Source organism: Ornithorhynchus anatinus, chromosome 11 (genome assembly GCF_004115215.2).
Source record: "Ornithorhynchus anatinus isolate Pmale09 chromosome 11, mOrnAna1.pri.v4, whole genome shotgun sequence".
Taxonomy (NCBI): domain Eukaryota; kingdom Metazoa; phylum Chordata; class Mammalia; order Monotremata; family Ornithorhynchidae; genus Ornithorhynchus; species Ornithorhynchus anatinus.
Window position 1 is genome coordinate 48,130,569 of NC_041738.1, and position 144,179 is coordinate 48,274,747.

Sequence of the window (144,179 nt, forward strand, 5' to 3'; positions counted from 1 at the left end):
TCACTAATGCAGCCCTGAGTCTCACCAAGCAACCTGAGTTTCCACCCGCAAACTGAGAAGTCCTAGAAGACTCTACGGCGTCGTGGGATCTGAGCAGCTCCACAGTAACCCTTAGTCCGGACAGTCTTCTTGTAGTGGCAGGGAGGCTTTGCTACATTTCTGTTTCCCTATGGGCCCTACTCGGATACCAGGATGAGCCCGTCTAGGGCTGGGAGGCAGGATTCTCTGGCTTTTGTGGGCAGGGAACATGTCTACCAACTGTGCTGTCCTGTACTCTCTCAAGTATCTTATCCCGGCTCTGCCGCTTGTCTGATGCGTGACCTTAGGCAAGTCACTTCACTTCTCTGTGCCTTCATCTGTAAAATGAGGATTAAGTCTGTGAGCTCTATGTGGAACAGGGAGGGACTGTGTCCAATTATCTTGTATGTATCCACCCCAGCACTTAGAACAGTGCCTGGCACATAATAAGCGCTTAACGAATACCATAATTATTAGTGTTATTATCCCCTGGCTCTGCAACTCGTCAGCTGTGTGACCGTGGGCAAGTCACTTAACTTCTCTGTGCCTCAGTTACCTCATCTGTAAAATGGGGATTAACTGTGAGCCTCAAGTGGGTCAACCCGATTACCCTGTATCTCCCCCAGTGCTTAGAACAGTGATCTGCACATAGTAAGCGCTTAACGGATACCAACATTATTAACCCCGCCCCCCCAGCGCTTAATACGGTGTCTGGCGCGTAGTAAGCGCTTAACAAATACCATTAAAAATGCTTAGTACAATGTGTGCACACAATAAGCACTCAATAAATACCACTGACTGATTATCACCCCATTAAGGCAGGCATTGTCCTGGAGACCGTAGACACCCTCTCCATTGGTCTCTTCTCTGCAAGTGGGGGAAACGCGATATCAATCGGCGGTTTTGATTGAGTGCTTCCCGTGTGCAGAGGCACTGTACTAAGCGCTTGGGAGAGAACAATACGACAGAGTCGGTCGACACGTTCCGTGCCCGCAGCGATAGTCCGTGGTGTACATAGCGGCGGGATATCAAGCAACCTCTCCCACGAGCTGAGTGGAACAACTGAAAAGGTAGAGGGAGAAGAAGAGTATTAAAATTGCAGCAGTGCACAATCAGGAATGGAATGGTGACTTTAGAAAGATGATGAGCCCAACTAAGCAGAGTTGCTCCAATTAATGTAATCAGTAACAGAGTTGCCATCCTTCTGACAGTGAGAGCTGGAAAGAGAAAATGGCAGGATTTTGGCAGCCCCATCCCAGGAACTATAAGAGTTTAGGAATTGGGGTTTGAAATGAGGGGACCAGTGTCTGTGTCTCTTGAGAAGCAGCGTGGCTCAGTGGAAAGAGCCCGGGCTTTGGAGTCAGAGGTCATGGGTTCGAATCCCGGCTCTGCCACTTGGCAGCTGTGTGACTGGGGGCAAGTCACTTCACTTCTCTCTGCCTCAGTTCCCTCATCTGTGAAATGGGGATGAAGACTGTGAGCCTCACGTGGGACAACCTGATGATCCTGTGTCTACCCCGGTGCTTAGAACAGTGCTCTGCACATAGTAAGCGCTTAACGAATACCAACATTATTATTATTGTCTGCCAGCCGACATGAGCATTACAAAGCGGCGGATGTATGGGCTGCCTGAGAATTGACCTTCTCACCCCATAAAGCTTATGACCCCAGGTCAGGGATGAAGTCAGTTAGTAATGCAGCAAAACAGTGAAAGGTGATCTCTTTATATGCAGAATGGAATGGGGAGGGACTGTCACAGTTCTCCGCACACAGTAAGTGCTCAATGAAAAATATTGATCGATTGATTGATTCACGGTTTGGTCATATCAACCGCACCCACACAGATTGTTATAGTTTATCAGAGGCATCCATTTAGAAAATGGACAGCTATGTGACAGGACCCTATGTGAATCTATTAACCCTGTGCGTGTGGGGGTGTGTGTGTGTTGTGTGTAGGGGACTATATATTGTATGTATGCATGTAGGCTATATAGTCTATGTATGTGTATATGGGCTATATTAGATATGTATGTGGGTAAAGGTTGTAGGTGTGTGACTGTAGGCTATATAATATCTGTGGGATAATGTGTTATACAAGGACATGTGTATTACAGACTGGAAATGTTTCCCAAGGTCATCTCATTTCATTACAGCATTTATTCCCGGGAAGCATTTTAGCATCCAATTTCTGTGAAAGTGGGAGCTGTAACCTCCTGATAAAAGCTAGAAGACTCTGAAAAACCAGGTTCGGGGATAAAGTCAGGCCCATGTAAACAGTAGCTTGCCCTGTATCATAATATTACTCCTCATAAAATTTCCAAAAGTCGGCGCTCCCAAGTGTCTCAATTCCGCCAAAGCCTTGAATTGAATCGAGGAAACGAAATCACTCCAATCTCAAAGAGACAGAGGAAGGGATATTGGTCGGTCCAGGTCAGCGTGAAGGTCACTGTTGGACAGCCTAATGCAGCCCGATTAAATCCTATCAGGCCTGGGCTTTAATAAAGGACTTGCATTTCCAGGGGTCTGGGTCATTTATCTTCAGTGAGCACTGCTCTTCGCTCGAGCACTTTTGTCGTAGCCTGCTTTTATTGAAGTTTTAATCTAATTGTTCTTCTAGTCTATTGCTAGGTGCAGCCTCTCCCTCCCTCCTCACTGCACTTTAAAACCATCATTTTGCCTATTAGCAGGTGTATACAGACCCACAACGAGGAGCTTAAAGCCCGATGATCGCCAACACAGGCTCTCTCATAGGGCATTCTGTTCACCTCCATTTCCTGCAACTTAGATTTGGGAGCACCAAAGAAAAAAGCCATTACCTTCGGTTACAAAAGTATTTATAGATTGAACTCCCTGTTTTCAAAACATCAACTCAAAATCTAGTCTCCTGGGAGGTGGGTGCATTTTAGGAGGGGATTCTTCCAATGGGAGGACTGGTTCTCTTTTTACTGGAATCTCAGGTATGTTTTGGGCCCCAAAACATGTGTGGGATTTGCCTCGTCCAAAGCGAGTGTTTCAGGGACCTTTTGACACTCGATCTGCCGTAGAACGCGTTTCAGGAAGTCTGGGGTCAGCTCTCCCACCCTATGGACAGACCGTATCTACTTGTGGTCAGATGTTTTGCCAGGTGCCTTTGGATTCCATGTTACATCCACGCTGGCATCCGTCGTAAGCTCGTCCATTAGATGGCAAACATTTTGCTATCGATTCTGTCCTATCACAATAATAGCTATAATGATAATTGTGGTTTTTGTTAAGTAGTGACTATGAGCCAAGTGCCGTATGAAGCGCTGGAGTAGATACAAGCTAATCAGGTGGGACACAGTCCCTGTCCCACATGGGGCTCACAGTCTGAGAGGAAAGGCGAACAGGTGTTGAATCCTCATTTTTCTGAAGAGAAAAGTAGGGCTCAGAGAAGTTCAGTGACTTGGCTGAGGTCATGCAGCAGGCAAGTGGTGGAGGCAGAATTAGAACCGAGGTCCTCCGCCTCCTCTGACTCCACGTCATCGCGGCCTCACTGATGGGTGACCTCAACCTTCTGCCCCTTAGCTCTTCCGGTGGCCGTAAAGCTGATGGGAGGCGGCCCAGTGGTGACGGCAGAAGGAGAGGAAAGCAGTTGGGATGACACTGAAATTGACGGCACCGGAGAAGCGGCGTGGCTCAGTGGATAGAGCACAGCCCAGGGAGTCAGTTTCTAATCCCGGATCCGCCACAGGTTTGCAGTGTGACCGTGGGCACGTCACTTCTCTGGGTCTCAGTTCCCTCATCTGTAAAATGGGAATAAAAGTGTGAGCCCCATGTGGTACAGGGACAGTGTCCAACCTGATTAACTTGTCTCTAACCCAGTGCTTAGAACAGTGTTTTGGCACACAGTAAGTGCTTAACAAGTACCGTTATCACTATTATTATTATTTTATTATAATTTGAAAAAAGAGTGAATTTGAGCTGTGTTTTAAAAGTGGTGGTACTTGCAGTTTGTATTTCACTGTGAGGAAGTTTTTACTGGACTTTCAACATAAACCAGAATTTTTAAAAATACCTATTTTTGTGGGATAAAAACGGTAAATGAATGAGGTTATGCTGGTGTTCAATCCAAACGACAGTCATTGAGGAAATGTCCAGAATAAGGCTCCTAAAATAAAAGCAGGCACTGTAGTCCTAGGTCACGGCTTTGACATTTAAAATTAAAGAACAAAAACGCTTTGGATTTTTAACAAATGTTTGCTAAAAGATGATAATCCGATCAATCCTAATAACCCTGACTGAAGCTTTAAATAATTGAAGGACCATTATAAGGCTGAGAAAATAATTCCTTCTGCTAAATAACTGCTGTGTAGGACTGCTTTCAATAATGTACCAGAAGATTTATGAAATCACCCGACGAGCCTCCTTTCTTGTGTAAAAATATTCTAAAAGTGCACTTCAGATGCATTAACAGGCCTGTCTAGAGGCTTGTTCTTAATACAAAACAGATTGCTAGTTTGTGTGATTATAAGCTCCACTTCTGCGCCTGACCCAGTGAACACAATATGTAAGATTCTATCGCTATTTCAGCCTCCAAACACTTTAGAAATTAAAATGAGCTATTATTAATTAAATAAGCCATCAAAACCTTTCCATGTGTTCTTCCAACTCAAAATGGTTCATGTGAAGGCATCCGAGACATGGATTTAATAAAGCTTATGCGTCTCAACTTATAGTTCTAAATGATAATGATGATTCCTCAGCTGTACTGTGGAATTTTACACTCTGGAAATGTGGTTTATTGTCAAGGCCTTGGCCTAGAAGAGCGAATTTCTGGAAATTTCTTTGGCTGGAGGAGTTTATGCATCATAAATATTAAAATATAATACAGAAACACATGGATGTCATTTTGCTTGGCAATTGAAAATGAAGCATTCCGCTTCTGTAGTCTGCACACTCCTCTGCTTCATTCTGGAGAATGCTATATAATTTATGTATAAATACATAGAAGGGGATTTCTGAAAAGGTTTAGCAAACAAATATTTTCACTGGGGGAAGATTCTATCCAATAAAGAAAACAATAATATTGAACTATTTCATCTAGATGGAAGAGACATCCTGTAGACTTCTGTTCCCCTGGTGAAATTCTCATCCGACAACTTCAAATCAAAAAGGTTACTCTCCCTTTACTTCTGTGATTTAAGAAAAAAAAAATCGTGGCATAGCGTGACTGCAAATTTAATGGCTCTTTGGCTTTAAAATCCTCCAACCTGTGATTGGAATCAGAGATGTGCCTAAGAATTCTTCAGCTTGTGGCAGAGCTGTATTTTGGCCTATCCCCAGTTCCCTCTCCATTTATTTGAAAAGCCTCCACATCCTGTATGGAGCTCTCTTGAACAGCTAGCCCGTGGCAACGACCATCTTTCTTACCCCTTCTACACTGCAGGTTTTTCGTTTCGTAAAAAAACTCAATCTTTGGCGGTTGGCCTTACATTTTCAGCACTCGACCCACTATCTTTCACCCTGATGGACTGTCTCATGTCTGATTTTGCCAAGTTCTGTGGGACCAAGCTGAAGACACCCCGTTGCTATCAATGGAGGGGTGACAAAGTGGGAGGAGAGGAGAGTCCCGCGAAAGGCCCCCTGCTCCGACAGACCTCTCCAGACCCCTTCTTCCGTACCTACTCTGGTGGGATCCCTAACTCTCTGACCTGCTGGGTGGGAAGGTGGCGGGATGGGGGTGGTGGGGTGTGTGTGTTGCAAATCGTTGCTCCTCTGAGCACACCTTCTTTGTTGTTGTTTTGGCCACTGGGCCAGCTGAAGAAAGGATAAGAAAACAAACAGCGGGAGGACAGAGGCATATGGATTTAACTGGAAAAGATCTGGTACCTTGACTCGATTGTATTTCCAAATTATTTTTAGACCGTGACTGACCACATTAATTTGTAACTCCCCCAGAACTTAGAACAGCGCTTCGAACATAGTAAATCCGTAACAAATATGATAGTAATAATAGTAATAATAACCACCAGGGCGACGTTCCAATTTTATGTCAAAGAGAAGATAAAGATGATTTTTTCCATTAGATCGGGTGGAGAAACTTCTTTGTTTATTCAGTCAACTCGAATTGCTTTCTCTCTGCTTCGGTTTCCTCATCTGTTAAATGAGGATTAAATTTCAGTGCCCTCTCCACTTAGACTGTGAATTCCCACATGGAACAAGGACCGTTTCTGCTCTGACTGTCTTGTATCCTCCCCGGTGCTTCCGATACAGTACTTGGTACGTATGGAACGCTTAGCAAATATTATTACTCTATTATTATTTACTGTATGATTATAAAGACTACATAGAAGGAAAAGTAGAGAAATCATTTGGTTTTATTCTCCATAAAGTATTTTTCATTTTCCATGATACATAAATCAATCACATAATAGTTCTGAACAAACTAGATCCCATATTTATAAATGGGGTAGTTAATGCGTAAGATAGTTATGGAGTCTTTAGTGCTGGCTGGGAATTCATTCATTCATTCAATAGTATTTATTGAGCGCTTACTATGTGCAGAGCACTGTACTAAGCGCTGGGAATGTACAATTCGGAAACAGAGACAATCCCTGCCCAGTGATGGGATCGCAGTCTAATCGGGGGAGACAGCAAAGCAAAACAGAACAAAACGAAAACAAGACAATATTATGACGATAAATAGAATCAAGGGGATGTACATCTCATTAACAGAATAAATAGGGTAATAAATAATATATACAAATGAGGACAGTGCTGAGGGGAGGAGGGGAACGGGAGGGGGGAGGAGCAGAAGGTGGGATGGGGAGGGGAGGGGGAGCAAAGGGGAAGGGGGCTCAGCTGAGGGGAGGTGAAGGGGGAAGGGGGAGGAACAGAGGGTGGAGGGGGAGCAGAGCGAGAAGGGGGGAGCTCAGTCTGGGCAGGCCTCCTGGAGGAGGTGAGCTCTCAGTAGGGCTTTGAAGAGGGGAAGAGAGTTAGTCTGGCGGAGGTGAGGAGGGAGGGCGTTCCGGGACAGCGGGAGGATGTGGGCCGGGGGACGACGGCGGGATAGGTGTGAAGGGGGGACGGTGAGGAGGTGGGCGTCAGAGGAGGGGAGCCTAAGGGCTGGGCAGTAGAAAGAGAAAAGGGAGGTGAGGTAGGAGGAGGCAAGGGGATGGAGAGCTCTGAAGCCCAGAATGAGGAGTTTTTCTTTCGTGCGGAGGCCGATGGGCCACCACTGGAGGTTTTTAAAAGGGGGAGTGAATGCCCAGAGCGTTTCTGCAGGAAGATGAGCCGGGCAGCCGAATGAAGAATAGACTGGAGTGGGGAGAGACGGGAGGAAAGGAGATCAGAGAGAAGGCTGACACAGAATGGAGTCCAAGACTTGCAAATTTTGAGGCACTTCAGTGGAAATGAAGTGAACTATATTCTATTTCCTCCTTTGAGACCAAAGAGTAAGTAGGGCCAGAAGATGGGAATCTGAAGGAATCTTTCCTTCGATTATAGGAAAATCCTTATAGAAAGAAGTAGAACACCAAGTGCAGCTCCCACATAGAGAAGCAGCGTGGCTCAGTGGAAAGAGCCTGGGCTTGGGAGTCAGAGGTCATGGGTTCGAATCCCGACTCTGCCACTTGTCAGCTGGGTGACTTTGGGCAAGTCACTTCACTTCTCTGTGCCTCAGTTATCTCATCTGTAAAATGGGGATTAAAACTGTGAGCCCCACGTGGGACAACCTGATGACCCTGTATCTCCCCCAGCGCTTAGAACAGTGCTCTGCACATAGTAAGCGCTTAACAAATGCCAACATTATTATTATCTCTGGCTTTGAGTTGTCATCCGCCAGAACTGGAGCCTTGCAGCGGAAGACCACTGTTCTGAGAATCATGCCTGGGTTCTAGTCTTGCCTCTGCTCGTAGCTGGCCAACGTGGGCAAAAACCACACCTGCAGTCCCCAGTGGGCCGCTCTCTTGCCGGCCTGCTCACTCATTGCGCTCTGTGCCCCACAAGGGGACCTGGATCCTAATCCCAACTCTGCCACTTGCCGGCTGTATGATCTTGGACAGGTCACTTCACTTAAGCAGCGAGGCTGAGTGGAAAGAGCCCGGGCTTGGGAGTCAGAGGTCATGGGTTGGAATCCCAACTCTGCCATTTGTCAGCTGTGTGACTGTGGGCAGGTCGCTTCGCTTCTCTGTGCCTCAGTGACCTCATCTGGAAAATGGGGATTAAGACTGTGAGCCTCACGGGGGACAACCTGATTACCCTGTGTCTACCCCAGTGCTTAGAACAGTGCTCTGCACATAGTAAGTGGTTAACAAATACCAACATTATTATTATTATTATTTGAACAAGTATGAGCGCAAGAGGGTGAAGTGGTAGCGTAAGGTCTGGTCAGCAGCAGACCGTATTTCCCAGAAACCCCTAGGGAAAGAAAACATCCGTCCATAACAACACCCGGAGACTAAGGGTCAACAAACCCCTGCGAGGCAAAAGCCATTCAGCTCTTCAACATTCCGATCAATCAATCGATGATACTCATTGAATGCTTACTAAGGTGTGGAGCCCTCTACTTAGTGCTTGGGAAAGTAATAATAATGTTGGTATTTGTTAAGTGCTTACTATGTGCAGAACACTGTTCTAAGGGCTGGGAGAGATACAGGGTCATCAGGTTGTCCCACGTGAGGCTCACGGTTAATCCCCATTTTACAGATGAGGTCACTGAGGCCCAGAGAAGCGAAGTGACTTGCCCACAGTCACACAGCTGACGAGTGGCGGAGCCGGGATTCGAACCCATGCCCTCTGACTCCCAAGCCCGGGCTCTTTCCACTGAGCCACGCTGCTTCTCTAAGTATAATACGACAAAGTGGGTAGGCACTATCTCTGCTCATAAGGAGCATGGCCTAGTGGATAGAACATTGGCCTGGGAGTCAAAAGGTGTTGGTTTCTCATCCTGGCTCCCCCACGTGTCTGCTGCGTGACCTTGGGCGAGTCACATAACTTCTCTGAGCCTCACTTACCTCATCTGTAAAATGGGGATTATGAGTGTGAGCCCCAAGTGGGACAGGGTCTGTGTCCAACCCGTTTAATTTGTATCTACCCCCATGCTTAGAACAGTGCTTGGCACTTTGTAAGAACTAAACAAGTACTATTATTAAGAAGCTTATGGTCTAGAGGGGGAGACGTACAAAACAGACTAAAGACAGGTGAGACCGTGGCGTATAAGAATATTTACATCGGTATTGGGGGGAAGGGTTGAGTAGCAAAATGCTTAGGGGGTACAGCCAAGTGCAAAGTTAATGCAGAGATGAGGGTGGATGGGGAAATAAGGGCTTGATTAGAGAGGGACTCTTGGAGGGGATGTAATTTTAGGAGGATATCGAAGGCGGGGAGAATGGTGGATGGTGTTATTCATTCAATCGTATTTCATTCATTCATTCATTCAATAGTATTTATTGAGCGCTCACTATGTGCAGAGCACTGTACTAAGCGCTTGGGATGAACAAGTCGGCAACAGATAGAGACGGTCCCTGCCGTTTGACGGGCTTACGGTCTAATCGGGGGAGACGGACAGACGAGAACGATGGCGATAAACAGAGTCGAGGGGAAGAACATCTCGTAAAAACAATGGCGACTAAATAGAATCGAGGCGATGTACAATTCGTTAACAAAATAAATAGGGTAACGAAAATATATACAGTCGAGCGGACGAGTACAGTGCCGTGGGGATGGGAAGGGAGAGGTGGAGGAGCAGAGGGAAAAGGGGAAAATGAGGGTTTAGCTGCGGAGAGGTAAAGGGGGGATGGCAGAGGGAGTAGAGGGAGAAGAGGAGCTCAGTCTGGGAACGCCTCTTGGAGGAGGTGAGTTTTAAGTAGGGTTTTGAAGAGGGGAAGAGAATCAGTTTGGCGGAGGTGAGGAGGGAGGGCGTTCCGGGACCGCGGGAGGACGTGGCCCGGGGGTCGACGGCGGGATGGGCGAGACCGAGGGACGGTGAGGAGTTGGGCGGCGGAGGAGCGGAGCGTGCGGGGTGGGCGGTGGAAAGAGAGAAGGGAGGAGAGGTAGGAAGGGGCAAGGTGACGGAGAGCCTCGAAGCCTAGAGTGAGGAGTTTCTGTTTGGAGCGGAGGTCGATAGGCAACCACTGGAGTTGTTTAAGAAGGGGAGTGACATGCCCAGATCGTTTCTGCGGGAAGATGAGCCGGGCAGCGGAGTGAAGAATAGACCGGAGCGGGGCGAGAGAGGAGGAAGGGAGGTCAGAGAGAAGGCCGACACGGTAGTCTAGCCGGGATATAACGAGAGCCCGTAACAGTAAGGTAGCCGTCTGGGTGGAGAGGAAAGGGTGGATCTTGGCAATATCGTAGAGGTGAAACCGGCAGGTCTCGGTAACGGATAGGATGCGTGGGGTGAACGAGAGAGACGAGTCAAGGATGACACCGAGATCGCGGGCCCGAGAGACGGGAAGGATGGTCGTGCCATCGACGGTGATAGAGAAGTCTGGGAGAGGACCGGGTTCGGGAGGGAAGATGAGGAGCTCAGTCTCGCTCACGTTGAGTTTTAGGTGGCGGGCCGACATACAGGTGGAGACGTCCCGGAGGCGGGAGGAGATGCGAGCCCGAAGGGAGGGGGAGAGGACAGGGGCGGAGATGTAGATCTGCGTGTCATCTGCATAGAGATGGTAGTCAAAGCCGTGAGAGCGGATGAGTTCACCGAGGGAGTGAGTGTAAATGGAGAACAGAAGAGGGCCGAGAACTGACCCTTGAGGAACTCCAACAGTTAAAGGATGGGAGGGGGAGGAGGCTCCAGCGAAGGAGACCGAGAATGACCGGCCAGAGAGGTAAGAGGAGAACCGGGAGAGGACAGAGTCCGTGAAGCCAAGGTGAGATAAGGTATGGAGGAGGAGGGGATGGTCGACAGTGTCAAAGGCAGCAGAGAGGTCAAGGAGGATCAGAATGGAGTAGGAGCCATTGGATTTGGCAAGAAGGAGGTCACGGGTGACCTTAGAGAGAGCAGTCTCGGTAGAGTGGAGGGGACGGAAGCCAGATCGGAGGGGGTCTAGGAGAGAATGGGAGTTAAGGAATTTAGGCATCGATTGTAGACGACTCATTCTAGGATTTTGGAATGGAAGGGTAGTAGGGAGATAGGGCGATAACTGGAGGGGGAAGTGGGGTCGAGAGCGGGTTTTTTTAGGATGGGGGAGACGTGGGCATGTTTGAAGGCAGAGGGGAAGGAGCCCTTGGAGATTGAGTGGTTAAAAATAGAAGTTAAGGAAGGGAGGAGGGCAGGGGCGATGGTTTTAAGAAGGTGAGAGGGAATGGGGTCCAAGGCGCAGGTGGAGGGGGTGGCACTTGCGAGAAGGGAGGAGATCTCCTCTGAGGATACTGCAGGGAAGGATGGGAAAGTAGGGGAGGGGGTCGGTGGGGGGGAGGGGAGAGGCAGAGGGGTGACTTTGGGGAGCTCAGACCTGATCGTGTTGATTTTCGTGAGGAAATAGGCGGCCAGATCATTGGGGGTGAGAGATGGGGGAGGGGGAGGAACAGGGGGCCTAAGGAGAGAGTCAAAGGTCCGGAACAATCGGCGGGGGTGACGGGCATGGGTGTCGATGAGGGAGGAGAAGAAGCTTTGCCTGGCGGAGGAGAGGGCAGAGTTAAGGCAGGAAAGGATAAATTTGAAGTGTGTGAGGTCGGCTCGGTGCTTGGACTTTCGCCAGCAGCGCTCAGCAGCTCGAGCATAGGAGCGTAGGAGGCGGACGGAGGAGGTGATCCGGGGCTGTGGGTCAGTGGAGCGAGAGCGGCGGAGGGAAGGGGGGCGAGAGAGTCGAGATGAGTAGAGAGGGTGGAGTCGAGAGCGGAGACCCGATCGTCGAGAGTGGGAAGAGAGGACAGGGCGGCGAGGTGAGGAGAGATGCTATTGGAAAGACGGATGGGATCGAGAGAGCGGAGGTCTCTGTGGGGCAGTAGCGAAGATTTGCAGGGGGAGGGAGTGTGAGAGATGAAGCAGGTGAGAAGGTTATGGTCAGAGAGAGGGATTTCAGAGTCGGTGAGGGAGGAGATAGCGCAGGGGTAGGAGATGACGAGATCGAGGGTGTGACCGAGTCGGTGAGTGGGCGCGGTAGGGTGGAGGAGGAGGTCGGCAGAGTCGAGGAGGGATAGCGGGCGGGCGGCAGAGGAGTCGTCGGGTACGTCCGTATGGATGTCGAAGTCTCCGAGGATCAGAGTGGGCAGAGAGAAGGAGAGAAGGAAGGTGAGAAAGGGGTCAAGGTGGTCGAAGAAGTCGGAGGTGGGACCGGGAGGGCGGTAGATGACGGCGACAAGTAACCGGAGAGGGTGGTAGAGGCGAATGATATGGGCTTCGAAGGAGGGGAAGGAGAGGGAGGGGGGAGGAGGGATAGTGCGGAAGCGGCAACGGGGCGAGAGGAGGAAGCCGACGCCTCCTCCCTTACCGGTGAGTCTGGGGGAGTGGGAGAAGGAGAGGCCTCCGCCGGAGAGAGCGGCGGCGGAGACCGTGTCTTCGGGAGAGAGCCACGTTTCCGAAAGGGCGAGGAGGAGGAGAGAGCGGGAGAGGAAAAGGTCATGGATGAAAGGTAGCTTGCCTGTAATAGAGCGGGGGTTCCAGAGGCCACACTTGAAAATAGCTGTGGGTGCAAGGGGGGGAGGGGGAGAAGGGCGGGGGGAGGGGAGGGTTTGGATGGGAAGGAGGTGGCGGGGCCCCGGACGGGGAGAGGGGGATGAGGGGTGGCGGTGGGACAAGAGGACTGGGATGGGGCGTGGGTGGGGAAGAGAGAAGGGGGGAGGGGGTGAAGACGGGGTTTGGTGGGGGGAAGAGTAGGGGGAGGGGGAAGAGGGGTAGCGCTGGTAAAGTGGGGTTCTAGGACGGGAGAAGGGAGGGGGGGAGGAGACAGAGGAGAGAGCGGGAAAGAGCTGAGCGAGAGAGGGGAAGGGGAAGGGGAGGATAGGAAGGGGCGGGAGGGGGGAGGGGGGAGGAGGGACATGGCGAGGCCAGTATTTATCGAGCGCTTACTGTGTACAGAGCACTGAGGGATTTCCGGGCCCGAGGGTGATAGGTCATCAGTCCAGAATCTCCCAGATTGGGTGTGGAGATAATCTTTCTGGGACTCCCCGCAAAGAGTCACCCCCTAATGATTAATTTTCGGGACTGCCGAATGAACTGGGACGTGTAAACAGCGCACCCCGAAGAGACGGTACATCTCCAGTTCTTCCAATTATCCGATCAATCGTTGGTCTTTGATTTGATTACTCCAGTGGGTAACTTAAGCTAGGGAGAGCCGGCACCTCGCGTGGGGTAATTCCCAACAGCAGAGCCGCGCCGGCTCCGTACATTCCAAGTGTTTAGTACAGTGCTCCGCGCGTAGTAAGCGCTCAGTAAATAGGATTGAATGAATGAATTTGACCTTTCGAACTTCGGCTGGATGGGCCGGAGTGGGTGACGGAAAGGCTGCCGTGCTCAACGTTCCTTACACGCTCTACATTGTAGCCTCCCAAATTTTTCAGGAGGAATGTGATTCTCTTTAAAAATCTAATATATTCCAATTTTTCTGAGTGCCTCCTTGGCTCTGATGCTTAATTAGATGAACGCAGTCCTTGGGCTAGGTGTAGCTAAGATTCAGAGACCTAAATTCTGGGCCCAGCCTTTATCCGCCCCTCCACCCGCCCCACTACACTTAGGTACGTATCCGTAATTTATTTATTTATCTGATAATAAAAATGATTCATTCATTCATTCAATAATATTTATTGAGCGCTTACTGTGTGCAGAGCGCTTTACTAAGCTCTTGGAATGTACAATTCGGCCACAGATAGAGACAATCCCTGCCCATTGATGGGCTTACGGTCTAATCGGGGCAGACAGACGGACAAAAACAAGACAACTTAATGGCAATAAATAGATCATTTGTTCATTCATTCAAGTGTATTTATTGAGCGCTCACTATGTGCAGGGCATTGTACTAAGTGCTTGGAATGTACAATTTGGCAACCGATGGAGACAATCCCTGTTAAGGGCTTACTATGTGCCGAGCACTGTTCTAAGCGCCGGGGTAGATACAGAGCTAATCGGGTTGTCCCACGTGAGGCTCACAGTCTTAATCCCCATTTTCCAGATGAGGGAACTGAGGCACAGAGAAGTCAAGTGACTTGCCCAAAGTCACACAGCTGATCAGTGGCAGAGCCGGGATTAGAACCCATGACCTCTGACTTCCAGGCCCGGGTTAATGTCTGTCTCCCTCGCTAGACTGTCAGCATGATGTGGGCAGGGAGATTGCCGACTCTTATATCGTACTGTCGCAAGCAATTAGTGCAGTGCTCTGCACACAGTAGGTGCTCAATACATACAATTGATTGATTGACTGGTCGATTGGTTGATAGCCCGGGTCAGACCTGAAGTAGACACAAATTTCACGATGCCTCAGGGTTAGGTGGACAGAGAAAGCATCCATTCTCCTGATTTAGGTCTGCATGGCTTCGCCAAATGATTAGAGAGTTCGGGTAGGGAGGCGTAGAGATGGTAGAGGGAATTTCTTTTTCTCTGCATTGATACGCTCTTAGATTACAGCATTTCATTAAAAGGGGATATTGAATAGGAGGCGAGGGATGGCAAACGTGGTCCTCGATCTCTTCTCCTGAGAGAGAGAAGCCGGTGGCTTAGGCTCCTACGCCCATATTTACAATTAAATTGAAATGGAAAAGAGACACTGATTTTGATTAGCACCGTGCATTTCAGGGAAAAATGAGTTAAAGTTAGGCAAAGGCGACCTCAGAGAAACTTGTCGCGTATTTAACAGGATTTTGTCATCCGTGACTGACATTACGGGGAACGAACAGTCTCTAGCAGCACCAATATAGGTACGAAGAGTTGTCTGCTTTTTAACTATTGTAGTTTTAAAGAAATACTAATTATGAACGAGCCATAGACAGCCACGTGCGTTTCTCTGGGTATTTTCATTCGATTTGGTCAAGAAAGGGGCAGCAGAAATCCAGAGTGCCCAAGCCAGTTATAAAGACCCCCGGGGAAAAAACACACCACACCCACACACACAAGGAAGAAAAGTCAGAGGAGCTGGAAGTGGAAATGAAAGATGCTTCAGTTTCTTCCTGTGTAAGATGGAGAATAATTTTTAGTTTTGCACATCCGAGGTGAGAATCTCCTGGGAAGGGAAGGAGAGTTTTCTGTCAATGAGGAAATGTTGCGGGGTTGGGGAGGGAGAATGGGGAGGCGGAGAGCAGTACAGCGAAGGAATTACCAAAACAGATCACAGATGTAACTGCAAGGCATGGGGAAAGGGATATTAGAATGAAATGAGATCATTGAGATAGAATGAGTCAGAAGAACCAGAGAGTATAAAAGTGGAGAGAAGAAACAGCAGCATAGACTATAGAGACTCGCTAGAGAATGCAGCGTGGCTCAGTGGAAAGAGCCTGGGCTTGGGAGTCAGAGGTCGTGGGTTCGACTCCCGGCTCTGCCGCTTGTCAGCTGTGTGACTGTGGGGGAGTCACTTCCCTTGTCTGGGCCTCAGTTACCTCATCTGTAAAATGGGGATTAACTGTGAGCCTCACGTGGGACGACCTGATGACCCTGTATCTACCCCAGCGCTTAGAACAGTGCTCTGCCCATAGTAAGCGCTTAACAAACGCCAACATTATTATTAACTAAGGGTAAGGATATCGGAGGAAGCAATCAGTCATTTTTATTGAGCGCTTAATTGCGTGCGGAGCACTCTATTAAGCTCTTGAGAGCATACCATGTGACAGAGTTCATTCACTCATTCAATAGTATTTATTGAGCGCTTACTATGTGCAGAGCACTGTACTAAGCGCTTGGAATGTACAGATGGGTAACAGAGAGAGACGGTCCCTGCCCTTTGACGGGCTTACGGTCTAATCGGGGAGGGGGGTGGGTTGATAGATACTTTCCTTGCCCACGATAAGCTTAAACGTTAGAAGGGGCCGGTGACAAAGGCAGGATCAGAACCCAGAATCCTGTACCTACCTCAGTTCTTAGCGGAGTGTTTGGCACGGTAGGCATTTAACAAATATTATTGTTAGAGGTAACAATGAAACGACCACAATGATAAGATGAACTCAGATTTTGAGGATGAAACTTCAAGACGGCAGGTTCAAAAGAAACAAACATTCCCCACGGCGGGTGTTGAGCATATCAAGCAATCAGTGGTATTTATTGAGCACTTACTATTTGCAGAGCACTGTACGGAGCTCTTGGGGGAGAACAGTACAACAGAATCAGCAGCTACGTTCCCTGCTCGTAATGAGCGTACGGTCTAGAACATATAATAATAATAATGATGGTGGTATTTGTTAAGCGCTCACTATGTGCAAAGCACTGTTCTAAGCACTGGGGGATACAAGGTGATCAGGTTGTCCCACGTGGGAAGTATGAGAAGCAGCGTGGCTCAGTGGAAAGAGCACGGGCTTTGGAGTCAGAGGTCATGGGTTCGAATCGCTGCTCGACCCCATGTCAGCTGTGTGACTTTGGGCAAGTCACTTAACTTCTCTGTGCCTCAGTTACCTCATCTGTAAAATGGGGATTAAGACTGTGAGCCCCACGTGGGACAACCTGATTCCCCTGTGTCTACCCCAGCGCTTAGAACAGTGCTTGGCGCATAGTAAGCGCTTAAATACCAACATTATCATTATTATTACGTGGGGCTCACGGTTTTAATCCCCATTTTACAGTTGAGGCAACTGAGGGCCAGAGAAGCGAAGTGACTTGCCCAAAGTCACACAGCTGGCAAGCGGCGGAGCAGGGATTCGAACCCATGACCTCTGACTCCCAAGCCCGGGCTCTTGCCACTGAGCCACGCTGCTTCTCTTGCAGTCTGTTGCTACAGGAAGTCGTGCAGCCTGAAAATATTGGTTCAAGAAGTGGTTGGGTAAGGGAAGCAGCGTGGCTCAGTGGAAAGAGCCCGGGCTTGGGAGTCAGAGGTCATGGGTTCGAATCCCGGCTCTGCCACTTGGCAGCTGGGTGACTGTGGGCGAATCACTTCGCTTCTCTGTGCGTCGGTTACCTCATCTGTAAATGGGGGATGAAGATGTGAGGGACAACCTGATTCCCCTGTATCTACCCCAGCGCTTGGAACAGTGCTCTGCACATAATGAGCACTTAACAAATACCAACATCATCATTATTATTATTATTAAAGAGTGGTCAGTAAGGGATTATTAGAGGGAAAGTTTGGAATGTTACAGGGTACTTTCTAAACAACTATCTTCGTGTTCCTCCAGACATCTTGCTACCATTGTCAAAAACAGAATCCTGGCCAAGTGGACCGCTGGCTTGACCCAGTAAATAGTATTTCTTTTAATTCCCTTACATTCGAATAGTTTTTTGTTTGTTTGTTTGTTCGGGAACCAGCATGGCCAATGGGAAAGTGCTTGAGCTTGGGTATCACAGGATGCCCCAGGTTCTAATCTTGGCTCTGCTACTTGTCCTCTGTGTGATCTTGGGCAAGTCACTTAACTTCTCTTTTCCTCAATCAGGGGTATTTATTGAGTGTTCACTGTGTGCAGAGAACTGTATTAAACACATGGGAGAGTATGGTACAACAGAGTTAGTAGCCATAATGATAATAATTGTGGTATTTATCAGTTGTATTTATTGAGCGCTTACTATGTGCAGAGCACTGTACTAAACGCTTGGAATGGACAATTCGGCAACAGAGAGAGACGATCCCTGCCCAACAACAGGCTAACAGTCTAAAAGGGGGAGGCAGACAACTGATATATACAAATTTGTTAAGCACTTACTATGTGCCAGGCACTGTATTAAGCGCTGGGGTGGATACAAGCAAATTCAATAGTATTTATTGCGCGCTTACTATGTGCAGAGCACTGTACTAAGCGCTTGGAATGAACAAGTCGGCAACAGATAGAGACGGTCCCCGCCGTCTGACGGGCTGATGGATGCAGTCCCCTATCCCATGTGGGGCTCGCATCCTCAATCCCCGTGTAACAGACGAGGTAACTGAGGCCCAGAGGAAGTGAAGTGACTTGCCCGAGGTCACACAGCAGACGGGTGGCAGAGCTGGGATTAGAACCCACACCCTCTGACTCCCAGGCCCGTGCTCTATCCACTACACCGTGCTGCTTCCCTGCGCACAGGAGCTTACAATCTAGAGCGGGAGACGAACATTAATAAATGAATTGCGGATATGCACATTAGCGTTGTGGGGCTGAGGGTAGGATGAAAAGAATGTTGGTATTTATTAAGCGCTTACTATGTGCAGAGCACTGTTCCAAGAGCTGGGGGAGATACAGGGTCATCAGGTCGTCCCACGTGAGGCTCACAGTTAATCCCCCTTCTACAGATGAGGGAACTGAGGCCCAGAGAAGTGAAGTGACTCGCCCACAGTCACACAGCTGACGAGTGGCAGAGCCGGGAGTCGAACCCGTGACCTCTGACTCTGAAGCCCAGGCTCTTTCCACTGAGCCACGCTGCTTCTCAGATGAGAATGAAGTGCTTAGAGAATACCGTTTCCTTATCTGTAAGACGGGGATTAAATACCAGCTCTCCCTCCTGCTTAGACTGAGAGTCCCATGAAGACAGGTACTGTGTCCAACCTGATTGTCTTGTATCTATCTCAGCACTGGGGACGGTGCTTGGCACCTAGTAAGAGCTTAACAAATACCACAGTTATTAACTCCTCCCTCTAGGCTTCGAGGCTCTCCAACCCTTCGCCCCTTCCTACCTCTCCTCCCTTCTCTCTTTCCACCGCCCACCCCGCACGCTCCGCTCCTCCGCCGCCCACCTCCTCGCCGTCCCCCGGTCTCGCCCTTCCCGCCGTCGACCCCCGGGCCGCGTCCTCCCGCTGTCCTGGAAAGCCCTCCCTCCTCACCTCCGCCAAACTACTTCTCTTCCCCTCTTCAAAACCCTACTTAAAGCTCACCTCCTCCGAGAGGCCTTCCCAGCCTGAGCTCCCCTTTTCCCTCTGCTCCCTCTACCCCCCTTGACCTCTCCGCAGCTAAACCCTCTTCTCCCCCCTTTCCCTCCGCTCCTCCCCCTCTCCCGTCCCCTCCCCTCGGCGCCGTACTCGTCCGCTCGACCGTATATATCTTCATCACCCTATTTATTTTGTTTAATGAGATGTACATCACTCTGATTCTATTTATTTGCCATTGTTTCAATGAGACGTTCTTCCCCTCGACTCTGTTTATCGCCATCGTTCTCGTCCGCCCGTCTCCCCCGATGAGACCGTGAGCCCGTCAGAGGGCGGGGACGGTCTCTATCTGTTGCCGATTTGTACATTCCAAGTGCTTAGTACAGTGCTCTGCACATAGTAAGCGCTCAATAAATACTATTGAATGAATGAATCATTACTATTCTATTCTTCCCCTTTGCGTTACAAACTGTGGAAGTTGGATGCGTGTCTTCCGAAGGAACGTGGAGAAGCTGGCAAGAGCGTGTGACCTATTGATAATAATAACGTTGGTATTTGTTAAGCGCTTACTATGTGCAGAGCACTGTCCTAAGCGCTGGGGTAGATACAGGGTAATCAGGTTGTCAAGATTTCGATGCATCGGCCGGGAATCGAACCTGGGCCTCCCGCGTGACGGGCGAGAATTCTACCGCTATAGGTAATTACCAACGATACTATGAATTTTAAGCTGGACACCAGGAGCGATCCTGAGAATTTTCTCCTCCCTTTCTGAATGCCTTGAGTATGTAATTCCCTTTTTCGTCCTATTGTGGTTTTTTTTTTCCCAACGGGTAGCCTGATCGTAAAATTCAATTGTTGCCTTTTTTTAAAAAAAGGGGGCCTGCTGATGAAGTATTATCTTCCACCATAGTCATGCTCCGAATACGGCAAAGAGAAGAGCTTTCTGAAGCACGCTTAATGTGTGGTTCGTTTTCTTGTTTTCCAAGAGGCTGCAAGGACAATCGTCCGTGGCGGCATACTTGCTTAATTCTTGTAATTTGTGCTGGCTGTTTCATTTTTAATATCTTTGAGATTTGTTAGTGTGATATGCATCCTAAAAGATGCATACAGCGGTGTGAGATGCATCTTGAAAGAAAAGTTAGAGAAGAACTGCAACGTAAGCTCGTATACACTATTTAGCACGGGCTTTGATTACATTTATGGTTAAGGACAAAATTCATTAGCGCCTTCTATTATAATTGCTTAGTTCTCTTTTATCAATTTTAAATAAGGAATAGAAAACCAAACCTTGAAGGGGGAGAACTGTAAAATCATTGCTAAATAGGACATAAAAGACCTATGAAATAATTTAATATTATATCAGCCCCACGGTGTTAGGTAGCAGGTGTTGGTGCTTTCTAAAAGAATTCAGTTGACGACTCAGCCTTGAAAGCAAATGATAAGTATGGTATTCGTTAAGAGTTTATATGGGCCAGGCACTGTGCTGAACATTGGAGTAGCTGTAAGATAAGCAGATCACAGTCCCTGCCCCACACGGACGTCATAGGCTAAGGGGCAAGGAGAACAAACTGTATTTAATCCCCATTTTACAGATGAGGAAACTGAGGCACGGAGAAGTGAAGTAAGTTGCCCAAGGTCACACAGCAGGCGAGTGGCAGAGCCGGAAGTAGAACCCAACTCTCCCGATTCCGATGCCCATTCTCTTTCTACTATTCGAAGCTGCTCTCTAAATTGGGGAAACCTTCACAACCGTCAGAGCTTTCCCTCGACCTTCGCCTACCTTTCTTATCCATGGCATTCTCACCCGCTCCAACTGATTCCACCAGTTCCTCTGCTATAAACATGAGCACCGAATTAAGAAAACCAAAGAATATCTCTCTAGGCCAAGGACACTCGGAGAGGGTCTACGCAAGTCAAAGATATGGATTATTCAGACCTACAAAATATACTCTGTTATCAATTGTACGTTCCAAGCGCTTAGTGCAGTGCTCAATAAATACTATTGAATGAATGAATTATCCAGAAATTTCAGGTGACAGTGCTTTCTTTGGATTTTTAAAAAATTGGAATTGAAATTCTTCACTTGGAAGAACTGAGGTCAAGATGTATTTGGGAGCTTTCATCAGCTAGAGAAGTGGTGAGTAGAAACTAAAATGGCCTGATTTTCCCGAGACAAAGACTTTGCAGGATAGCGGGCCAAGCGTGTCTTGTCGGGGAGGGCGGAGTGAAAGTTCAGTAGTATTTATTGAACGCTTACTATGTGCAGAGCACTGTACTAAGCGCTTGGAATGGACAAATCGGCAACAGATAGAGACAGTCCCTGCCCTGTGACGGGCTCACGGTCTAATCGGGGGAGACGGACGGACGAGAACGATGGCGACAAATGGAGTCGAGGGGAAGAACATCTCATTAAAACGATAGCAAAGAAATAGAATCAGGGCGATGTACATCTGAAAAAAAAGACAAAAAAGAGAGAGAGCGAGACAAAGGGGAAAGTCAGTAAAGAGAGAGAAAGAGAGAGGTGGGTGGGTAGGTGGGTGAGTGACAGGTAAACTGAGCAGCGTGGCTCAGTGGAAAGAGCACGGGCTTGGGAGTCAGCGGTCATGGGTTCGAATCCCGGCTCTGCCACTTGTCAGCTGTGTTACTATGGGCAAGTCACTTAACTTCTCTGTGCCTCAGTTACCTCATCTGTAAAATGGGGATTAAGATTGTGAGCCTCACGTGGGACAACCTGATTCCCCTGTATCTACCCCAGTGCTTAGAACGGTGCTCTGCAAATAGTAAGCGCTTAACAAATACCAACATTATTAAGTCCTGGACACGGTCATACCTGCAGGTAAAGATCTGAGCCCGTGCAGCTGCAGGAAGAGAATATTAAAAGCTGCCATCCCTGGTTTCTCAGAGCTCCTGTCCTGCCTTCCTGGCAGAATCTGCAGCTGGAGAGGTGGGCACACCACGGGGGGAACGCCGAGGAACAGGAAATCACAGTTGGAGAAGCAGCGTGGCTCAGTGGAAAGAGCACGGGCTTTGGAGTCAGAGGTCATGAGTTCGAATCCCAGCTCTGCCACTTGTCAGCTGTGTGACCGTGGGCAAGTCACTTCACTTCTCTGTGCCTCAGTTACCTCATCTTCCAAATGGGGATTAAGACTGTGAGCCCCATGTGGGACATCCTGATTCCCCTGTGTCTACCCCAGCGCTTAGAACAGTGCTCGGCACATAGTAAGCGCTTAACAAATACCAACATTATTATTATTATCACAGTTCACTTTTCCCCACAGCTCGCCTCTCTCTTGCCACTCCTGCTTGATTCTACAGTACAGGAGTCTGCCCTGAGTCTTCTCTTCCACCACCCCCGGGAAGGACGTTTACCTGTAGCATTTATTAAGCATTTACAGTGTGCTAAGCACTGTACGGCACACTGGAGTCAACACAAGTCCCTGTCCCACACTGAGCTCGCAGTCTAACGGGGAGGGGGAACAGGAACAGCAAGGCTGCTGGAGAAGCAGCGTGTCTCAGTGGAAAGAGCCCGGGCCTGGGAGTCAGAGTTCGTGGGTGCGAATCCCGGCTCTGCCATTTGTCAGCTGTGTGACTGTGGGCAAGTCACTTCACTTCTCTGTTCCTCAGTTCCCGCGTCTGTAAAATGGGGATTAACTGTGAGCCTCACGTGGGACAACCTGATTACTTTGTATCTCCCCTAGTGCTTAGAACAGTGCTCTGCACATAGTAAGCGCTTAACAAATACCAACATTATTATTATCATTTAATTCCCATTTTACGGGTGGTGAAACTGAGGCACTGGGGTTCATAGAGCGGGAAAGTGGTGGACCTGGAATTAGAACCCAGGTCTCTGACTCCCAGTCCTGTGCTGGACCAGTCTTCGGGATCAAATTCATTCAATCGTATTTATTGAGCACTTACTGTGTGCAGAGCACTGTCCTAAGCGCTTGGAAAGTTCAACTGGGCAACAGATAGAGATAATCCCTTCCCTGCAACGGGCTCAAATGTACGGTGGTAGAACAACCTGAAAGCATCAGCCAAATCTCAGAAGTCTAATCCTCATGAGAAACGACTTGATGAGGCTCCATCTGTGGTTTTAGGATTCGTTTGCGTTGCCTTTCAGGCAAGTCCAAGCTCTCGACAGATAGTTGTGTATTGCTACCCAGCACTTTCCTCACTGCTAAATATTAGTGTCTCATTTCCCAGAGGGTGAAAAACTCAACAAAAAGGAGGAAATTAAATGACTTATCTGAGCCAGAGCCCATCAGTGCGACTTCATAATAATAATAATAATAATAATAATAATAACGATGGCACTTGTTAAGTGCTTACTAAGCCCTGGGAGGGGGTACAAGGTGATCAGGTTGTCCCACATGGGGCTCACAGTCTTCATCCCCATTTTACAGATGAGGGAACGGAGGCACAGAGAAGCCAAGCGACTCGCCCACAGTCACACAGCTGACAAGCGGCAGAGCCGGGATTAGAACCCGTGACCTCTGACTCCCAAGCCCGGGCTCTTTCCACTGAGCCAGGCTGCTTCTCCTCTTCTTCCTCTGGTGGAAGGAGCCCCGTAGTTGCAGGTGAAACGGACTCCGAATCTACAGTGGCTCACAACCACTCTAGAGTGGTCATGGGTTCCAATCCCGGCTCTGCCACTTGTCAGCTGTGTGACTGGGGGCAAGTCACTTCTCTTCTCTGGGCCTCAGTGACCTCATCTGTAAAATGGGGATGAAGCCTGTGAGCCTCACGTGGGACAATCTGATTACCCTCTATCTACCCCAGCGCTTAGACCAGTGCTCCGCACATAGTAAGCGCTTAACAAATACCAACATTATCATTATTAAAACCTCTTGCCCCCCGGGCATCAAAAGGGAGCACCAACCAGTCCAGGAGAGCTGGGCGGAGATGGGGACTGCAGGAGTGGAAACACTGAATTCTTTGCTTTTACTATCTGCCTGCTTCCTTCTGCAATTCCTACCATTTAGGAGAACAACTTCACTAATAAGAGAGAACATTTTAAATCATCTCTTCCTTTCCTCCCTACAAACTCTCATTCATTCATTCAGTAGTATTTATTGAGCGCTTACTATGTGCAGAGCACCGGACTAAGCGCTTGGAATGGACAAATCGGCAACAGATAGAGACGGTCCCTGCCCTCTGACGGGCTCACGGTCTAATCGGGGGAGTCGGACAGACAAGAATGGCAATAAATAGAGTCGAGGGGAAGAACATCTCATAAAAACAATGGCCAATAAATAGAATCAGGGTGATGTACATCTCATTAAATAAAATAAACAGGGTGATGCAGATATATACAGTCGAGCGGACGAGTACGGCGCCGAGGGGGTGGGACGGGAGAGGAGCAGAGGGAAAGGGGGGAGAAGAGGGGTTAGCTGCGGAAAGGGGAAGTTGGGGGGGGGGGTAGAGGGAGCAGAGGGAAAAGGGGAGCTCAATCTGGGAAGGCCTCTTGGAGGAGTTGAGCTTTAAACTCTCCCCTCCCTTCTCACCAACTCTCCCTTCCCTACCAATTCTCCCCCATCCCCTCACCAACTCTCCCTCACTCTCCACCAACTCTGTCCTCCTTCTCCACCAACCTCCCCTTGCATCCTCACTAACTCTTCCCAACCTCCCCGTCCTTGTCATCAGGTAAAAATACTGGTCTGTAGCTGAAAATCCTTCCGTCTCTGGGCAGAAGCCCCCTTTTTCCGAAACACTGCCGTCCCTAGGGTCGACGGTGAATTTGCCGGAGTCAGGAATGACATCGTGTGATCGAACTCCTGAGAAGCACACTCCCTGATAAACTTATTCTCGTTTTCTCTGAGGTAGCCACATGTTAAATTTTCATAACCTCTCTTTAAGGTTTTCGTAAGCCTCTTTGCTAATAAGGGCAAAGTAATCTCAGTTACTGTGCGTAAAGATAACACGGTAATTAATTCATCCGATCGCCTCTTCCTTGACGGTTTCGATCTCTCTCAGGGGGACCGCCTTAACTCCTCCAGTAATTGACCAGCTGCAGTCTCGCTCACTGACATTCATTTAGAAAGAGATGGAACAAGAAGAGGAGAAACTTTAAGGAGGGGAGAGGGGGGAGTGAGGAGAAGAAAATTAAGGAGCCCCAAACTGATGGGAGACCACTTAATAATAATGTTGGTATTTGTTAAGCGCATACTATGTGCAGAGCACCGTTCTAAGCGCTGGGGTAGATCCAGGGTAATCGGGTTGTCCCACGTGAGGCTCACAGTCAATCCCCATTTTACAGATGAGGTAACTGAGAAGTGAAGTGACTTCCCCACAGTCACACGGCTGCCAAGTGGCAGAGTTGGGATTCGAACCCGTGACCTCTGACTCCCAAGCCCGGGCTCTTTCCACTGAGCCACGCTGCTTCACTTAAACTCTCAGAGGTTATTGTTGAATAGAAAGGAAGCAGGAAAGGTAGGTGGGGGTACACTGAGAAGGTTGGCATTGAAGAGGGGGGTGACACGCCAATTTGTTTTTGGCCCAGGTGCTCGTTTTATCCTAATTAAACTGTGGCCTCTGCCTCCTCAATTTTCTGCCTACCTCCAATCTCGCCCTCCTCTCCAGTCCGTTCTTCCCGGATCATTTTGATCTAGAACATTGTTCTCCACACGTTTAGAAGCAGCGTGGCCCAGTGGAAAGAGCGCTGCCTGGGGAGTCAGAGGACCTGGGTTCTAATTCTGGCTCTGCCACTTCCCTGCTGCATGGCCTCAGGCAAGTTTTCCCATCTGAAAAGTTGGGATTCATTCATTCAATAGTATTTATTGAGCGCTTACTCTGTGCAGAGCACTGTACTAAGCGCTTGGAATGGACAAATCGGCAACAGAGAGAGACAGTCCCTGCCCACTGACGGGCTTACAGTCTAATGGGGTTCAAGAACCGTTCTCCATCCTCCTTGGACTGTGAGCCCCGTGTGGGTCCGGGATGTGATTACCTTGCATCTCCCCCGGTGCATGGCTCACAGTAAGCCCTTAACCGATACCACAGTTATTTAATGTGTCCTCACGCCTCGAAAAACCTTTTACGGTCACCTTTGCCCCTCTGCTTGAATAAGGAGGAATTCCTGACCCTTGGCTCTAAAGAACTCCATCACCTCTCCTTTTTATTTACCACTGGTCTCGGAGAACAGTGCTGGAAGCTGTGAAGAGCTACCGAGTGGTGACCCGACGCGACAGCTCTTTAAAAGATCCTCCACCGGTTGGACTTTTCCTAGCGGCCTAGTGGAAAGAGCCAGAGGATGGCCTGGGAGTCGGAGGACTTGGGGTCTGACCGATCCCGGCTCTGCAACTTGTCTGCTGGGTGGCTTTGGGCCAAGTCATTTAACTTCTCCGTGCCTCAGTTATCTCATCTGTAAAATGGGGATTAAGACTGGGAGCCTCATGTCGGACAAGGACCGTGTCCAATCTGATAAACGCTTAGTACAGCGCTCTGCACACAGTAAGTGCTCGATAAATACGTTTGAACGAGTGAATGATCTTGATTTTACCCCGGCGCTTGGTACAGTGCCTGGCATATAGTAAGGATTTAGCAAATACCATAAGAGATGTACCGGTTGTGATGCCGTTGATGCGCAATGCGAACCTCTCCCATTACTAGAACACTGTACGTTCTAGGGAACCGCAGAAATAGTCTCATTATGAAAACTGAGGCACATTATTAATTCAGGAGTAGAAGTCCAGGAAGGGCTCTAAAGAGATTATTTAGTCCGGCCGTGAAAACAAATATTGCCAAATGCTTAAACTGAAAGTATTGTGAAAGAAATCAGAAGGCCAGTTAATGAAAATCAGGCAGAAGGTCTAAAGATAATTTAATAAATACTTTCTCTCCCATCTATTCCATCTGTTGTCTTCTTAAGGGAAAGCGACTTTGGAGACAGGAAGGTGGTGGCGAAAAGTCCGTGTTTGCTCCAGGCAAAGGTTTCTTTTAACTCAGTGAGACGGGGAGCCAGATGAGGTGGTGATTACCTTGAAGTAGGAGCCGAAAGGGATCACTTTGGCAAGCGTGCTTGGCGCCGATGCAAATTTTGTGGATCAGATGGAAATTTTCCTGACCTGATGATTTTGAAAACTGTTTAAGGTCCGTCACCTTGCCTTAGGCAGAATTACGTCTGAACCGTCCTCTCCTAATTTCAAAGGTCTCTAGAGAGGGAGACTCCAAAATATCTCTGCTTTCCAAAAATGATTGCTTTCTCATTAGTTTTTCTGAATTTCTGTATACTCTCAGCTGAAACGGAATGCTGGCTTTCACTGCGCGCTTTGGGCAGAATGTAAGGGCAGAATTAGAGAACCTTCTTTCGACAACACACGTCTCTCTGAAAAGGTGCGGTGTGGTGTCTGAAGAGATGATGTTATCAGGCACGGGGGGAATTCTTCAGTGCTAGTTTTCGTAGAGTTCTCGAAGAATGCTCCCCGTACCGTCATAGGAGACCTGGGTATAATTATTTTTAATCTGGCTAAATTGATTTCTCTTTTTTTGGAGAGTTCTCCGAGTTTCCTAGAGAATCATACCATTTCTCACTAAAGTCGATGGCGATAGGGATGTTTTACAAGATACCCTTTTTTTGATTTCTCTTTTTTGGAGAGCTCTCCAAGTTTCCTAGAGAATCATACCATTTCTCACTAAAGTCGATGGCGATAGGGATGTTTTACGAGATACCCTTTTTTTCTCCTCTTCCAGTCCTGACTGGATCCCACCTGGACAAGAACTTGGAGTCAAAGTCAGAGTCGGACTCGGTGTCAGGATGGGAATCTGGGCTGGGTTGGCTGGGCCAGGTGGGGAGGTGATTTTCGTTGCATCGACTTGGCGCTCTCCCTCAAAGCCACCTCCGGGGCGCTCACCTAGGTGGGGGCGAAGGGGTAGGATTGATTAACAAGGGGAAGAGAGTAGAAAGGCGACAGTGCCGTCTGTACTTCTTTTATGTCCACACAAGCATGTCCAGCATCCATCTAAAAAGAAGTGGGATTGTCGTGCCAATCCTGATTAGGCTTCTCTAGGAGTCCTTTCGGGGAGACCAAAAGAGAAAGTGTGGTTGACTCGGTGCAGATCATCACCGATACACCAAAAAACAACTCGAGCACCATGGAAGCAGTGAAGCCCTGTGGAAAGAACATGGGCCTGAGAGTCAGGGGACCTGCCCCTTGGCTGCTGTGTGACCTCGGGATGGTCACTTACAGCAGCTCCCTCGGGCTTGGGAGTCAGAGGTCATGGGTTTGAATTCCGGCTCTGCCACTTGTCAGCTGTGTGACTGTGGGCAAGTCGCTTCGCTTCTCTGTGCCTCAGTGACCTCATCTATAAAATGGGGATGAAGACTGGGAGCCTCACATGGGACAAACTGATGACTCTGTATCTATCCCAGCACTTAGAACGGTGCTCTGCACGTAGCAAGCGCTTAACAGATACCAACATTATCAGTGTTATTTTAGCCACACTGTGGAGTTGCCCGACTGTTTGAAGACGGTGCTGCCGAGAATGACACTGTCTCCAAGCGCGAGAGCATTGGCCAATCCATGAAAATACCCTGGTACCCCTCAGCCACGTCACCCCTCGCCAATTGGGATGAGCATTGCTCGGAATCCAATGGTTAAGCGGGAAGAGGCCCTCCTCCTACCGGCTGGACATTTTTTTTCTTTTGATATTTGTTAAGCGCTTAACAAATACCAACATTATTATAGCCAGCGCTCAATAAATGCTATCGAATGAATTAAGAGTCATTGCTCAATAAATATTATTGAATGAATGAATAGTAAGTGCTCAATAAATACTATCGAATTAATGGTCAAGGGCTCAATAAATACTATTGAATGGTCAGCGCGCAATAGATACCATTGAATGAATGAAGAGTCAGCACTCAATAAATACTATTGAATGAATGGTCAAGGGCTCAATAAATACTATTGAATGAGGGTCAGCGCGCAATAAATACTATTGAATGAATGAAGAGTCAGCACTCAATAAATACTATTGAATGAATGGTCAAGGGCTCAATAAATACTATTGAATGAGGGTCAGCGCGCAATAAATACTATTGAATGAATGAAGAGTCAGCACTCAATAAATACTATTGAATGAATGGTCAAGGGCTCAATAAATACTATTGAATGAGGGTCAGCGCGCAATAAATACCATTGAATGAATGAAGAGTCAGCACTCAATAAATACTATTGAATGAATGGTCAAGGGCTCAATAAATACTATTGAATGAGGGTCAGCGCGCAATAAATACCATTGAATGAATGAAGAGTCAGCACTCAATAAATACTATTGAATGAATGGTCAAGGGCTCAATAAATACTATTGAATGAGGGTCAGCGCGCAATAAATACTATTGAATGAAGAGTCAGCACTCAATAAATACTATTGAATGAATGGTCAAGGGCTCAATAAATACTATTGAATGAATGAAGAGTCAGCACTCAATAAATACTATTTTTAATGAATGAAGAATCAGTGCTCAATAAATACTATTGAATGAATGAAGAGTCAGCGCCCAATAAATACTATTGAATGGATGAAGGGTCAGCGCTCAATAAATACTATGAAGGGTCAGGCCTCAATCAATACTATTGAATGAAGGGTCAGCGCTCAATCAATACTATTGAATGAGTGAAGAGTCAGGGCTCAATCAATACTACCGAATGAAGGGTCAGCGCTCAATCACTACTATTGAATGAATGGTCAGCGCTCAATCAATACTATTGAATGAGTGAAGAGTCAGGGCTCAATCAATACTATTGAATGAGTGAAGAGTCAGGGTTCAATCAATACTACTGAATGAAGGGTCAGTGCTCAATCAATACTATGGAACGATGAAGGGTCAGCGCTCAATCAATACTATCGAATGAAGGGTCAGGGCTCAATCAATACTATGGAATGAAGGGTCAGGGCTCAATCAATACTATTGAGTGGATGAAGGGTCAGGGCTCAATCAATACTATGGAATGAAGGGTCAGCGATCAATCAATACTATGGAATGAAGGGTCAGCGCTCAACAAATACTATTGAGTGGATGAAGGGTCAGCGCTCAATCAATACTATTGAGTGGATGAAGGGTCAGGGCTCAATCAATACTGTTGAATGAAGGGTCAGCGCTCAACAAATACTATTGAGTGGATGAAGGGTCAGGGCTCAATCAATACTATTGAATGAATGAAAGGTCAGGGCTCAATCAATACTATGGAATGAAGGGTCAGCGCTCAATCAATACTAGTGAATGAATGAAGGGTCAGGGCTCAATCAATACTATGGAATGAAGGGTCAGCGTTCAATCAATACTATTGAGTGGATGAAGGGAGGGAGGAAGGAAGGGAGGGAGGGAGCGGGCCGGGCCGGGCCGAGCCGAGCCGAGCCGAGCCGAGCCGAGCCGAGCCGAGCCGAGCCGAGCCGAGCCGAGCCGAGCCGAGCCGAGCCGCGGGCGCCCTCCGCCCTCCGCGGGCTCGGCTTCGGCGTCCCGCCCCCCGCGCCGCGCCGCGGGGCCTCCCATGGGCCGCCCGTCCCGCCCGTCCGCCCTCCCGGCCAACGGGCGTCCGCGCCCCGCCGGCCGCCGGGGGGCGCCCGCGCGGGCCCCCGCCCCCGCCCCCGGCCCGGCCCGGCCGGCGCCATGCGAGGAGCGGTGCGGGGCCTCCCCGCCGCCTTCCTCCTCCAGCGCCGGCGCTGCCGCCGCCGCCGCTTCCCCCCGCCGGCGCCGGCGCCTCCGCCTCCGCCTCCCCGCCGCGGGCTGGGCCGGGCCGGGGCCGCCATGGAGGAGCTGCTGAGCCGCGCCGTGCCGCGCCCGCCGCTGTACGAGCTGCGCGACAAGAGCCCGGCCCCGGCCGAGGCCCAGTGCGCCGAGTTCGTGCGCTTCTACGCGGGGCTGCGGGAGCCGGCCCAGCGCGCCGCGCTGCTGCACCGCCTGGCCGCCGCCTTCGGGGTGGACCACGGGGCCGTGGCGGCGCACGGCGCCCACCTGCTGCGGCTCGGACGGCGCCGGCCCGACCCGGGCCCGGGCCCGCTGCTGCAGGCCGAGGACCGGCTGCGCTACGCCCTGGTGCCGCGCTACCGGGGCCTCTTCCACCACATCAGCAGGCTGGACGGCGGCCTCCCCTTCCTCGTCAACCTCAGGGCCGACCTGCTCGACTCCCAGGCCCACAACATGGTGGAGGGGCCGCAGGTCCGGGTAAGGCACCCGCCCTCCTTGCCTCTCCTCCCGGCCGAACCCCCTTCGGGACGCCGGCCCGGGACGGGCTCCCTCCCTTGCCCCGCCGTCCGTCCCCGGCGCTCGGTACGGGCCTCCGCCCCTTCGTTCCGTGGTAGTGTCTATCGAGCGCTTACCGTAATGATGACGTTGGGTTTTGTTAAGCGCTCGCTGTGCGCTGAGCGCTGGGGGAGACCCCGGGGTCATCGGGTTGGCCCGCCTGGGACTCCCAGTCTTCAGCCCCATTTGACGGATGAGGTCACTGAGGCCCAGTGAAGTGACGAGTGGCAGAGCCGGGCTTCGAACCCGTGCCCCCCCGACTCCAAAGCCCGGGCTCTTGCCCCACAGCCGTGCCGGGACTCGAACCCGAGACTCTCCGTTGCCCCATTGTCCATTCCCAGCGCTCGGTACGGTGCTCTGCACCTTCATTCCTTCGATAGTGTTTATTGAGCGCTTACTCTAGTGATAACGTCGGTGTTTGTTAAGCGCTTACTCTGTGCAGAGCACCGTTCTGATCGCTGGGGTAGACGGAGGGGAATCAAGTTGTCCCACGTGGGGCTCGCAGTCTTGATCCCCATTTGACAGATGAGGGCACTGAGGCCCAGAGAAGTGAAGTGACTCGCCCACAGTCACCCAGCCGACGAGTGGCAGAGCCGGGCTTCGAGCCCGTGACCTCCGACGCCAAAGCCCGGGCTCTTGCCACAGAGCCGTGCTGCTTCTCCGCAGAGCGCTGTACTGAGCGCTTGGGATGTACAAATGGGTAACAGATAGAGACGGGCCCTGCCCTTTGACGGGCTTACGGTCTAATCATAGCAAGCGCTCAGTAAAGACCGTTGAATCCAAGGTCATCAGGCCGTCGTCCCCCCGCCGGGGCTCCCGGGCTCCATCCCCGTTTCGCAGAGGAGGGGACCGCAGCCTGACTGGGGAGCCGGAGGTCACGGGTTCGAATCCCGGCACTGCCACTGGGGTCAGCTGGGTGACTGTGGGCCGGTCACTTCACTTCTCTGGGCCTCAGTGACCTCATCTGGAAAATGGGGATGAAGACTGGCAGCCCCTCGAGGGACAACCCGATGACCCTGGAACTCCCCCCGGCGCTTAGAACAGTGCTCTGCACCTAGTGACGGCTTGACAGATACCAACACTATTATTATTATTATTATTATTATTATTATTAACTGACTTGCCCAAAGTCACCCAGCTGGCAAGCGGCGTTGCCGGGGTTAGAACCCACGCCCTCTGGCTCCCTAGTCCGGGCTCTTTCCGCTGAGCCAGGCTGCACGGGCACCAATCCCACCCCCTCCACGTGGGTGCCGGGTAATAATAATAACGTTGGTATCTGTTAAGCGCTTACTATGCGCAGAGCACTGATCTAAGCGCCGGGGGGAGACACAGGGTCATCGGGTTGTCCCACGTGAGGCTCACAGACTTCACCCCCATTGTACAGATGAGGGAACGGAGGCCCAGAGAAGCTAAGTGACTTGTCCCCAGTCACCCAGCTGACCGGTGGCAGAGCTGAGATCCGAACCCATGACCTCTGACTCCCAAACCCGGGCTCCTTTCCCCGAGCCGCGTGCGTGACCCCGGCCGAGTCCCTTCACTTCCTCGGGCCTCAGTCTCCTCGCCTTGTGAAACGGGGATGTTGAGCCTGGGATCCCCAGGTGGGACAGGGTCGGGGCCCCGCCTCGTTAACTTCCCATCACCCCAGCGCCTAGTACAGTACCGGACCCACTTAACAAATACCGTCGTCACGAGCATCCTAGAACGCTTGTGAAAGCAGCCTTGCCCCCGTGCCACGCCCGTGGTACTGTCAGCTCGGGTAGGGATTCCCCTGCCTCACTTCCAGGACAACGTTGCCACCCCGACCCGCCGGCCCCGAGACTCCCTGTGCGCCTGCGGGTCCGTCCTCCTGCCCCCGGAATCGTCAGCGACGCCACCCTCGTGCCCTTACTCTGTGCCAAGCGCTGTCCCGGATAACGGGATGACCGGGTCGGACCCAGTTCTCGTACCGCCCTCCCCGTCCAGGGGAGAGGCACAGCAAGTGCTCCGCTCCCACGTACGAATGAGGAGACAGAGGCCCAGAGAACTTGGATGACTTGGAATAATAATAATTGCGGTATCTGTGAAGCACTTACTAGGGAGACCGCGCCGTTCAGAGTGCCGGGGTAGATCAGGTTGGACAGTCTACTGTCCCCCTTCGGGCTCCCATTCTTAATCCCCATTTTACAGGCGAGGGAACTGAGGCCCAAAGAAGCAAAGCGACTCGCCCCAAGTCGCACCGCAGACAAGCGGCGGAGCCGGGATTAGAACCCAGGACCTCCTGACGCCCAGGCCCGTGCTCTATCCACAACACAGCGGGCAAATTGGTGGAATCAGGATTAGAACCCGGATCTCCTGAGTCCCGGCCACTACCCCACGCCGCTTCCCTCGAGTGATATCAGTTTGTTTCGATGCGTCCCTGATGTTTCTTTTTTTAATCCAGGGCCCAGTAACCTGATGCTGTGCGCTAATCTTCCAGCCTCTTTAATTTTCTCCGAATAAGTGTGGGAGAGCGTGCTGATGGCAGCGACGACCGGCGTCTCTCTTCTCCCCACCCTTTGCGGCGCAGAGTTTTTGTGTGTGTGGGTCGGGGGTGGGGGATTCAGTTTTCTGTTCTGACCATTGCCTTTTAGCACAATCTGTCATCCCCCTTCCCTGTCAGTTTACAAAATATTACCTATGAACTCATGTGAATCCAAAGCATCCTGTAATAACCCTCGTCTCCAGCCTATTCCTGGGCCACCCTAATTGGGCTGTCATAACCCTAGAGTATTGCCAAGTAACCTTAAGGTGTCTTGTAGAAGTCTTGAGAGTTACTGTTGCGATGAGCTGAGCAGGATCCCAGTTTTCCCCTTTTAGGCCCCAAAGGCCATTTCCCCCAGCAAAATTAAGAGTTCTCTGAAAAGAGTCGTCTGAAATTTTGTAACCTTTTAGAGCAGTATAACAGATTTCCTTCCTTTCCCGGTTTCAGTTCTTGAAGGTCTAAATGGGTGCTACACCTTGACCGAGACAAAGTTAAATACATTTTAAAATACCTTTATGCGTTTATAAATGGCCCGTCAAGTGTGGCCGAGCCTAAAGCGCGACCTTATTTTTTAGTTTACTGGGTTTGTTCGGTTGCACTTTGCCCTGAATTTTTTTTCTTTCAAATAAGTTGCGACATACCTCCTGGTGTCACGTGAAGATATTTGTAATGAGAGTAGCCTGTGTGAATGACACCGTATTTATAGCCTGCTTTGGCTTCCATAGAGTCTTCATCCAGGATTTTAATCCTTTAAAAATTGCTTTCAAGACTGGGTTAAGAAGTCGACCTAGACCGATTTGGTAATACTGACGGTTTGATTTCTGAAACTTTGAGCTTCTCGTTTAGGATCTCCAGCTTCACTTGTGCTTCGCTAGAACCCAGAGAGCTTCATACTGCCAGAATCAACTCCTTCCCTCCAGTTCTTATAGGTTAGCTGCTTCTCTGCGGGTTGTTTTGGAAGAACTTGAAGCCCGAACCGAACAGCTCCCGACTGTCTTACTTTGCCCTGAGGAAGTGATCGTAAAAAGAGCTTTCATTTTAGAATCCTTGATTTGATTTACGATAACCAATTGAAGCTTCCCAAATGGAAAGATCACAGGGTTTTCCTGAGGGAGATCCTTGTGAACACTTGGAAGTACTCCGGTTCTGCCGTAGCGCATGTTTTCACGGCACATGTTGAGCTAGAACTGAGCGTTGAGGGAATTGGGGAGCATTCTTCTGAAAACGCAATCCTGGGTGGGTTCTGTGTGCCAAGTTAGCTGAAGAACCTTCTTGATCCTGCATGGGTAAGTACCAGAGCGACAGTTTTCTCATCCGTGACTTCTGGTAGAATGCAGCACTGGACATAGGACGAGTCACTCTCTTAGGAAAACTGGGGCATAGATTTGCTGTGGGACAACTTAACGGCCTAGTCGCAAGGTCTTAGAGTAATATAAAAAGTTACTCGAGTCCCTTTCCCCCCCCGACGGTGTTTTGCACAGTTTTCCAAATGTGTCAATCATCAATCATCGATATTTATTAAGGACTTGTCGTATGCAGAGCGCTGTACTGAGTGCTCGGAAGAGTGCGGTGCACACAGCTGGGAGACCTATTTCCTGCCTTACGAGGAGCTTACAGTCTAGAGGGAGAGACGGGTATTAGAATAAATTACAGATCTATGCGTAAATGCTGTGGGACTGAGGGTGGGGTGAATATCAAGTACTTAAAGGGTACAGATTCCAGTGCATAGGTGACCTAGAAGGGAGAGGGAGAAGGGGAAATGGGGACTTAATAAGGGAAGGCCTCTGGCCGTTTTAAAAGACCCGTCTGCTGAGTCCACAGAGTTCACCACGAGCTGTGCCAGTTTGGATTGGTTTACAGCAAGTAGAAATTCAGAGCCAACCTCTAGAAAGCAGATTCACCCACGGCTTGGGAAAGGGGCCTGATGGGGCCTGGGAGGAAGGAGAACCAAGGAGTCGAAGGGCAAAATGAAGTCACGGCTCTCCGTGGCGTCGCAGGTGAGGAGGATTTATTTTGAAAAGAAGTTCAAGAGCCAACACAACTTGACGTCCCTTACAGCGTAGATCACAAGCTCCTGCTTTTGGAATTTGAGGTGGGATGATAGGCGTCATTTTACACTGCCCGTTCCTCAGATGGATGCGAATTACCACCGAAATGAATGAACAGGGTACTGGCCTTCTGAATCCGGCCGCTCTACCTGCACAGCTCTGTCACATTTGATTGCAAGCTGCACTATAGTGCAAGTTCCTTGAGGGCAGGGATCATGCCCACTAAGTGTATTGTACTCTCCCAAGTACCAAAAATCGACTGGTGGAGTTGATGCGAAAGACTTCTCTTGTCTTATCTATCCTATAACTAATTGCTTTTCTCAGTCGCAGGAGCTCCTGGGGTTATGCCTCCCGATTTCCACCTCCTTTGCTTTCCACTTTGGTCTGCTTTAAATTTTGTTTTGCGTTACAATTTGCGAGATCTCGATACAAACTCAATTGAAAGAATCTTGATATTTCTCCAGAGAACCACGGTTCTCTTAACTAGGGTTTGACACTGTCCTTTCTGTAGAATGGGAGGCCCCAATGTACAGCCCCTTCCGCTTTGTTGAATGTGACTTCGGATCAAGTTCCAAATTTCAGCTCGTTTGGGAAATAGTCAAGGTTGATGTGGAAAGTGAACAGAAGTCATTTGGTTTTTTATCTATTAGCGTTATTCAGCGTTCTCAGAAATTATGACAAGGTCAAGACTTTTATAAAAACCTGACGAGTGAGAAAATAAGATAATTGTCTTTTTCCTTTGAAAGTTATTTAACTTTAATTACTGACTTGCTGTCAAAACAGTAATGGAAGGGAAGGGTTATAAATAGAGAGTGATAAGCTTGTCGCCTGATGAGTCTTGAGCCATCAGCTGTTTTAGTGCAGAAAGTAATATAGGGATGCAGTCAGTAGTAGCACGGGCAGGCTTGAAATGAAATCACAAAGCGTATGTCTAAGCCCGTTGTACAGTGCTCTGCACACAGTAAGCACTCAATCGGTACCAGTCAGCGATGGACGTGTGAAAAGGAACAAAGCGCATAAAATACACACATTTATTATTCCAGGAAATATGAGAAAACGATGCCTCTGCCCCGCCACATTTATTTTAACCTCTTTGTAAGTGATCTGGGTTGATGGTTTCTTTCCAAGACTTGTAGGAGTTCAGTTCTTCCAATAAATGTGTATTCTCATAATCTCTCTGAGTGGTTTCTGATACTTTGTGGTTCAGGCACTTGTATATTCTGCTTCACCCTTTCCTTTCAACAGCTTGACCATTGGAATAATCAAATTTTTATTAAAATGGTATTTTGTTAAGTATTTACAGTGTGCCCGGCAGTTTACTAAGCACCGGGGTGGATACAGATTAATCAGGTTGGACGCGATCCCTGTCCCGCATGGGCTCATCGTCTTAAGCCCTATTTAGCGGATGAGGTAACTGAGTCACAGAGAAGTTAAGTGACTTGCCTAAGGTCACAGGGCCCAGGCCCATGCTCTATCCACTCGGCCACTTTTATTTCTTTTGTCAGAACTGAGTCGTCTCATCAGTGTAGTGTTTAGCTTGGTACGGAGTTACCTTGTTCGGGGAAGTTCCAAATCACAGAACTCATTAAAGATATCGGCGATCCGAGGGTTTAAAAGTCTCCCTGTGACTTTTGTTTTCAGTGGCTGGGTTCCCCTCCAACTACTTTTCTCAGATTATGATTGGCAGCCCTACCTCAGCCAGGGGGGTTCGGGTGCCTCAACAGCATACTTATGTTTCTCCTTTCCGGTAGAAATCCCATAATTGGCATTACTAATTCAGTGAGTTTTAGCATCTTAATTGAAAATTGGCGAGCTGTCCCGTGATTTGTTTTTTAACCTAGAAGCCAATGGCAGGATCCTTTGGGAAATATCTGAGGTTAATTCTTGTCTCCTGTAATAATCAGTTATGGGGCATGATCACAAAACTATGTTCCACAGCAATCTAAAATTCTATCTTCTGAGGTCAAATCATGTGGAAAGAATGCAAAATATGGAATAATTCTCGAGGCCTCTCTGGCACCGTATATTCTTTCTTGTCAATTTTGGTCCCGTAGAAAATGCACCCAAGGAGAGTTTTTTGAATTTAAGAAAATGACTGATGAAATTAGAGAAAGAAGGGGAATATGATCGGCGTTTCAAAAACCTCTGTCACCTAGTTTGTTAGATCACTAATGGGCAAAGGAAAAAAAGAGATAAAATGGATTGTTCTAACAGATCAATCGATCATATTTACTCGGAAAAGAACAATATGACAGACGCATTCCCTGCCCACAGCGAGCCTGCTAGATTTACTCCGGTATTTGTCTTCCTTAAAGTAGTGCGATATTACTTTTCTTTCACATTATACTGTTTGAAGAATAACAATTTAAAAGGTGATAGATTCGTTTTCTGCGAGTATGATTGTTGTTCGTTCATTCATTCAGTTGTATTTATTGAGTGCTTACTGTGTGCAGAGCACTGTACTAAGCGCTTGGATGGTAATTCAGCAGTAGAGACAATCCTTGACCACACTGGGTTTACAGTCTGGAAGCGGGGGAGACAGACATCAAAACAAGTAAACAGGCATCAATATAAATAAATAGAATTATAGACATTTGCCCATCAGACCAAGTGAACAGACGTGAATATAAATAGAGTTATAGCTATTTCTCAGTGGAAAGAGCATGGACTTGAGAGTCAGAGGACATGGGTTCTAATCCCGGCTCCGCCACTTGCCTGCTGTGTGACCTTGGACACTTAACTTCTCTGGCCCTCAGTTACCTCATCTGTAAAATGGAGATTAAAACTGTGAGCCCCACTTGGGAACGACCTGATTACCTTGTATCTGCCCCAGCGCTTAGAACGGTGCTCGGCACATAGTAAGCGCTTAACAAATACCATAATAATAATAATAATACATATATGCATAAGTGCTGTGGGGCTGGGAAGAAGAGCAAAGGGAGTGTAGTGGAGGTGATATGGAAGGGAGGGGGAGCTGAGGAAAAGGCTGGGCTTAGTCTGGGAAGGCCTCTTAGAGGAGGTGAGCCTTCAGTAGGGCTTTGAAAGGTGGAAGAAAGCTTTGAAGGGGGGAAGAGGATTTTTGTGATTTGCCTGGTATCTAAAGCCCCAGTTTTTAATAATCCAGAAATTAAGATTTCATCCTAAAAGAATCAAATATCAATGTGTGGTTATTAATTATTATAGAGCTGTGGGTATAAGGGACCTTGTTAGTGTGTTGTCAGTAGGAAATGCTGTTGAAGGGTTCACTCAAGAACTCAGGTGGTTCCTCTGAAAAATGTTATTTAGAATTTCATCCCTAAATTTACCTATCAGAATGAATTGGTTCTCAAATTCCTTATAAACGTGAGAGTTCAATGAGAAGATTTTGAAGTAAAAATCAGAGTTAAAAAGAAAACTGTGAATCACTTAAAGCTTTTCCACAGTTGAGCCTTTCTGCCTAAAGTTTGTTATGCAGTAGTTTGGTTGATCCTTCCCTATAAGAGTCCGGGGAGAAATTGGAATCACTTGAAAGCAAGTCCATTCTCGACCCTGAAAAATAAAGTAATAATGTGCTAACGGCAGCCCTTGTCTTAAATGATGGTGATAGTATTGCACCTGAACCTTATTTTGGAGGTTTTGCCAACAAAAGTAAGAACAGTAATTATTTCCCTAATGTAGCTCATGATTAAATATTACATTGCAAACTCGATGTGTGTGCCTACAATTTTACCTGGGCCTCTCTTTACTGATGTTTGATGACCAGTGATGGATGATCGTGAAAACAGAACCCCTCTTCTGTCTGTATAAGTAATTTGAAATAAAACATTTTCAAATCAGTTTATCCTATCAGGTGAATTTTTGAAGTGCATGGAGCAGTTACTGTTTCTGTCCCTGACTCTGGATATAATGTAGAATCTATTTCCATGTTGGCACTCCATCTGGTTAGAGCAACAAAATTAATGCGTGCATTACCGTGTCCCATTTCAGAGTACGGAACTCATCAAAGTGTGGTAACGGGACCCATATTTTGAAGCACCTGAACTACCTGCCCTGATCTATAATTCAGAGCACTGATAACTGCTTTCTTGCTGCATAATTTTCTGCCCAGATTTGGACTGAAAGGTCCATACCTTAGCATAACATTACCCAGTGAAAACGAGTAGAACAATACCCTCGTTCTCTGAAGGAAGAAGGGCTGAGTGAAAATGTTGAATAGCGGTGTATGTAGATATTGAAGAGCTCTGTAAGGAGAGACAAAAATACCCAGCAAATCTGCAGAAATTTGTATTCAGGGTTAGCTTTATAAGGGTAAACAGTCAGCAAGATCAAGACCAATGGCCCAGAGAAAATGACGAGAGACTTCACTGGCTCGTTGCTAAGAAACAGTAAATGTCTTCTTGGTGGATTTATAGAAGATGAGAGATAATCTTGACCTAGGTGCAACGCTTTTCAGTCGTATCTACCAGCAAAAGTTCAGCTGAATTCTCTACCGGAAGAGAGCCGGGCGTATTTCCTACTCCAAGTGCATAAAAATAGGTGACCTTTCTGGTCCATTCTCCCATCTGAAGCATGCATCTGATAAATCTTCAAGCACTAATATGCCCTAGAGATCTTCTCCACAAAAGGCCCTTTAGCCCTGAACTTGAAGCTTTAAACATATTTTTCATCAAAACCGTAGGCACTCGCTCTGCTAGACTATGCTAGAGTTTGTATCGTAAGGTTTGGATAGAAGGCGATGCCAAACTTGGGAAACTTTTTTCCAAGAGCGTGCATCTGTCAATGCTGGAGGAAGCAGCTGTGGGGCCTGCACATGGTGTTGAACACAGGGTATTAAAAAAAGCGAGTTTTCCCTTACCCGGACGGGTGCTCTGCGAGAACTCAACCGCTCCATTTTGGAGAACAGGGTTTAAACTCTGTGTTCACTGAAGAAATATGATTTCTTCAAATGATCCTGACATTAACAATAATTACCTGAGAGGTCAGGCAGGTGACACCAAAACAGCTTTAGGGACGGCCCCGAAAATGTCTCTCAGATTGCTTTGGCTACCTGAATGGAGTGCTTTAATTTTCCACCATTTGATGTTATGATTGGTCTTTTAAATGGAGAAGAAGGAAGTAAGCAATCTATGCAACATATGTGGATTTCACCGAGATCTCTGATCAGTTAATCGGTAGCATTCAGTCCTTCTCGGCATTGTCATAAACAATATGGGAAGGTATAGTCTGATTTCCAGATGGCCACACTGCAGATCTTCACTTTTGGGGCTTGTGCCCGTATGGTTAATTTTTTATTATTTGGCTGGAGCGGAATATGCGGCTGCGTGATGCTCTTCCAGGCCTTCTGGTGGCATCGGTGCCCTGTCTCTCCCCGAGCCCCTGCCCTCTCTGTTTCCCGCTGGCTACGTCCTCTCCCCGCATCCCGAACTGGAATGCCCCCTCACCGCTCCGCTTAAAGAACGATTTTAGATGGGAGGGTGTCGGCCGTATTTTGTTTTTTGGTTTGTGGCTGTTCAGTTCACGTAGCTTGGCTGTGCGGGTTCTAGGTCACAGTATCCTTAGATGGGGACCCAACTGACCAGAAGGTCTCATCCAAAGAGTAGAACCCGACGGTTCAAGGTTGCCAAGGGACGCAGCTCCTCAAGAGCCTCCAGTGGTTTCCTGTCCACCCCCGCACCAAACAGAAACTCCTTACCCCTGGCTTTAAAGCACTCAAACACCTTGCCCTCTCCTACCTCACCTCCTCCTCCTCCTCCTCCAACCCAGCCCACACACTTCGCTCTTCTAATGCTGACCTTCTCACTCTACCTTGATCTTGTCTATCTCGCTGCCGACCTCTTGCCAAACGTCCCGCCTCTGGCCTGGAATGCCCTCCCTCTTCATATCCAGCAGACAGTTACTCTCCCCCCTCCCCAAAGCCTTTTATCCGAGAGGCCGTTCCTGACTAAGCCCTCCCTTCCTTTTCAGTTCTCTGCTGCGTTGCCCTGACTTGCCCCCTTTATTCATCCCCCACCAGCCCTGCAGCACTTGTGTACATATCTGTAATATATTACTTATATTAATGTCCGTCTCCCCTTCTAGACTATAAGCTTGTTAGGGGCAGGGGTTGTGTCTGCTATACTGTACTCTCCCAAGTGCTGAACACTAAGTGCTTAATAAATATGATTAACTACCTTACTATATTTAACTGGTTGGAGCTATGTTTCTAGTTCCTTACCTTTTAAGGAATTATTGTTATTTACGGAATGGCGTATCCTGTAAATAGAAGGCCCTAAATGATCATTAATGTCAGTCATTCAATCAAAAGAATATGTGGAATGCCTCCTGTGTGCAAAGCGTTGTGCTAAGAACTCGGGAGATTTCAGTAGAAAACAGCTTCTGTTAAAGAGGTGCTCTTTGTTAAAAAGGAAACGAAATTTCTCTCGAGCAATATCAAAATTCAAATAGGTTATTCCTGCACCTGTGTAGAAAAATATAAGCACAAGTCCCAAAGAAAAGAAGTTAATTGAAGGAGAGCCACTCCTGACTTCTCTACTGAAGTCTCCCAATTAGGGATAGCCCTCAGATGTGATCAGAAGAAACTCTAGTTCCTCAGGCAGGAGATCATTTTTTGTTTATTTGCCAGCCTTAGAATCTTGCATTAAAAACAGTTCCTACAAAGTTGTATAAAAATGTATTTTAAAAAGCAACTGGGAGAGGACTGCGAATGGGTCCTGCCCCTGCATTAAGGAAATGCAGAAGATCGTAGACACCGTGAGGTGGCTTCTGCTGCTCCCTGGCCCTGGAAGCCCCAGCGTCCACCAAGGCAGGTCAGATCAGAGTTAGGACCCCCCCCCCCCCAGCGTGCTGGAGGCTGACGATGTTTTATTCGAAGCACCTCTTCAGCAGAGAAAGAAATCCCATTTTGGCAAAAAGTCTTTCTGATCGACCGTCTGCTAGGCTGAGCGTCTAAGCATTTAGATGAGCGCACAGAGATGCCAGTAGTTGGCGAGAAGCAGCATGGCCGAGTGGAAATAGCCCCGGCCTGGGATTCTGGGGACCTGGGTTTTAATCCTGTCCTATCATCTTGCCCGCTGTGTAGTCTTGGGCAAGTCACTTCTCTGTGTCTGTTTCCTCGTCTGTATAATGGGGATTAAATGCCTGTTTTCCCTCTGAAAAGATCAAATCTCAGGAGGGGCAGGGACTGCCTCTGAACTGTCTTGTAACTGCCCCAGCATTTAACATACTCTTTGACGCGTACTAAGTCGTTGCGGCAGGGAATGTATCCATTTATTGTTATATGGTACCCTCCCAAGCGCTTAGGACAGTGCTCTGCACACAGTAGGCGCTCAGAAAATGGGACTAACAAGTGTCACAATTATGATTATTACAACCTAACAACCTGGAAAGTCCATTAGGGCTCGGTAATGTGGGGATAGAACCCAATATGTTCCGAGATGCGCCGGGATTGTACAGATGTCATTGAGATTGCCCAGCCCTTGTTTAGTGTGGGACTGTAAGTGTGGAGGCTCAGTCTACCCCCCCTTGTAGATCAAAATGTGGGGTTCTGCGGACCTCCCAGTGGCCCCAGGTAAGTGTGGAGAACTTGAGACCTTGGCCTTTAAAGGATTGCGTCCCTTGGCTCTGCCACCTGTCTACTCTGAGACCTTGAGCAAGTCACGTCCCTTTTCTGTACCTCAGTTACCGCATCTGTGAAATGAGAATTAAGACTGTGAGCCCTTTTCCGGACAGGGACTGTGTCCAGCCCGATTAACTCGTGTGGAAGCAGCGTGGCTCAGTGGAAAGAGCCCGGGCTTGGGAGTCAGAAGTCATGGGTTCGAATTCCTGCTCTGCCACTTGTCACTTCACTTCTCTGGGCCTCAGTGACCTCATCTGTAATATGGGGATTAAGACCGTGAGCCAGCTCATGTGGGACAACCCCATCACTCTGTATCTCCCCCAGCGCTTAGAACAGTGCTCTGCACATAGTAAGCGCTTAACAAATACCAACATTATTATTATTACCCTAGCACTTAATATCATGCTTGGCACATAGTAAGCGCTCAACAAATGCCATAATTATATTTTTACTATTTTGGTTTAGAGCCAACTGTCTTTGGGCAAGACTTTAAATCGTCCAAGGTGCATGATAACCCTGGATGCCTAATCTATAGATAATTTTTGGAAGTTCTTCAGCTTCAACTGAAGATGGGGTTTCTGGACATGGAATGTTTTCGTAACAGAAACGTTAAAGGAATTGATGGGTTCTGGAAACGATTGCAAGATTGGAAAGATCAGGATCCCAAAGTCTGCTTTGGTAATCCAGTGCGATGGTTAGCAACACTTGTACTGAAATTCTTACCTATGTCTCACTGAAGAACCTCACGGTATAGTTTAACCTCTTTCCCTCGTCCGTCCTCTGTGGCGATGGATTACAGCTTGCCGTCGTTTCCAGTTCCTTTGATCTTTCTTCTCAGTCTTGTTTCCCAATCTTTGAATCATTTTCATTGCCCTTCCTTGAATACTCTCTGAATTCTGCCTCATGTAGATTTTTTAAAGAATAATTTTTGGTGTGACCTATATTAAAATATGGTAAGCTCAAAGATTTGTAGTTGGGTGCCTCAGAGAGATGGGAGCTGGAGTCCACTGAATTCGGAGGTGATCTTGCAATAATAATCTTGCCACTTGACTTTCAACCTTGGGCTGTGATTTTGTAATATATTTAAAAGGCAACTGCCACTCTAGGGAAAAACATTTTATGTTTAAACCTTAGCGGCATATGTTTTTTCCATCGTCGCTGTTGCTCTTCCTGGCAGTCTCCAAAGAGGATTATATTTAAACATGAGTTTTCTCCCTTTTGGAACATTTTCTCCTTTACCGTGCACCAGAGAGGTATCACTGAATAGCAGTGGGCTGGGATATCATATACAAATGACTCAGCTTCAAGGTCAACAGTGGTAAGGAAGGAATGCTGTGCACGCAAACAACTTCAAACCCTGCAGTGGGGAAAGACGATATTATTGGCAAATACCAACTTTGCATAAATGTGTTTGGTCAAACTCCCAATGCGTAGATCCCTGGGAGGATGTATTCTCTACAATAACTCAGTTATGCACAACATTTTTATTTGGCATAAAATATAGGCCAGGGACCTAGATATTGTAGAAAAATGTAGTCTACAGCAGCCCTGGAAAACAGTCATTTAGTAGTAATTGCTTTGCCAACTACTAGCAAAATATTTCCCTACCCAGTTTAATGCCTGTCTCTTCTGTGAAAAAACAGTAAAGCTCATTGTGGGTGGGGAAGGTGTCTGCTAATTCTGTTGTGCTCTTCCAAGCACTTAGTACAGTGCTCAGTAAATACCAGCGATTTGAATCAAGGAGTTGGTTGTGAGAAGCTTCGAGGGGAGATGAGATTGTAAACCCTTCCATTTGACGGTAAACTCCTGGGGTCAGGGATCACGTCCGGTAGTTTCTCAACTCTCAGTACAGTCCTTTGCCCACAACAGATGCTCAATAAATGCTGCTTGAAATTATGATGAGGAGCCTGTCTTTTTCAGAGGAACTAATGATCCCTTAGACTCGGTGCCTAAAGCCTGTTAAGGGGAATCTAGGCAAAGAATGGGGAAAAAAGAACTGTGGCTGTAACAGGTGTTTTGGATTTGTGGAAAGACAGTCAGATTAGTGAAACAAAAGAAACAAGCTCATAGCAATATTTTTGAATCGCAAATAATAATCCTTCATGGATTGGATCTGATTATGGGGAATATTATGAGTTACATGGATTTTTAATCATGCAAGATTTTGTTACTGAAGGTTGTGCATTCTTGCTCCCCTAAGCAGAAATGTGTCTGGGCAACTTCAGACTAGAGAGGAGTTCATCCTCTGGGCCTCCGTCCTGTCAGTCGGTCAGGCAATCCTACTTATTGAACGCTTACCATCCAAAAACACTGTAGTAAGCGCTTGGGAGAGTACGATACAGTAATATAACAGACACACTCCCCTCCCACAACGATCTTACAGTCTAGAGGGGGAGACGGACATAAACGGTCAGGCTGAGCCTCAAGCGAGGGGACAGGAAGAGCTGAAGCCTCGCAACCACCTGGCGACTATTTCGTGATGCTGTTTCGTGCTCAGGAGGTGTGATGCTATTTGGTATGGTGCATTACATCATCAGTGGTATTTTTTGAGCCCTTAATGTGTGCAGAGTACTGTACTAAGCGTTAGGGAGAGAACAAGGCAGCAGAGTTGGTGGACGCCCTCCCTGCCCATAGTGAACTTCCTGCACTCAGTGGAAGCTTAATAAATACCGTTACTACCAATCAGTAGTATTTATTGGGTGCTTACGGTGTGAGGAACACTGTACTATATATGGATAACTCTTATTCAGCTATCCAATTTGGATTACCCATCTCCTTTTGCTTCTTTCTGCTTCCCACCTGCTGCCTGCCTGCCATTTCAGTGCTTATTAGCATCTCCACCTAAGTGTGAACAGGAGAAAGAAAGAAGGTGAAATTCAAACGCCTCCTTTTTACTGCTTGTTAGCGCCTCTGGAAACATGCTTTTTGTGGGGGAAAAAAAAGTTGCAATTATTGGCTGAAATGAATCTTTCATCCTTTCCTCCACTATCCCTGGCAAAGATGGAGTATCCTAATTATCTCACAATATTTAAAAATAGTCTCTTTCTTGTTGAGATTGTGATTGGGGAGTGGGGTAGGTTCCTTCTCTATGTTTCTTCTAGATCTATGATTAATGACTCTGGGTGGACATTACGAGACAAAGAGAACCTCATGCAGTTCTACGATCCAGTAACTAAATTCATGTTTCCAGGCACCATTGGCATCCTGAAGATTGTGATTTTTCAAGTCCGGGGTGGGCCTTAAGACAGTAGCAGATTTTGATTTGCTTGACACTGTTTGGTTCTCATCTACCTAGATTTTTCAGCTCTGATTCTCACCCAAGCAGGTGTATTAAAGGTTGGAAGGAAGCAATAGAGACAGTTGAAGCCTTTAATCCACATTTGTTGGTCTTAATGGGCCAGCGTGCATTTAACAACTGCATTTAGCCCATAACCGAATGAAGATATTTTTAGATGAGCAATCAGCAGCAAGACCAACGATTATATTTTCCCTTCGTGAAGCTGAAAATAGAAAACTATGGAGAAATTAGGTGAATCAGCAGCACACGTGATTAACAGCAGTGGAAAGTAGGGAACAGAAACAAGTTCCTATTGTAAATTCATTGCGAATTCTATTAAGCCACAAAAATCAGATTGGCACCCTACAAATGTAGGAGCCATTGATGTTTTTAGGTGTCTTCTGTTCTGCTTTAGTCTGTGAGTTTCTTGAGGACGGGGCCATGTCTTTCGTAGCTTCCAGTCAATCATATTTATTGGGCGCTTACTGTGTCGGGAGACTACAGTATAACAGAGTTGGTAGAAACGTTCCCTACACACAATGAGTTTACAGTCTAGAGGGGGATAGAGAGAGTGATATGAATTACAAATATGGACTTAAGTGCTACAGGGCTGATGGAGGGGTGAATATTCGTTGCTAATCCAAATGCAAGAGCGACAGAAGAGAGAGGGAGAATGTCGTCTAGGCTCTAAGCTCCTTCTCCGATCTCTGCAATTCAGGTTTGCATGGGTCAGGGCTTGGTTTAGAGGATGTGGACTTCCTAACAGTACTACTTTCCTCTCCGTTTATAATTCATACAATCTAGCAATTATTTAATCATCCCCCTCACTTCAAGAGATTGTATCCTCGAGTTTAGATTCTTTTATCTTTCCTTCAGAGGAACCCTGAGTTAGTGTGTTTACGTGAGAGTGCTTAGACAAGAACAGGGCCTTTTTAAGAGAGATTTGACGCCTAGAAAAAGATGGTTGGAGAGGTTAACACATCAAACCCTTTTTCAGATAATTTTAGAGTAAGTGGACCATAAAATGAGTCAGAACCACTAAAATAACCATAAAATGTCTTGACGGAATCGTTGCCGATATAAACTTTGACAATGAAGCTGTTTACAGTATTGAGAAAAATTTTTTAAACCTTGCAGCTACTGAAATAAAGTGTTCCACTAAAGATTATCCAACCACTTGAAAGTTATAGTTTGAGCTCATCAGAGCCAATTTAAGCCGGTATTGTATTATAGCTACAATTTTGAGAACACAGTACAGTATAACATGAAAAAATGGGAGTAGTGCCAAAGGAAATTTACAGAAAGTGTAAAATCTACTGGGATTTTTTTTCCTTCTATCCCCATAGTCTTTTTTTCAGTCCTTGGCAACTGGGAAGAGAAATAAAATGAAAAGAAACCTACCTTGCTGCCATAGTCTGAAATGCCCAAAGGAAGAGAAAGAGACAGGTGGAAAGCAGACAACCAACTTTATCTGCTTCTGCAAAGAAATAGAGTAAAACACTACGAGAACCAACGATCTAGAAAAGAAAACAAAGTGTACTAGCCTCTTGATGCTGTTTCCAAGCACCATTACGCTTGCAAAAATGAATTCTAATTTCATTTTGTTGCCTCTCTCAAACCACGGAATTTACTTTTGGATTTTGATGCAGAAACAGGAAAGGGGAAATATGACGAGGTCTTAAAATATGCACTTTGCTAGATCAGGAGAAGATCTGCGAGCAGTGAAACAAGAAGGATGCCGGAGTGGGGAAGAGGAGAAGGAAAAAGCCTAACCCACAGAATAGATAATTAGCTCTTCGATTATTGAAAGCTGGCAGCTTTGGGACCGTTTGCCTAGGTTTTTCACAAATTCATTATGCCCCAACAAGATTTGGAACCTATGGTGTTCCAGTAAAGAGGGGGTAAGCAACGCCCATTCCAGAATTATATCACTCCCATCTTAATTTTGACCTCGATTTGAAAGATCCCAAGTTAAATTCAACTCCTGGCATTATTGAGTGACCACTGGGTACAGAACTAGGTACCACGTGCTTGGAAGAGAATAATAGAGTTAGCAGACACAATCCCTAATCTCAAATATTTTACAATCTAGCAGGAGAGATAGATGTGTAAATAAACTTGTGTTACCCGTCAAGTCCTCTCCGACCCATAGCGACTCCGTGGATGCATCTGTCCCTGAACACCCCACTCTCCATTCTGCAGTCGTTCTGGTAGTGCGTCCATAGAGTTTTCTTGGTAAAAATACGGAAATGGTTTACCATTGCCGCCTTCCGTGCGGTAAACTCGAGTCTCCACCCCTGACTATCCCATGCCACCGCTGCCCAGCACAGGTGAGTTTTGACTTGTAGCAGATTGCCTTCCACATGCTAGCCACTGCCTAAGATAAGAATGCCTCTGTTTGACTCTCCCACCCTTAGCCGAGACTGGTAGAATACTGGAAACTCTTCAGGTGCGATTATGAGGGGCATAAATAAATCACGCTAGTGTAATACCTTCTGGCCCGATCCACACTAACGGTTGAAATTATAGTGTGCGGATCCTATTATCAGAGAAAAAGCTTCCAGGATAGCAGAGTAGTTCTACTTTCAAATGCATTTGGCACACTGGGGAAACATTTACTCTCTCTAAACATCTACTTTCTGCATCAAAAGCAAACTCTGACCCCTTGACTACAAGTTAATCCATCCGATCTCTCCCGCTCCCTAACCACCAAACCCCAGCTCACACACTTCCCCTCAAGCAGATCTATAAACTGGGCCCTTTTCTTGTCTCTCCCACCTCCGACCCCTTGTTTGCATCTTTTCTTAGGCTGACACTCTCTCCCACTTCAAATTTACACTCTCCCCAATTTCAAAGCTCTGTTGAAATCAAATCTCCTCCAGGTGTCCTTCTCCAATTTATTTTTCTTCTCTGTTAGTCCCCTAACTTCTCTTAAAAGTTATTCTAATTTTTTATTTAAGTAAAATATGGGGGTGCGCAGAGGGAGTCAACAAAGGGATATCTGGAATTCTCGAGTGCCGACTGACCTTAATGTAAACTCTCTTTCTGAGGGAGGGCTGTGGAGTTTTTACAGAACAGTCTTCAGTAGCGCTAACCTCTTGTCGAGTCCAATGAATATAGCCTTATGCTTTTGTCCTTTTGATGGAATTGCAGCAATTTTTCCTTTTTAAATTCTGTTCATTAATTTTGTGGTGATTCAGATAATTACATGGAATGCACGTAGATCAAGCAGTTTTTTCAGGGGTATTGATTTAACAAGGTTTATAATTCTTATATCGAAAAGTAACTCATTTTAAACTAATTACACACCAAATTATTAAAAAAAAAATCAGTTGCCCCAAATATGACAAGCAGTGGAGACTAAATTTAGGGGACAATGAAGAAAATGACCTGTTTTTCAAAGAATGCTTTGCTGAAGTCAGGCAACCTATTGAAATATTATTGGTCTTTCAAAATGCCTGTATTCTAGTGGGGCAGCACTGTGACTTTAACGAGAAACCTATTAGCTGCTGAGTACATTTTCTACTAAACAAAATAGGACTTTATGAACGTGCTTTCTTTTTTTATAAGATAGTTTTAACGTTTTGGATTTAGGGCCACACCATGTTTTGTTTTCTTTTGTACCGAGTTTTCTGTTTGAAATGAACTTCACCCGATGACTTAGTTGAAGTTTTTTTGATTTAGTAGGCTTTACAAAATGGCCCCCTACATTATATGGCTCAATAAGGCCATTCTGGCAGCAGTTCCCTCACTGGAATTTATTTTAAATGTAGAAATGACTTCAGACAAGCCCGTGAGGCTGGCAGGATTGAATAAGTGTGGCTCGTAAGCGACCTGCTGATGTTGAACTTGGCTCATGCCCATATAATTGGGACTATCGTTTCTGGCGGTTTATAGTCACTGAGATTCTCTCTACTCCCTGCCACCTCCCCTCCCCCCCTTTTTTATTTTTTTAAGTCACTGTGGAATCGTTCTTTGGTCAGAAGTCAGACCTAATCCTACTGATTGGATCTACACCGCTAAAGTGAAATGGAAAGCCCTCCTCTTCCAGCATGCTTTCCTTGCTTGATTCCCAGCATCCCAAGTCACTTAGACCCATCGGTCACCTCTGGCACTTCGGTCCTTCCTTATATCCATCCTCAGAAATATGCCTGTACGCCTATTCAACTGAACATTCAAGTTAATTTCTTTGTGGATACTTTTCTGCCCATCTTCCTCACAGTGTAATCAATCAATCAGTGGCATTTATTGAGCACTTACTATGTGCAGAGCACTCTACTAAGCCCTTGGGAGAGTACAATACAACAGAATAAAATGACCCATTCCCTGCCCATCTAGTCTAGCTAGAGCTAGTCTAGCTCTTTGTAGGTGGCTAATATGTGTTTGCTTGTGTTCCAAAAGTGCTTCGATGTACAAGTAGTAATAGTTATTAAGCACTTACTGTGTACAGGGCAGTGGGAGAGAATACACATGTGGGAATGAGACACAGCCCCTGCTTAGTTTAGCACATTGCACCCGGTGCATGTTTAATAGATGGTTTTACTGCCGAATGAAGAGTGGAGCCGTGGTCCATGGTTTGATCCATGTAGTTATCCCACCTGGATGATTCAGGCCCAAAGTAGATCTTTTAAGCTTGCGTGATCCAATTTCTCTGCTTCCTGACTGAAGAAAAAAAATGTCCTTTCCGGGTGTGGCTCGGGGGTGCCCCTCAGCCCATCTTTGCCCTTCCTGGTTTTGGCCAGGTGATTGGGCTCACTGAAATCAGCCTTTCTTCCCAGTTCCTCCACAAGAATAAGTGGTTTGTTATTTGCAGATATTTTGGGCAGGTTGCTCGATGGTTGAGCCAGCAAGTGATGCGATTCTCAGAACAAGGATCGTTCAACAGAAGCTTCATGGTGGTGTATTTATAAATGTTTAGAAAGCAAACATTTCTGAATCGTCACCCACTGTCGAGAATCATATTTGAGATCCGAGGTTGTTACTTATATCCAAGATGGAACATATTCCCTCCCTTTAGGCTGAAAGCTTCTTGTGGGCAGTGATCATGTCTACCAACTCTACTATATTGTACTCTTCCAAACAAACAGTGTTCTGTACTCAGTGCTTACTTATATCCAAGATGGAACATACTCCCTCCCTTTAGGCTGAAAGCTTCTTGTGGGCAGTGATCATGTCTACCAACTCTACTATATTGTACTCTTCCAAACAAACAGTGTTCTGTACTCGGTGCTTACTTATATCCAAGATGGAACATACTCCCTCCCTTTAGGCTGAAAGCTTCTTGTGGGCAGGGATCATGTCTACCAACTCTACTATATTGTACTCTTCCAAACAATACAGTGTTCTGTACTCGGTGCTCAATAAATACCACTGATTGATGGAACATATTTAAATTGTTGTTTAAAATAGGATTTTCCTATATTGTGTCCTTTTTCCCTTTTTATATAAAAATATAAATTTAAAAATAGGTTATGGAAAAGTTGCACAATATGTGAAATTATTACTTTGTGTATTCTTTTTAAATTTACAGAGAAATCTTTTGTTGACTAAACTGTGTTTAAGGAAAAGTAGCTCATTTCCCTTTGCTCAACATAGTAATGGTTATGGAAGAGCTTATAAATAGTTTGGTATGACTGAGCAAGTTTTTTTTTTTCCAGTGGTATTTGCCAGACACTATGTGCCAGGCTCTGTACTAAGTGCTGGGGTAAATAAAATATAATTAGGTTAGATCCAATCCATATCCCACATGGGGCTCACAGTCTGAATCCCCATTTTACAGATGAGGTAACTGAGGCACGGAGAAGTTAAGTGACTTGCCCATGGTCACGCAGCAGACAAGTGGCAGAGCCAGTATTAGAACTCAGGTCCTCTGACTCCCAGGCCTGTGCTCTTTCCACTAGAGAGTACTGCTTCTCAATTTTATTAATTGAGATAATTTAATTAATCTACAGACCTTTAGATTTTACTAGCCTCCTGCTCAGCTTCGGGCGCATAATGGTGGGGTTAATATGCCTTATTGATGTGGTTACCTCCAGTTTTTGAAGCTGTGTGGAAGAAAGATGTTTTTTTTTTAAAAAAAAAATTTAGGTCTCAGCATAGAAAGAACCCTCAGCAAATTTGATTGAGTCTGCATCTGAGGCCTGGGAAAAGACTGAGACCTGCAAGGATTTGCCTTGCAAACTCTATTTCTGTGGTCATTATCATCAACTTTGCTCTAGGACTTTTTCTGGAAAAAGGTAATTTAATTATAGCTTTGGGGGGATTAGTACAGCTTGAACTATCTGATTTTGAGCGGTAAGCGAAGTCTGGGACTGTAGAATCTATAGTTTTAGTAGCCTACTTCTGAAAGGTTAAAATATGCTTCTAGTGATAAAAAGTAGTTTTCTTTTTGCATTATTTTCAGTAATTGCCTGGGCCCAAAGTTTTTCTTTGATATGTACTTATGGGAATAGATTCACTTTTATCTTTTATTAGGTCTTAATTTAAAAAAAATTGTGCTTATAGCAAGTCGCTCATCGTATTTACACTCATGAATGTCATTTTCAAGAAATATAGTGAAATCTGGGGGAAAGATATTTTTATTCCGATTGTACGAGAGAAAGTTGTAAAAGATTTTCAGCCCAACATCCAGGTTCCGATCTAGCCTAAGTCATTTAACAGAGATGGAGATGACACACATTTGAATCTCGTAGTTTCAGATAAGTCCCTAGTCTCTCAGCTGGCAGTTTGAAGTGTTTTAAAATGAAATGGCCAGGGTTAAATAGAATTTATAAGATTAAAGGGATGCTTCCAGAAACGGTTTTCGCTTAGGAGTTGCATTTATGAGTTGGCTAAATTTGTAGCATGAAAACTGCTCCAAATTCAGTATTTATATTGAAAATTTTGGACTAGAGCAGACCGTAGATAATTTAATCAACCAGTTAATGGTATTTACGCAGAGCACTGTACTAAGCGCTTGAGGAGGTGCAGTGTAAATATCTGTCTTCCCCAGGAAGCTGCAAGATCCTTGTGGGCCTGGATCGTGTTTACCAACTCTGTTGTAGTGTACTTTCCCAAATGCTTAGTAACGTGCTCTGCCCGCTGAAGGTGCTCAGTAAATACCATTGATTGATTGAAACGTAAAATTGAGCCCAGTAAATTCTCCGCTCTGTACATTCAAACCCCAGGGAACCGAGGCCACGTTCTGCACTCCACTTGGATTGACCTAAAAGTACCGTAGACTGGTCCAGTGGATTCCCCGGCCGTGGGAATCAGGAGGCCCGACGGCCAGTCCCAGCCCTGCAAATAAGAGATTTCCTTTTGCGGGTAGACTAGCAGTGGTGAGAGTTTGTGCCCGAGAATATCTTAAGCCGTTCCGTGAGGTGGACCGGCCCAACAGGAGTCCTGAAGTAGAGGCGCCTACGTTGGCTACCGAGGCAACAGCTTGCCAGGTCACGGAACTACGGTGAAGCGTAGGTATCGTGCCGAGGTCACTTTGGCTGTACCTGGTTCTCCTTGACCGAAAGTCCTTCGCGTGCCCGTCGCAATGGGTTTCATCTTCGCCTTCCCCCTCGCTCCTTGCGCTCCGTGCCGGAACAAGATTGGCAGGCAGTAAGAGTGAGAAGCAGCCTGAGAGTCAGAGGACTTGGGTTCTGAGCCTAGCTCTGCACATGTGTGCTGGGTGACCTTGGGTAAGTCTCTTCACTTCTCTGTGCCTCAGTTACCTCATCTGTAAAATGGGGGTTAAGGCTGTGTCCAACCTGATTAGTTTGGATTCATTCGTGCATTTATTCATGCACTCGGTCGTATTTATTGAGTGCTCACTGTGTGCAAAGCACTGTACTAAGCGCTTGAGAGATACGAATATAGCAATAAACAGAAACATTTTGTGCCCGCAGTGAGCTTACAATTTAGTGCTGTGGGGCTGGGGTGGTGGTCTACCCCAGTGCTTAGTAGAGTGCCTGGCACATAATAATAATAGCGATGGTATTTGTTAAATGCTTACTATGTGCCAAGCACTGTTCTGAGCGCTGGGGTAAATACAAGGTAATCAGGTTATCCCACGTGGGCCTCACAGCCTCAATCCCCATTTTACAGATGAGGTAATTTAGGCACAGAGGAGTTAAGTGACTTGCCCAAAGTCACACAGCAGACAGGTGGCGGAACTGGGATTTGAACTCCCGACCTCTGACTCGCAAGCCGGTGCTCTTGCCATTAGCCCATAGTAAGAGCTTAGCAAATACCATAAAAAAAAAAAAGAAAAAAGAATGCCATTGCACTGTGCAAACCACTAGGAATATATTCAATTCCTCAGGACCTGATTCTCACTGCTGGGTCATCTAGGAGCTTGGATCTGTAACTTGGGCAGTTGGCATTAAGCCTATCTTCAGCCCTGTAGCACTTTTTATGTATCTGTAAATTAGTTATTGATTTTAATGTCTGTCTGTCCGCCTCTAGACTCTAAGCCCATTGTGAGAAGAGAACAGGTTGTAGTGCACCCTACCAAGCACTTAGTAGAGTGCTCTGTGCAGAAAAAGTGCTCAATTAATACCACGGATTGATTGATCCGTTGGCCCAGAGTGTCAGAAGCAGGTGTCTGCTCTAAAGCTCTTCCGTCATTCTCCAACGGGACCCAAAACGGTCAATGCCCAGTTAAATATTTTCAGATTTCTGTGTGAGCACGAAGTGGTTAAAACCAGAATTTATACTTGAATATTAACTAAACAACCACTTTTCGGGCATTTGGCATTTTCAGTGTACCAAATCAGAGTCCCTAGTTCTCAAAAGTGATCCAGAGGTGCCAAAATCCGGATATCCTGGAGAAGGCAGGGAGAGCTGGTGTGGCAGAAGGTAGGAGGCTGGTCTGAGTGACCAAAGTAATAATGTTGGTATTTGTTAAGCGCTTACTATGTGCCGAGCACTGTTCTAAGCGCTGGGGTAGACACAGGGGAATCAGGCTGTCCCACGTGGGGCTCACAGTCTTAATCCCCATTTTACAGATGAGGTAACTGAGGCACCGAGAAGTTAAGTGACTTGCCCAAAGTCACACAGCTGACATGTGGCCGAGCAGGGATTTGAACCCATGACCTCTGACTCCAAAGCCCGTGCTCTTTCCACTGAGCCACGCTGCAAAGTGTAAGGCAGCCTGCCCAAGGAGGGTAAAGAGATACTGCTGCCCGGACCAGGGAGGAGCCAGCCGGTGGTGAAAGTGAGGTCCGGCAGACTACCAAAGGTGAGGAACCAGAATCACTGAGGTCGACGGGAGAGATCAAGAACGATGGAAAGCGGAGGCGTGGCGAGGGGGCCTAGGTGAAAACAACTGCAAAGGGTCAGGAGACGCCGGAGATCCGATACATGGGACTTGGACGAATGAGGTTGACCTTCGCTTTGGACAGTGAGATCAGATGCCCTGGAGCAGTTGGTACAGTCAGTCATTTTGCGCTGTCATTCTGCCACCCAGTCAGGATGACTTCTGCGGTGACAAACGCTAGTTTTGTTACTTCTGCCCAAATGGTGACACCGGCAGTGGCACTGGCAGAACTTTCATTCATTCATTAAATAGTATTTATTGAGCGCTTACTATGTGCAGAGCACTGGACTAAGCGCTTGGAATGTACATTTTGGCAAGAGATAGAGACAATCCGTGCCCGCTGACGGGCTTACAGTCTAATCGGGGGAGACAGACAAAAACAGTAGCAATAAATAGAATCAAGGGGATGTACATCTCATTAACAAAATAAATAGGGTAATAAAAATATACACAAATGAGCAGATGAGCACAGTGCTGAGGGGAGGGGAAGGGGGAGGAGCAGAGGGAAAGGGGGGGAAAGGGGACTTAGCTGAGGGGAGCTGAAGGGGGGACAGAGAAGCAGCAGAGGGAGCAGAGGGCAAAGGGGAAGCTCACACTGGGAAGGCCTCTTGGAGGAGGTGAGCTCTTTGGAAGGTGGGTGAGGTGGCTCAGTGAGTTCTCCTTGGTCCTTCTCCACTTTGTTTCTCCTCCTCCTCTTCCTCCCCCTCCTCTTTCTATCCTTCTTTCTTTTTCCTTCTTTTTCTTTCATTCTTCCTTTCTTCCTTCTTTCTTTCTTTCCTTCTTTCCTTCCTTCTTTCCTCTTTGTTGTTCTTCCACTCCTCTAAACGCTGTTAATTGGGTTGGACACAGTCCCTGTTTCACATGGGGCTCGGTCTAAGTAAAGGGAAGAATGGGTAGGTAATCCCCATTTTACAGTTGAGAGAAATGAGACACAGAGAAGTTAAGTGTGTTGCCCAAGGTCAAATGGCAAGCAGTTGTCAGAGCTGGGATTAGAACTCACATCCTCTTTCCTCCAGGCCATGCTGCTTTTCTTCTGCTCTCTTTTTTTCTCTCCATACCTTTCTTTCTCCTTTCTCCTTCTGTCTGCACTTTTCTGTTTCTCTCTCCCTCTTTGTCTCTTTCTTTCTCTTTCTGTGTAAATGTCTCTCCCTTTCTCTCATCTCCTTCCCTGTTTTCTTCCCTACTTCTTAACAACCCGTCCCCAACTCTTTTTGGCTTAGTTTCGTAGTGTGTACCTCTTTCCTACTTCTGCTGCTCAAAATCCTGGACACTTCACTTTTTGAATCCATCCGCCAGAGAAGATATTTTGTGCGTGTTATTTATGATTTCATATCCTAAAGAAGTCACCTCCATAGAAAGCCCAACTTGATCGGTTCAAATGAAATGCAGTTTTTTGAAATTCAGTGTTTCTCAGAGGGGTAAGTTAGGTTCAGGTAAATTGAAATTCAAAATCTGTGAACTAGACCAACAATTCATTTATGGAATAACTCTAAAGTTACAGTGATTTTTTTTTTTATTCATTCAATAGTATTGAGCGCTTACTATGTGCAGAGCACTGTACTAAGCGCTTGGAATGTACAAATCGGTAACAGATAGAGACAGTCCCTGCCCTTTGACGGGTTTACAGTCTAATCTGGTTTTTTTTACATCTTTACATTACCAAACGTGAAAATTCTGCCCGTCTCAAATGTATTTGCCATTTGAGTATGAGCCCGATACCGTCCAAAGGACGTTTAAACCAGTTTTAGTTTAACTGAATCAAATACTGCACTGGTTTTGCCCATGCTTGTGTCTGATTTAACCTCTAAATCTCTCTCTACTTTTTATCAATTTTACCCTAGACTCAGTGCCTGACCAAGTTTTAGGCATGAAAGAAATTAAGACCGTGAGCCCCACTTGCAGCCCGATGATCTCAAATCTACCCCAGCGCTTAGTACAGAGAGAGAGTCGGTCAGGATCGACCTGAAGTGCTTCTGGGGAAGGCAAGGGCCAGCATCTGCAGAATGTGGTAGGAGAATCTTGGCCTGCTCCTTGGAAGGTTTGCAGAGTTGGTTGCTCTTGAGTCCCTCCTCTGACTGTCACCCGTATGTAGTGGCTTCTCTAATCTTACAGTGGCACGGATATGGCAGAGGCCTCCCTCAGATGTTTCTCTCTTAGAGAACTCTAAAGAGTTTATGTGACTTACTGAGGCGACATGGGGCAGGCCTCCCGGGGGAACAGGGTGGAAAACTATGGTGAGATGGGCGTGTGGGGCAGGGGAGGAGGCAACAGAGATACGTATCCGGGGCCAGGAAGCTAGGAAAACAGATCTACTCACAGGCTGGGGAGGGGCACACGCAAGCTAGGAGGGCACAAAGAGCGGGTGAGGCTTGGCGGACTCATCTCGAGCTCCCGTTCCCCGTCGCGTCTGTGGCAGGGCAGGTCCGGGAGTGTTTGTTTCCCATCAAGGCTGGGATGGGAGAGCCATGAGCCGAAGCCTTTTCACAGTCCGCCTTTTCTTTTTGTGGTATCTGTTAAGCGCTTACTATGTGCCAGGGACTGCTCTAAGCGCCGGGGTAGGCACAATGTGATCATGTTGGACACGGTCCATGTCCCATGTGGGGCTCACAGTCTTAATCCCCTCTGATAGATGAAATAACTGAGGCACAGAGAAATGAATTGACCTGCCCAAGGTCTCAATGCAGACAAGTGGCAGAGTCAGAATTAGAACCCAGGTCCTTTTGACCTCCAGGCCTCTGCCCCCTCCACTAGACCACACTGCTTCTAGCCAGTCCATCTTAATGTAAGGTGATAGGTGCGCCAGCTTCGCCTGCCTGCTCTGTCCAGAAACTGATGATGCAGCTATTGGCTGCAGCTCGTGGCTTCATCCCTGCAGGCTCAGTTCTTTGGGAGCAATTTTTTTCTTTATGGTATTTGTTAAGCATTTATTGTGCGTCAAACACTGTTCTAAGTTGCGGGGTAAATACAAGTTAAGTAGGTTGGACACAATTCCTGTTCCATATGGGGCTCACAGTCTGAGTAGGGGGGAGAGCAGGAGAACAGAGGCATAGAGAAGTTAAATGACTCTCCCAGGGTCACACAACAGCGTCTGAAGTCGGCGCTCCCTGATCTCAGCAGTCAGAGCCGAGAAGACCCTCTGGCCTGGTAGTTCCTTGAAGCCTGTCCCCTCCCGGCTCCCATCCCTCCTCGAAAATCCCCTTTTAGACCATATATTCAGAACGAAAAGTTGGTGCCGATGCACCTGTCCATAGCACTCCCTCCCGCCTCTGGTTCTTTGGAGGAAGTCTGCTGATCTTGAGGGTATGGCGCGAAACATCTTCTAAAATGTCATTTTGTGGATGAAGTGGTTAGTCTGTTTGTGTCTATTTTATCTGCTCTGAGTGTTTATTTCATCACAAAGGGTATAGTTTAAAAATCTAACACAGAAAATAAAATAAATTGATATTGTAGCAGCTTGGTCCCCTGCATCCTGTACTGTATAATATATGGTTGCTAAGAGATGATGACTTATCCAGTAGTTCCTGTGAGCCCCAGTGGGGTATGTCAGGATAAGACAAGCAAGCAAATATTTTCTTGACTTCAGACTTCAAATACTCTTTAGAAAGCATATGGTTCTGTTCCCTGTTTTTTTTTTTTTTTATAAAGAGTTAACAATATAAGAAGTATTTGAAATGTGTCTCTGGCCATCAGTCGCATAGCTGTTTTGTGTATCTGTCTAGGAGGATGGGGCACGGAAAATCACATCAAAGAACAAACCTTTGTGATTTGACTGTGAGATCATTTACATATCATCATCTCAGGCAAAAATTCCAGAGGGGCTAGCCTGCAAGGATTATTGTTGATCCTTTTGGAATTACTTTTCTAGTCATCTCTGCTGCTGCTTTGAAGAGAAGGGAGCTTGGGTGTTGGGGGTGGGGGTAGGAGACCGTTATCCTTTATTAAGCTCACAAACCTTTTGTTTTCTCCATAGTACATTTGCACGCGAGTGCTGCTACAATCAGAGAGGAGAGTTGCATTGGTTGATCTTTGTTTTGAAGCACCGTATCGAAAATAGCCAGGCAGGCTGCGTGTGATTTGTATTCAATTTTAGGGGTGTATAAAATATCCGTACTCATTTTCGCTTAGATATACAAGTTGGGGTCAGTGTAAGGTGATAAATTTAATGACTTTTAGGCCATTGAAATGGGTTTTTTTCCCAGGGGAAAAATGGTTTAAAGAATCAATTGATAATGTCTACTTAACTCCTACTCTGTGCACAACACTGTTCTAATTGCTTAGGAGAGTACGGTAGAAGCAAGGCATGGCCTCTGCCCTCAAGGACCTTCTGTGGCCTAGTGGATAAAGCACGGACCTGGGACGTGGAGAGGCCTGGGTTCTAATCCCGGCTCTGCCACTTGTCTCCTGTGTGACCTCGGGCAAGTCACTTCACTTGTCCGTGCCTCAGTTCCTTCATCTGTAAAATGGGGATTTCGGCCGTGAGCCCCACGTGGGACAGGGACTGTGTCCAACCCAATTTATTTGTATCTACCCCAGCGCTTAGTATAGCACCTGGCACGTAATAAGCTCTTAACAAATATCACAGTGATCATGATTATGATGATTGTGGCTGTTATTATTACCACCATCCATCAGGGGAGACGGACAGGGAGAATTGATGAATAAATAGTGGAAGAGGAAGAAGAACAAGGATTCAGCTAGGAGCAGTAAGAGTGTGGAAAGATGAAGAGCGTACCTAGATTGCTCTACAAACGGGTGCTAAGGAAGGTGCCGCACGATGTTATCTTCAACGCCCTGCCCCAACAGGGCCCGCTGTCCGTGGGCTCTGATGGTGGGTCGCGGGGAGCCGGGGTCCCAGGGGTGCTCTGTCTGGCCCAGTCCATTGCTGGCCCCCACCGGGAGCCCTGTTTATGGCCGTACCTGCCGGTGACCAAGAGACGGGGGCCCGGGAGGGGGGCTGGAGGCGGGGCCGGGCGGGGCTGCATCTCCCTGCCTCAGCTGGACAACCTTCACAACTGGAACGCTGGGCCCAGGATTCTTCCTCACCCCGGATTCAGGCTTCAACCTGAACGGCCGCACTGCCGGCACTGGGTAGCGCCCGCCCGAGCACCTAGAATGCAGTGTCCGGCATTCGGGCGCTCGGCCACTGCCGTTGATTGATTGATAGAGCCTCGTTTTCTGAAATGCAGAAGTTCGGGGCAGCCCGTTGACTCACAGCACTCATTTTGCTAACCTGACTCTCTTGGGACATTTTTTATTTTGGAGGGGTTGAGCCCTTAGGGCCTAAAGTGTGTGTAAAGATTATGCTCTATTCCTTGCTTCACAATAAAAACATTTAAAATCCTCCCGCAACCCTCTTCCCTCCTCCCGCCCCGTCCCCATCTCCAAATCCTCTAGACTGTAAGCTTGTTGGTGGCAGGGAATGTGTCTGTTTAATTTTGCATTGTACTCTCCCAAGCGCTTAGTACAGTGCTCTGCACACAGTAAGCACTCAATAAATACAATTGACTGAGTGACACACACAACCCAGGGATGGGGCTCAGGATTGGGAATTGATACTAACTGAGAGGGGCAGAAGGGGAAGATGCTGTTGATGAGACGAGGGCATCAACAAACAAAAGTGGATTTGATTTTGCCACAAAATTCTCCTAATCACCTGCGGCCTATTAGTTTATCCTATTTTTTTCCTTTCAGAGGTTGCTAGTCTTGCTAAGTAGCAGGGGAAGGTAGTGATTGAAGTTGCAAGGGATGCGGCCAGGAAGGGTGGAAAAAAACAAAGTGTCAGTAATATGGAGGAGAAGATGAACTGGAATGACTTCATTCTGCAACTCCGGCTGCAACTCCGGCCTTGGGTTTCTTGGGTTTAATAATAATCCTAATAATAATAATAAAAGTGGCATTTTTAAAAATGCTTACAATGTGCCAAGCATTGTAGAAAGCGCTGAGGTGAACTCAAGCAAATCGGGTTGGACAGTCTGTCCCATATGGGGCTCACAGCCTCAGTCCCCATTTTCCAGATGAGGTGACTGAGGCCCAGTGAAGTGACTTGCACGAGCTCACGCAGCAGACGAGTGGCGGAGTCGCAATTAGAACTTCCAGTCCCGTTTTTTTATCCACTATGTCATGCTGCTTCTCATAAGGTTACATCTTTTCTCCCCTTACCTCCTCTCCCTTCCTCCTCAGTCTCCCAGAAATACTGAAGAAGGGGAAGAAGAGGTGCTTTCGGGGAGAAAGGAGGTCTGTCAACTGAAGCTGACAGCTGCTTCACAGGGAGACTCCTGGATTTTGTCTGCTGAGGTGGAGAAGGGGAGAGGTTCTAACGATCATGCTTTGGTTTCAGAAAACACACACACACACACACACACACCCTCTTGAAACACCCGTTTAAAAAAGGCATATGATCCAATTTTAGGATTTAGTATTTAGGATTGCATAATTTGACATGTGCTGTGTGCAATGGGGTGTAGCAGTGTAATTCAAAGAGGCAACTCTCTTTGTGTAGTTAAATCAGGAGCTAAAGTCGTTTATATTCAGCTCAGCTAAATCTGGAAGCATTAGATTAGTTTTGCTCAAACTCAGTTTTCTTAAATTTAGGATGAAACTGGCAGATCGGTTGCAAATTAACAATAAAGTATGAGACAAATACGCCTCTGTTAGTTTGCTGAAGGGGATAAGCCGACTCTATTAATTTTTTTGTTTTAACCATTCCCCCCATGATAGCTCTGGATGGAATTTTCAAATTAAACACTATTAATGGTGGAAGTAACATTTACTGAGTATTCTCTTAGTGAGGAGCACAGTACCTAGGCACTTAGGAAGTACAGAGTAATGAGGTGATGTATTTTGTTACGGTATTATGGTATTTGTGATGCCATATGGTGAGTGCCAAGCACTGTTCTAAGCACTTGGGTAGATAAAAGATAATCAGGTTAGATGTACTGCCTGTATCACATGGAGATCACAGTAGGAGGGCATAGGATTTAGTCCCCTTTTTACAAAAGGTCCTTGTCAGCGAGGAACTCACACGTTAATAGCTGAGTTATCCATCAGTCTGTGGTATTTACTGAGCACCTGTGGTTTTAGTAGAGCACCACACTATTTGGGAGAGTACAGTACAATACAGTTTGATAGATATGACTGTTGCCTTGAGTTTACCATAAAGTGAGGGAGATGCACATTAAAATAAATTATAGAGAGGGGAAGCCGCGAAATATAAGGATAGGTACATCGGTGGTATAGGTGGGATGAATATCCAAGAGCAGAGATTGTGTGGCAAAGAGAGGTTACTCGTGGAAGCCGTGTTGGAGGAGATGTGATTTTCATAAGGCTTTGAAAATGGGGAATAGAATAGTCTGTTAGATATGAAGGGGGAGGGAGTTCCAAGCCTGAGAGAGGATATGGGAGGCTGTGGATATAATAGGAAAGTCTGGAGTAGGGCAGGATTTGGGTGGGAAGATGAAGAGTGCTGTTTTGGACATGTTAAGTTTGAGGTGACGGGAGGACATCCAAATAGAGATGTCCTGAAGGCAGGAGGAAATGTGAGCCTGAAGAGGACAGGTTGGGACTGGAGAAGTAGATTTGGGAATCATCTGTGTAGAGATGGTAGTGGAAGCTTTGGGAGTGAATGGGTTCTCCAAGGGGAGTGAGTGTAGATGGAGAACAGGAGGGGACCCAGAACAGAGCCTTGAGGGACTCCCACAGTGATGGGATGGGAGGCAGAGGAGGAGCTCGAGAAAGAAATTGAGACAGAGAGATGGGAGGAGAACCAGAAAAGGACAGGGTCAGTGAAGCCAAAGTTAGATGATGTTTCCAGGGGACGGGGGTGGTCCATAATGCCCTGCATTTTACACGCAGTTGTACCAGTGGTCCATTTGTAATGGAAAATCAGACCCCACTTTACAGGTAACAGTGCAGTTGAACATATGAGTGTCCATATATTCACTGCAAGTTACAAGAAGACATATATGGGGGACATGGGAATTTTATAACTGCATCATAGCTGGGTGAAAGGGAGAGCATTTGGAAATCTGGGATTGAATCAGTGTCATTACCATTTGGTGTTCTGTGTGCCAAAATGAGGAAACCAGAAAGGAGAATGCCCCCGAGTTGACATGAATTTATAGCTTCTGGGGGCTCAACCCAGTTCTAAAATACAATGACAGTGAGAAGTGTGTGCATGTTTCTTATAGTTCTAATTTTTTTAGATAATTGCAATATAAATGCCCCTCTCCAATCCATTACCAAAAGCAGACGACTGATAATCCTTTGAGAAAGATTTTCACATAATTATCAGGTATTCATTTAGTTAAATTAGCCAGCCAGCATAGCGTTTTCAGCTTCTTAAATTTATGGTTTCTCTATTTAAGCCTTAATTAATTGTCATTCCCAATTAAAACTTGAGTGCTCACAAGGTGTGAAAGGCGCTAAGTGAAACAGAAGAGAAATATTCTCGTTAAGATCATACGTCCAATACTTTGCCCCCTTTTTTAATATCTTTTGTAGGTTTTCTTTTTACAATACATTTTTACGACAGATTTGACCACAGACCAACACACACTGCTTGAGCATCACAGATGTTAGGTGTTGAGTGATTTTTGTCAGTACTAATTAGCAGTTTGGGCCATGTGCCAAACCAATAAATCAATTAGTAGTACTTACTGAGCATCTGCTTTGTATAATCAATCAATTGAATTTAGAGAGCACCTGTTCCGTGTAGAGCACTGTACTAAGTGCTTGGGAGCAGTACAATGTAACGGAGTTGGGAGACTCGTTCCACAGAGTTGGGAACGTCGTTTCCTGCCCATAATGAGCTTACAGACTAGGGGAGAGACAGACATTAGTATTAATAAATTACAGATATTTAAGTGCTTTGGGGCTGAGGGAGGGGTGAATAAAATGTACAAATCCAAGTGCCAGGGCAACACAGAAGGGACTGGGAGAGGAAGAAATGAGGGCTTAGTGGGGGAAGGCCTCTTGGAGATATGCTTTTAATAAGTTTTTATAGAAGAGAAAAAATGGGGATGAAGAAGTTTAAAATCACCTGTGCTGGGCAAACAGCAGTATGGGAGAGAGTCGAGGGCGGAGATTGAGGTTTACTGCACGGAAGGAGGCAACGGTAAACCACGTCCGTATTTTTACCAAGAAAACACTACCAGAACGATTGCAGGTGGAGGTGGGGCATTCTTCTGGAAGAGATGTGTCTGAGGCGTCGCTATGGGTTAGTCACGACTCGACAGCGTAAGACAACAGCAACAGCAAATTGATAAGTACAGAAGTTCTGTGGGCAGGTGTGAAGCGTAAGTGGATAGTTGGTGTTGAGGTGGAAGTTGTGAGGAATATAATTTAGGAAGGAGAGGATGTGATTAGGGAAGGCCCTCTGCAAGAGATGTGATTTCAGAAGGGCGTTGGAGATTGCAAGATCAATTGTCCGTTAGATATGAAGTGGGAGGGAGTTCCAGGCAGGATTAATGGTGTGAGAAAGGAGTTGGAGTTGGGAAAGAGAAGAACAAGGCGCAAGGAGTATGTTAGCTTTAGAGGAACTAAGAGTGCGAGATAGAGTATAATGGGAAGAGAGTGGTTAAGTAAGGGAGTGAGCTAATTTTGAGTGTCTTGAAGCCAAAGGTTGGTAGTTTCTGCTTCACGTGGTGTGATGTACCTGACATGCTATATGTGCATTTCCGAGTGAAATGGCTACCTTTCAAATGAGAGGTGTGCTGTCAAAATCCTAAACACGATTTGCATCAGGATGGACAGCCTTTTTGTTTTTTAAGCAAGTTTTCTTTTCACCTCAGGTTACAAATCATCATTCTCCTTCTTCTCCTCAAAGAGAGGCTCTTCATTTCTTGCCCCCGCCGCAGCTCCCTCTCTCATTTGTAAGCTAAAAGTGCATGGGATTTGAATGAGCTGTTAAAACAGAAGGGTCCACTTTAAATAGTTGATTTCAGGTGCATTTTCAGTGTAAGAATGTATATGTCCAGTCTTCTTAATATTTTGAGATTTTTTATTATAGTAACGATTTACCACAATAATATACAATTATCCTTCTGTTATGCTCCCTTCACCTTTAATTAACCAATCATTTGTGTGATTTGAAGAGGTATGAATAATCAACTATATCTTAGCCAGCTCCTGAAGCTTTAAGAAGGCAATTTTTTTTCGAGGACCCCTGACATATTAACGGCCCAGAAGCTTACATTTTTCACTTGAAATTATTAAACAGTATATACCAGTTTTCCTTAAAGAAAAATCTCAAGGCTGTTTTCTATTTTTCATCATTTTTATTACTCAATCTCGGCTCATTACAATGATTCATTTTCTTACGTTGGGGTTTATAGGTGCGAAGTTGATGAATGTCCCTGAGAATAACTCACATCTTTAGTGAACAGCGTGGATTTTGGGGATTATTTTAACATTCCCTGTCTATACTGTACATCCAGTGTTCTCACTGTAGTACTAACTACACCTCACTTGCTTTAGTTTATCCACTGCCCACGACAAGTTCTTTCAGGTATATTTATCTTATTGCCTCTGTTTGATATTACATCTGTTTTCTAAAGGTAAAGTTTCTCTCAATATGCTGTAGTAGGTTTCAAGTTCCCTGCTAGAGATGCTATTTTCTGTTCTGCCTTTGCCCCAGCAGGCTATTTCAGGGATACATAGTAGCCCTATCTATGCATGTAAGTCATTTCTTCTAATAATTCAGCCCACATGCCATGCGATTTTTATTTAGGTTCACCAGATCGAAAAGTTCCTTAACCGTCCATATGCAGGTTATTTCACCCAGTAGCTGTACAGTTATATTTGTTGTTAGAGTAAATCACGCCTACCAGTTATATATTTTCTTAATGAGGATTATCTTTAAATGAAGTACTGTTGACTCTGTATAAAGGTATTTTTTATATGTTCCCCTTATTTCAATTGAAGGAAGACTATAATAGCCATTGCAACTAGGATTTGCACTATGGCTGACAGTAATTTGAACTGTTTTTTAATATGTGTCATCAGGATAGAAAACTGATTAGTATCTAAGGCTTGTCGATCCTTCTTATATTCACATCATTTCAGATTATTAGAATTTGAACTGTCAATTTCGTAGTACTCTGACTGCTCTGTCTTTGCGGCTTTTTCTTTTTGCAACGTTCATTTAGGCAAAACAGTACAAGAGCAGCAGATGAAACACTTGGGGGGTTCTCTGGGAATCCAGTAACTGGTTGCAATATGGACCTTTTCCAAAGGTCAAACAGAGTGTAGCAATAGATTGTAATGTATTTGAATGCTTTGACATTAGAGAGAACTTTATTACCATGCACATCTCTGCAACCCTGAGGAGCTGCTATCCCGATGTTAATTTTGAAACACTATTCGTTGTCACCCCCTTTGACCATCAATAGTATTTCATTCAATTGTATTTATTGAGCACTTACTATGTGCAGAGCACTGTACTAAGCACTTGGAATGTACAACTCGACAACAGATAGAGACAGTTCCTGACCATTGACGAGCTTACAGTCTAATCGGGGGAGACAGACGGACAACAACAAGACAACTTAATCACAAGTAGCCCTTGTTTAACTGGTGAGGAGGAAAAGATGGGCCGGGTTAGCAGTATTGAGAAAAATTTGTTTTCTTTCCCACAGTCACCCTGGACAGGGTCACTTTTGCCCTGATAGCTGAGATTCTCCATACTTAAATTTTTTCTTTAACATATTCTAGAACCAGGGCTGCCTAATAATAATACTAGTAGTAGAATTTATGAAATGTTGACTGTGTGCCAAGCGCTGAGGTAGGTAACAAATAATCAAGTCAGACACCATCCCGGGCCCGAGTGGGCTCCCAGTATAAGAGGGAAGAGATTAGGCATCTTATCCCCCTTTTACAGATAAGGAAACTGGCTCCCGGGGGGCCCAGAGACTGCTCAAGGTCACCTAGAGAGCCAGTGCCAGAGCTGGGACTAGAACTCAGATCTCCTAACTCACAGAGCCATGCTCTTCCCACTAGGCCACACTGCTTTAGGATTACCTATTGTTCGATTCAGAACTCCACCGAGTCCAACGGTAGTAAAAACTGATACAACATTGCACTGTATTTATTAGCATGTTTATAAAGGTTGTAAATTTGTGAGGAAATAACATTAAGGACTCTTTATACAATAAGTGCCATAAAAGCTTTATTATTATCAACTCTGTGTGGTCTTTGCTAGCTAAACTCAACTCATGTAGTGGCCCTCCAGCCCAAATATAATCGACTTCTAAGTCCTAGAAAGTACTGCATCGGGAGAAGACATTTACTTCACCATCTGGTTTCAAATGAGACTTTTTGCCACTATATGGGAGAATACCTAAGCATTTATAGACCTGGAGGAGGAGAATAGTTTCCATGAGGCTTCCTAGTGAGCCAGAGGAGGAAGGGATGTGCATAATAATAACAAAAACCATTATTATATTAGTTTATTACCTCAACCCTGAATCAGTGTTCCCATTTAAGCCCGGAAATCATGGATTGATTTGTGTGTAGGGATATGATCAGTCCAACTCTGGCTTCACGATTCTAGAGCTCCTGGCTGTAGACTTGCCACAGGAGTTCCTCTCTCAAGAGCTGGTGATAATGACTTTCCAGAATTTTTGGCTTAAATGGTCTGAACTTGGTAGAAAAAATAACGTGGGGAATACTGAAAGGTACCAGCCTAATGAAAATTTTTTTCTAATGCTAGTGTACGAATTCAGTATTCAACACTTGATAGTGATCATTCATATTTCATGGGATGGTTCATGTTTTATTTTCAGATTGACTTCTTAATTTTTGCCTGAAAGTTGAAATGTTTGATTAAAAACAATATCACCTGGGTAATCTCTTGCAAGAGATTTAAAGCAAGAGATTTAATTATAATAGGTCCTGTGAGAGTGGTGTAACTGTGTTTCATTTACAAGGTTTTCCAGGGGAAAACATATTGAAACAAATGTTTCACCTTTCTGTGTTTTAGTTGATAGAGTAAAGTTTTCTTCAGGCATGTCAAGAACTGAGAAGCAGTGTGGTCTAATGGAAAGTGCATGGGCCTCTAATTCCCGCTCTGTCACTTATCTGCTTTGTGACCTTGGGGAAGTCACTTATCTTCTCTGTGCCTCAGTCACCTCACCTATAAAATGGGGATTAAGACTGAACACTATGTGGGACAGGGACTGAGTCTGTCCTGTTTATCTTGTATCCATTCCAGTGCTTATACAGTGCCTGGCACATAATAAACTCTTAACAAATGCCATTTGAAAAAAATATCCCATAATTATACTGAAAAATAAAGGGCTGGAGGGAACTTCGAGAGATCTTCAGATTCATTTCCTGCAGTTCCAGAGGTCAAATTTAACCATCTCAGAAAGTACTTGACTAACTCTTGTATAATTTTTCTAGAGAGTCAGATTCCAGAATTCTTGATAACATATTTCAGTGCTTCAAACATGAGTGGAATTATGGGATGAGAGGGGAATGCCCCTTGCCTATAACCTATTTTTTGAGGGGTCCCTCCAGTTTGTATTAATGAGCCATTATTCTCCCTATTTCCAGGAAATGAATGGTGTGCTGAAAAATATGCTCTCAGAGTGGTTTTCTGTAGGATTCCTAAACCTGGAACGTGTTACCTGGCATTCACCTTGTGAACTTCTGCAGAAGATTAGTGAGTAAGTACAGAGTCAAGGATCCATACTGGTTTGATCCACATTCATTCACGTGAATAATGATGAGCCCATTTGTGAGTGAGCCCTTTTTTTTCTTGAATAATTTAGGACCCTCAGCCACTATTTTGAGATTGTGGATGTCACACCAAGGGCCAACAAAAACTGAGGTAGTCAAAAAAAGAAATGGTAAATAGAGAAAAACTGAACCTGAGTCATTAAATTGTCTAAGGTTTATGCTTTATGACTTACAACTTCCTATTCAAGGCTGCAAATGTGCCCTTTACCAAGAATGCGGTCTGAGGAGAAAACACCCTATTGTCCAAGTTGGCATGTTGTTCATCTGTTGGTTACTTCAATTTCGACACTGCTCAAAATGGCAGAGTACATGGCATCGGGCCTACTTACATTATGCTAAAGGTACCGTAAAATACAGATTGGTAGGCACATTAGGATCAAAGAGCTTCACAACCAGCAGAATTTGCTTCCATTTTCCCAGGGTATTTTTTAATGTAGCTATTCCTCCAGCTATGTTGGCTGGAACCATAATCTTGGTGCCGGACAGGAAAGGCAGGTGGGGTATGAACTCCGAGTTTCACACTCAGTCTATAATTTTGGCATTATCCCACTTTGAATATACGCTCCAGAGCACGGGCTTTGGAGTCAGAGGTCATGGGTTTGAATCCCGGCTCGGCGACTTGTCAGCTGTGTGACTTTGGGCAAGTCACTTAACTTCTCGGTGCCTCAGTTCCCTCATCTGTAAAATGGGGATTAAGACTGTGAGCCCCACGTGGGACAACCTGATTCCCGTGTGTCTACCCCAGCGCTTAGAACAGTGCTCGGCACATAGTAAGCGCTTAACAAATACCAACATCATCATCATCAATATTCTGGCTTTATCTGACAGATGAGGACTTTGGCGATTATAACTTATATTAGGGAATGTTGTAATGTAAAATATAGTTGGATTCCGATGCAACAGAATGAGTAGAAACAGAGGAGCAACTTTTAAGCATCTACCATGCCGAAAAGGTTTCTTTTTGGAGCTAGTCTGTAAATATGATGATTATGGCAACTTTACTGTTATCTCATAATATAAAAAAAACTCTCGAGTGCTAATATTTTGAACTTTTGGACTTTTCTGTTCAGATGTGAAGCCGTGCACCCTGTTAAAAACTGGATGGATGTAAAACGGCGTGTTGGGCCATACAGAAGGTGCTATTTTTTTTCGCACTGTTCAACACCCGGGGAGCCTCTGATAGTTTTGCATGTGGCATTGACCAACGAAATCTCCAGCAATATCCAGGTATCATCCAAAAGTAAATTTAACTTGGAAACGGATACCACTGAAGGCCTCTAGTGAAGTTACTGGTGACCGTGTAGCATTGTTTCATCCAAAATTTATTTTTTGTAACTAGTATGGACTTTTCCAAATTGACTTGGAATATGAAACCTACTGGTTGTAACAAACCTATGGGCCGGGAATGTCACTATTGTTGTATTGAACTTTCCCAAGTGCTTAGTACAGTGCTCTGCACACCGTAAGCACTCAGTAAATAGGATTGAATGAATAAATATATGGTTCTAAAACACAAGGGCTGTGTTCTTGCAGAAAACCCATGTGAAGAAAATTTGCATTGTGGTAGTCACAGAGTGTGATGCCAGACATATGGACACCCTCTGTGTCTTTACGTAACGTGGCGTCCTGGGATCCATTCAATCAATGGTCAGTCAATGGTATTTATTGAATGCTTACTCTCTGCAGAGCACTGTACTGAACACTTGGGAGAGTACAATAAACAGAGTTAGTAGACACATTATCTGCCAACCAGGAGCTTACAGTCTAGAAGGGGAGGCTGACATTAAAATAAACTAAGGATTTGTACATAAGTGCCATGGGGCAGAGGTAGGGTGAATATCAAGTGCTTAAAGGACTTGATAATCCACACAGGTTTATGTTGTCGGACACACTTTCTCTAACGCCTTAACAGCGTTGTAGTCAAAATGTGTAGTGGACATGTGTTCTGCCAGGACTGGGACTACTGATTAAGAAAGGAAAGGAAGTACACATTTTGCTGGGAGAGTTGTTAATCTCAGAAGTTGGCTTGGGAAAGCCTAATGAAATTGAAAGTGGAATAATTGTGAAACAGAGGGAAAATGCAAGAGTCAGTCAACATTTATGGAGCGTCCCCAGTATACAGAAGGGAGTAGTAGATTTCTGTGAAGAGTTCAGAGGAGTGGAAGTTCAAGGGAAGCACTCGTATGATTAATGGATGTTTATATACTAGTGTAAAAAGTGTGGGAAATAAGGAGGCTTCCTGAAGGCTTTAGGTCAGAAGTATTCTAAGGATTAAGTTGAAATAACTGAAAAGTAGTGAGTGAGCTGACATTACTTCCCCTTGGGTTCTCACCCCCTGTACTGGCCCACCCAGTAGTGCTTATGTACATATTAACTTTTTGACCATCGTTTTCTCTTTTTTGTGAATTATTTTAGATTCTGCCTGCCCCCTTAGATTGTAAACTCATTAAGGGAAGGGATCTTTTCTGCTAATTTTATGGTAGTCTTCCAAATGCTTTGTACAGTGCCCTGTTCACGGTAGGTGCTCCATAAATAATAATAATGTTGGTATTTATTAAGCGCTTACTATGTGCAGAGCACTGTTCGAAGCGCTGGGGTAGATACAGGGTAATCAGTTTGTCCCACGTGAGGCTCACACTTAATCCCCGTTTTACAGATGAGGTAACTGAGGCACAGAGAAGTTAAGTGACTTTCCCACAGTCACACAGCTGACAAGTGGCAGAGCTGGGATTTGAACCCATGACCTCTGACTCCCAATCCCGGGCTCTTTCCACTGAGCCACGCTGCTTCTCTGATTGATGTATTTGATTAATGACTGGAATACTGGGCTAGAATTGTAATAGGCTGTTTGGGAAAACTTGACAGAAAAGTGTTGGTGTTTATGTTGGTGTTTATTAAGCGCTTAGTATGTGCAGAGCACTGTTCTAAGCGCTGGGGTAGACACAGGGGAATCAGGTTGTCCCACGTGGGGCTCAAAGTCTTAGTCCCCATTTTACAGATGAAGTAACTGAGGCACAGAGAAGTGAAGTGACTTGCCCACAGTCACACAGCTGACAAGTGGCAGAGCCGGGGTTCGAACTCATGACCTCTGACTCCAAAGCCCATGCTCTTTCCACTGAGCCACGCTGCTTCTCAAGTGGCCTTCACCAGTGCCGCAGCCATCCGTACGATGGTTCTTCCAGCATCTCATGGCCTTCCTCCCAGACAGGCACTTGCTGTTGAAACAATATTTTGTAATTCTTTCGTCAGGATGCGCTCGTATCATGTCACGAAAACACACATTATAGGAGAACTGACCGAATTAGAAATAGCATTTTAAGCATTTATAATAGACCAGCAAATGAGGAGGAGAAGAGAGATGAGGGCTTTTTAGAATACCATCTCTCAAAGCTGTTTGGGTCATTTTTTTTCCCCCAGATAGCTGCTCGAAAAATAAAAGAGTAAGCCCCATATAGTCAAGTGAGATCTTAGTGTGTACTGTGGACAATTTTTCAGTAAACACTGAGGGAGAATCAATTTATTGAAGATGCTCTTTTTATTACATTCTTGCTAATAGAGAGAAATTAAATGTCTAAAATAGTGGAAATGGCCACAAGATGGTAGCATCCGGGATTCTAAGGAAAGGAAGAAATGAAGTTAGTGAGGTAAAGAAAGATAAATGCATAGGAAACAAAATTCAGGAAAACACATTTCAACAAATGCATGGAGCTGGTAAATGGAAACCAGAAGGGAAGAAAGTCTTACGAGACAGAGTGTTCCAAAAAAAATATGTATAATGCTTTCTTAAATAGTTTACTTGGGATAGAAGGAACTGTAAATCAGTGCAGCGGCAAGATAAGAAAGGTAGAAGGATGATGAGTTGGCTAAACCTACAATTCTGCAGAGACCTGAAAGGCATTTGGGAAAGCCAGTAAGAGGCAAATCAGTCCAGTGAACTAAGGAGGCATATAAAACAGCAGCCAGCTTCCATAGACATAAAATCAGGAAAGCTGAAAAAGGGGAAATCAATAAATCTTATATATAAGCATTGCATTAAGCCCTGGAAAGACTATATGGATATAGTCCCTCGACCACAAAGGGCTTGCAGTCTTTAGGAAACTCTTTAAAGAAATGCTGCCCGTGAGACGTATAATCCTTAATTTCTGTCTTTCCGCCTTTTTCAATAACATATGTTTCGTTTCTTACCCGCCACTTCCCTGGCTCCTGATAAATAGGATGGAGAACCCGAATACAGGTGACCGGAAAGGGCAGAACATGTAATAGATTTTCTCCTCTGTCTTTACCCCCCAACAAAAGGGTCACCTCTAATAAGAAAAACTGATTGAGTGCCACCTGTGATGGAAACCAAACCAGTAGGGGAAAAAAGCGGCTGGAGACATTCAAATCAGCAGGGTCTGGTGCCAGGTATCTGAAGTTCTGAAGGAACTGGCAAATAGCATTGAACAGCCACCAGCTAGTATTTTGAGACTCGGATAAGTCTCCACACCCGGAAAAGAGCAGATTTAAAGAACATTTTTCAAACAGGGGAAAAAAAGACAGCCCCAAATAATCATAGACTAGTTGGCTTAACTTCAGTTTCCCGGAAAGGTACTAGAACTAATCATGAAACAATCACTCTGCAATCATCCTGAAGAGCATAAGGTTCTGGTAGCAATCAACATGGCTTTGTGAAGATGAAGTCGTGCCTGACCAGTTTGAATTTTCTTCAATGATAGAGCGACAGTCCATGCAGGCAAGGAGGAAGCAATCAATCCTATAAGTCCATATTAACCAAACAAGACTGTTGGTTGATTATCCTGCACCTGTCTCAGGAGTGTCCGACTACTCAAGTACCACCTTGCCACCCCTTCCCCTTGCAGTTGTGGGGCCGGTGGGCTCTGGGAAGGAACAGGTAGGAAGGAGGAGAGGCTAGAAGTTCCGCCAACCCCTCCCTAGTTTTTCGAGGGCCCGGCCTCTCTCCGGGTCTCTCTGCTGGGCATCCAGTAAGTGCTCAATAAGTATGATTGATGTATTGATTTGCACCACACCGCACGTCGTGTGCGTCTTGTGTCCTTCGTAGCTCTATTATTTGTGTTTTGTGTCTCCTCAAATTTATTATTCCTGCCTCTTGCAAACCCAAGTCTTTAAATCTGTTCCTTATTATCAAAAATTATTGAATCCATGTTATACTTAGTATCATAAAATGGTCGTACAATTATGCATTTTGTTTTTCAGGCAATAGTGAAAGAATTTTCTTCTCCGGAAACAGAAGATTCCAACAAAATTGTGGCAGCAATCTTCTATTCCATCAGTCTGACTCAACAAGGTCTCCAGGGTGTTGAGCTGGGAAACTTCCTTGTTAAGCGGGTTGTTAAAGAGCTTCAGGTAGGTGGGAAATCATGACACACATAACATTGTTGGAGGGCTCATTTTGACCGTCATCTTTGAGCTTTCTTCCCCTTTGAACTGTCTTGCAGCTCAGTCTCCCATGTTCAACCAGGAAATATGATAGGACACTTTCCGTTTCCCTTTCTACACCTACCCTTGATCATCACGTTTAGCTCTGATAGTTCACTGTGCCGTTTTTAGCCGCACATCAGTTTTAACATGCAAAGTACGTCTTTCTTGGGGTCTGTTTAAAATGGTTTTTGTCATCCCGTAGCAGAAATTCCCCAATTCAAGTACTCTGCCAAATATTTTTCCCCGTATCCTTTCTTAGGAGAGTGGATGGATGAAAAGCCTGAGATAGAGGTTTAGAGTAGAATGGGTTATTCATAATTAGCTTATTAAGGAGCAAAGCCTTGGACAGATTGAATCTAAGGAGAGTCGAAAGATAATCAGCAGCAAAGCAACAAATAACAGCTGCAGCTCCAGGTCAAGGACGATCTTCACAGGAAAGAGTCTTTTATCTTTTATAGCCACCATGTACTTTTATGGACCACCATTTTTAAGTAGTACTGTCTTTGATTTTGAAGGACAGGAATTTGTGCAGTTGTTAGGAATATATGTCAGTGGAAATGGTATAATGTATAATATCCACTGATTTGGAAAAAGGATCTGTAACTGACACTTTTTGTGGTTTTGGAGGTAGGAAGTTGATTGTATTCAGATTACTAAAATAGAATTTAAGCAGTTCATTAGCACAGTTTTGGAAAAGGTAGTAGCAAGAGAGTCAGGGCAAGTTTAATGTTACTCTTTACATGTCATTAGAGGGAATTTAGAATGGGAATATTAATATGACCACTGTTTGTTCCAGTCAGTTTTTAAAAAGAATTCCCAGTTTGCCAAAATACTGTTTGTGGGCAAACAAGTTGTGCTTTCATGGAATATAATGGAATAGGCCTGAAATAATGTTTCAGGCAAGGTTTTTTGAAGAAAGAAATAGTCTAAGGAATGTTTGGAATGGATAACCGATTTTGATGTCCCTTGAAGAGTTTTACATGTGACCTAGCACTTATTTGTTAGAGATTGCCACTGATCTAACCCAGTCAGAGATTCTGGACTGATATCTGCTTAACTCAGATAGCCGGCCAGATCCTTAAATGCGTTGTTCTCAGGAACAAATTACTTAATAACGAAATACAAATAGAAATGGTCTTTTTGACAAGAGAAAGACTTTCTTGTCAATTAGGGTGGATATTACTTTCCAAGAGCAGGTTGCCTTACTCTCAACAAGCAAGATGCAGCTGACTCAGTTCTGTACAGTTGAGCCCAGGAATAACAAGGGAAAATGAAATGCGGATGCCAGCTTAAATCATCAGCTTTGACCATTCAGGCTTCTCCACCACGAAACTTTCATCAGAGCTGACAAGTGGTTTCCCAGATATTTACACTTCTTTTTCTGGCATCTGCCGACTGTAGGGCGGTTTTAGTAGCAAGGTAAGCTCCTTGCGGGCAGGGAACATACCTGCTAACTCTGCCATGGCGTGCTCTCCTAGACCTTTAGTACGGTTCTCTGCACCTTGTAAGCACTCAGTAAATTCGATTGGATTAATCAGTGAGCTGCTAAAATATGGGCAACAGCAGAAGGGGAGCAGAAGCAACAAGTTCATTCACAAAGTTAAAATAATTTAATCTGATGGAAAGGGAGTTTGTTGGCATCACACAAAGTGGAAAAAGAAAAAAAAAACTTCAATTGAAATTCTGTGTTCTGCATAGGGTCCTGAATCGGACTCTGAGGTAGCTGTTACCAAATGCTTTTGAAATCATTATTTTGGGCAGAATACATTTATAAACTTGGCTAAAGGCCAGGCATTTAGGAAGTTGTCTTATTAAAAAGTTTAAACTGTTCGTGTTGTATGCCAAACTAAATTACTCGCTGTTTTGCTCCATTTACTGGGCGTCGTTCCTGTAGATATTAATATGCTGCTGTACTATTTCCATGTTTTGATCAAAAAATATCCTAGGGGAATAAACAAAGGATATAATGACAATGTGGCAAAAGAAATAGGATGCATCGTTATTTGTTTTATTTACACTCCACTATATTTGATTGATTCCAAACCACTTAATTTCAAGCCTCTGTAACTTTTAATTTCCCCCTCCCCCCGTTAATATTTCAGTTGTTGCCATCTTAAAGTGACATAAAATATAAGAAATACTGAGAGTTAGCAATTTTTTTTTTAGTTCTAAACCTTTAGGCTGCATGTGAATTGAGAATATATAATTTTGGTAATTGAGAGCATTGATCAAGCACTGATATAAGATGGTACTAGTGGAGAACAAGCACTGTACAATATTGGTATCAGCCCTCTAATTTTTGATTATCTAACTCTCGAATTAATGGTGTTTTCAGCCTTTCCTCTCAAATATTGTTTTCATATTTAATCCTGAATAAAGATATATTCCTGTGTAAATCATGAGTTTAGCACATGGATTCTAAGTGATTGTGGGATTCCACTATAAAGTGTAACTTAAATGCAAAGTATAATAGACTATGACAAAGACCACTTATTCGCCAACTGTTTCACTACTTAGCCGAAATACAGTTGCTCTTTATTTTCGAGGCTCCAGGTATTTATTTGTGTGTCGGTTGGACAGCAAAGCACAATTCAAGACCTGTAGCCTCTTGAATGTTAGATGTAGTCAGTCCACTGGGAAGTGCCTGTGAGTTTTGGGGCATATCCGACTTAACCCCAACCTATGTGTGTTACACCAGGTATGGAAAAAACATAATGACTGGAAAGAGTGTTAGGAAATACGTCAATACTGTGGGATTTCGATGACCAGGTTCTAACCCAAGTCCTTCCATTTTCTCTCATGTGAGCTTGGTCAAGTCACTCACCTTCTTTGGGCTTTAGTTTCCTCATCTGTAAAATGAGGACCCCCAAAAAATCAAACGTCAAGGGAAATTCCGTATTCTGTTTAGGGTCCTGAATCGGACTTTGAGGTAGCTGTTTTCAAATGCTTAAAAGTTTCCCGAGGGAGAGGTTCATTGGGAATAACTGGAAATACAGTTGAACTTGCATCTGTGACCTTTGGACATTTGATATTCACCCCACCCCCAAGCCCCAAGCCCTTATGTGCTTACCTTTAAATTGTTATAAGTTACTTATTCATATTAATGTCTGTCTCCCCCTCTAGACTGCAAATTCATTACGGGCAGGGAATGTGTCTGTTGATTCTGTTGTATTGTATTCTCCCAAGTGCTTAGAACAGTGCTCTGCATGTAGTAGGAGCTCAATAAATGCCACTGATTAATAATGTTGGTATTTGTTAAGCACTTACTATGTGCAGAGCACTGTTCTAAGCGCTGGGATAGATAGAGCGTATTCAGGTTGTCCCATGTGAGGCTCACGGTCTTCATCCCCATTTTACAGATGAGGGAACTGAGGCACAGGGAAGTTAAGTGACTTGCCCACAGTCACACAGCTGACAAGTGGCAGAGCCGGGAGTCGAACCCATGACCTCTGACTCCGAAGCCCAGGCCCTTTCCACTGAGCCACGCTGATTTGATTACTATGAAAGCCTGACTGAACATCTCCATTTATAATCATGGTGCCTAAAAAAAAAAATAGGTTTGCAGAATTCATTTTGTGTTTGAAGTAGAATTTGATTAATCAGCTTCCTTGCAAACGGCAAACCACCATGAGAGTAATGATGACTAAGATATTTGTTAATAATGTTGGTATTTGTATTTGTTAAGCGCTTACTATGTGCAGAGCACTGTTCTGAGCGCTGGGGTATACAAGGTAATCAGGTTGTCCCACATGAGGCTCACAGTCTTCATCCCCATTTTACAGATGAGGTAACTGAGGCACAGAGAAGTTAAGTGACTTGCCCACAGCCACAGCGCTGACAAGTGGCAGAGCTGGCATTCGAACCCATGACCTCTGGCTCCCAAGCCCATGCTCTTTCCACTGAGCCACGCTGCTTCATAATAATAATAATGTTGGTATTTGTTAAGCGCTTACTATGTGCCTAGCACTGTTCTAAGCGCTGGGGTAGACACACGGGAATCAGGTTGTCCCACGTGGGGCTCACAGTCTTAATCCCCATTTTACAGACGAGGTAACTGAGGCACCGAGAAGTCAAGTGACTTGCCCGAAGTCACACAGCTGACGAGTGGCCGAGCCGGGATTCGAACCCATGACCTCTGACTCCAAAGCCCGTGCTCTTTCCACTGAGCCAGCTTTTCCTGTGTGCCAAACAATGTACTAAATGCTGGGGTAGATACAGGATAATTGGATTGGACATAGTCCCTGTCTCACGTGGGGCTCACATTCTAAGAGAGAGGGAGAGCAAATATTTTGTCCTCTTTTTACAGATGAGGAAACTAAAGCCCAGAGATGGTAAGTGCCTTACCCAAAGTCACCTGGCCGAAAATGGACGGACTTGGGTTAGAACCTCGTAATCGAACTCACAGCTTTGTGGTGTTTCCACTAGCCACACTACCTCGTAGTGCCTAGGACAAGGTTGGGGAGATCTGGTTACTGGTTGATTGAATCTGGCCTGTGGGCCTGGACCTGGATTGCCAAACTGTTTGGGGAAGTGACTTCACTTTTCCAGTGACTACTTACTTACCTGGCCCCAAGCCATCCATGAATATAATCAACAACTCTACGGTGACCCTTGTCCACCATTGATCTCACAATGAGGAGAGTGACCCTATAGTCCATAATTGCTCACCTCTGGCATATTTGTATCAATCTAGCATCCTCATTCTTTTCTTTTTTTTTTTTAATGGCATTTGTTAGGCACTTACTATGTGCCAGGCACTGGACTAAGCACGGGGGTAGATACAAGCTAATCAGGTTGAACACAGTCCATGTCTCATATGGGGCTCACAGTCTTAAACCCCATTTTACAGATGAAGTAATTGAAGCACAGATAAGTGACTTGCCCCTTGATTCTATTTATCGTGATTAAGTTGTTTTGTTTTTGTCCGCCTCCCCCGATTAGACTGTAAGCCCGTCAGTGGGCAGGGATTGTCTCTATCTGTTCCCGAATTGTACATTCCAAGCGCTTCGTACAGTGCTCTGCACAGAGTAAGCGCTCAATAAATACTATTGAATGAATAAATGAATACAGTACATAACTGGCAGAACCAGGTCTAGAACACAGGTCCTCTGACCCCCAGGCCCATGCTCTTTCCACGGCCAGGCTATGCTGTCTCTCATTAATGATAATAATGATAATAATTTTAGAATTACAATTGTGGTATTTGTTAAGCGCTTACTACGGGTCAAGCACTGTTCTAAGCGCTGGGGAAGATGCAAGATAATCAGGTCAGACACAGTCCTAGCCCCACACAGGATTCACAGTCTAAGTAGGAAGAGGAAGAGGTCTTGAATAGCCGTTTGCAGATGAGGTAACAAAGGCACAAAGAAGTGAAGTGACTTGCCCAAGGTTACACGACGGACAAGTGGAGGAGCTGGAGTTGGAACCCAGGTCCTTCTGATTCCTGGGAGGAAACTGAGGTACATGGAAACAAACCACTTGGTGGCTACTTGCTACGTAATGATAATAATTATGGTATTAAGCGCTTACTATGTGCCAGGCACTCTACTAAGCGCCGGGGTGGATACAAGCAAATCGGGTTGGACACGGTCCCTGTTCTGCGTAGGGCTCACAGTCTCAATCCCCATTTTACAGACGAGGTAAATGAGGGACAGAGAAGTGAAGTGACTTCCCAAAACCCACACAGCAGGCAAGAGGCAGAGGTGGGATTAGAACCCGTGGCCTTCGGAGTCCCAGGCCCGTGCTCTGTCCAGTACGCCATACTGCTTGCTATTGGAAATAGATTTTCCTAGTTTGAAAATGCAGACTTAATCCAGTCGTATTTATTGAGTGCTTACAGTGTCCAGAACACTGTTTTAAGCGCTTGGCAGAGTACAGTACAACAGTAAACAGACAAATTGAAAACTAATGGTAGTTTGAGACTTTTCACTACCAGCTGGTGAGAAGCGCTTGAAAACTTTTTAGTTGTTTTCTACGAAACTTCCCTTCTCTCGCAGGAAAGGCCCTTTGCAAGAAGTAAGTTTTAAGGTGGAGGGAGAATTTGTCAAAGGCTGTGGACTGTCCCCTGCAGATTAAGGTTTGATCTTCTAAAGTTAATGAGCTATTGAATTGTTTTGTGGTAGAAATGCTGTGAATGGCTCTTGTGCCAAAGTCGAGGGACCGTCATCGTTCTACCCCCCTCCTTACGGGTGAATGGTTGGCACGAATTTCTCTCTTCCCAACCTGGAGGTTCTCCATGTTTATTTCCACAAATCTGGGCTAAACAGGTCTATGGGGATGTCTGCTTCCTTTTACCATTCACAGCTGATGAATAATGGCAGCATGATCCGGTTGGAGAGAAGTTGATGCTCGGTGACAAAGAAGCAGAGACCAGAAATATGGATAATAGCTCCAGTCTGTGAAAAGCCCCCAAAAGGGACGTGAGCCCAGACCAAACCAGAAGTTGGCTCTGGCTACCCCACCTACCCTTAAAACCCATGGAAAGTGATCAGACATAACCTGGCAGCCCAGCAGTACTCATCCTTCATTCAGTCGTATTTATTGAGCACCTACTGCGTGCAGAGCACTGTCCTATGGGCTTGGGAGACTACAATATCTGTAATTTATTTGTTTTACTGTCCGTCTCCCCCTCTAGACTGTAAGCTCGTTTTGGCAGGGAACGTGTCCGTTTACTGTTGTATTTTACTCTCCCAAGAGCTTAGTATGATGCTTTGCACACAGTAAGCGCTCGACAAATGCGATCGAACGAGCGAGCGAATGAGTCCCGCGGGGCGGGGCCAAATTATTCAGGGTCCAACTCGGTGACATTTAGCAATAATGTTCGCCGCACAGTTCAAGATGCAGTTGGCATTTGGACTGTATTGTCTGTTTCCCGAGCATTATTGCAACGACAGGCTTGACAGGCAGCCAGTTACAGCTGGGAACAGAAATAGAACCAGTCCACCACCAAGGGCACGAATTGCCGGTAAATAATTTTCCCTCCGCCATCCTGCCGAACACGGATGCTAATCGTGAATCGGTATTCTCCCGGGGAGACGATTCCATCCTCACTAAATTGCTGATTGTTTGGCTGCTTCGTAAGTCCCGACTAGCGGGCCAAGTGTACAATTGATGACCGACTGGTATACTGAACTGTAGCTTAGGGTGTGCTATTGATCAGGTTGCCACAGTGTTCGGATTCTGCCTTACGGTACCTGAGGAAGAAATAGAAGTCAAACCCTTCTTTATCACATAATCCATCTGGAAAAGAGAGACAGGTGTACATTTAGCTCAGCCACCGGCTACTACTCGGTATTTAGTCTTGCAGTAGAATGGAAAGGAGATTAATGGAATGAAGGAAGAATGGATGTATTGCAATCGGAGAATCAATCAAAATTCTGTCTTCGGTTAGCCATTCTTCAGACTGGTAACTGGGAAGGATTTCTCCTTTCTTCTGACTTGTTCGATGTCCAAAATATTGAGAGCCCGTATATGATTAATAGTAATGCTGTTTCATTGAGGATCTGTTGGATGCAGTGCCCTGAACTGAGCGCTTGGGAAGCATTCTTGCGAAGAAAATTGATTCTATTTATTGCCATTGTTCTTGTCTGTCCGTCTCCCCCGATTAGACTGTAAGCCCGTCAAAGGGCAGGGACTGTCTCTGTTACCGATTTGTACATTCGAAGCTCTTAGTACAGTGCTCTGCACATAGTAAGCGCTCAATAAATACTATTGAATGAATGAATGAAAGTACAGCAGAAGCTGAAGTCCCATTCTCTGCCAACAAGGAACTTACATTCTGATAGGAAAGACAGAGCAGTGAAATCAGAATATACAAAATTGAGCGTTCGATCAAATACACGTACGTACACAAGAGCCAAGGAGACGCCTAAAGATATAAGTGACTAAGCCCCACTTTTCCTCATCTCCCACTCCCTTCCGTGTCACCCTGACTCGCTCCCTTTGCTCTTCCCCCTTCTCCCCTCCCCACAGTACTTATGTATATATGTATATATAATTTCATTTATATCGATGCCTGTTTACTTATACTGATGTCTGTCTCCCCCGCCCCCCGGACTGCCCACAGTGAGCTTGCTAAACTAGAGGAGAAGACAGATATTAATATAAATAAATTACAGCTATATACGTAAGTGTTGTGGGGCTGAGTGAGGGTGAGAAAAGGAAACAAATCGAAGGGCGACCCAGAACGGAGTGGGAGAAGGGTGGGGTACAGTCGGAAGTGGGTCATAGCAGGGGTGACAGATCTGAGCTCGGATGTAGTGAGTTGAAAGCCGTTAACTCAGGTGGTGAGAACTACCAGAAACCCTCCCTTGTACCTACCCCAGCGCTTAGAACAGTGCTTGGCTAAGCACTTGCCAAATACCATCATCATCATGATAGTTATCTGGTCCCTGGCCCTAAAAGGGCCCACAGTCTGAGAATTAGGAAAGGGAGAAGCGAGTGGAAAATGACACATAAGGATGAAACAAGAAAAACATAAAGAAGCAGCGTGAGGACAACAATAAAGAGGGAAAAGACACTGTGGCTAGAGAAGCAGCATTTCAACCTCCGCACAGTTCACAGTCTAGCTAGACCGTAAGCTCGCTGTGGGCAGGGAAAGTGTCTGTTGTTGTATTGTACTCTCTCAAGCGCTTAGTACGGTGCGCTACACACAGTAAGCCCTCACTAAATACGATTGACTCTCACAGCCATGGAAGCGGGCACAGACACAGCGGCAACCACAGCCCTCCCGACTTTATGAAACCCGAGGGCCCCACACTGCTGCTGCTACTCGCCTTCCTGGCTGGAGAAGAAGGGGCCGATGGCAGCCAGGGGCCAGGAGACCTGGGGGGGGGGTCTCTCCCTCACATTAGTCCCCCACAGTTCCGTGAGAGAGAACCTTTTGGGTACCCGATGCAATCCAGTGCTTCTGCTGCTTGGAGCTGAGCCTCCGGGCCCACTCTAGTAGCCAAAGGACATGGCCGAGGAAGTCGAGTACCTTGGATCCACCGAGCCCAAGCCCGGAGCCTCTTTCTCCTCAGGGAAGCAGAGTGGCCTAGTGGAGAGAGCCAGGGTTTAGGAGTCAGAAGGTCATGGATTGTAATCCCAGCTCTTCCACTTAATCTGCTCTGTGGCCTTGGACAATTCACTTCACTTCTCTGTGCCTCAGTTCCCTCATCCGTAGAGTGGGGTTGAAGCCTGTGAGCCCTATGCGGGACAGGGACCGTGTCCAAACCAATTTGCTTGTATCCATCCTAGTGCTCAGGACAGGGCCTGGCACATAGTAAGCACTTAACGAATACCAAATAACAAATTACTATTATTATCTGACTTTAGGAACTGTACAGTTCTTCTTTCTAGATCTTATTTGAAACATTTTAAAAAGCAAAATTTGTAGAATCAAGTACTCTCGCAAGCTTTTGGCTTTCATTGGATTGTGAACATAGGTGAGATTAAGTAGATGCGTATGTTTTAGAATTCAGATCTAGCCGATTTAAAATAATCCGGTATTTGAGAGTGAATATGAGAGGCAGTCAAAGCTGGACGGGCTACTGTAGAGAGAATACTACTTAAAGTATCAGTAGGGAAGGTATGCACTCAAGTTAATCGTAAAATGCTTAAATCATTGTTTGGTTTTATCAAATCAAGGGGGGAGTGCAGAGGAGAAGCAGTGTGGCCTAATGGCAGGAGCATGGGCCTGGGAATCAAAGGACCTGGGTTCTAATTCCGGCTCTACAATTTGCAAGCTGTGTGACCTTGGACAAGTCACTTTTCAGTCCCTCCGTTCCATCGTCTGTAGAATAGGGATCCAGTACTCGTTCTCCCTCCCCGTTAAACTGTGAGCCCCATGTGGGACAGGACTGGGTCCAATATAATTGAGCTTTATATACCCCAGCACAAAGTACAGCACTGGGAAGGGAAGCTTGAAATATTCATGAAATCGCTTCTGCAGAGGACATTAGGTCCATATGCAGAGGCTCATATTTTTCTAATGGTATGTTAGGCGCTCACTATGTGTCAAGCACTGATCTATGCACAGGGGTAGATACAAAGTAATCGAGTTGGACACAGTCCACCTCCCCCATGGGGCTCACAGCATTAATCCCCATTTTACAGATGAGGTAACTGAGGCAGAGGGAAGTTAAGTGACTTACCCAAGGTCACTCAGCAGACAAGTAGTGAATCCAGGTTTAGAACCCAGGTCATTTTGACTCCCAGACCCATGCTCCATCCCTTAGGCCATGCTGCCTCTCTCTTGGCATCTAGGCAGTCCTCTCTGTCTGTCAGCCTTCCTATCTCACCAGTGAAGAGAGCCGGATAGAACACCATCGGCTCACGAACCATTGGGCATTTATCCTGAAGTCACTTTTAAAAATGAGGGCAAGGTTACCGGCTCTTTCCCTGCCTGTCCTTTACAGGGAAGAATCAGATAGAATTAAGCCCTGAGTTCTTTTGCATTGAGTCCTTTGAATTCCACACATGATCTTGCAGGTAAGCAATAAGTATAATTTATTTTGGATTTTCTGGCCAGGTTCCAATCAAGTGATTACATTCCGCCCTGTATTTTCAATTGGCAGTTATTATTCATTTCCTGTTCTAAATTGTAATAGGGTGTTTCTGAGCGTGACTGATAGATACAACTCTCATGTTGCTGCATTTTTATGGAAGGATTTGTGTGTGTGTGTGTGTGTGTGTGTGTGTCTGGGTGTGAGTCCACGCTCAACCATAAATACAAATATAAATAGATGCAGAGAAAGTTTTACAAACCGGTATTATGTGTCATGGTGTGTATATTATTCCATGTGATCAATAAAGAACTTTATGATACTAGTTGAGAGTCATTTTTTTCTGGGGTATTTGTCGAGTGCTTATTATTGTGCCAGGCACTATTCTAAGCGCTGGAGTAGGAACAAACGGATCAGTTTGGGCAAAGACCATGCCCCACATGAGCTCCCAGTCTTAATCCCCATTTTACAGATGAAGTAACTGAGGCACAGAGAAGTTGTGACTTGTCCGAGTTCACACAGCAGACAAGTGGAGCCGAGATTAGAACCCAGGTCCTTCTGACTCCCAGGCCTGTGCTGTATCCATTAGGCCAGCGCTGCTTCTCTTAGATGGATAATTTTCTTTCACAAAGGATGTAGTTTTGCTTATCTAGGAGTGGATTTCCAAGGTACACTGATCTGCGTGACAAGTACTACTGTGTTATGTTTTTGAAACATTAGTCTTTCCATAGATCGCCAAACTGTGGGCTTCTGGGGATCTGACTCAAAATACACAGCTTAACATTTTTGATTTGCAGTTCACTTGCTGTGCAGAGCAATGACTTCTTTAAATCCAGATGCCTTAATAGCAAGCGTGATACTAGACAGATTGTTATTACCGCTAATAGATTCAATTCATTTATCCATTCATTTCAGCTGCCATTTCCCCCATTATTTTGTTAACGTAAAAAAGGTTAAGTATTCTTGAAGAGCTTTCTCACTCTCTATTACCAGGGTGAGCTGGGGATTTCAAACCCCTTCCATATGGGAGTCTACAGAGGCAAAAATCATGCATTATCTGCAGGCTTTATTCATTTTTGTCTTCATAGTCTATTTTTTATGATTATTAAAGACACATTCTAATCTCCATCATCCAGTTGCTTCAGAGATGCCAAGTGTATTTCCTATCTCGCAGCCAATTAAGTAGTTCAGTCGAGGCAGTAGAAAGCTGGTTTAAGTTTTCTTTCTTTTCCCCAAGAAATAATCTAATTCTGCCCATAGTGTACTGAAGATAAAACATCTCAATCTGCCACGGCCCCGTAGGCCACCATACAATTTGAATTTAAGGTAATGAGCAGCAGTAGGTCTGAAATGATGTTGATTTGCTCAAGAAACACAGTTTATGACCAAGGGGACGAGGTGAGATATCTGCTTGCCTGAGCGATTAGGAAGGAAGACATTATGGCCTCGTCATATGTATTATCAAGCAAGTGGTTTAGTCAAGGATATTCCAGAAAAGATGAATTCATTTTCTGGGATTTTCCATACATTAAGGCACATCTGCCCACTGAATAATTCACTTACAAAAGTACCCATAACTCTGGCATCCAACCATCCCAGAATTGGTTGGTTTCTCTGAGAAATCCGTATGATGTGTTGTCTACAGTTTAATAATCTTAGAACATGACCTTTTATAGATGCAGGTTAGTTAAATTTCAACTGCACCATAGAGTCCGGGGCCCTGAAATCCTTGTATTGAGATAGATAATTTCAGGGAAATTGTTCATTTGTCTTGTGAAATAACTTTGTAGCTATTTATTACAAAAAGCTGCAGTAGGGATGAAATTGGGTTCTTTTTAGCATCTCAGTGTTGAAAATTTTAAAGCATATGCCATGAACTGTCCCCTTGTGAAGATTGATTGCAAAGTAGTCAAATTGCTCTCTGGAGGTAACCCTGTTGATACATTTCTTTGGCCAGTCCTAAAAGCTTTTGGATGTTAGATTTAAAAAAGAAAAATATGTTTTTAATAATACAACCATGAATGACTGAATTTCTTTCTCAATAATAATAATGATGGTGTTTATTCAACACTTACTATGTGCCAATCACTGTTCTAAGCCCTCGGGCAGATACAAGTTAATTAGGTTGTCCCACTTGGGCTCACAGTCTTAATCCCCATTTTACAGATGAGGGAACTGAGGCACAGAGAAGTGAAGTGACTTGCCCAAAGTCACACAGCTGACAGGTGGTGGAGCCGGGATTAGAACCCATGTTCTCTGACTCCCAAGCCTGGGCTCTTTCCACTAAGCCGCGCTGCTTCTTTCAAAATATTTATTTCTTGAAATGCAACCAAGACCATTCATAATAAGTCTTCAAAATAGTATTCCCAAACCCAGGCCTTCAGGTTCTGAATGCCCTCTTTTTAGGAACGTCTGCCCTTGCCCTTTATAATAATAATAATGTTGGTATTTGTTAAGCGCTTACTATGGGCAGAGCACTGTTCTAAGTGCTGGGGTAGACACAGGGTCATCAGGTTGTCTCACATGGGACTCACAGTTAATCCCCATTTTCCAGATGAGGTAACTGAGGCACAGAGAAGTGAAGTGACCTTGCCCACAGTCACGCAGCTGCCGAGTGGCAGAGCCCGGGATTCAATCCCACGACCTCTGACTGCCAAGCCCGGGCTCTTTCCACCGAGCCACGCTGCTTCTAATTTATGTTCCTTGTCACATGATGTTAGAGTTCGGGCCTGGGAATCAGAAGGTGGTGGGACTTCATCCTACTCCTATCCCCGCCACTGGTCTGCTCTGTGACCTTGGGCAAGTCACCTTACTTCTGTGCCTCAATTTCCTCATCTGTAAAATGGGGATTGAGACTATGAGCCCCACATGGGGCAGGGACTGTGTCCAACCTGATTTGCCTGCATCCACTCCAGCGCTTAGTACAGTGCCTGGCACATACTAACTGCTTAACAAAAACCATTATTATTGCTGTTATTATTATTAGTATTACTACTATTAACCCAACCCACTATTCCGAGTCCTACAGACGCAGGACTTCTGTATCTTCAATAAATGATGGGTACCTTCAGTAAATGAGAGACGTGATTTCCATGGTTACAGAGACTAGTGGAGGATTGTAACTGGTAGTGTTTATTGTTTTTAATATATACCAAGTTTTTAAGATACCCCACCTGCAAAGAACTAACAGACCAGGAGGCATAAAAGATGTACATTTATCATTATCAATTTATTAAATGCCTCTTGGGTTTGTCACAAGCAGGAATCAAGCAATGTTTAGACACCGTGTAAATACACATTTTTACCAGTATGGTTGTAATTTCCTTGGATCATACTATTATGACTTTCTTTTTATTTGCAATTACTCGTTCTTCATGTGTCATACTTTATTGGTGTCGAGTTTCCGATTTTTCACGAAACATCGGAGGAACGTCAGGAGCTTCGGAAGGCATTTTGTAGACAGCTCCTTGACTCTAGCTTAGAACACGTCTACTAGAGGAAGTAGAAAGACGTCATATGGTTTTTCATGACTAGAAAACCTGTTCCACTAAAGTGTTCCACTTTACCTGAAAAACCTTTGGATTTCATTAATAGATTTACATAGTCACTTAGAATTCCCTTTCTAAAAAAATCAACTATTCAAATGTTGAGGTCCCAACCCCGAGCAATCACTGAATGTGTGTTCAGTATCCCTATGTGATTTTAGTTACTAGAAAAGGAGTTTTATTCAGAAATTAACGAGATGTTCTTCCCCTTGACTCTATTTATTGCCATTGTTCTTGTCTGTCCGTCTCCCCCGATTAGACTGTAAGCCCGTCAAACGGCAGGGACTGTCTCTATCTGTTGCCGACTTGTTCATCCCAAGCGCTTAGTACGGTGCTCTGCACATAGTAAGCACTCAATAAATACTATTGAATGAATGAATGAATTAAATCCGTGGCGCTCCTACATAAATTTGGAGTTACAGGAAAGGAATAAAACTGATTCATTTGCTCAGAGCTGCTGTACCGCATAATACTCTTGTTTCTTGAGCCACATGTCATTGTTACTTATGGTTTTCTTGAATTGGGTATCGAACATTACTCCGATACCAGGGTGATTCCTTAAAATTTAATGCTTCAAAAAAGGCCCCCCCCCAAAAATCACCTTCCATTGATTGACCTTTCCCCACACTTCTCTGAATCCATTAATCATGTCCTGTCTCAGTTTTTCTCATTGGACATCTCTTTACTTTCCCCCCTTCTTTTCTCTACCGAACACCATACGTTCTTTTTTATGTGCCCCTTACTTGCAGCAGTAAGGTTTGGGAGGCCTGTGAAGGCTCAGCTCGAGAAGGCATCAGGTGATATATGCTAAAGCAACACACGCAGAGCCAGAGATACCCTGGCAATGGCAGATCAAATCCAATTCCAAATCAAACCACAGAGCTCTTCCTGGTTTTTCTCCCGCACTGAAAAATATTTCACTTCTTCATCATGCCACCCTGGCAGGTCGGGGAGGAAAGATCTGCCTTTTCAAGCATTTTCTCTCTCTGTGCTGGACTTTCCCTCCTCTTGGGTTCTATTCATTCAAATTAATTGAGTGTTTTCTGTGTGCAGAGCACTGTACTAAGAGCTTGGGAGAGAGTACAGTGGGGAGGAAATAAGTGTGTCAGATTCGGGCTCTCATTGATTCCACAGAATAGTTTGTGGACAATTATTATAAGCAGTGAGCGATCATAATAATTCTGCTATTCATTATGCATTTAATAAGATAAGGGCTAGGATAAATTCAGTATATGAAGATCATACGGTGCCTCTGTCCCATATGGGGCTCACAGGCTTAGTGGGAGGTTGAGGAGGTATTTACTCCCAGCGTATCGGATGAGGAAACTGAAGGCCCAGAAAAGTGAAGCAGAGCTGAGATTAGAACCCAGGACGACCTTTGACTTGCAAGCCTGTGTTCTTTCCACTAAATCACACATTTTGGACCTGAGGTGACTTTTTGTTTTAAAATTGGCTGTGGAAAAAACCTTGATTTGGTTTCAGAACAATCCAATATTATCAGCGAAAAAGATCAGGAATTTAAGATCCAGATTCCTGTTTTTCTCCTCCCATTCTCTCTTGTTCATCTTCTTCCTAATTTAACTATCTTCCTTGTTTGTGGATTGCCAACACCTTATTGTTACTTAGCATTTTGACAGCACTTGCTAAAGCTTTTTATATTTGACTTTTCTCTGTTTTTCTTCACAACGGTCCTGGCAGAAAAATTGTTCTTGTTGTCCCGCTTACGCAGATGAGGAAACTGAGGCATTTTAATAATGAGGAAATTGAAGCTTAGGAGACCCTGAGACTTGTCTTTAAGTCATTCTGCGAACTAATGACAGAGTTAACATTCAGCCTTACGGCTTCTAATTTTCCAGACATGCCATAACTCACGTGATGTTGTTGTTGTTTTTCATTGCTCCTTCTAGGCTGTTTCATTACAACAAGCTTGTAACTCTGGCCATCTCTCACGTACCTTCAAAGATATTCCCAAATTCCCTCTAGGCTCTCTTCTCTAGACTGTAAGCTTATTGCAGTTAGGGAACTTGTCTGCCAACTCTGTTGTATTGTCCTCTCAAAAGGGCTTAGTACAGTGCTCTGCACACAGTGAAGTGCTCAATAAATACCATCGATTCCATCTGCTCCGTGGAGCATCAACCAGGAAGCGGAAACACAATAGCCCTTCTGTTGCCCTACTTCCACAGACCTGAATTAAAATCACATCCAGCTATCATTTTTTATTTATTTATGTTATTTGTTAAGCGCCTACTATGTGCCGAGCACTGTTCTAAGCCCTGGGGTCGACCCAGGGTAATCAGATTGTCCCACGTGGGGCTCACATTTTTAAATCCCCATTTTTATAGATGAGGTAACTGAGGCACAGAGAAGTTAAGTGACTTGCCCAAGGTCACGCAGCAGACAAGTGGAGGAGACGGGATTAGAACCCACGACCTCTGACTCCCAAGTCCGTGTTCTTTCCACTAAGCCACGCTGCGTTTGGTGTGTAATATAGATTATATGATCTTTTATTGATACTTTCACTCAGGTTGGGTCATTGGGAACGACCACTTATTGGACAGGGTTAGGGTTGGTTTAGTTTCTCCTCACAGCCCTCAAACAAGACTGGGTGCATATGAGTTCAGCCAATTAGGGGACAACATTTTCTTCACAGGAATTTATGAGGAACAGACCTTGGTTGTCAACGGCAACTTATCTGACCTTAGAGGGGAATTGAAGGAATGACCTACTAGACCCTAGAGCTCCTTGTGGACAGGGATTTTGTCTACCAACTCTGTTATGTTGTACTTTCCCAGTGCTCAGTATAATGCTTTGCACACAGTAAGTGCTTGATAAATATGATTGCTTTCAATAGGCAGTTTAAAAACCATCACGTAAAATGTAATTTTGATCTGGGTGGCCAAACGTAGGGGTGGAATTCTCCATGCTCTGCAAAATTTAGGAAATTGCCACCTTGCCAGGTTTTGGAGAATTATGGTAAAATATGCTGGCTTGTGCCAAATGAGGTATTCATACCCAGTCTATCTCTCGTCTTTACTGCTCGAATTAGAATTTTTTCCCCTAGTCCTCCATGGATGATGACTTATTTTTTAGAGAAATTCATTTGAAAAATAGTTTTATCATTAGTTGGTCTGCCAACTGAATTTATCCCTATTTGTGCTCCAACCATCCTAATTTTATGCATGGATGAGAAGCTAATTATCTTTGTAGATTTTTACTGGAACTCACCTATGAATCTTTTCTCCATTCCTATTATCAGCCTCACTTAGCCAGCTTTGATAAAAGGATCCAAGTGAGAATATACTTTGATTTCTGGTTGTAACAAAATGCTTGCCTGTGTGTTATACTTTTTATTGGCTTATGTAAATGTTAAATTGTTTTGTGATGGGTTCAAGGTTTTGAGCTATGGTCTTCTTGGCTATTAGAATTCACACAAGATCTGTTGATTAAAATTCAACAGGGAATCGTATAGCTTCATTTTTGTAAATTTGGTTGAATATTAACTACATATCCACCCCAAAGTCGAGGAAAAAAGGCTGCTCTAACAATACTTAAAGAAAGAGTCACCACCATCAAAATTGATTCCTTACTCTGTACCTATTCATTCAATTATATTTTTTGAGCACTTACTGTGTGCAGAGCACTGTACCAAGGGCTTGGAAAGGACAGTTCGGCAACAGATAGAGACAATCCCTACCCAATAACGGGCTCACAGTCTAGAAGGGGGGAGAAGGATCTTCATTAGATACTTGGCAACATACAGGAGAATTACAAGACCAATACAGAGCCTGCCCTCAAAGAGTTTTTTTATCTAATGAGTTGGTCAGACTCAAATTGTATATATATAATAGGAAAAAGAGTAAAAACAGAAGCGTCACTGGTAAGATGAAAGTAAGCAATGAGAAAATGAAATGAGTAGTTAAAACTACACTATTGTTAAAGATTTCTTCCCACCCACCGTAGAGTGTCCTACTGGAAGGAGCCTGGGTCCGAGAGTCAGAGGACGTGGATTCCAAATCCAGCTCTGCCTCTTGCCTGGACTTTGACCTTGGGCAAATCCCTGACTTCACTGTGCATCAGTTTTCTAAACTATGAAACAGATTCAGAACTTGTTCTCACTCCTATTTAGATAGGGATCCCCGTGTGGGATAGGAACTGGGTCTGATGGTCTACCATTCATTTTCCAGTGGCTGCTTCTTCCCTGCTTCTTTTAAACATGTTCATGTCTCCCCAGTCCTAAAAACACCCACCCACCTCATGGCTCCCTCCATTTATTGCCCCATCTGTCTACTACCACTCCTCACCAAACTCCATGAGTGAGTTCTCTTCACCCTCCACTTCCTCTCCTCCAATTCTCTCCTTAACCCCTCCAATCTGGCTTCCATCCCCTTCACTCCATGTAAACTGCCCTCTCAAAGGTCACCAGGAATCTCCTTCTGTCCAAATCCAACGGTCTTTACTCCATCCTAATCCTCTTTGATCTCTCAACTGCCTTCAACACTGTAGACCTCCCCCTCTTCCTTGAAACAGCACCTAACTTGGGCTCTACTGACAATGTCCTCTCCAAGATTCACCTATCTCTCTGGCTGCTCTTTCTCAGTCCCTTTTGTAGGCTTTTCTGCCTCCCGCTCTCTAACAGTGGGAGTCCCTCAAGGCTCAGTTCTGGGCCCCCATCTCTTTTCCATCTACACCCACCCACTCTCTCGGAGAACTCATTCACTCCCACAGCTACCATCAGCTCGCCCCCTCCTCACGGTATCTCAGTCTCACCTGTCTCGCCGCTGACCCCTTGCCCGTGTCCACTCTCTGGCCTGGGGACTCCCTTCCCCTTCATAGGTGACGGACCACCACTCTCCCCTCCTGCAAAGCCCCACTTCCAAGAGGCCTACCCCGACTGAGCCGTCATTTCCCCAACTCCCTTGTCTTTTTGCATCACCTACGCATGTGGATCTGTACCCTGTAAGCACTTTATATTCAACCCACCCTCAACCTCACAGTACTTACGTGCGTAACCATAATTTATGGTAATATCCATTTCCCCCTGCAGACTGAAGTCTTTTAATGGGCAGGGAACGTGTTTACTAACTATATTGTAGTTTACTCTTCCAAGTGCTTAGGACAGCGCCCTGTACCTAGTAAGTGTGCTACAAATACCATCGATTGATTATCATGTATCTACATTAGCACTTAGTACGGCGCTCGGCACCTGGTAAGCACTTAACAAATACCACAATTATTATTCTCTAGTGCTTACTACACACTGTACCGAGGTCCCGGGGGACTACATTAGAGTTGGTAGGCCCAATTTCTGTCCTCAAAAAGCTTACAGTCAAGTGGGGGAGACAGACATCAATATATATTACAGGTAGGGAAGCAGCAGACCGTAAGAATGTTGATACTGATCCCTAGAGCCAGAAAGGAAGTGTGTGTCTGGGTGTACGTAAAAGTGAAGCTCAGTTTTATTTAGAAAAGCATGGCAACATGCTGCTTCTATTTTATCCTTAAAGAGTAAGCTCCCCCACGCCCCCCCTTCTCCAGAAAACTGGATTCACTTTTAGAGTAAGTCACCACGTTCTCAATTTAAGGGGCTTCTAGAAATTTAGATATTTCAGTTTTACACCCTGTTTCAGCTGCGCAACATATTGGTTTTGATTTGATAACATTAGCCTCCTCTGTGGCACTCTAGGTCTGGGGCCCGGACAGTTCAAGGGAGGCCCCGGAGTCATAGGGAAACAATTTTAAAAGCCGAAATGGCGGAAGGGGGCAAGAAAGGAGTTTCTCACTCTAGTGGCTGGAGGATGAGAGTGGGGTGTTTCCTGATCACCAGGAGGAGTTGAAAAATCTCTCTGTACTTCTAATGGAGTAAAAATCAGTGAGCATATTGTGGAACTTCTTTGAGTCAATATAGGTCCATTCCTATAGCCGTCGTACTAATTGCTAATGGATTGAATGTAGAATTTTGGGTAATTTGGGTGGGAGTAGGTTATCTGACGGTTCAGGAATCAATCCCTCCATTTATAACGTGACTCCTATGAGAAGAATGTTTTTGATGTACTCCATTTTTCAATATTTTGACCCACTTTTCAGGAATCAGAAATCTCATAAGTCCAAGGACTACCTAAACTGTCTATTTTCCGGATGCAGCCCCAATTTAAAGTGAGGGAAAATTGTATATTTAAAGGAAATAAAGTCTCAGTTCACTTTCTTCCCTTGTAAGCTTATACTCTAGACTGTAAATTCACTGCGGGCGGGGAAATGTGTCTACCGACTCTGTTATATTGTGATATTGTAGTCTCCCAAGCCCTTAGTACGGGGCTTTGCGAACAGTAAGCACTAAATAAATATGATTGATTGATTCCAATGTCTCTTTTCATAAGAAACCCAAAGGAGCATGGCCAATCTCCCATCGAGAATGGCGGGTGAGCCCCGGGCCTGAAACTTCAGGACCAGATGCCTGTGTGTAGGAATTGATTAGGGAGATGGTGGTTTATGCCGCGCCACTCGTATCCACTGGAGCAAGGATTACAACAGGCAAGTAGGCGAGCAGGGGCCCAAACATTGCAAAATGCACACAAAGGTATATTATGTGCAGGATCACCACAAAACAAGAAGAAAAAAATGTATTCTTTCAAACCTGGTAAGGTTCTAGCAGTAATTTGTATTCATCCACGTAAACTTATTTTTTAAAAAAATCACTTGTTAGCAGTTAACCAAGTCGTAGGGACAAAAGGGTTTCGTCCATTTAAAACATATATGCAAGCACTCAAGCCTTGTTTAGAATCACTTATTAGGGCATGACAAATTTTTTAAATCTTCTCAGCAAGATACTAGAATGCTTTTTAATGTGCATTTTCGAGCTTTTAACAGCAGCAGCATCACAGTCTGTTCCATATTATAGTAAATATAATGTTTTCTGCTTTTCGATTCTTTTTGGTTCTGCAAAACAGACTCAGGAAAGCATGGTATGTCATCAATCAGACTGTGCCTTCTAACCAATTTTGAATGGTTTTGTTCACAATCATTTTCCTCCAGAAGAAAATCACTGACTTTTAAACATCCATGTTTGTTTCCCCAGAAGCTTTTGAATGCCCGCTCAATTCCTAGCTATTTGAATATGTTCACCGAGAGCCGCGGAGGGAAAAATAGAAACGAAACTTCTCCCAAACAGGAAAAATATCTTAAAACTTGAGATTTAGTTTTCATTTATTAGAGAGGGGAAAAATCTATTGGTAATATGAAACAGGCACGACAAACTTCCAGGGAGTTTAGTAGCCATTGTTAATCATTGTGTATCGCGTTGTTGTTTTTACACACCTCAATATTCTCTCTCTATGGGACCAATTAAATTCCATGATCTCTTTGATTCTTTATACAGTAGAAGCCCCTAACCATTCTTAACTAACCCAGCAGTCTCCGGGGACCTTTAAAAGCCTTGAGAGTTCAAAGTTCTCTGTAATGACCTGGGAAGCGGTTGTGGAAAACACTAGTTGGAAATAGCAGGTTCTTGGTTGTCAACAAACAAAAGGTTTTGGATTTTCTGCAGTGGCTAAGGCCGAAGGGAAGGAGCAAGCTGGAGCCCTAGCAAGTGTGTCCCTGTTTCAGCTAGTCAGCCTTATGGATTTGATGTTGGTATTTGTTAAGCGCTTACTATGTGCAGAGCACTGTTCTAAGCGCTGGGGGAGATACAGGGAAATCAGGTCGTCCCACGTGAGGCTCACAGTTGGATTTGGAGTCCAAGCCCCTGACTCCTGCCAGGTGAGTGAATCAGCATCCAGGATAAATGGCTCTTCTTTCCCTAAGGATCTCCGGGAATGAAGAGGCCGGGGCAGGGAATGTGTCTTGTTATAGTATTATATTGAACTCCCCCAAGTGCTTACCTCCTGGTCCTTCCAGGTCATAGTCCCGTTTATGAATCTCAGGACAGAAATGACTATTTTCAAAAGTCACTTCATTTCAGGTTCACCTTCACCTTCTGGCGCAATGTAACTCCCCAAGTTTTTCTTGTTGTTCCTGCTCTGCTGGTTCATAGCCGGGCTTTCCACATTTTGTAATCATCTTGTTTATTTTTTGTCCTTGAATTTACCCTCTCACATTTTTCTCTATCTGTCAGTGGTATTTACTGAGCACTTCCTGTGTGCAGAGCACTGTTCTAACCGCTTCAAGAGTACAGTTTGATTGATAGACAAGATCCCTGTCCACAGGGAGCTTATAGGTTGGTTGGGGAGACAGTAAAATAAATTACTGATTTGGGATTTACATAAGTGCTTGAACTCCTTGTGAGCAGCGAATGAATCTACCATCTCTGTTGTATTGAACTCTTCCAACACGTAGTACAGTGCTCTGCACACAGTAAGTGCTTAGTTAAATATCACTGTGTCTGTGGGTGGCCGTTAAATTTTATCCTTCTGTAGGATCATTTCTGCAATATGTCTGAACTTGGAATTTTTGTTCTTGGGCATTCTTGAAGGTTTTTGAACAGAACTGATCTAGGACTAATCCCGGTGGATGTCTTTTGCGTTATCCGCCTAGGTGGACACTGAGCCATTGTAGTACTGCTACAGTGGTCATGACTGAACTTCGCTAGCTTGCCAATGAGACTTCCTTGGGGTATGGAATCAAAAGCTTTATTGAAGTTTAGATAGATTACATCTATTGCTTCCCCTTATCTCCGTGGTGTGTAACTTTATCAAAGAAAGAAATTAAATTAGTCTGGCCCGATTTGATCTTCACAAAGCCATGTTGATTGCTTCCTTGTATCATATGCTCTTCCAGATGGTTGCAAATTGATTGTTGATGATTTGCTCTATTATCTTCCCAGATATCGATGTTCAATTGACTGGTCTGTAATTACTCGGGTCATCCTTTTTTCCTTTTTTTTTTTTTTAAAAAGGAAACATTTGCCCTTTCCCAGTCCTCAAGGACTCCTGCCATTCACCATAAGTTTTCAAAAATACAGGCTAATGGCTCTGTGAATCATCCATTAATTTCTTAGGCACCTAGGATTCCTGTCATCGGGCCTTGCTGATTTAAATGCATCCAGTGGTTTCTAGGTGCTCTTTCAGAATTTGCGCTTGACTTTCTAATCTTTAATTTTGAGTTGGATTTGGCCTAATCAGCTGGTGACAGTTAATCTGTTCAAAAAGATAAATGCGAATAAAAGCACTTGCAACATTGGAGTGGGGCGGGGAGCGAGGGTGCGTGGTCTCGACTCACCTGCACCAGACTGCCTGATGGCTCATTGCTCCAAGGCTGGGAGAAGAGCAAGGGGAAGTAAGAGAGGAAGGGATTTACGTACTAGCGTGCACATCCTTTGAGTTCACAGAGGAGTTTCCTTGGAGAAACCCTGATTTGTTTCCATTAGGGCCAACAGTTCCCACCCGCAGAGACTTCTGCCGTAAAAATGAAGTGCAGTCAATTCTTCTGTAGTTCGGGATTAGGTCCCAGATGAACCCGGCATTAAGGAAAACTCCCATGACAGTTGGTACGCCTTGACCCACCACCACCCAAATGAGCACAACCATCTCTCTTGGCAAAGCCTTGCAGTGGGGGGCGGAGAAATGCTCCTCAGATGGACTTCTGTAAAGTGGTCCTTGTGACGTTATTTGGAATAAGAAGGGGGTGGCAAAATGTTCCCCTGCCTCGGCGGCCGGGTGTCAAAACGTGACCCTTTGCATTGCCTTCACAGAGCAACTTGGAATAATAATCATAGTATTTGTTAAGCGCTTACTCCGTACCAAACACTCTTCTAAGTGTTGGGATAGTTATGAGGTAATCAGGTTGAACACAGTCCCTGTCCCACATGGGGCTCACAGTCTTAATCCCCATTTTGCAGATGAGGTAACTGAGACACAGAGAAGTGAGGTGACTTGCCTGAGGTCACACAGCAGGTAAGTGGCGGAGCCAGGATTAGAACCCAGGTCCTTCTGACTGCCAGGTCTGTGCTCTATCCAATAGGCCACTGCTTCTCAAAGTGACCCTTGGGAGTACCCAGTGGCCCTCTAAAAATGTAGCCACCAGCTGGTTTTTTATTTTATTTTAATGGTATCTGTTAAGTGCTTACTATGTTCCGGGCACTGTACCAAGCACTGGGTAGATACAAGCTAATCAGGTTGAACTCAGTCCAGGTCCCACATAGGGCTCATAGTCTTAATCCCCATTTTACAGGTGAGGTAACTGAGCCACAGAGAAATTAAGTTTGCCAAAGGTCACACCCCAGACAAGTGGCAGAGGCAGGATTTTCTAATTTTCTAATTTTCTAAAATTTTTTAAAATTTTCTAATTTTCAGGCCCTCTGATTCCCAGGCCCTTGTTTTTTCCACTAGGCCACTCTGCTTCCTGAATGAATGTGGTCCTGACAGAATTAAAATATTGGTTTCCTTTCCTTTAACCTATCAGTGAAGGGTATTAATTGCGTTCCAGCTGTGTGCACACACTGTAAAGCTAAGTACCAGAGCATTCTTGTTGAATATTCAAGAAAGCATTTAGTCATCCCTCAGTTATCTGGGGACTGACCGTTCAACTCCTTGCAACCCGACCGTTGACTCTGCCATCGGGAACCGCAGCCGCAGATCCACGGAATGCCGCTCTGCACTGCTGCACTGAGCCGCGTGAGACACCCCAGCAGCAGCACAGGTCCTCGGCTGACTTCTCAAGGGTGCGGGTGAGGAGCAGGGAATTTCATGCCACTTGAGAGGAGTGTCTGGTAGGAGGATTTGGGTGGTCTTCGACCCTGGAACCGATGCCTTCCAGAGAGAGGTGGTAATAAGAGCAGAACTACTGCAGCAGTAGGCAGTTCCATTTTTTAAACTCACCCTCTCCCCCCCAGAGATCATTACGGTCTTTCTTCGAAGAGCCCCTTAATACTTCTGGGGAAAGGACGAAGGCAGGATGTAGCTAGCACCGGGCAGCTGAGTGATCCTTAGAGGGCAATATCAGCCATCTTTGTACCTTACATTTTAAACCCTTGGTGCTTAATACAGTACTGTAGTCCTTCCTGTGCTTCAAGTTAACCTTTGAGGACACATATTTGAGCTGCAGAAGGTTATTGGATTCCTGATTTCCCAAGGCTCAGTATTTTTTTTTTGTTTCCCACCCTTTAGTAAAACATCCCCTCACCCTCTCGTTTCTGACTTTGCCTTAACTTAACCCACTGTGACATTTCTGTTTGTTCAGTGCCAGAACAGTCTCTAAAATGGAACTTTGGCTGTCACTCTTCATAAGTGAAATGGAAAAAATATTCAGTCCCAGAGTTTTATCGTTGAATCAGAGGGAAGAAAATAACCCCTGGGTCTGATGGCAGAGGTTCTCTGTACAGGCAGGACATTGAGAGCTAACGGAGATTGTACCTGAAATTTAAAAAAACGAATCCGTTAAGTCAGGTTGGACACTCCTAGCCACCCTGAACCTATTCACCCCTTTAACCAATTCCCTGACTTCGTAATCCAGAAACCCTAGTATGGTGATAGATCAGTGAAGGACTCTGGCGTGTCATGATAGGGATTCCGTCCAGCTATTTGGAGTGCAGCAAGATCCCTTGGACAAGATCCCCATATTACACTGCATTCCTTAAGAACACTTCTGTTAATGTAACAAAACAAATGAATAGTGATTAAAAATGCTCACAAATGTCAAAAATCCTATCCTGTTCTGAGAAGGAGAGGGTGTGCATCTGGGACATTCATTTGGATTAAAAGTTAGTCTCTCTCTTTTGCCTCAGTGAAGGTGGTTTCAAAAGCCTCCAAATGAATAAGATCCTTTAAACACTGTAATTTTTAAGAGCAGTTATTCTCTTAAAAAACAGAATGAATAATTCTGCTCATTATTCAGTGTTCTTCTACAAGAAGAGGTAGTTTTGAAAAAAAATATTAAAAAAAAGCTAGAGGGAATTTTGTGGCTTATTCTTCTCCATCCAAACAGACACCAAGCTGGTCCAGGTATTTGTCATATCCTGCTTGATTGAATACCTGTATTGGCCTCCTCGCTGGTCTCACTGCCTCTATTTTCTCCCCTTTTTGGGTCATACTTCATTTTGCTGCCCGGTTGATTTTCCTAAAATGTCATTCTACCTATGTCTCTCCATTCCTCCTATCTATAAATTATTTTAGTGTCTTTCTTCCCCTGCTAAATAATAAATGCCTCGAGGGCAGGGATGGTGTGCACTAACTCTATCCTACTCTCCCAGGGACTTGGTATAGTGTTGAACACACAGTAGTTGTTCAGTAAATACTTTTCATTTAATAGCCTTATTGCCTTGGGTTTAGACCAAACCCACCCAATTTTTCAAGCTATTTCCCAGGTCCTGCAAGTGTATTGCTCTCCTTATAATGGAATCCAAAGGATCCTCTGAAACGCGAACTCTGATGAAAACGTGAAGAAGCATAATGCCAAAAAAAAGAGGGTATGCAAAGAATAGCAAATTTGTATAGAATGACTCATGGGTGTATCTTAAAGTTTTTTTGTATCGAAGCATTAGGATTATCCACCATTTATAATTCCAGCCACATTATGCGTTTGCCAAGGATGTAATTTGACATCTCTGCTTGGATGTCCTCCCGCCACCTAAAACTCAACTTGTTCAAGACAAGAGCTCCTTATATTCCCTCCCAAACCCAATCATCTCCTGAACTTTCCCATCACTGGGGACGGCACAACCATCCTTCCCGTCTCACAAGCCCGCAACCTTGGTATCGTCCTTGACTCTGCTCACCCATTCACTCCACATATCCAATCTGTCACCAGATCCTGCTGGTCTCACCTTCGCAACTCCGCCAAGACCTGCCCTTTCCTCTCCGTCCAAAGCACTACCACGCTAATACAGTCACTTATCCTGTCCCCACTGGATCATTGCGTCGGCCTCCTTTCTGACCTCCCATCCCCCTGCCTCTCCCCACTGAGTCCATACTTCACTCTGCTGCCCGGATTATCTTTCTACAGAAATGTTCGGGGCATGTGACCCTTCCCTCCTCAAAAATCTCCACTGGTTGCCGATCAACTTCTGTGTCAAACGAAAACTCCTCACTGTTGGCTTCAAAGCTCTCCATCACCTTGCCGTTCTTACCTCACCTCCCTTCTCTCCTCCTATATCCCAGCCCATACACTCTGCTCCTCTTGTGCTGATGTTCTCACTGTGCCTCGATCTCACCTGTCCCCCCCGTCGACCCCTGGCCCACGTCCCACCTCTGGCCCGGAACGCCCTCCCTCCACAGATCCGCCAAACATTCACTCTTCCCCCCCTCGAAGCCCCATTGAAGGCTCACCTCCTCCAAGAGGCCTTCCCAGATTAAACCCCCCTTTTCCTCAGATCCCCCTCTATTCCACGTCACCTCGACTCGCCCTTTTGCCCTTCTCCCCCTTTCCCTGCCCCACAGCACTTATGTATATATCTATAATTCTATTTATACTGGTGCCTGTTTTACTTGTTTTGATGTCTGTCTTCCCCCTTCTAGACTGCCTAGTGTGGGCAGGGATTGTCTCTCTTTATTGCTGGATTGTACTTTCCAAGCGCTTAGTACAGTGCTCTGCACTCAGTAAGCACTCCATAAATACAATTGAATGAATCAACGTATTGAACAAAATGAATATGTAGTATCTGTTTATAATCTAAGAGTATTCCTGAGTGTGGGGAACCTATGACATTACCCAAATTGCAGTAGTCTCCTTTATCATCATCAGTGATATTTGAGTGCTTACCATCTGCAGAGCACTGGACTAATCACTTGGAAGGGTACAGTACAACAGAGTTGGTAGACGCGTTCCCTGCCCACAACGAGCTTACAGTCTAGAGGTGGCGATTGATGTTTATATTAAGGTTCAGGACCATCGAGCTGCACCCTGCTGCTTCCTGGGCCTTTCGGGGCTACCAAATCTAAGAGACAGGTGATAGCAAACTATCGGGGCAGTCTTGGGGTGTACTAGGAGGGGGTGAGCCTCCAAAGAGTCCCTATCCTGGCTGTAAATCGTCCAGGGACATTAGGATCGGTGTGCTCGAAACTGGGGGTCCGACTTCAAAGAGTGATGGAAGAAGCATCCCCAGGATGAATGTGCATTTGTCGTTCACCAAATCTCTCAACACCAGGATGAGCGGACACCTGTTGAAGCTGGAAAGGAATAGCTTCCAAAGAAAAGAAAACGCTTGTTTGCACGGTGGGTGGCAAGCATGTAAAACTGTCCACAGGAGGTTGAGAAAGCAGAAAATATTAATAAGTTCAGGAGGGATTTAGATAACGTCACGGATGGGCGGTTCATAATGAATCACGAGAGGGAGATTTAGGAATGAAGAGGGGGAAGGTGTGGGAATATTAGCTAGCTCAATAGAAGGTAAAATCGATGTTAAGGAGGACAGCTAGCATGTGCTTCATGCTTCCTCCCAGCATCTTATTGTCAGAATAGTGGACTGGATGGATCATTGAACCACTGGTTGGCTCAAAGAATGGTTATAATTAATGTTTTTCCCTAATGAGGTTATCATCAGTAAACCGTACATTCTGCTAAATTATTTTAGCCTTCAAATCACGGCATTAACTTATAAATGCAGTTCTGAAAAGATCTTTATAGTTGTATGATAGAATACATCTATTTAAGCATTGCATTGTTCATCCCTGTTTTAAAACTCATTTTGTTTTCAAGTTCCAAATAAATAGGACCGCTCTTTGACAATGGATCAATGTCCATTTCCCCCTTCCCCAACAGTTACGGTCAGATTCGTCAAATTCGATGAATTCGTCAACTTCGCAAAGCGTTGGAAAAAGGATCCGTGGAAGTTTTGAATAAGCCTTTAGTAACAGCAGCCTTATTGGGATTGCTACATTTTTATAAGGCAGCCACGATTGTTTCCTTAAGAATAGTAGTAGCGGTGAGATTATTAAGCTCTTGCTCTGTGCAAAGCACTGGAAATGAATACACAGGTGAGAATTGGGCATGCTTTTGTCCCTTGGGGCACTCATTTAAATCGAACATTGAATTGGGAAGTAGCCCGATCTAGTGGATAAAGCACGGTCCGGGCTGGGGAGCCCGAGGACCTGGTTTGTAATCCTGCCTCTCCCACTTGCCAGTGGTGTGACCTTGGGCAAGTTTCTTCATCTGCAAATGGGGATTCAGTCACTACCCTTCGACTTAGACTGTGGGGCAGGAACTGTATGCGACCTGATTAACTTGTGTCTACCCCAGCACTTAGAACAGTGCTTGACATATAGTAAAAGCTTACCAGGTACCACAGAAAGTCAACAGAAAGTAATTTCTCTGACTGACATTTTATATGTCCTAGAAGGCGTAGTCCCATGATCTACTCCATGAGGAGAAAAAACAAACAGATAAAGCCTGGGCATTCAGGTTAACGTACAGTAATTTCTGCAGATTCCTCTTTCTCCGTTTTTTGGTCTAGTAATACTTCAGTCTGTAACTTGAGGAGAAGCTCAGTTGTTTCAGCTGTACCTCTCTCAGCACTCCTGAAATCTCCCACCAGTGACCGGAGTGTGGGGTTCAGAATCTTTGAAGGTAATGATTATGCCCCAGGCTTCTTTTTCTAAGCTTTAGTCACGTTGTCCAACTTTCAGCTTTCACCCCCTACCCTTCCATCAGGCACGGATTGGCTTTCCTAGTGGCTGTGTTCCTTGTCTGAAACTGATAAGAAGACAGCTTTGTAAAATGGTTCTGATTCTTCTCTCCCTTATTCGTGCTAGAATTTCTCGGTTGTCAGGATTCTATGAGCTCCTACCTTTCCTCTCCCCGCCTCCCTCCTTTCCTACATGGCCTTGGGTATCTGTCCACTGTGTAGACAGTAGACAGGTGTTTACTTCTGGCTGTGTTCTCCCTGGCTGGAAATTCTTGACAAGTCTATTATTCTTGGTGTGGCTACGTTTTTTTCCTTGGAAAAATGGGATGTTAGTAATAACAATAATAATAATGTTGGTATTTGTTAAGCACTTACTATGTACAGAGCACTGTTCTAAGCGCTGGGGTAGATACAGGGTCATCAGGTTATCCCACGTGAGGCTCACAGTTAATCCCCATTTTACAGATGAGGTAACTGAGGCACCGAGAAGTGAAGTGACTTGCCCACGGTCACACAGCTGACAAGTGGCAGAGCTGGGATTCGAACTCATGACCTCTGACTCCCAAGCCCATGCTCTTTCCACTGAGCCACGCACAGGGAACCACTAGTGGTTATATAGTGTTTCGATGTCTGCCTCCCCCCCCCCTTCTACACTGTAAGCCCAGTGTGGGCAGGGGTTGTCTCTATTGCTGAATTGCACTTTCCAAGCGCTTAGTACAGTGCTCTGCACACAGTAAGCACTCAATAAATACAGTTGAATGAATGTAGGCATTAATAATGATAGAATTTGTTCTCAGGCAAAAGTGCATCAGGTAATCAGTCATATTTATTGAGCGCTTACTGGGAACCACACTGTACTGAGTGCTTGGGAGAGTACAACGTAGCAGACTATAAAATCACCTGCCTGCAGTGATTTTATAGTCTAGAGGATATGTGCTTCATGACAGCTGGGAGACTAGTACTGAAATCCAGGGTATCGTTGAATGACCTGTGGTTTGTAGCTTAGTCCCCAGTTATCCTTAGCGCATGCCTACTTTTGAAAATTATGCAGCTCTGCTTCAGGCCTTGCATAATTTTTGCCGGGTTTTTGTGGCCTATATTTGAGTGAGTCCTGTCTCCTTTATTAGATTCATTCATTCATTTGTATTTTTTTGAGCGCTTACAGGGTGCAGAGCACGTGTATTAAGCGCTTGGGAGAGCACATTACAACAATAACCGGTCACGTACAACGAGCTTAGAGTGTAGAGCGGGGAGAGATCGACATCAATAAAGTGACAGATATTTACGTAAGTGCTGTGGGACTGGGACGGGGAAGAGCAAAGGGAGCGAGTTTGGGTGCTGCCGAAGGAAGTGGCAGATGAGGTAAAGTAGGGCTTAGTCTGGGAAGGCCTCTTGGAGTAGAAGTGCCTACAGTTAGGCTTCGAAGGGGGCCGGGGCGGGGGTGGGAGGGAGGGTGATTATCTGTCGGATTTGAGGAGGGAGGGACTTCCAGGCCAGAGGCAGAACGTGAGCTAGGGGTCGGCGGTGAGATGGAGGCACAGTGAGAAGGTCAGCACTAGAGGAGCAAAGTACGCGGGCTGGGTTGGGAAGGAGAGAAGCAAGGTGAGGTAGGAAGGGGCAAGGTGATGGAGCGCTTGAAAGACAATGGTGGGGAGGTTTTTTTGTTTTTGTTTTCATATCAGATAATTGCTCTCTCCCATTTCAAACCCTTATTGAAGGCACAGCTCCTTCATTCATTCATTCAATAGTATTTATTGAGCGCTTACTATGTGCAGAGCACTGTACTAAGCGATTGGAGTGTACAATTCGGCAATAGAGACAATCCGTGCCCATTGACGGGCTTACAATCTAATCGGGGGAGACAGACAAAATAGCAATAAATAGAATCAAGGGGATGTACATGTCATTAACAAAAATAAATAGGGTAATAAAATATATACAAATGAGCAGATGAGCACAGGGCTGAGGGGAGTGGAAAGGAGAGGGGGAGGAGCAGAGGGAAAAGGGGGGAAAGGGGGCTTAACCTTCCCTGACTAAGCCCTCCTCACCTCATCTCCCACTCCCTGCTGCACCACTCTTACTTGCTCCTTCATTCATCCTCCCTCCCATCCCCACAGCACATATGTATATATCGGTAATTTATTTATATTAATGTCTGTCTCCCCCGCTAGACTGTGAGCTCTCTGTGGGCAGGAATGTGTCTTTTTGTTGTTGTACTCTCCCAAGCGCTTAGTTCAGTGCTTTTCACACAGTAAGCGCCCAATAAATACGACTGAAAGAATGAATGAGTGAATGAATGTGGAGGTGCATGGGTAACCATTGGATTTTTTTGAGGAGCGGAGTGATATGTCCTGAATATTTTTGTAGAAAATGATCCGGGCAGCAGAGCGAAGTATGGACTGGAGTGGGGAGAGACAGGAGGCTGATGCAGTAATCCAGGCGGGATAGGATGAGTGATTGTACTGACGTGATAGCAGTTTGGATGGAGAAGAAAGGCTGTAAAGTTCTGTGGGCAGGGGATGAGGTTTTCTGTTCTCCCTTGGGATTCCCCACCACCCCAAGGGAGTGTTCAACACAGAATTCTAAGAATGAATGAATACACTCATCATGACTTGTTTTCCTTTCTTTCCTTTTTCTTTTTCATAGCATTTAAGAGCTCATTATGTGTCAAAAAACATTCTAAGCCCTGGGATAGATACAAGTTAATAAATTGGACACAGTCCCGATCCCACACGAGGCTCACAATCTAAGTAGGAGGGCGAACAGGCGATATGAGCACCAAAAAGTTTTGCGACTTCAACAACTTCAACTCCCCAACATCACCCAGCAATCATGCTGACGAATGGAATCATTCTATTTAGGCCAAATGCATTTAGTGGTAATAGCTCACTAGGTTAAGTGGTTGAACAGATAGTAATAGTGTGTATTTGTTAAATGCTTACTGTGTGCCAAGCACAGTACTAAGTGCTGGGCTAGCAACAAAATAATCAGGTTGGATACAGTTCCCATCCCTCATGGGGCGCATGTCTAAGAGGGAAGGTGAATCCCTATTTTAAAGATGAGGAAACTGAGGCTCAGAGACGTGAAGTGACTGGACATGGTCACACTGGCAGAGCTGAGACTAAAACCCAGGTACTCTGATTCCCAAACCCGTGCTTTTTCTATTAGGCCTCGCTCCTCCCTTCCATGTATGCTAAATTTGCTTTTTCTAAGAAAAAAGTAACATAATTTGAATGAGTTACAGTATGTATTACTTGGGTTAGTGCATATATGCATATATGTATTCACACAACTATATATATACACATATATATATTACACACTATATATTATGTTACGCACCCACACATATACAGCATGGCTCAGTGGAAAGAGCACGGGCTTAGGAGTCAGAGGTCATGGGTTCGAATTCCCACTCTGCCACTTGTCAGCTGTGAGACTGTGGGCAAGTCACTTAACTTCTCGGTGCCTCAGTTCCCTCATCTGGAAAATGAAGATTAAGACTGTGAGCCTCACGTGGGACAACCTGATCACCCTGTACCTACCCCAGCATTTAGAACAGTGCTCTGCACATAGTAAGCGCTTAACAAATACCAACATTATTATATACACACACACACACATTTTGGTTACACATAAACTTGAATGTTCTTGGTCAGAAACCAGTTAACTACCTCAGTAAGTGTTCAGATGAATATTATTGAGCATTCGTTGAGCTCTGTTTTCAGCTACTCCCTTGCTCTCCACTGCCTCTCTACTTTCTTTCCCTTCCCTGCTATCTCTTTCTGCTTCTCTCTTCACTAAAATATATCCTTTTAATACATTTTTTTTATTTACGGTTCTATCCACAGTTCTATTGTCATTAATTCATTTTACATTTACGGTTGAATTCTTAAGTGAATCTGGAAAGTGACACAGTCTCTGCCCTAGAGGAATTCAGAGTCTAATGCAGAAGGCAGACACAAAATTACAAATAGGAGAAAAAAGGGAATGGAAAGATAGTTTAATAAATAAGCGCTTAAGTAGAAAAGTATATAAATTGGCATTTACAGAAGTGCTGTGGAGAACTATTAACTCCCAGGTTCTGGTTGTCGGGAGGATATGATCTGGGGAGTCATACTTCGTGGGAGCCTATCTAATGACTAATATCAGATGATTTTATATAAGGTTGAAAACTTAGTTAATCAAATGTTTTTTCTTTATCTCCATGTTCAGTCAAAATGAATTTTTCTCTTAGTAATGGTATTCTGCTATAGAGCTCTCTGCAGAGTCGTGACTGGGGACTTGTTTTGTAGTTAGCCATCTAAAACTGCTAATAATAACAATAAGAAGAAGAATGATAATAATAATTGCGGTATTCAGTGCTCACCATGTGCCAAACACTAGACTGAAGTCAAAGTGTCTCACTCTAGGCTTCAGGGCTGTCCATCACCTTGCCCCTTCCTACCTCTCCTCTCTTCTCTCTTTCCACCGCCCACCCCGCACGCTCCGCCCCTCCGCCGCCCACCTCCTCGCCGTCCCTCGGTCTCGCCCATCCCGCCGTCGACCCCCGGGTCACGTCCTCCCGCGGTCCCAGAACGCCCTCCCTCCTCACCTCCGCCAAACTGATTCTCTTCCCCTCTTCAAAACCCTACTTAAAACTCACCTCCTCCGAGAGGCCTTCCCAGACTGAGCTCCCCTTCTCCCTCTACTCCCTCTACCGCCCCCCCTCTTCACCTCTCCGCAGCTTAACCCTCTTTTCCCCCCATCTCCCTCTGCTCCTCCCCCTCTCCCTTCCCATCCCCTCGGCACCGTACTCGTCCGCTCGACTGTATATATTTCCATTACGCTATTTATTTTGTTAACGAAATGTACATCGCCTCGATTCTATTTAGTGGCCATTGTTTTTACGAGATGTTCTTCCCCTCGACTCTATTTATCGCCATCGTTCTCGTCTGCCCGTCTCCCCCGATTAGACCGTGAGCCCGTCGGACGGCGGGGACCGTCTCTATCTGTTGCCGACTCGTTCATTCCAAGTGCTTAGTCCAGTGCTCTGCACATAGTAAGCGCTCAATAAATACTATTGAATGAATGAATGGTGGTCCTGCACCGTACCGCGAAACAACTATTCTTGCCCTCATGTATCCTGCTCTGATGCTCCTGCTGTTAACCAGCTCCGACCTGTCTTGTCTGCTTGATTTTGTAAAAGAATGGACTATATTCCTCCTACTCTTACTAAGACACTCTAATTGTCACACTCAGGTGAGGGCACAGTGGTATCTAAGATTGTTGCAGTCTTAGAAATATTCAATTCTCTTTCCCTAAGAACAGCTGGTTGCCATGTGTGCTTCTAGGCATAGGGACATCAATTGAGAGAGTGAGGGTGACTCATTGCAAAACATCACCACTACTGCAGAAACAACCCAAGCACTTTTCCATCTTAGTCACTGGTACCTGAGCAATTCTTCTCCCAAATGAGAAGAGCCCAGAAAATGCCATTGTGGACATGGATACTAAAGAGTCAAGCAGTCAATCAGTGGTATTTATTGAGCACTTACTGTGTGCAGAGCCCCTCATTGAGCACATGGAAGAATACAGTACAACACAGATGGTAGACATCATCTCTAGACTCTAAGGTCATTTTGGTCAGGGAATGTGTCCGTTTATTAATATATTGTATTCTCCCAAGTACTTAGTACGGTGCTCTCTGCACACAGTAAGTGCTCAGTAAATACGATTGAAAAAAAAAAAGATCCCTGCCCACGACGAGCTTACAGTCTAGAGGGGAAGACTCACAGTCACACTCAGTTCGACTCCCAGCCGTGGGTATAATCTCGTCATCAGCGGTGTCGTTTTGACATCCGAGGTTGTCTCTACAGTATCCCTTTCATGAGAGAGAATGTGCTCATGGCTCAGGACTAAATAAATTCATCTCATTAATTCTAGAGTCCAAATGTAGCCTTTCAGCCAGTGAGTTTCGACCTTTATGTTTACCAAAACTAACTTTTATCAAAGTTTTAGATTATGTAATGATGATTCTCATCTTTAAAGATAGCTGCCTCTTTGACGTTCAGTGCTCCAAAATTCATTTTCCATGAGAATCCTTCTAATAATCTTAAGGAAATGTATCGAAATGATTTTGTCTGGCCACAAATCAATATCCGGGGTGACGGGATCTGAAGAGAGGCACGTTTGTTCCAGTGGTACCATAAGTAATTATTTGCAAAGCTGTGGTTGACAAGACTGCTGGTAACCAATATATCATTCTCAGTAGACGTTGCCATGAAAATGTGTTGAATAATTGATTGGAGTGCTGTTTTCATTACTACTATTTTCCCAGTGAAGGTGTATCTGCAGGCCATTTCTGGAAAATCAAACGTATTAACAACCATGCCTGTAGTGTATTATTTGAATACAGAACCCATCTGTATGTGCACATATGTACACAGATCGTTTGTAGACCTCTCCTCCCCACTTCTCCCCCCCGCCCCCAACCCTTCCTCCCCCGGGGCCCCTCTCAGTTGGGTCAGGGGAAAATATAATTTTTCCCTTTGTCTCGACTATGTGAATTTCGTTTCCCCTGAGAACAGCGGGAAGATGACTAAGACTGTCTGCACCCTCTGTCCCTCCCAACCTCCCCCATGATGATCTTAGAGAACACCCTGGCTTTGTCCAGGAACTGGGCAGTGTTGCTAGACCACCAGGGAAGGGAGAAAATCCTCTTAGACCATAAGTGCCGTGTGAGAAAGGACTGGGTCTGCTCTGATTACCTTGCATCTCTATCCCAGCGCTTAGCATAGGGCTTGGCACATAGTAAGCGCTCGGTAAGTGCCATACCTAATAGATGCTCCCCACAAAGCCCGCTGCCAGTATCACTGCAGGGTCCGGGACAGACTCTCTTTCGAGCTCATCCAGTTAATGACTCGTGCAGATTTAATGGCAGCGTCTTCGAGGGACCGTTTGAAAATCCTCTCCTGTACTTGCCGTCGCATTGGTTGTCCTACATAGTTTAGAAATACCAGCCCTGTCCTCAAGACAGACCGAACAGTAGCGTACTAGTTGCTTTTGTCGTTGCAGAGATTAGGAAGGGTCAGTTCTTGGCCCTCAAGGGTCAGTTCTTGGCCCTCTTCTGTTCTCCATTTACACTCACTCCCTCGGTGAACTCATTCGCTCTCACGGCTTTGACTACCATCTCTACGCAGATGACACGCAGATCTACATCTCCGCCCCCGTCCTCTCCCCCTCCCTTCGGGCTCGCATCTCCTCCCGCCTCCGGGACGTCTCCACCTGGATGTCGGCCCGCCACCTAAAACTCAACGTGAGCAATACTGAGCTCCTCATCTTCCCTCCCGAACCCGGTCCTCTCCCAGACTTCTCTATCACCGTCGATGGCACGACCATCCTTCCCGTCTCTCGGGCCCGCGATCTCGGTGTCATCCTTGACTCGTCTCTCTCGTTCACCCCACGCATCCTATCCGTCACCGAGACCTGCCGGTTTCACCTCTACGATATCGCCAAGATCCGCCCTTTCCTCTCCACCCAGACGGCTACCTTACTGTTACGGGCTCTCGTTATATCCCGGCTAGACTACCGTGTCGGCCTTCTCTCTGACCTCCCTTCCTCCTCTCTCGCCCCGCTCCGGTCTATTCTTCACTCCGCTGCCCGGCTCATCTTCCCGCAGAAACGATCTGGGCATGTCACTCCCCTTCTTAAACAACTCCAGTGGTTGCCTATCGACCTCCGCTCCAAACAGAAACTCCTCACTCTAAGCTTCGAGGCTCTCCGTCACCTCGCCCCTTCCTACCTCTCCTCCCTTCTCTCTTTCTACCGCCCACCCCGCACGCTCCGCTCCTCCGCCGCCCACCTCCTCGCCGTCCCTCGGTCTCGCCCATCCCGCCGTCGACCCCCGGGTCACGTCCTCCCGCGGTCCCGGAACGCCCTCCCTCCTCACCTCCGCCAAACTGATTCTCTTTCCCTCTTCAAAACCCTACTTAAAACTCACCTCCTCCAAGAGGCGTTCCCAGACTGAGCTCCTCTTCTCCCTCTACTCCCTCTGCCATCCCCCCTTTACCTCTCCGCAGCTAAACCCTCATTTTCCCCTTTTCCCTCTGCTCCTCCACCTCTCCCTTCCCATCCCCACGGCACTGTACTCGTCCGCTCGACTGTATATATTTTCGTTACCCTATTTATTTTGTTAACGAATTGTACATCGCCTCGATTCTATTTAGTCGCCATTGTTTTTACGAGATGTTCTTCCCCTCGACTCTGTTTATCGCCATCGTTCTCGTCTGTCCGTCTCCCCCGATTAGACCGTAAGCCCGTCAAACGGCAGGGACCGTCTCTATCTGTTGCCGACTTGTTCATCCCAAGCGCTTAGTACAGTGCTCTGCACATAGTAAGCGCTCAATAAATACTATTGAATGAATGAATGAATGAATGAATGAATGAATAGGAATATTTAAGTGAGTCGGAGGGAGTGACATCCGATGGTTTGCTCAAATCTCCTGGAGGTAGATTTGAACTCCTGGCCCCCCCTCTCCTGACTCCCTTTTTAATTCAGCGAGCCCCGAAGCTCTCATCTCTTCATAAGCTAGTGTATTTCTTTCTCCTTCATACCCTAATAGCCTTTTTTTTGTGTCACTAACCTCTCTTCCTCTGAACGCTCGACTGGCACTAGGTATCCTCGCTCAGTGATGCGGTCAGAAACTGAGGCCAGCCGGTCTTGGGAAGGCCAAGCCTCGTGAACAAACCCAAAACGGGATATGGCCTAGAGCCACAGATCCAGAGAAATTCTTTTAGCGGGAACAACGAGCAGGCCTACCAGGAGTTGGGAGGGGGAAAGGGTGTCAGCTGGAGGCGGAGAGAGAAGGCGTTCCCAGTTGGGGAGAGGTGATGGCGGTGACAGCCAGTGGCTACGCACCTCCCTGGCCCAGGCACCCCACCGCACAAGCTGCTGCTGCTGTTGATGGTATTTGTTACCCGCTTATTATGCATCAAGCACTGTTTTAAGCACTGGGATAGATACAAGGTAATCAGGTTGGATTACCCTGTCCCACAGGGGGCTCACAGTCTTAATCCCCATTTTACAGATGAGGGAACTGAGGCACAGAGAAATGAAGTATCTTCCCCTAGGCTCCCCAGCAGAGTGGCGGAGGCAGGATTAGAATCCAGGTCCTTCTGACTTCCAGGCCTGTGCTGTATCCACTAAGCCACCCTGCTTCTCATTGGAGAAGCGGCCCCCAGCAGCCCCCACTAATAAAGCTTAGGTAACCTAACTCTTCACTGCGAGCCCCTCAGCAAGAGAAAGCCACCCCTGGTTCAAGACTAAACCTTTATCACCATTCGAGCTTCCTTCCATTTCTTTCTCCCCCACCAACTTTTTTCCCAGCTACAGTGTAACCATATAAACGCTGCTGTGTCTCCCGGCCACTTCCCCACTCTTTATAATAATTGTGGTATTCGTTAGGCATTTACTCTGTGCTAGGCACTGCACTAAGCACTGCGTTGGATACGAGCATATCAGGTGCGTTGGACAGTCCCGGTCCCGGTCTTAATCCGCATTTACAGACGAGGTAACTGAGGCACAGGGAAGTGAAGTGACTTGGTCAGGGTCACACCGCAGACAAGTCAAGGAGCCGGGATTAGAACCCGGGTCTTTAGGACTCCCAGGCCCACGTTCTAGCCACTAGACCGTGCTCTTTCTCTTAAAATCTCAGGTGGAGAGAGCGACCGGCATTGGTTTTGTTTCATTCGTGTTTTTGTTAAGGCCCTTAAGCACTCTAACAGTGGAGTCTATGAAACAGCTTTGCTCCAAGTGCCCAAAGGGTATCTATTACCCTTCCTTGCAGGTTATCGCTTAGAAAAAACACAACCCAGTTGAACAAGAACCTGAGCTGCCGGCGCTCCAGAGCTGTGTTAGGTTATGTAATTTCTGCATTTCCCCGGTTTCCTCTCCGCTCGTTTAAATTGATTTGCATGGTAGGTTTGATGGGAAGAGGAAGATGGCTCTACTCCTGTCAATCATGTGAGATTACTAATTGCTGCTGTAAAGAACTCATTATGTCAAAGCAAACAGAATAATTAAGTAATACATACTGGTTGGAATACATTTTCCTGATACCCTTAATCAATTTTTTTTCCCCCTTGGCTTTTTCTGTTTCCCTGATATCGCTGATGCTCCCACATCTAGCATTTGATATTAATATTGTATGTTGAGAAGTATATTTTTTCCAGTTTTTTTCCTCCCCTCTCTTCAGCTGTAATGTAGCCGGGTAAGTGTGTAGAAGAGTTTAAATGATTACCTCCTGAGTTAGGCAGCCCGCGGTGGTTTAGTTGAAAGCGTAATTAGAGTCGAAGGGATTGCACTCCCATTTGTGATTTATTTTCAGCTTTAGGACCAAGAGTGTGTTTTCTTTTCTGATACACTTAGTATTGTTCTACAGCTGTGATGCTGTTATATCAAGAAAAGTAGAACTACCAGAGGGTCTCTATCTGGCTAACAAATGTTCAGTGGTGTCCTCGAGCATTTCGGACTCACTGTTGCAAAGCAGATGTCTTCGTGTCCCCGTAATAGGTTTTTACCCGGTAGACGGTAGACGTTCTGGGTATTCAGGGTTTAGCCAGAGCTAACCTTACGGTCTCTGTCTCTCCCAGTGAGAAATTCACCATATAATCTGGGTCACTAGATCAGGAGCAAAATTTAATAATAATAATAATTATGGTATTTCTTAAGCGCTTATTATGTGCCAAGCGCTGTTCTAAGCGCTGGGGTAGATAGAAGGCAAGCAGGTTGTCCCACATGGGGCTCTCAGTCTTCATCCCCATTTTACAGATAAAGTAACTGAGACCCAGAGAAGTTAAGTGACTTGCCCAAGGTCACCCAGCAGACAAGTGGCAGAGCCGGGATTAAAACCCATGACCTCTGACTCCCAATTCTGTGCTCTTTCCACTAAGCCACGCTGCCAGGAAAGGAAAGGAGCATATACCACACCTCCTATTGAAACAAAAAGAGATGCAGAGGTTCGTCCCGGCAATATCATAATTATACACTTTGAGCCCTATCTCAAAAAAAGTTTGTTTCTAAATATAAACTGTATTGATTTACTTACATTAACTCTGAATGGAGTCCTGTCGATCGTATATAAAGACCCTCAATGTATGGGCTCAAAGGAAATGCTAAATATACAATCTTAAAATGCCAAAAGTGGCGCCTATCACACCATTATTTAGAGATGAAGATGCGTGCCGGAGGCTAGAATTTAGGGGCTAAGTTGCACATCCGAGTTGATGTTTCCTAGGAGGTTGTTTCAAGGTACGTTACTTGTAAAGTCAAGATTCTGATGAAGAGCTGACACTGTATTTTTGTGCATTTTATCTCTAAGCCTTTTATGGTATTTATCTCAATATACCAGGTTTGCGTTAGTTTCTAGAGGGTCTCTTTGCAGTGCGGGGATTAAGTAATGTGACCCCTTATTACATCAGTCTGCCTAAATTAGCGTCTTAACAATGATGCGTTAGTGGCCAAGAAAATAGTAAAAAAACAGAAGATCCATTTATGGGCCACGTTCCCATTGTCAGCCGCATTTCCAGTGATATTAAAATGTTAATACAGAGTCGGGGAAAGCGACTAGAATATTTCTCCTCAATTGCCCATCGGGCTGGGGATGGAATTGCACACTGGCTTAAATTCTTCAGCTGTCTCGAGAAAATGGGTCTTATTTTATGCCGCTACAGTGACTGTTTCAACATTCCAGAGAAGGAAAAAAACCAAAAACTTTTGAGATCAGTTGTCAGGTTCCCCTTGACAGAATGGTAAGGATTGTAATGAAATGGCTTTTCCCCAGTAGAGATTAGGATGCACTGTCTGAAGAGTGGAGGAGGAGCCTTCTCAATTACACTATGAACTGCTGTAGGGGGCCGTCATCTAGGCAAGGGGAAATATTCTTGGGGCCTCAGCCTAGAGTGGTTTGGGATCCAGTCGATAAAGGCTGTGGTTCAGAAAAGTGAAATTAGATGGGTTTCTTTAATTCCAGGCCCCGAGGTTTTGTCACAATAATCACAGAGCCGCCCCTCAGGAAATCCCCATTTCCTCTCTTCATCTGGGGAAGCTCTTTCAAACTTGAGAGCAATTAGCTGAGTGCTAGACTTTATGTATGCTTTCTCTGAGTTTTCTGTGGTCAGTGACACTCTCAGATTCTGCTCCCGCGCCGTTGAACAGAATTGCCAGCAAAGGCAGTTGGATGGAATGTGGAAATGATGCTGTTCGAGAAAAACAGCACACCGTCCCAGAGCTCTCCTAATCTGCCCCTAGCCACATCCGTTCTTCATCTGCTCTGATTATCTACCCCCCATCCCCGCACGGGTCCCATCCGAAACCCACCCCCAGCGCCATCGGCTGCTGACCCTAAGCAAACTACATGGTATTTATCTCAATATGCCTTTTTACCCCCCCCCCCCCGGCTCCCTCACCTCCCCCCCCCGGCCACCTCTGTGAAGCCTTCTGCAGGGACAGAGAGACCAGGCAATCCGTCGTATATATTGAACACAGTGTGCAAAGCATTGTATTAAGCTCTTGGGAGAGTACAATATACCAGGGTTGGTAGACACGTTCCTTGCCCACAGCAGTTGTACAATCTAGAGGGGGAGACAGGCATTAATAAAAAACAGATTCGACTGTGAATATGTACATAAGTGCTAAGGGGCCGAGGGAGGGGTGAATAAAGGGTGGAAGTCTTAGGGCAAATGCGACACAGAAGGGAGTGGGAGAGGAAATGAACCGATCCGCAATTTCTTCCTCTGACAAGAAGTTGGATTCCAGGCTGGTCTGGACACGATGCGATGCCAGTTCAGATCTGTATTATATTTTGTTAGGGGGAACTTGCCTTGACATGGTGCAGTATCTAGTGTAGACACAAAGCTATGTCAAGGGAGTTGTTCCTTTTCATGATGTGTCAATAGAAGATGTCAACTGAAGCAGAAGAGATACTTCCCGTAGCCTCTGTGGCAAATCTGCTGATCCCGGGGATGTTATGATATGAGAGTAAACATGGGCTTTTGTTGTAAAATGTTATCACTGGAGCCTTAGATAGGTTAAGAGAAGTGAGCTGTTGCAGTTTCATAAGTCTATTAAAAAAAAAATTTTCAAACTTAAAGGGGCAAGCCCCACCTAAAAATCTCTGACCCCCTCACAGGTATCGTCACCAAAAAAATCAGATATATTTTTACGGTATTTGTTAAGCGTTTAATATGTGGCCGGCACTGTACTGAATGCTAGAGTAGTTACCTGCTAATCAATTTGGACGCAGTCCTTGTCCCACATAGGGCTCGCAAGTCTTAATCCCCATTTTATAGATGCGGTAACTGAGGCACAGAGAAACGAAGTGACTTGCCCAGGGTCACACAGCACACAGGTGGCAGGGCCGAGATTAGAACCCAGGTCCTTCTGACTCCCGGGCCCGTGCTCTATCCGCTGGACCGCGCTCCTTCTCGATTTTGCTACCGTTGATGTGTCAGAAGATAATAAGAGGAAAATTGGGGATGTGGCAACATCAGTTTGATGGGGAAAGTTGCAGTGTAAATCAGTCAATCAGTGGTATTTATTGGGGGTTTACTCTGTGCAGAGCACTGTATCGAGTGTTTGGGAGAGTACAGTACAACAGAATTAGACCTGTTCCTTGCCCATAACGAGCTAACTGTCTAGAGGGAAAGGGGCGGGGGAAACATTTCCAGAAGCGCCCGAGCACACATTCAATCATTGGTGTATTCCAAACATGCCTTTGCCCTAAGGGGAAACCATTCCCTTAAAGTACAAAAATCCTCACTAGGGCTAGGACATCAGGATGGGATGGCAGGGACTGCTGGTTGGTTTTAACAGTGATGTGAATGTTCAATCAATCGTATTTATTGAGCACTTACTTTGTGCAGAGCATTGTCCTAAGCGTTTGGGGCAGTACAATATAACAAAGTTAATAGACATGCTCCCTGACCCCAAGGAAGTTACGGTCTAGAGGGAGAGACAGATATCAATATAAAGAAATAAGTTACGGTTATGTCTCGTAATGCTGTGGAGCCGAGGGTCGGGTGAATAAATGGTGCAAATCCAAATGGAAGGGTGATGCAGAAGGGAGAAGGAAATGAGGGCTTAGTCGGGAAAGGCGTCTTGGAGGGGGCTGCCGAATCATAAAGGATTCATTTGTCAACAGTTTAACTCCTCGATACGCGACAAAACATCTACATCATCTATACCGCCTGACCCTCCTCTCACTTAATTTCCCACTGTCATCCTTTTTCGGAAGGAACGGTCATTGCCGAGATCGGAGGAGTCAGTAGAGAATCCCACGCTGTCGTTGCCGATAAGGACTCGGATGCCCCCAAACGCCTGACGGTTCTTTTTCCCCTTCTCCTTTCAGAAAGAATTTCCGCATCTCACCACGTTTTCCAGCCTGTCGCCTATCCCCGGATTCACCAAATGGCTTCTCGGGAACCTGTCTTCCCAAACGAAGGAACTTGGAAGGAATGAACTGTTCACTGATCCCGAATGTCAGGAAATCTCAGGAGTCACCGGGGGCCCCGTGTCTGAGACGTTAAAGGTCCTGTTAACCAGCAATGAGTGGGTCAAGTCGGAAAAATTGGTCAAAGTGCTGCAGGCCCCTCTGATGCGGCTCTGTGCCTGGTACCTGTTCGGGGAGAAGCACCGAGGCTTCGCCCTCAACCCCGTGGCCAACTTTCACCTGCAGAACGGCGCCGTGATGTGGCGCATCAACTGGATGGCAGACACGAGCTTCAGAGGCATCACCGCGTCTTGCGGGTTGATGGTCAATTACCGATACTTCTTGGAGGAAACAGCCACCAACAGTGCCGCTTACCTGGGGACACAGCACATCAAAGCTTCTGAGCAGGTTCTAAACTTAGTGTCTCAGTTTCAGAAGAATAGCAAGCTTTGAAAAAAATCCCGGCTCACAGGAGCAAATATCCCCGGTGTGAAATGGGGCGAGGGAGGGCAGTTCTGGGGTTTTCTGATGGGGGTGGAGCGTTTTTATCGATGCGCTGATTGAGCTGGCTTCTTTCTCCAAAGGCAGGGATCCATAGCTGCGTAGACTTTGGTAATTATATTTCATGGGACAACACAACACGTGATGCCCGGTGCTCTCCAGCTGTGGGTCTTGGCTATAGCTGCCGTACGGGTGTATTGTAGAAAAGCTTTTGGAGGGGAGGAGAGGAGAAGGAGCAGTTGTGTATTCACCCCGGTAGGATGCCACGTCATTCTTGACTTCTTTGGGGAGAGCCTGGAGCCCCAGGGCAACAGCCAGAATCAATGTGCAGTTGTCCAAACCGTGTATTCAGAAGAATATAGGAACTCTGTCACCCTGACACATTAATGGATCCGTCTGCCCAGGAAAAAGGAGACAGGTTGAGGACAGACCTTTTTCTTTCAAGTTTCTCACCAAATTGATATCCTGCAGGCTCTCCTTCAGGAGAAATCGCTAGCTTGTAAATCTCTTTATTTTTTTTTCGCCGTTTTCACACATTTGAAAATATTAGCACTGAATAAGGAATTTGATGGAGAACCGAATTTTCTGCAATTTATTGGTTGGACTGTGAATACACTGAATAGGTCGGTGGTTAGGAGCAGTAGCTTTCCAGATTGCATGCGGGGTTCAGAATACGTAGTGTAGGGAGTCCAGTCACTTCCTGCCGTTTGGTATCGTTTGCTGGTTTTCTTTTATATTCTTTTTCAGCCTTACTGTGGCACTGTGAGAACTTGCAAATGCAAATTGAGCTTTTTAAAACTCCCAGTTTGTTCTACAAAATAATTAACAATAAAAACTTGGTTATCCAAGAAACGTGTGTTGTCTGTTTTTTTAGTTCGGGGAGGCCATTTAATTTTCGTCCTTACAGTCAGACAGATCCAGACCAAAACCATTTTAGAAAGTTGAGGCTCTAAAAGGCCTAGAAGACATTATTTCCTAAGCACTTTGTTACTTTATTCCAAATAAAGCACTGGGATTTTTATGCGCTTAGTATGTGCAAGGCACTCCATCAAATACAAGATAATCAGATCAGATATAGACTCTATCACACAGGGGTTTCCCGGTGTAAGAGGAAGGGAGAGTTGGCATCTCCCCATTTTACAGATGAGGAAACTGAGGGCCAGAGAGGTTAAATGACCCGCTCGTGGTTTGACCGCGGGCCAGTTGCAGAGCCGGCGTGAGAACCTGGGTCTCGTGACATCCGATCCCGTGCTATTCGGCCCCACTGCGTTTATTCTTTCGCCAGTGGTATTTATACGCAAGTTCCTTGTGGGCAAGGTTCACAACTGCCAAATCTATTATACTCTCCCAAGCACCTAGTACAGTCCTCTGCACACAGTAAGCACTCAATAAAGAGAAAGAGCTTGGCCTAGTGGAGAGAGCACAGACCTGGGAGTCAGCAGGACCTGGATTTTAAACTAGCTCTGCCAATTGCTTGTTGGGCAAATCCCAACTTCTCTTTGCCTCAGTTTCCTCATCCGTAAAATGGGGATACCTATTCTCCCTCCTACTGAAACTGTGAGCCTCTTGTGGGACAGGGACTATGTCCAACCTAATTAACTGGTATCTACCTCAGCGCTTAGAACAGCGCTCAGGGCTCATGAGTTCGAATCCCAGCTCTGCCACTTGTCGGCTGTGTGACTGTGGGCGAGTCACTTAACTTCTCTGGGCCTCAGTTCCCTCATCTGTAAAATGGGGATTAAGGCTGTGAGCCCCACGTGGGACAACCTGATTCCCCTATGTCTACCCCAGCGCTTAGAACAGTGCTCGGCACATAGTGAGCGCTTAACAAATACCAACATTATTATTATTATTATTATTAACAGTGTTTGACATACAATAAGCGCTTAACAAACACTGTTAAAAAAAAATACTACTGATATCGTATTTATTTCTGCTCAGTTTTCCCAGTGGCCGAATTTTCACCCTAACTTCCCAAGGTGCTAGTCATCCTTTATATCTGGTGTTATGACACGGCTGCCCCGTAGCCTGGTAGCTCCCTGTGAGCAGGGATCATATCTACCGACTCTGTTTATTGTACTTTCCCAAGTGCTTAGTGCGGTGCTCTGCACAAAATGCTCAGTGAATACCATCGATGGATTTATTGATGATATTGACAAACCTGTTCACACTTAGTTCAGTGCTTTGCACATACTAAGTACTCAATAAATAAGATTGATTTGTTTTTTGATTGATCATGGTGACGCGTCTCCTATCGAGCAACGGAGGTACCTCAGTTCTAAGGCTTTAGGGCTGAGAACCTGTACAGAGGAATAATTTATTCATTCAATAGTATTTATTGAGCGCTTACTATGTGCAGAGCACTGTACTAAGCGCTTGGAATGCACAATTGGGCAACAGATAGAGACGATCCCTGCCCGATGACGGGCTCACGGTCTAATCGGGGGTGTGACATCATTCACTCCCAAGCCTGCCGGTCGTATTTTTGGGGTTTTTTGGTATTTGTTAAGCGTTCCAGTGTGTGTTCCATACACTGTACCAAGCCTTGGGATAGAAACAAGATATAGTGCCCAGTAGGGCACAGAGTGCAACGAGCAAATTGTCCGGCAAGGGTGCAGCCAATTGTTCTCGTCTGTCTCTCTCCTCCGATTAATAATGTTGGTATTTGTTAAGCGCTCACTATGTGCCGAGCACTGTTCTAAGCGCTGGGGTAGACATAGGGGAATCAGGTTGTCCCACGTGGGGCTCACAGCCTTAATCCCCAATTTACAGATGAGGGAACTGAGGCACAGAGAAGTTAAGTGACTTGCCCACAGTCACACAGCCGACAAGTGGCAGAGCTGGGATTCGAACTCATGAGCCCCGACTCCAAAGCCCGTGCTCTTTCCACTGAGCCACGCTGCTTCTCCCGTGAGCCCGTCAAACGGCAGGGACTCTATCTGTTGCCGACTTGTTCATTCCAAGCGCTTAGTACAGTGCTCTGCACATAGCAAGCGCTCAATAAATACTACTGAATGAAGGAATGAACGTGCAATCTTCGCCCACGCTAACCAGCTACAGACAGAATCCGGACCAGAACCCAGGTGTCCTGATTCCTACATCAGTGTTTTTCCACCGGACTAACAACAAGGCTGAGTACACTGATAAGTATGCCTTAAATCCCTTCATTTGCCCCCATAACTGCATGCCTCGGGTTGGATTTTGTTCATAAGGTTTTCGATTTTTCTGTTGGACCATTTCTTCCCAGGAATGAAAATACATCGAGATCATTTGTGTTCACCACTGCTGGAAATCTTCAGCTCTGAATTGAACCGCTCTGAATCTCTGACTTCAAAGTAGCAGTGACTTTAGCTGCGGGCAGATTCTCAGGGCGATCGGGCGGGAGGTAGGATTCATCGGGCACAGTGGCCTTAAGCAGCCGGGCCTCGTATCGTCTCCATCCAAGTCGTGCGGCTTTTCATTGTGTTTTTAAGAATGATTCAACAGAAAAGCCCATCGTGTCTTAGTCCTGGCATTTACATCCAGGCATTCGAGGCAAATCTATTGGTTATGATTAACTTCTAGCAAGAAAAGGACTTTCTGCTCCTGACAAAAAAGCTGTTTTCATGCCAGAGCCAGTAGAGAGAAATTGAGAGACCCTCAGCTTGACTTGAGTTGAAATTTTTGTGCAAATGCCAAAAGGGGAAAGCCGCTTGGACCAGAAGACAAGCTGTTCTGCCACGGCGCTTCTCACATCCTCTTGAACCGGGGCCAGAGAAAACGGCCCAAAGTTCCAAGCGATAACTGTGCGTTTTCTGCGTTTTGATGTCAGCAACGGGATAATTCAATAATCCCATTAAAATCGGCCTGGTCCCGGCAGGAAAAGATCAGTTTATTGGTTAGGCTTGATAACTCCGCAGGAACGGATGAGTTTCAGAGAGTCTGGAGCTGAGGCGAATGTGTAAGACCGCTTCCGAGGAAGAAACAGGGAGTTCTTTAACAGTAAGCAAGACGATCTTATGCTTTTATTTTATCCTCTGACCCCGTCTGAACTGCGAAGGGAGCAGAACAAAGCAGTCCGAGCCCCAGCGGTGGCCCGTGGGTATCTCCCTTTTCAGCCACCTTCATCATTCATCCGTTCCAGGCAGTCAGTAGCCGAATGAAATGAAAGTTATAGTTTCACCCCAAATCCTACGCCCCGCAAAGCCTTTCACGTGGCAGAAAGGTCAACCGGTGCCACTTTGAATTTCAGAATTTTCCTGCATCCCATAAAAGTCGAGATGTAGGTTAATTCTGTAAAAAGTATCGCCGAAGCTACAGAGCAATGTGGGGGTACCGTCACTACAAAAGGAGCGGTGTCCTTAATGCTCAGTGTTCCATATGTAGGACTCCATTTTTAATGGGCCGTTCTGCAACTGTTGCCTAAGAACAAAAAGCGACGGCGTAGGGGAATCTCCTCGGCGGTCTGTGCTGGTAATAGAACGGTAATAGCATTGATTAATGGCCTACTATATTAAGGGCACTGTACTCTGCCTGGGAAGGAATGTACGGGTGGAAATTAGACATGGTCCCTGGGCCTCAAGGGGCTTTCGATCTAAGATAGGAGGCAGAGAGGGGACCGGGGACAGACGGGTAAGGAGAGGTGATACAATAAAATACTAAACCAACATCGAAGAGAAGAACAATGGTCAAATAAAAGCAACTATCAGTGGGGTGTTGTGGCCAGAGGAGTTAAATTTCAGGCTTCTCACAGTTAAGAATTCAAGTCATGGTCACGGTGACCCCCACAGCAGTTGCTACGGCCTTACCGGGGTTTTGTGGAGGCGGCCCCACGCCGAGGTTGCTTTTCTCTTGTCCACCGGCGTGGTGTAAGGCAGGATGGGATGGAGGCACCTGGATGATGCAGGGGAGAAACTGTGATAGTTCTAAGGAAATCAGGAAGCACTGTGGCCTATTGGATAGAGCACAGGCCCATGAGTCAAAAGGATCTGAGTTCTGATCCTGGCTCTTCCACCTGTCTGCTGTTCGACTCTGTTTACCTTATCTGTAAAATGGGGATGAAGACCATGAGCCCCCCCCCCCTGTGAGACACGGACGGTGTCCTACCCGACTAGCCTTTATCTACCCTGGCACTCAATTCAGTGCCCGACACGAAGTAAGCACTTAACAGATACCATTAAAAGAAAAGAAAACTGAGGCAATACTGGTGCTGCTGCTTTTTAATTATTTTCATGGTATTTTTTCAGCACCTACTATAATCATCATTATTATGGTATTTGTTAAGCACTTACTATGTACCAGTCACTGGACTAAGCGCTGGGGTGGATACAAGCAAATTCGGTTGGACACGGTCCCTGTCCCACATGGGGCTCACAGTCTTAATCCCCATTTTACGGTTGAGGTAACATAATAATAATGGTATCTGTTAAGCGCTTACTATGTGCAGAGCACTGTTCTAAGCGCTGGGGTAGATACAGGGTCATCAGATTGTCCCACCTGGGGCTCACATGTTTTAATCCCCATTTTGACAGATGAGGCGACTGAGGCCCAGAGAAATGAAAGTGACTTGCCCAAAGACACACAGCAGACAAGTGGAGAAGCCGGGATTAGAACCCATGGCCTCCTGACTCCCAGGCCCGGGCTCTATCCCCTATACCGTGTTGCTTCCTTTGCTTACCAGGTGTCCTAACACGGTTCTAAACACTGGGGTAGATACAAGTTAATCAGCTTGGATGCAGTCCCTGACCCACGTGGGACTCCGAGTCTAAGCACGAGGGGGAACAGATATTGAAACCCCCTGTTACAGCCGCGGAGACCGGAGCACAGAGAAGTGAAGGGGTTGCCTAAACTCCCACAGCAGGCAGCTGCCAGAGCCGGATTCGAACGCACGTCCTCGGACTCCCGGGCCCACTCTCCTTCCAGGAGGCCGCGCGACTTCACAAATGGCTGCAGACACGGAGGCTCCACAGTGACACAGGGGAGAGCTGGCTCGGGTTCCCAGAAGGAATAAGATCGAAGTCGATTAGACTGTAAACCCGTCAAAGGGCAGGGACCGTCTCTATCTGTTACCGATTTGTCCATTCCAAGCGCTTAGTCCAGTGCTCTGCACATAGTAAGCGCTCAATAAATACTATTGAATGAACCCACATCTGGCAGGTGCCCAGGAGTGCCTTGCCATTGGTGCCCCGGGCCTGCACGATGCCCCCTCTGAGCTAAGGGGGGGGGGGGGGGCAACCTGTCCTTCTCAGCCATCGGAAAGAAGGCATTTATTTAAATGAATTAGAATATTTCAGGCCTTCCTCTTCGGGAACATCCATTCCTCCCCGATTCAGTAAACGACCACACGCACACCGCGGTGGGGCTTTCCACTAACGACGTGCGTGCTCTTCGCTAATGATGTGTGTGCTTTTCTTATGCCCGTTCACCACAGCAGGGACAGCCTGTTGTTTCCAATCAGACAGGGCTGCCACTTAATTGGCTGGGGATAAATCATAGCACGAGTGTGAAAACCTGTTGAACATAAGATATTCATTCTGCCCGAAGAAATATTCTCCCTCTATTAAGGAAGGCTCCCGGGGAAACGAGACTTTTAAAAATCTGCCGTATGAACCCAAGCCTGTTTGACCTCTAGGTACAGTAGCTAACTATGACTATTTTGGACCTACCGTAGTGTTTAGCGCAGGGTTTGGCACATTTTAAGTGATTCGGTCTCTATTAGTGCTACAGTAGCTAACTATAATAATAATAATGTTGGTATTTGTTAAGCGCTTACTATGTGCAGAGCACTGTTCTGAGCACCGGGGTAGATACAGAGTCATCAGGTTGTCCCACGTGAGGCTCACAGTTAATCCCCATTTTACGGATGAGGTAACTGAGGCGCAGAGAAGTTAAGTGACTTGCCCCCGGTCACACAGCTGACAAGCGGCAGAGCCGGGATTCGATCCCATGACCTCTGACTCCAAGCCCGGGCTCTTTCCACTGAGCCACGCTGCTTCTCTATGATTATTTTAGAACCACTGTCGTGCTTAGCGCAGTGCTTGGCACATCGTAAGTGCTTAATAAATATAATCATCACTTTTCTCATCATTATCATCGGCATTATTATTTTTTCTGAGGGGGATTCAATACTTTGGGCACCAGTATTGCCCTATTAGCATGGCCTAGTGGCAAGAACACAGGATTGGGAGTTAGAGGCCGTGTGTTCTAACTCCGGCTCCGCCACTTTTCTGCTGGCTGAGGTTGGGCAAGTCACTTCACTTCTCTGGGCCTCAGTTCCCTCATCTGTAAAATAGAGATTAACCGTGAGCCTCACCTGGGACAACCTGATTACTTTGTACCTCCCCTAGTGCTTAGAACAGTGCTCTGCACATAGTAAGTGCTTAACAAATACCAACATTATTATTATTATTATTATTATTAATAGTTATGGTATTTGTTAAGCATTGACTATGCATCAAGCACTGTACTAAGTGTAAGATAATCAGGTTGGATACAGTCCCTGTCCCACAGCCTAAGTAATAATAATAATAATAATGTTGGTATTTGTTAAGCGCTTACTCTGTGCAGAGCACTGTTCTAAGCGCTGGGGTAGACACAGGGGGAGCAGGTTGTCCCACGTGGGCCTCACAGTCTTCATCCCCATTTTACAGATGAGGGAACTGAGGCCCAGAGAAGTGAAGTGACTCGCCCACAGTCACACAGCTGCCGAGTGGCAGGGCCGGGATTCGAACCCATGACCTCTGACTCCAAAGCCCGGGCTCTTTCCACTGAGCCACGCTGTAGGAGGGAGAACAGATGGATCTCCTTTACACAGAGGAGGAAACTGATGCACTGAGAAGTGACTGGCCCAAGGTCACGTGGCAGGCAAGCAGCAGAGCCGAAATTAGAATGTAGGTCCTCTGACTCCCAGACATGTGCTCTTTGCACTAGACCACGCTGCTTCTCTAATTATCAGATTATCTTGTATCCACCCTTTTGCTTGGCACTGTACTTTGGTGCACCGTAAGGGCTTAATCAGTCGACCGGTGATGTTTACTGGCATTTATTTATTGGGATCAATGATTGGCTTTTTTGCTTCAAGTGTCCAGGACAAATTTCAAACCACCCAATGGCAGTTTTCCCCAGGAATTCCTATTCAGCGCTCAGAGGGTTAGAGACCCATTTAGCGTTGGTCAGGAAGGCTTAATCTATGGAGACAATTGTGCTTAATCTCGATTTAAACTCTTATGCTCCACCTACTTGGCTCCGTCATATGAGCAGGGGCTCTGGAGGTGGATCTGAAAAGGTCGTCACGGGCTCCATTTGAGGGAAGAGTGTGGTACGGATATCACCCGAGAGGGCTTATTCTTTCAGGGTGTGCCTTTCCCTTGTCGGTTCCATGATGGATCGGTGCATTTTGCGCTATGACACGTTAACCGGGCGAAATCCTTCAAGATGATCTGATAAACAAAGGGTTTCAGCTCCTGATCAACGGCCTTCACAGTCTAATCGCTTGTCTTGTGACCAGAGGGTGGTACCGGGGAAGAGGGAAGCAGGATTTCCCGTGACCCTGGGCGGCCTCTCCCCACAGTGAGGTGAAGGTGGAATGGGTGGAGGGAGGGAGGGCTGGCTGGGAAGAGAATTTAGAAGTACCCAAATTATGCTCTTCTTCCATTTTCGATTTAGGAGATAATTAATAGGAAGCCGCCGTCCTTTTGATTATATCGTCCGTATCTCTCTTGGGTCCCTTCCTCTGGTTCTGAGCCACATGGAGTCCCCGGAGCGTGGTTTCCTCTGTTGAGGATATGGGTGGCTTGGAGTGGTGGGGAGAGGACCTGGGGCGCAAGCGTCCAACTATGAGACCTCTTCTCTGAGTCCTTTTACGGGGGCAGAAAGGACGGAGTCTGATACACGCCGTGTCCTCACCCAGGGACGCTTGGGGATTGTTTGGAGCAGGGGCGGACCTGGGGCCGAGCGTCCAGCTCCCCAGCACCCCGCTACAAGAATTCTTTCCTGGATTCCCTTCCTCTGGAGCTGACCCCCACAACAGGGGCAGGGGTCTCCTACGCCCTTCCTCGGGACCTGACCGGGGAAGTGGACCGGGGGGTGGGCACCGGCCAAATTCAGACTGTGAAGCACAACTGGCAGATCTCAATCACTAGGGGAGACGGCGCCAAGTTGTGCCGTGATTCAACCCCGTCCACTGAGGATTCGTAAATCTGATAGGATGCCCAGACACATTTGTAATCCAAACAAATGGCTCTGGCAAATAGCACCCCCGTCTTGTACCGCCCCCGTCAACGGGCTTAACCAATCTTCCCTTGTTCCCGATGAGAGTGGGCAAAAGGTAAATGGAGATGGCAGCGAGAAGATGGTAAATCTGGGTCACCTTGCCGCACCCAGGGATAAATGTTTTGTTTTTAGTAAGAATCATAGGGGAAATGACACCTGTTTCATTTCTCCCACGGTTTTCCATCGAGGCCTTTCTCATCAAGATCCAAACAAGAAGATTTTTCATTTCGCTCTCTGTGCTACGTTTATGATTATAAACTATGAGAATAGGCTCTGAACTGAACCCGAGAGAACAAAAGGGATCGTCATTTTGTGTCGCTTAGTCACGTAGTTCACAACGGGCCGAGCCCCAGATGTTTGACACTGACTTTTCGACTGCATGACCGCATCCAAATCGGATCTTCAGCTGGGGAATGCAAGAGGTGGAGTCCCAATCAATCGATGATCCGTACTGAGAGATTACCGTGTGCCGGGCACCGTACTAAACACCTGGGAGAGTTAGAACCAGAGTCACGATCCCTACCCTCAAAAAATTTACAATCAAATGGGGGAGGCAGACATTAAGATAAATTACAGAAACGGGCGATGGGAGAATATAAGGATAAGTTCATAAATGTTATGGGGGTGGGATGAATCTCAAAGTGCTTAAGAGGTAGAGACCCAAGTGTAAAGTTGATACAGGAGGAACGACAAATAAATGAGGAAATGAGAGGTTAGTCAGGGAAGGCTTCCTGGAGGAGATAAGATTCTAGAAGGGCTTTGTAGATGGGGAGCGTGTTGGTCTGTGTCAGATATGAAGAGGGGAGGGAGTTCCAGGCTGGAGGAAGGTGGTTGCAAGGATTTGATGGCTAGAGATGGGATTGAATCCTCTGGGCTGCAAGGTAGGGAATGTGTCTACCGACTCTCTTATATTGTTCTCTCCCAAATGCTAAGTACAGTACTCTTCACACCGTAAGCGCTCATTAATTACAACCGATTGATACAAAACACTGTGAGACATAAATGTTCTTTCTTCCCGCTCTTCCTCCTGCCTGTCCGGCAACTGCAAAGTGCGATACCTTGACAGGCGTTCCTGGGACCGAAGGGAATCTGGAAGCAGAGTGAGTGTGTGACACAGCGCAAGGATGACGAGGGCTTGGGCTCATACTCGCTTCCCCGTGCGCTGTTCAATCACCGGTGAAACAACAGTTCCGGGGAGATGGATGGACAATAACCAAATGTCACCGCTCACCTGGGTCCAGCTACGCTCCTCCAATCGCTCTCACTCCTCTTTCTCTATTGAGTTTTCATTTGTTTATACAGCCCTGACCTTTGCGGCAAACTGGCTGAATCAGCTCCCTGTCCCGTGCTCAGCACCTCATGCACTGGGCAGAGATTTTGCGAGTCGCAAAGACTAATCCTGACTCTGCCACTTGCCTACTGTGTAATCTTGGACAAATCACTTAACTTCTCAGTGCCCTAATTTCCTCATCTAAAATGATAATATCTCATCTGTAAAAAGAGGATTAAATACCTGTTTTCCCTTCTCCTTATACTGTGATCTCCTTGAGAGACATAAACTGTTTCTCATCTGATTGTATTTTCTGCCAGTGCTTAGCCCAGGGTTTGACACATCGTGCTTAGCAAATACCACAGTTATTATTATCACTGGCTCTCCAGTCTCCATCATTGAAGGCTCTCCGCTCCAACCTGCCTCTGCTCTTTTTTTTTATTCCCAATCAATTAAGCAATGGTATTTACCGTGTGCAAAGCGCTATACTAAGCACTTGGAAGAGTACGACACAAGAGAGTTAGTAAACACGGTCTCTGCCCCGCTAGACTGTAAACTCACAGTGGGCGGGAAATGCGTCTACCGACTCTGTTACGCTGTACCCTCCCGAGCACTTAGTACAGCGCTCTGGATGCAGTAAGTGTTCACTAAATGCAGTTGATTGATTGATCGAATGTGGGAACTCTCAGGGAGCTTGATGCCAGAAGCCAGAATGGGCACACTCTGATGCAGCTCCTATTACAAGGCAGAGCGTGTGCGGTAAAATGAACCCTGAACTGCCATTCGGTAACATCGCCACAATGCATCAACGGGGAAGCTGTCACAGCCCACGGCTGCGAGACTCACCCTGGAGACAGTAACGCCGCTCGCCATCCTGCGGCCCCAGGCTCCCATCTACCGCACCGCTTATGAACCCACTCGCCGCCGCCGATCCATTCCCTAAATGAAACGAGGGGATAGTTCGATGCCCCCGGTGGAATCGCTCCTTGCGTTTCAGAATCGATCCCACTGACAGTAATGGGAAGAGGCCGGGAGATTTGTCAAAGAGGCCGAGCTACAGACAACTATTCTGAATCTGCAAAAGGGCAAACAGTTGTTTAAGCTGCATAATTCCCCTCCCCCGTGGCCTCTCTCACGTGAGCTCCTCCTGTCTGCTCTGGTTTTTTTCAGCAACAAAAGAAAATGAGAAAACAAATTTAGTCGGTTCAGGGTTTTAGTGTCCTTGAATCAAGTCAACCGTTATGGCTTTAATGTGATGCCCCAAGTCCGCGGACAGGGATAGTTTGTATTCCCTTTGCGCTTTCCTCACGGTAAATGGTGCACAATCTATTCTCCTCTAAATACCTCGCCCAAATTGGTAAAATAACCGTTCTTAGTGTGATACGTTCTCCGTGTTGTAGAACGCACTAACTGAATATCAGAGAGAGAGGCTGCGATTAGCAGGTAGCAAACCGATGAACTGAGGTGTCGAAAGCCGTCTTCGTATTAGATTTACGTGCTTTAGTAGATTTCTGACATCTCTAGCGTTTTTCCACCTGGTTCGTGGTGTATCACTCTAGCTCATTTAAATAGTAGTGTGCTCTGTGGTTGTCCAGGGGAAAGAGAGAGATTGCGGAGAGAAGGATCGGGAAATTCTTTCTAAATTGAGAGCCATAACTTGGTCACTGGGCTTGCTTCATCCTTTCTGACCTGAAGTCCTGGACGCTTTGCCGTAGGGCTCCGGGAAGGATTAGCTCCATTAGAGTGCATCATATTCATTCAATATTCAATAGTATTTATTGAGCGCTTACTATGTGCAGACCACTGCACTAAGCACTTGGAATGTACAATTCGGCAACAGATAGAGACCATCTCCGCTCACTGATGCGCTTACAGTCTAATCGGGGGAGACAGACGGACAAAAACAAGACAACATAATCATGATAGAGCGAATCAAGGGGATGTACACCTCATTAACAAAATTAATTAGGGGATAAAAAATAAATACAAATGAGCACAGTGCTGAGGGGAGGGGGAAAAGGGAGCGGGAGGAGCAGAGGGAAAGGGGACTTAGCTGAGGGGAGGTGAAGGGGAGAAGCGGGAGGAGCAGAAGGCAGAGGGGGAGCAGAGAGGGAGCAGAGGGAGCAGAGGGAAAAGGGGTAGCTCAGTCTGGGAAGGCCTCTTGGAGGAGGTGAGCTTGCCAGATGTTCTAATTGAATCAGCTCCTGTCTGCAGGAACCAATCAGAGGATGTGGCTCATTAGCGGGTCATAACTCAACGCTTTCGACCGGGTGGGAGATGATCGGAGCACTTAGAACAGTGCTTGACACACAGTAAGCACTTCGCAAGGGCCATCATTATTATTATTACGGGGCACCCGAACATGCCCGTATGCTAACAGAAGTTCTTCAAACAAGTCACACCCCTATCATGTCGAAAAGCAGTGTGGCCTAGTGGAGAGAGCAGAGTCAGAGGACCTGGATTCTAATCCCGCCTCCGTTAATTGCCTGTTGCGTTACCTTGGGCAAGTCACTTAACTTCTCGGTGCCTCAGTTGTATCATCTGTGAAATGGGGGATCTAATACCTGTCCTCCCTCCTTCTTGAACAGTAAACCTCATGTGGCCCAGGGACTGTGTCCCACCTGATTAACTTGGATCTACTCCACCGCTTAGAACAGAGCTTGACCCACGGTAAGCACTTAACAAATACCAAAAAAAAATAAAATTTGTACGCTCTAATAACGACAGTTCTGCCACTGCCTTGCTGTGTGACACTGGGCAAATTGCTTAACCTTTCTGTCTCTATTTCCTCATCTTTAATCAATCAATCAATTGCATTGGCTGAGTGCTTACTGTGAACAGAGTACTGTAGTCAGCACTTCCTGCCCACTAGGAGCTTCCAATCTAGAGTCTGTAAGATGCGAATATGATGCTGTTTTCCCTTACCTTTAGATTGTGAGCCCCACGTGGGACAGGGACTGTGTCCAATCTGATCACGTTGTATTGACCCTATTGCTTAGCATCACGACGGGCACCTAGAGAGAATGTGATGGGTGGAGGTTTGGGAGGGCTGTCGCGGCGCAAATGTGACCATAGCCCTCTTCTCTGTCATCGCTCCTCAAAGACTACAGAAACATACTTCTCCCCCAGGGATAGTCTACATCAGCGGACATAGGACAACTTGTCCGATGACCTTTAGGATCCCAGGATGAGCTGCTGGCTGTGAAGAAGCTTCACTTTTGCCTCTGTCTGCCCTTTCCCATGCTTTCTCAAGAGTCGTCACCGATTTACGTAAGCCCCTTGACGGCAGGAAGAGGGACTACTGACTCTGTTGTACTCTCCGAAGCGCTTATAAAGCACTCTGCATAGATTCAACATTTAATAAATGCTATCGATGGATTTATTGACGTCTTCTCGAGACGATAAGAGGCAAGAGCTCAGATGAGCCAGAGAACGAGGTAGAGGACAGTGGGAGACTCTTCCCCAGCTAGACTGTAAGATCCTTGAGGGGGTGGGATTCATATCTATCCACTCCATTGTACTCACCAAGCGCTTAGTACAGTGCTCTGCACACAGAAAGCACCCAATTAATGGCATTACTGTTCGATTGATTCTGCCCTCTATGGCCAGGATTCGGCCTAGATAATGCTCTCTTGCGGGTTAGGGGAAAATACCCAGTGGAATCAGTCGACACTTAAGGTCCACAAATTCAGTACCTTTTTAAGTGAGCGTTGGCTCGTTTGAGCCACAGGAACAAAAGTGAAGTGATTCTTCAAGTCTCTCATCATTAATGGGACAAATGAATTTAATTCGTTTACAAAATAATTCACAGGCTTCTAATTATTATGCCGTGTTTCATCCTGGTGTGATCTAAACCAGACAAGTTATAAACCCTAGATTATCAAGGATTAGACCAGAAACGCAAACAGAACCTTAACTAGAGCTTATAATTAAAAAAAAAAAAGAGACAGAAGGAGAGAAAGAGAATTGAAATGACCCAGCTCGTTTCTGCTTAATTACAGAAAGAGGAAATGATGCAGAAACTTTAAATGGTGGGAAAAAAAGTCATTAGACTTCTCCCGGCCTGCATCTAAGAATAGATTCCAGTGGACTTTAGTTTTGGTTGTGTTCTTCAGAATGCAATTAAAAATCAGAGGCACATTCCCGATTCTTCAGTCTAAACACACCTGATTTTTCAGCCGGAGCTCTGTGCAAAAGATAATAAACTGAAAACAAAGCAAAGATACTGTCTGGCATTCCTTTTGAGTCGCTCGATCAATCGATCATATTTATTGAGCATCTACAGGACATCTGCAGAGCACTGTAGTAAGCACTTGCGTGGCTCAGTGGAAAGAGCACGGGCTTGGGAGTCAGAGGTCATGAGTTCGAATCCCGGCTCTGCCACTTGTCAGCTGTGTGACTGTGGGCAAGTCACTTAACTTCTCTGGGCCTCAGTTCCCTCATCTGTAAAATGGGGATTAAGATTGTGAGCCCCATGTGGGACAACCTGATTCCCCCGTGTCTCCCCCAGCGCTTAGAACAGTGCTCTGCACATAGTAAGCGCTTAACACATACCAACATTATTATTATTATCATTATGAGTTCGAATCCCGGCTCTGCCACATGGCAGCTGACTGTGGGCAAGTCACTTAACTTCTCTGGGCCTCAGTTCCCTCATCTGTAAAATGGGGATTAACTGTGAGCCTCACGTGGGACAACTCGATTCCCCTGTGTCCACCCCAGCGCTTAGAACAGTGCTTGGCACATAGTAAGCGCTTAACAAATACCAACATTATTATTATTATCACTTGGGATAGTACACTAAGCAGCGTGGCTCAGTAGAGAGAGCACGGGCTTTGGAGTCAGAGGTCATGGGTTCTAATCCCGGCTCTGCCACCTCTCAGCTGTGTGGCTTTAGGCAAGTCACTTAACATCTCTGTGCCTCAAATACCTCATCTGTAAAATGGGGATTAAGACTGTCAGCTTCACGTGGGACAACCTGATTATCCTGTATCTACTCCAGCGCTGAAAACAGTGCTCGGCACATAGTAAGCGCTTATCAAATACCAATATTATTATTATTACAATATAACAATATAACAGTTGGTAGAAACGTTCTCTGCCCACAGTGAGTTTACAGAAGTCTAGAGTCGAAGGTGATCAGAGCAAAGGGTAAAATCATACAGTTTTTCTAAATGTGTCATCTGATGAAGGAACTTCAAGCTACCACTGATTTAAGCACTGAATCAGAAATCACTGAAAACCCAACTCCTAAAGGACAAAGCAATTATTTACTTTTCAGTCATTTGTGGAATGAATCATTTACTGCTTTCTACTCCTACTCTTGGACCCCAATACAAACTTCTGTACTCACCCTAAACCTGACCCTAAAATGAACCCAAACCCTAAAGAGGTTTTCTTTGAAGACCAACTTGTCAGTGCGGTGACTTCAGGTTTTGAGACAGCGATGACAGGAATTTGTTGACAATAAAATTCTAAGCGATTATTTTCAAGCAATTTGTCCTTCCCTGATTTAAGATAATATACAGATTGAACAAATGAAGCAAACCAGAGAAGCAAGGGAAGATTCCAGCAGAATAGCAAGAATATTTAGAACTGGGCGACAGCTGAGGATTGGAATTTCTGTTCATTCAGGAAAGGTCGCCGTATTCCTAGGTTGACGTGTTGTGTATGTTATCTTATCCAAAGGAAATACGAGCAGGGTGGTTAGTGCCTTTAATAATCTGGATTCTTTGAAAAAGGGTATTTTGAGGATTGTGGAACTGAGGATATAGAGCATTTTTTCAGGGATGCAGTTCAGTGCACAGTTGCTTGAAGACTGCTAAATCTTGTTACCAACACAGTAAACTTATTTATGATACTGCACAATTGTGTTTCCACGGAACAATTAGAGCATGAAAAATGTGCCACCCAGAAAAGGAAAGAAAAATTTAAATTAGAAAACTTGAGAAAACTAGGCTGGGCCTGGATATACTGCGGTCAGGAATCAAGGGATTTGTGTCCAGAGGAAAATTTCACAATTGGCCTTACAGGCCATTCTAGAGGAGTGCCAGATTTTAGAGGGCTGGCCATTTTTCAGGCAAAAAATATTGTAAAAATGTACTAAGTGCTTACTACGTGCCAACACTAAGCACTGGGTTTGATATGAGATAATCGGGACAGACACAGTCCCTGTGTAATGTGAGACACACAGTCTCAGAGGGAAGGGAGAACAGGTGTCGAATCACTACGTTACAGATGAGGAAAATGAAGTCCAGAGAAGCTGTGATTTTGCCATGTGACACAGCAGGCAAATGGAGGAGCTGGGGTTAGAACCCATGACCTCTGACTCCTAGATGTATGTTCTTTCCATGAGGCCACACTGTTTCTCTAAAAAAACCTCCCAAAGCTCTTATTAGTGATACAAGGTACTTGAACGTATTTTTCTCAATTATGTTTTCACCCTACCTCCTATCTGAGCCCATTGGTCAGATTACTTCTATGATCCTAAGGGCTCATGTACATGATTTTTTTTTCAATTAAAGGGACGCAATAGGATTAACACCTTTAGTGCCACTAATTTACCTCAGGTTTCTCCATCCCTAACTCTTGCAGACCAACTTTCTCTGAATACTACGTGGGTAACCATTGCAGTTATTGGCTTGGAAATGTGATCTGAGACAACTTAAAGAAATTAGATCATTGAAAACATCAATCGGTGATATCTATTGAGCATTTACTGTGTGTAGAGCACTGTACTAAGCCCTTGGGAGAGTAATAATAATGTTGGTATTTGTTAAGCGCTTACTCTGTGCCGAGCACTGTTCTAAGCACTGGGGGAGATACAGGGTAATCAGGTTGTCCCACGTGAGGCTCACAGTGAATCCCCATTTTGCGGATGAGGTAACTGAGGCACAGAGAAGTTTAGTGACTTGCCCACAGTAGTCACACAGCAGACAGGTGGCGGAGCCGGGATTCGAACCCATGCCCTCCGACTCCCAAGCCCGGGCTCTTTCCACTGAGCCACGCTGAGAGTACAATACAATGAAGTTGGTGGACCTGGTCCCTTCACTCAAGGAACTTGCAGTCTAGTGGGTGGATGGGAGCCTGCCTCTCTGGTCCCTACATGTAGAACCAAAGACTTTTCTCTATTAGTAGATTTATTTTACCTTCTAATATTTGTTTGCTTATTTCATCCTGATGTGTTTGTTCAGCTTCCTGCTTCAGACTTGTTCTTCCTCCAGCTTTCACTCTATAATTGTGTTAGTGAGCTGTGAGACAGTTAGCCTCCGGTAAGAGCTGGGTGTTTTCAAAGCACCCAGTCAGAGGTCCTGTTGGAAGATGGGAAAGGACTTGCAGAGAAGGAAAGGAAGGCAAGCAAAACTGCATTTCAAAAGGAGCAAGGGGGCTTGTGGTCCTGGATGGAGCCTAGTCCCCTGAGTTCTCCTGGGGTGAGGAGGGGAGGTGGAGACACGTTTCTTTGTTTCCTCATGCTGATGAAGTGAGGGACCTCTTCCTTCAGGTCTTGGAAACAGGTTCCACTTGGGGAGAAGGTTTTAATAACTAGTTAAGCGGACTGGAAGATGGGCCAATGAAATGGAAATTGATGACTAATTTGGGGGGTGTTCTGGTTTAAATCTTAAATCATGCTTTGGAATCCCTATTTGAATTGGCTTTCTTGCATCCTTTTCAATTACATCTCTAATTAAAATATCATATGTCAGCCTACATATGTAATCATTGTAGGTGCTTAGTACACTGTTTGGCACACAGTAAGTGCTCAGTAAACACCTTTGAGTACTTCTAAGTCTTCAAAGGACTCAGGCCGAGTTCTCTTTGGATTTTGACTGGGTTCTGCATCTCCTTTCTTTCTTTTGATATCCCGGACTGGTGAAGAGCATCTTTTGCTTCTTATTCTACTTTATCAAGGTGGCTTTTAGCTCACAGAATATCTGGCGCTAAGAAATTGGCTGTTTGATCCTGTTATGTTTTGAACAGGATGTCAAACCTGACATCCTGACCTTTGGAGTCAGAGGTCATGAGTTCAAATCCCAGCTCTGCCACCTGTCAGCTGTGTGACTGTGGGCAAGTCACTTAACCTCTCTGTGCCTCAGTTACCGCATCTGTAAAATGGGGATTAAGACTGTGAGCCCCACATGAGACAACCTGATTCCCCTGTGTCTACTCCAGCGCTTAGAACAGTGCTCTGCACATAGTAAGTGCTTAACAAATACCAACATCATTATTATTATTATTCTTATTATTTGAACTGCCTCCTGCTTTATAGTTGTTTTCCTTCAGCTTTCACTATCTATAAATACTTTTTCTCTGACTCCCCATTAGAATGTTAGCTCCTTGATGGTAACGTATTGGTGCTGCTGTTCTATTCTTAGCCAAACACTCAGTAGACACTTCAAAAAAAGAGAAAATATTGGTTGTTTGCCAAACTGATTAGGCAACTGAAATCGTTTTATTTTAGGTCGGGAGTCAAGGAGGGAGAGGCAGTGAATTACCAGTAGCTCCTTGCGTTCCCCTACCCCAGGGATGCATCCCAAATTCATTCATTCAATAGTATTTATTGAGCGCTTACTATGTGCAGAGCACTGTACTAAGCGCTTGGAATGTACAAATCGGTAACAGATAAAGTCCCTGCCCTTTGACGGGCTTACAGTCTATATCCAGGACTTCACAGCCAGGAAGGAGCATACTATTGGCTTATTAAAAATAGGAAAAAAGAGACATCTTTGCTATATGTATCAAGATATCTCATTGCAATTTCACCTCAATTTCTATAGCACTGAAAAACTCTATATCATTAAAATTATTCCATTTATTTCAATGATTTATTCTCTCTGATGGCTTTTGATTGTGGCTCTATAAACTTCTCTCTAAATAGAAACATTCTACACTAAAGGCGCCCGAATACTTGGTCAGCAAGACTACGACCACGTGATAGAAGAATGGAGTGTAGGTGTTATTAGAGAGAATTTGCATGATTATTGTTTTTCTCGGAAGGGTCTCTATCGACAACAATCCACAGTGTTTCCATGGCAGTAAATGAAAACGCTCTGTGGTGGAACTGCTTAGCAAAACCCATTCATTTGACTTCTGATTTACAAGGTGATTTGTATGGAAATGAGCCATACTAAATTCCAGGCAATGAATAGTTTTGTATAGAAATATATGGATGGGCCCAAGGAAGAATCAGTCTGGACTATTAACACGTCACGCATGGCTTTTTTTTTCTCCCTGGGGGAGAGAGAGACTATACGAGAACTTTATTCATAAGGAAGTCAGTTAATTCTACTCAGATTGTGTCTGACATTTGACGGAAGAGTCTGAAAGGAGCAAATCCTCACTGCCCCCTCTTGCCCACCTTGTGAAGACCCTCGTTATCTGGCTGGGTTGACCTACATTTTCAGATTGCAACATAATCCCATATAGGTGAAAAATTAATCTCTTAAACCTGTCTCCACTGTGGTGAAAATAATTACTAGGGGGACCAAAACCATACCCCAGGCTGTGGGCTCTAAGAAACCCTAGACTGTAAGCTCATTATGGGCAGAGAGCTTGTCTACCGCCCCTGTATTTAGCTCTGTACTCCATATTCAAAGCCTTATTGAGGTCTCACCACCACCAAGAGGCCTTCTTCATTTAAGCCATCTTTTACCCGGCTCCTTCTCCCTTCCGCATCATCTAGGCACTTGGTTCTGTGACGATTGGACCTTTGATATCATCCGCATGCTCAACACCACGGCACTTAATAATAATAATAATAATAATAATGATGATGATGATAGTGAGGATGGTATTTGTTAAGCACTTACTATGTGCCAAGCACTGTTCTAAGCAGTGGGGTAGATGCAAGATAGTCAGGTTGTCCCATGTGGGGCTCACAGTCTTAATCCCCATTTCACAGATGAGGTAACTGAGGCACAGAGAAGTTAAGTGACTTGCCCAAAGTCACACAGCTGATGTGGCAGAACCGGGATTAGAACCCATGACCTCTATGGCTCCCAAGCCTGTGCTCTTTCCACTAAAGCACACTGCTATCTTTAAATTACATTAGGTACTTTGTGTTTATATTAATCTCTGTCTCCCCCTCTAGGCTGTAAATTCATTATGAGAGGGGAATTAATTAATTCATTCATTCAATAGTATTTATTGAGCGCTTACTATGTGCAGAGCACTGTACTAAGCGCTTGGAACGGACAAATCGGTAACAGATAGAGACAGTCCCTGCCCTCTGACGGGCTTACGGTCTGATCGGGGGAGACGGACGGACAAGAACGATAGCAATAAATAGAATCAAGGGGATGAACATCTCATTAAAACAATAGCAAATAAATAGAATCAAGGCAATATTCATCTCATTAACAAAATAAATAGGGTAATGAAAATATATACAGTTGAGCGGACGAGTACAGTGTTGAGGGGATGGGAAGGGAGAGGGGGAGGAGCAGAGGGAAATGGGGGGGAAAAGAGGGTTTAGCTGAGGAGAGGTGAAGAGGAGGGGTAGAGGGAGCAGAGGGAAAAGGGGAGCTCAGTCTGGGAAGGCCTCTTGAAGGAGGTGAGCTGTAAGTAGGGTTTGGAAGAGGGGAGGAGAATTAGTTTGGCGGAGGTGAGGAGGGAGGGCATTTCAGGACCGCGGGAGGACGTGGCCCAGGGGTCGACGGCGGGGATAGGCGAGAACGGGGGACGGTGAGGAGGTGGGCGGCGAAGGAGCGGAGAGTGCGGGGTGGGCGGTGGAAAGAGATAAGAGAGGAGAGGTAGGAGGGGGCAAGGTGATGGAGAGCCTTGAAGCCTAGAGTGAATGTAACTGCTAATTCTGTTGTATTGTGCTCTCCCAAGTGCTTAGTATGGGGTTCTGCACATTGTAAGCACTCAATAATGTTGGTATTTGTTAAGCGCTTACTATGTGCCGAGCACTGTTCTAAGCGCTGGGGTAGACACAGGGGAATCAGGTCGTCCCACGTGGGGCTCACAGTCTTAATCCCCATTTTACAGATGAGGTAACTGAGGCCCCGAGAAGTGAAGTGACTTGCCCACAGTCACACAGCTGACAAGGGGCTGAGCCGGGATTCGAACCCATGACCTCTGGCTCCAAAGCCCGGGCTCTTTCCACTGAGCCACGCTGCTTCTCTAATAAGTACCACTGATTGATTGATAGCTCTGCACACAGAAGCACTCAATAAATACCATTGATTGATTGATTTGACTGATGTTGTTAATGATAGTGAGATTTTTATCAGTGAGAGTAGTTAAAAAAACTAGAGGTGGCTGACAATTCCCCTTGCATTGTGTGCAAGGAAAGATTCCCCTTCGCTGCCCTGTTGCGTTCGGTATCCACTGTGCCTGATGGTCTTCTCATTTCTCCCGTTTGGTGTCATTATCTTCCCGAAGCCTCTCGTCCAAGAGGGCCACCCAAGTAATCACTGCTGCACAATGGGCAGGATTGTCTTCTGCTGCTCACTCCCAATTGCTATACCACATCAGTTGTGTTTTCATAGGAGTCCTTTGTCCATCCTGTTTACCGTTACTCCATTTCAGATCACCTTTGAGCAGCTTTTTGGATATCCTGTGGTTGTCTCTTCTCTTCATATGCCCAGCTCATCAAATGTGTAAAACCACGAGCAGTGGCCCCAACTTTTTTCTTCAATCTCCTCTTCTTCCTCCTCCTCCACCTCCTCCTCATCTTCTTTCCTCTCCTCCTCCTTCACCTCCTTCTCTACCTATGGCCAGAGGAGCAGAATATCAGGGTCCTCGTGGCTCAGGGTCCAAGGCATACCTAGAGCCACATCAGCCACTTCAGTAGCCACTATTCCTCCTGAGGTTTGGGGGAGATATCATGCTGAAGGTGCTAGTCTCTTCCCATTGAGGTGGTGGAAGGCAGGACAAAGACACAGTGACTCTCCTCGATGACCCAGAGGAGAACTATTTTCTCGTTCCTGGGGTGGCAATGTGACTGTCCGCTAGTGGGGATGCCAAGGCGGCTAAGCTGCAGCCTAAATCCCCACAGTTCGGTGAGCACAGAGCATGTCGGCAACAGGAGTCCTCAGTTCCATGGAGACAAGGTGGCAGTTGCTGGTTGTTCGGTATTTGTGTGTCTGTTATATGCCCGTGGCGATGCTGAAAGTCCCAACAGGAACCCCAGCAGTTTGACTTATTTTGTGTAGCGCCTATTGCAGTGCGTAAATCCAGGACTTGAGAAAGGAGATTTGATGAAGAGGATGATTATGAAGATGGTTTTAAAGATGAGAAGGAAGAAACAACTGGGCCAGTGCTTGAAAGAGTATCCCTGTTCCAACCTTTTAGGAAGCTGGGGTCATTGGTAGAATTGAAAAAAAAAAACCAACCCCAAAAAATTAATAATATAAAAAGCTGAGTTTTAAAACCATGAACTTTATTGGAATTACTCTGGGTGCAAAACTATGGCAGAATAGCAGAGAAAGCACACTCTCAACATTGAGCTCCATTTATGCCTCAGCCCCACAGCATTTATGTGCATATCCAATCAATCAATCAATCAATCAGTGGAATTTCTTGAGTGCTTACTAAGTGCAGAGCACTATACTAAGCACTTGGGAGAGTACAATGCAACAGAATCAGCAGACACACTCCCCACCTAAATGAGCTTACAGTTTAGAGAGGGAGATAGACATTAATATGAATAAATGATTTATAATATATAACTTAGAGATAAATACATAGTGTGGTGGGGTTGGGGTGAATATCAAACATACAGAGGTCACAGATCCAACTGCATAGATGACACAGGCAAGCTGGGGAAAAGAGGACTTAACTGGGGAAGGGGCTGTAATTTATTTATATTAATGTCTGTCTCCCCGTCTAGACTGCAAACTCACTGTGGGCAGGGAATATGTCTACCAACTCTGTTCTATTGTATTCTCCCAAGTACTTAGTACAGGGCCCTGTACCCTGTAAGTGCTCAATAAATGTGATTGATTGATTGACTGAATAAACTGCCAAACCTGGATCTGTAAGCAAATGCAGCTCACCTGTTACCCTGGTCCCATCCAAGAGTGCACAGCTGGTATTGCTTAGTTCCATTAGGTGCTTGCTTTAGGCAGAACCTGCCACAGACTCTAATGCTGCTTGCGGGCAAATAGGAATACTTTCAAAACCTTTAAAAATTATGTCGGTTTGAACTTGGTGATATCAGCAAGTTCAGACCATTTATTTGCCTCAGACTTGAGTATTGTATGAGGAGAGCAGCGTGGGTCTCCTGTGTCCTAGGAGTTTCCGCAGTCCAGGAGTGGCTTCCTGGAGCTGGGCCCAGCCCCCAAGAGCTCTGTGGAGGAGCCCACTGACACCTGTGAGAGCCAAAAAGCTATGTGATACCTGTGAATTAAGATCTGACCCCTTTGGGTGGAAACTCAGGCGAGTGGCTTTAAAATTCTTTTGTGGAATCAGATGCTTTTCTGGGTGTGTCAGGTGTATTTCTTGCTAGCTTAGAATGTAGCCGTGAACTCTGCTGCAATGTATTTAGAGGTTGTATTTCACTCTCTGTTCTCATGAAAGGGGCAGGATCTCAAGATTTATGCATAACAAGAACACAACTGTGGTCACTTTATTTGTTCCCACCTATGACTTGATGCTTTATTAGACCTAATGCCTCGGGGAGGCATTGAACCAAAACAGAAAAAAGAGCATCTGTGCTTGTTCACTTTGTATCACTTTGTAAAGGATTCGGTTTCCATCCACTAAAGATACGCAAGGCAAATGCGAGATATTGGGGTTATGTATGGATTTCTGTTTCCCACGCGAGCTCAGTTGCATTTACCGTAGATTATAAAGAACTGTTTGTGTGAGCGCATGTCTGTACAAACCTCCCAACATACTTACCTGCTGAAGTAAACTATGAGACTAGCAGTGCATTTGTGGTTCTGCCATCTTATTTTAAGACTCCATTAGTTTCCAAAGAGGAATGATATATTGGAGAGAGAGGATGGGGGCTAGATGGAATTCACTTTTGTTTCAGAAAAAGAAATAGCCAACTTCATGATTTAATGAATCTGCTGACTGGTTTGACAGGGAAAGTAGTGGAAGTCATTATACGTATTTGACTGGGCAGGCATTAGCCATTAAAATGGGCCTCGGTGGAGTCTGCTG

At 45.7% G+C, this 144,179-nt stretch overlaps 1 protein-coding gene across 1 annotated transcript; it reads left to right on the forward strand.

Annotated features, from left to right (window-relative positions):
• Nucleotides 1–30,468: 30,468 nt before the first annotated feature.
• On the forward strand, nt 30,469–120,400 carry MLYCD (malonyl-CoA decarboxylase). The gene is made up of 5 exons (XM_029075132.2): nt 30,469–31,041; nt 69,379–69,491; nt 70,635–70,791; nt 74,779–74,928; nt 118,967–120,400. Exons 1-5 carry the CDS (start codon nt 30,487–30,489, stop codon nt 119,498–119,500), a joined length of 1,509 nt encoding a protein of 502 aa, XP_028930965.1. The 5' UTR covers nt 30,469–30,486; the 3' UTR covers nt 119,501–120,400.
• Nucleotides 120,401–144,179: the final 23,779 nt, after the last annotated feature.

Excerpts from the sequence above, each read along its gene's own strand:
- MLYCD (XM_029075132.2), top strand. The coding sequence starts at position 30,487 with ATGCGAGGAGCGGTGCGGGGCCTCCCCGCCGCCTTCCTCCTCCAGCGC. Across the intron at positions 31,042-69,378 it reads TGGAGGGGCCGCAGGTCCGG|GAAATGAATGGTGTGCTGAA; the intron begins GTAAGGCACCCG and ends CCCTATTTCCAG. Across the intron at positions 69,492-70,634 it reads CTTCTGCAGAAGATTAGTGA|ATGTGAAGCCGTGCACCCTG; the intron begins GTAAGTACAGAG and ends TTTTCTGTTCAG.